The sequence below is a fragment of the Balaenoptera physalus genome (assembly GCF_965194825.1).
Source record: "Balaenoptera physalus genome assembly, chromosome: 1".
Taxonomy (NCBI): Eukaryota; Metazoa; Chordata; class Mammalia; order Artiodactyla; family Balaenopteridae; genus Balaenoptera; species Balaenoptera physalus.
The window spans coordinates 123,494,801-123,638,979 of NC_138882.1; the positions used below are offsets into that span (position 1 = coordinate 123,494,801).

The 144,179-nt window shown below is 34.2% G+C and overlaps 1 long non-coding RNA gene across 1 annotated transcript; it reads right to left on the reverse strand.

The window, feature by feature from the left end:
* Positions 1-18,587: 18,587 nt before the first annotated feature.
* Positions 18,588-119,121, reverse strand: LOC309637021. The gene is made up of 2 exons (XR_014250367.1): positions 118,421-119,121; positions 18,588-21,938 (listed from the first exon to the last, which is right to left on the reverse strand). It is a non-coding gene; the product is annotated as an uncharacterized lncRNA (long non-coding RNA).
* Positions 119,122-144,179: the final 25,058 nt, after the last annotated feature.

Below are 144,179 nucleotides of genomic sequence, written 5' to 3' on the forward strand. Positions count from 1 at the left end.
AACCCTATTTAATATCTCCCCCACATCCTCCTCAGTCACTCTATTCATAACTCATTTTTGCCTCATATCATTCACAACTCTTTTTTCTTTATTAACTCTTCTGTTGTCAATCTCAACCACCAGAATATAAGAGCTATGAAAGCAGACACTGACTAGTACTCCATGACTATGAATGGAACTCTCTGGATGGGATAACATGCCCTCCCAGGTTGTTCTTCCTATGTAGATAAAGAGTTCCCCCATCTGCTTCAGGAGCCTCTGACATGTTGCCCAGAACTGGTTATCCAGCCATTTTGAGTTTTTCAGGACTTCTTTCCTGGTCTCAAATAAGCTATCTTCCTGAAGAAGAGTGGTGATAGTTGAAGTCAAAGTGCTCCACAACCTCAGACACATTTCATTCCCATGTAGGGATGATTGATCTGACTACAATATGAAATGTGTGTCATGTTAAGTCAAATGATTAAATAGATAGCCTGGGACTTGGAGGCTCTGTCAACTAACTTAAACTCTTTGGCCAGAATAGTTTTATACAATAGAATGTTGATTGTTGCCCCTCCCCACCAAGTGGGTACTACACTCTGACCAGTATCATGTTTTATATGGATTATTACCAAGTAGAAAATTAGAACAATCATTGTTCTGCATATAGTAACTGGCAGGTACCCTGATAATAAACCTGGGACCTCTTCTTTTGGTCAGGTCAAGGCTCCCATAGTCTCATGTAGTGGAAGGCTTTGGGTGTTATTCTTTGAATTGTTTCTTTCCCTACTTACAGTTGCATTCATCCTCTAGTGTCTACTACAGTCATATCTGTGCCTAGATTTGCAACTATTATGGACTGAAATTGTACAAGTTGCTGACATATTAATATGTAATCTGTAAAGTCTCCCTTTTTTGACCAGGGAGGAGGTATAAATTGAGAATCAAAGTTTAGTTTATCTAAGAATTTGTTGCAAGTTGACCTCCTACAAAATTCCATGAAAACTGACCACAGCTGAATGCTAAAGGCAATTGATTTTGAAAGACAGCTGAGGGGGTAAATCAGATCATCCATTTACCATGTCATATAATCTGTAACAAGGCTTGGATCCAGCTCTCTGGTCAGACCGGGTGTATGAGCTATCTATAGCTATGTAACAAACTACTCCAGAACTTAGCAATTTAAAACAAAACATTTATTATTTCATAGTTACTGTGAGTCAAAAATTCAGGAGTGGTTTAGCTGGGAGGTTATGGCTCAGTGTCTTATGAGGATACAATCAAGGAGTGGTACCAGGCTGATAATTTTAAGACTCAACTGTGGGACGATTCACTTCCAAGTTCACTTATGTGGCCTGTGGCAATACTCAGAAGATATGTTTCCAAGTTCACACATGTGGGTTTCTCCACAGGCTTTTCCTATGACATGGCAGCTGGCTTCCCCTAGCGTAAGGAACCCAAGAGAGAATGAGAGAGGGAACTAAAGATGGAAGCCAGGGTCTTCTTATGACTGAAGAAGTGACATTCTACTGTATTCTATTCTTTACAAATGAGTCAATAAGTCCAACCTAACTCAAAGGGGAGCAAATTAAACAAAGGTCTGAACACCAGAAAGTGGATCATTGGTAGCCGTCTCAGAAGCTGCCTATAATACTTTAGAGGGGTAGGTGATCCCTGTTTATAAACAGCATGAATATGAAATAGGGTTAATTTTCCATGTCATATTGCTGTTGGATTCCAGCCACCAATAATACTAGTAGGTGCTAGTGTTTCCCTAATCGTGCAACTTGGAAGACCCTCTCCCAGTTTATTTCTGGGTCCATGAGATTCCTGTGAGCTATTCAAGAATACAATGAACAGTAAGGAATCTGAGCTTTTACTATTGCTTCTGTCTCCATGATTTTCATGATTTCCCCTTCACTAACTAGCATCCCTGTAAGAGTGGCTTATTGCTATTTTAGCAAATATGATGTATATTCTATATATTCTGTCCCGTCATTTGCTTTTGTTGGTACATCACTTATTTTTGTTATTGTTGTTGCCTTAGTGTTTTATGTACTCAGTATTTCAAAGCCAAACTTTCCTCAAGTTGTATACATTTACTCTTACTAGATTAAATCCTATTAGATTTTAATAGAATTTTAATAGAACTTAATAAATTTTTAGTAGAATCTGTTATACATTTTCTTTCAAAAATCTCTCCTGAAGATTTCTGACCTGCTACACAGCAACTGAATTGAACTTTCCTTTATCATCATACTGATGATTAACTTTCATCTTGTCATGGATTCTCTACTTATTGGATTCCTTATCTCCTTTTTTCTTGCTATTTTTATTGTTGTTTAAATTCCTAAGCTTTGTTCATTAGTTGCTTCTTGAAAAATAGTACATTAGAAGTAAAATAGTGCATTAGAAGTAAAAATTTAAGACATTGGTATTAGAAAAAACAGACATTTTGATTGGAAAAATTTTTTTAAGAAGTTTGAAGCCTTGCGCTATGGTCTTCTAGGTTAAAGATAGTACTGTTAAAAAGCTCCATATCTGTTTTACCTCTCTCTGCAAGCTAGTAGAACCTTCTATTTGTCTTCAGTGCTTTGTAATTTCACAATGATATAGATTGATTCATCTCTATCTTCTGGTTCCTTGGTGAGCTCTTTAAATCTAGGAGCTCATGCCCTTTATTTTTGTGAAAATTTCTTGACTGACTTCATTGATGATTTCCTCCTATTTTCCTTTTTCCCACTTTCTAAAATATATATTTTAATGCAGTTGTCATCTCTCATATTCACTTTGATTTGAGATTAATACCCAAAACACGATTATGGGCAAAAAGGAAAAAAAAAAATCTTTGCTCTTGCTTTAGTGAGCTTATGTGGGGCAGGGGATGAGCATAAGTTCAATATCTATATTCAATCCATCTTCTTCATTTGGGCACACTGAATTGTTTGTTTTGTTTTTAATTGATTTGTTGGCATCTTTATGAAAATTTCACTAGTGTTTCACTCAAAATATTTACTATAATTATTGATGTTGTTGAGTTTATATCCACTGTCTTGTTATGTTTTTTCTACTTGTGCCCTCTGATTTTTTTTCCCTTTTTCTGCCTCGTTTTGAATTAACTATGTAATAATTTTTAGTGTTTCTTTTAGTGTCCAATTTACTTTTTAGCTCTTCTTCTTTGCATTATTTTGTTAATGGATTACTCTTGGTATTGCAATGCACACTTAGTCTCCTATGAGTTAACATTATAACACCTCTTGTAAAATGTAAGAATCCTACAATGTTATAATTATATTAACACTCCCTCCTGTCTATTATGTTACTGTTACAGTAAATTTTACTTTAGATCTATTATAAGCCCTACAAAAAGTGCTACTATTTTTGTTTAAACCATAAATTAACTTCCAAAGAATTGAATAAAATAAAAAATATATAATCTTTTATTTTTACCTACATATTTATCATTAAATTGCTTTTTAGAGATTTATATTTTTATCTGGTATCATTATCCTAGGCTAACATTTTTTTCTTATGGCACTTTATAGAGAATGTTTTCTGGTCCTCTGGATTCCCATTGTTTCTCATACAAAGTTGTTCTTATTGGTGTTACCTTGTAAGCAATGGGTACCCCCAATGAATTTTAATATTTAAAAAATGTTTTTTCTTTGGTTTACATAAGTTTGACTCTTATGTGCCTAGTTGTATTTATTTGTTTTGTTTTGTTTTTATATTTAATCTGCTTAGACTTCTCTGAACTTCCTCGATAAGTGGATTGAAGAAATTACTTCTTTTGCCATATTTTATCTCTCTTCTCTTCCTAGAATTCCAATTGCATGTATATAAGATGACTCAGTTTTCCACAAAGTCATTGAGGTTTTACTCATTTGTTTTAATCCTTTTTTTCTCTTTGTGAATTAACTTTATCAATCTTTTCTTCTGCTTTGCAATATGCTGTTAAACTTTCTAATGTGCATTTCTGATTTCACATATTTTTTTTTCCAAGTCTAGAATTTCCATTTAGTTCTTTTGTAGAGTTTTCATGTCTTTCAAATCTTCCCTATGTCTTCACCCATTATGGTTTCTTCAATTTTCTAAATCTTTTATGAAGAGTGATGAGTTTTGCTCCAGCAAAGTTTAATTACTAGAGGCTTGTTTTGGGACTTTGGTAGGATGAGTCTACTTTGGTTTTACCTTTTGTCCTTGGGTATAGACTTTTGGTGTCAATTGAAAGCTCATGGTGTTTCCTAAGCCCCTCTAACGTGTCAGGACTTGAAATCTAAACAATGTCTCTCTGTTAATGGGCAGTTATTGAAATCTATTCAGTTCTTTAAGTCTTCTAGCCATTTCTTTCCGCTAGTGTACCCGAAGTCTTGCCTTATGCATGTGTAGTTTAGGGTCAGCCTAAGATTTGGGGGATCTTATGCACATATGTAGCTGCTCCTTCTGTAGCTACATCATTCTTAGGTGTTCCCCTCTCAATTTCCCACTGTTCTTGGAGCTCTGAACTCAAATATATAACTTCCCAGCCCAGTAAAATCACTGCTTTCTGCTTGAGCTCTAGCTATTTGTGGGCCACAAAACTGGCAGTCTCCTGAGGGAAAATGTCAATATTGTGTGTGGGTCTCACCCAGTGTGTTTCTATTCTTTCAAGGGTAATACATTCTCTAGGTTCTTCTGCTTATATATAAAGATATTTATTATAAAAAATTCACTCACATAATTATGGAGGCTGAGAAGTCTCTACATTTTTTCAGGAAGTTGGAGATCTGGGAGAGCCTAAGGTATAATTCCAGTCTAAGTCCCAAGGACTTAGTCTTTAGAACCAGGAGAGGCAATGGTGTAAATTCTAGTCTGAAAGTGAGTAGGCTCAAAACCCAAGAATAAGAGATGCTTCAGTTCGAGTCTGAAGACAGGAAAAAGACTGATGTCCCAGCTCAGGGAAGTCAAGCAGGAGGAATCCTTCTTACTTAGCCTTTTTATTTTATTCAGGATTTCAGTTGATTGGATGAGCTAATTCGCATTGGGTAGGGCAATCTGCTTTACTCAGTCTATAGATTCAAATGTTAATCTCATACGGAAACACCTTCACAGATGCACCCAGTCAAGTTAACACATAAAATTAACCTTCACCTTCCCTAAGTAGATTAGAGTTCAGTGAAAGAAGAAAAATTTCTCAAGTACCTACTTCTTACTTACATTACTTTCTCTCAGATATAAATTGTGTTACTCTGTGAAGGGCTCAGTATATTGTTGTGTGGAGAAATCGTGGGTGGATTTCATCAAGGCAGGTATATACAAGCAATAGATGACTTTCCTCAAAATAGGACCATATTTAGGCAAAGTCTTAAAAAGAGTGGGCCAGCCATTATGCTATTTATTTATATTTTATATTTATTTATATTGTGTCATGAAGACACAAGTAATATTGATTTAAAAATTAAAGAAAAATAAGAGGGTGTGTGGGTTTCAGGTGTACCTCAATCAGAGCTGTGGAACCACATCTCTGTCAGTCTCTTGGTTGTGCCCTGCTTAGTGTACTAGCATTATTCTCAGGATTGCTTATTTTATAGGCTTATGATGGCTAAAGAAATTCCAGGCTTTATATCCACTATTGGGAAGACTAGAAAGAGTCTCAGAATTCTCCAATAAAGTCTTTATAACTGTGCCAATTAAGTCATCCCTTAGCTAATTTCTTAACTATGATAATATGTGTAATAAGTTTATTTTACTACTTGGTACATTATTCACATATGTTATCAGTCGGTACCACTGTTTCTTCTCCTTCTAACTACTTTTGTATTTCAGGTCACACTTTTTATGCTATGTTCCCAAAGCAGGGTAAAAGGTGATCTTGATCACTCCCGTCCTGTACCTGACATTTTAGGGTGAATAAAATTTACCAATTTTCTCTCTGCCAGAGTAATTTGCTGGGAAACAAATTGATGGTAACAGTGGCGGTGATGATGATGATAATCAGTCTCGTTTGTTGAGTGAATGATTGCTTACCAAGTGCTTTCCTTCATGTGATCTTATGTAACCCCTATACCAATTAGGATAAAATGAATCTGTCCTGGTGGCATGCGAGGCAATTTGGGACCTATTTATGGAAATTCAGGGATTGCAGCTCTCAGATCACATGTAGGCAATTGCTTATTCTGCATGTCTGTAAGAACAGCTTTGCTTGAGACTCTAGTGAATATTAGAATCCCAGAAGCCACTCCAACTGTCTGTGGAGTTGGAGAATCAGAATTGCCTCACTCTCTGAGTGGATACTCTGCATTAAATTTTGTGTAAGAATTTTGTGGACTTTCTTGCTCTCTTTCTGAAAATCCAGCCCTGTACTGTCTTCCAAATTTAAGGTAAGTTACAGCTCAAATTCAGTCTTAAGTAGAAGCTAATGTGAACTCATATTTTTGGATACACAAATAAGAAAAAATAGCTATATTTATCTCAGTTAAATAAAGCACATCCATAGATACTATCTCACTTGATCTTCACAATTCCATCAGATAGGAGGGAGTGAGTGGAATAAATATTTGTTTACTGCATGGCATGTGCCAGACACCAGACATCAAAAAAATATAGATATAAGTAACTCTGTAACTGTCATATGGACTTCATGCCAAATGTATGACCTATGAATTATTGATCGAGACTTTAGAAATTAGGAATTTAAGGCTCAGAGAGTTTAAGTGATTTTCCCAATAGTATACAACTAAAAACAGCTGAAACTAGAACTCAGTCTGTCTTCTGACTCAAAGTCCTGTGGATTTTGCATGATCACAATTGCTGCCTCCGATACTCATGATGCGCATTAGAAATAAATGTCCTTGGCTTTTTCTGTTGGTTGGCATTTTAAAATAGACTCAGAGAATAATTCATAGTCTCTGTGTGTGTGTGTTGTGTGTGAGTGGAAAGTCTTTCTCCATTTATATGTGCTCTCTTTGCAGATTCATAGTCTAGACGGCCACGGCTGCAAGTATTCACTGGTGGACCATTACAATGATGTTTGTTCTTTCTCATTATATCATAAATGGGTGTAAGGTTTGATAGGTCTAAGTGACAGAAAAATATTTTTATAGGTATAACAGGTACCCATGTCTTTGTAATTAAGCTTGCCTGAAATAAGACCAAATGCATCAACTTATTTGTGACTCTTATTGTGCAGCCTCTTTTCATGTTATTTTATTAACATAAAGGGTGCTTTTAATTATGCATAGCTACAAACTGCATTATTGATATTCTGTGAACACTAACTACACCTGACTCTAACAAAGCAGAAACAGAATGCTGTCTCTAATTTTTTAAGATTTTTAGAAAGAAAGAAAGTCTGTGTTATAAAATAATATATTTGGAAGTATTATCCTCCTTGAGTTGTTACTATGTGAGGATATGGATGTAGTCGTTTTCATTGTTGGAAGTTCCCAGCTTCATAACTTTTTTTTTTTTTTTTCCAGCTTCATAACTTTTGTTTAAATGTTCCTGAATAGTAGTAACGTATTGAAAAAATGATACTAGAGATTTGTCATCTGACTCTACCTGGCATACTTTTATTTTTATTTATTTATTTATGTATTTATTTCAATTTTTATTGGAGTATAGTTTATTTACAATTTGTGTTAGTTTCAGGTGTAGAGCAAAGTGAATCAGTTATACATATACATATATCCACTCTTTTTTTCTTTTCCCATATAGGTCATTGACCAATCACATTTTTCCCAAAATTAGAACAAAAAAATGTATAATTTGTATGGAAATGTAAAAGACCCAGAATAGCCAAAGCAATCTTGAGTAAGAAAAACAGAACTGGAGGAATCAGGCTTCCTGATTTCAGACTATATTACAAAGCTACAGTAATCAAAACTGTTTGGTACCACCCCCAAAAAAGAAATATAGATCAATGGAACAGGATAGAAAGCCCAGAGATAAACCCACGCACCTATGGTCAACTAATCTATGACAAAGGAGGCAAGAATATACAGTGGAGAAAAGACAGTCTTTTCAATAAGTGGTCCTGGGAAAACTGGAGAGCTACATGTAAAAGAATGAATTTAGAACACTCTCTAACACCATACACAAAAATAAACTCAAAATGGATTAAAGACCTAAATGTAAGGCCAGATGCTATAAAACTCTTAGAGGAAAACATAGGTAGAACGCTCTCTGACATAAATCACAGCAATATCTTTTTTGATCCACCTCCTAGAGTAATGAAAATAAAAAGACATACTTTTATTTTTTTAACATATCTTATTCTATGTAGTCTATGGTAGATTTGCAAGAATATCTCAAAAGTTTAGACTTCCACTTGGCATTTAATTCAGGATTCTGGAATCTGTCAGTCAGGTTAAATTCTTAATGGATTTAAAGGAAGTAGCTAGTTTCCAGGATCAGGTACCCTAATGACTTTTATTTCAGATTTGTATTGCCTTGTGTTGCTTTACCAGTTAAGTTTGGTTTTTAGAGTGAGAGTGTGAGAGAGAGAATGAGAATAATTGCCCAATAGCAGTAGCCTGGTCTTAACCTTAATAGTCTATTATAGATAAGTCACATGGGAGTTTATTGCCATTGGAAGGTCATGAAAAAGGTAATTGTGAAATTAATAACTATTGTATTCCAAGATGAAGGAAATTAAAAGAATCAAATAGTTGAGAGGCTTTGTCTTGCTTCACTCTGCACCATCTATGGCATTTTCAGCCAAAAACCCCTTCCATATTAGGATCAACTATGAAAAATTAAAAATTGTTTGAGTAAAATGACTTCTAATATTATATAGCTCTGGTAGTGAAAGATACATATGCCATTGGAACCATCTTTGTATTTTGGGCTTGGTTCAAAACTTTGCTACAAGTGTATTTATGAGCATTTTTTTTTATGGCATTGCTCTTGAAAAAATTGTGGTACCTAGGTGGTCTGATCTTTTATCCATTCCCTCCCTCAATGAATGCATAATAGGTATTTTCTCTGTGAATAAAAAAGAGAACCAGCCAGTTATGATCCTTGTGTTTATGGTATACTTAGGTAGAAATATGTTATAGACAAAAAGACAAAAACAATTACAGGTGTTGTGGTAAACAGAAAAGAACTTTAAAATGACTATTAAAATACATTAAATAAACTATAGGAAAAGGTATGTATGATGTTGATGAGATGGGGTATTCTGGAGCAATAAAAAAATTCCAAATTGAAATTCTGGAGATGAAAATTACAATATCTGAAATAAACAATTTTTTTCAAGGGTATTACAAGCAGATTGAATGCTGCAGAAAAAAGGATTAAAGAAATTAAATATGCCACAGTAGACATTCAACTGATTGTAGAGAGCAGAAGAATAAAAAAAAGTAATAAACGGAGTCTCAATGACCTGATGCAGCCATATCAAGCCATTTAACATGTGTGCAATTGCAGTTGCAGAAGGAGAAGGGAGAGGTAATGGGGCAGAAATATGTGTATATATATATATATATATATATATATATATATATATATATATACAGAAAAAAATGGCTGAAAATTTTCTAAAATTCAATAAAATTTCAAACCAAATATGTAAGAGATCCTACAAACCCCAGACAAGATAAATGCAAAGAAAACCACACTTTTGCCCATTATAATGAGAGTGCTGAAAACCAATAATATTCAGTCAGCTCTAAGAAAGAATGAAATTAGGCAAGGAAGAGAAGGAGGAGGGAGAAAAGTGTTACTGGGAATGCTTTGTCCAACTCAGGTATATTCTACCAATACTACCCTCAAAAAATTATAGTTAAAATAATAATGACAATAATAATATTAAGTATTATATATACATATATATATGAACTATTCGTACATGATATGTGTCAGATCAATAAAAGCCAAGGAGACTTAATTCATAACTTTTGATGGATTTATTAGGGAAGCGGATTTTCTTTTCTGTCCTGGATTTGAAATTATGTAACACATATCTAATTATGCCACTTTTCTTCTTAAAAGAATGTTCAATAGTGAAGTACAAAGAACATGAGCTATGGGTTTAAATATACCCCAGTTTTAATCCCAGTTCTGTGATTTGTAAGCAGGGTAACCTTGAACATGTTTTGTAACCTCTCTAAGCCTCAATTCCCTCAACTGCAAATGGGAATAATGTGCCAACCGAAAAGCTTGACATGAAGAGGGAAACTAGGTTCTTTATTCAAAATGATAGATATGGGTGTTCAAGAACCGTTACACTCTTCCCTCCCCTCAACACCCCTCCACATACCACATTATATAATTTCGACTACTCATCTACTCATGGTGACATGTTGAGACCACGTAATCTCGTTCTACTGTGTCTGTAAACTCTTGTTACATCATTACTCTCACTACTTTCTATTTAGCCAATGTTCTAGCTTTGTTCTACTACAGATCCCCATCAATTACTTTTGATGAAGACTTTGCAGATGCTATTGGTTCTACTAGGAATATTCTTTCTTATCTTTTCTACAAGATAAAACACTTGAATCCTTTAAAATCTGACTTAGTCCTCAGGATGTCTTTCTTGCCTCAGATATGAAAGCTTCCTCCTTCCTCTATTCTGCCATATCTGGGACACAGCTAGAACATACATTGTGGTGCAATCTAGTTTGGTTTAAATACATAAATCATTAATTACATTCTAAGTTCAGAAGAGTAGAGGCTGAGTTTTTCATGTCTCTGATTCTTAAAGTTTCCTACGACACTGACACATATCATGTGCCCAACAAATAATTCTCTGAGCACATGAATAAATGGAGAAATGAATACTACTGGTGAAGCACAGGACAAGTGAAGGGATCAGTTTTTTTTCAGACCAAAAGACCTAATTTCAAGTCTGAGATTTGCAAATTTCCAGCTGCATGAGGCCTTTGCTAAGTCACCACATTGTGTTTCTTTGTATTTAGTTTCTCTGTATTTCCTTTCTGCCTGGATTGTTAGAATGAAAAGACACTAGTTTTATGGAAATAGTTTATAAACCTTAAAAAACTGTATGTATTTACATTACTTCTTTTGTTAAGAATCAATAAAATAAAAATTTACTCAAATGCTTATTTAAAATGATTTCCCAAAACGAGCAGTGTCCTTTATGTAACCTAGCATCTTTTGTCATGATTCTTGTCATATACCTTAAATGTATAACAAGTTTTACCTTTGAACCATCTTGAATGAAATGAATAAAGGTTTGAAAGGAAAAAAGAAAAAACAGAAGATGAGTGTTCACAGATGAGAAAAATTGTTTTGTTCTGTTTTCCTGGCAGAGACTTTGAGTGAACACTTGTTTACAACTGTATTTCACACACACACGCACATTTTCACATACAATGTTTTATTTTATTCTTAGATAACAGAAAAACCTTGAGTTTCATATTTTCTTATTTCCATTTGCCTGAGTCTCCAGGCCTCATTCTCTCTTTGCTAAAATGAGAGAAACAACATCAGTGTCAAGGCATGTTTGTGTATATTAAATGAAATAATACATAAAAGTTCTAGCACATGATAAAGCCTGCAGTAAATATTTTGTTTTGTGATTTCAGAACAAAATAAATATTTTAAAATATTCGATCTACTCATTAAGTGGGGTATTGCTCTGCATCAAGACTACACGCAATCTCTCATTCTTAGTAGTCTTTGTTGTTCACACTGGGAGGAAGAAATAAAACTTAAGGGAAAGCTTTTCCAAAGTCTCCCGTATGTAAGAAGACAGACTTTAAAATTACTTCATGAGACTCCAGAGATCTGAAATAAAAGTGGAGATAAACAAAGGAAGCTTGAAAAGAGTGAGAAACAGAAAGCTATGGAAAAAGAACAATAGTGTCAGACCATGGAAATCGGGCGAAAAAAGAGACAGAATTTATGATTGAAGCACACTGAATAATTCTGGTTTTGTTTTTTGTCCCAAGGCTGCAGATAGTTTGTCCTAAAGGAATAATGCATGACTTGTGTTTTTCAAATACTTAAGAACCATTTGGGGGACAGAGTCATGGATTTTTATTTGAAGTAGAGATTTCATACCTTCCCAAGTGGGCTCTAGGTGTGAGATGCTTTAATTAGAAGTAATCTGGTTACAGGTTCAATCTGACTTTTTGCATTAAAACATCCCATTGAAGGGAAAATGTCATGGGCTTTTTTTTTTTAAATTTTAATTGCTTACATTTTTTAAGGCAAAAGCAATTACAAATGATCAAAAACATATAATAAAAGATTTTACTTCACTAGCTATCAAGAAATACCAATTACAATGGTATTTAACTGTTCTTTCACATATTAAGATGACAAAAATTATAGAAATGATAATACCTAATGTTGGTGAAGAACAGGGGAAAATAAGCACTCAAACACAGCTGCTGAGAGCATGCATGGGGACTGTTGAAAGAAGCATCAAAATCTGGATGGAGTGAGGTAGAATTTGATAATATCTATCTAGATATATTTTATTCTTCCTTAAGGAATTTATCTTAAGGAAATAAGTAGTGTCATAACCACACAATAGAAGAATAAGAATGCATTAAAATAATACTGCATAAGAATATCTAATGAATGGAGAAATGTTTATAATACAGTTCCACGTTTAAAACATGGTACGGCACCTCTTTGTATGTGATACGTTTTCGTTCATGCACTCAATGTCAATATCACTCTAAACATAGAAATAAACCAAATTATGAGGGCTTATTTTTGAATGGTGGGATTTACCCATGATTTTTCTTCGTTTTGTTTACTCCCTTCCCTTGCCAAAGCTTCCTACTATGAAAATGGGTAACTTTCATAACCATAAAATCATTGTAATTTTCATAATGAGAACATTTTTTTCTTTTAACCTAGTTTTTACATCCTACTCCTAAATTGACTTGTATTATTTTTATTTTAGCATGTTTCATTTAGCTTATTTCTGCAGATTTAGAATCCCTATTTTGCATCTGGAAACAGAAGGGCTGTTGGTGATTTGGATGGGCTGAAAGCAACACAAGTAAGTTTTTTTTTTCCATAAACTAAGAACCAAAGTCTATTTTTTAGTCATTCAAGTAAGAAAGTGATTGTTCACTGAAAAAGAAAATGTTATCAATTCTTGCAGAAGTTGTTGGGTCTTGGAGCCTTTAATCAGGACCATGGAAAGAAGCACAAAAAAAGTGGAACAAGAGCCTGCAGTGTGTCAATGAAATGCCAAGGGATGCAAAGCGACAACATAATGAAATGTGACGTGTCTTTGCAGTGACATGTCAAGCCTGTACAATTCAAAGGCTGGGTTTGCCTAAAACCTTGGCGAAAGCATGGTTCCAGTTAGTTACATGTAAGGGACCTTCAACATTAAAAAAAAAAAAAAAAAAAAAAGCTTATTAACAAAATGCTTTCACTATGGGAAAATCTTCCAGTGACATATATTACCAATGGAAAAAAATGGTTTGAATTGCAATTCTGTAAATGAAGCAGATCCCCCTAAGGACAGCATTCCAATAAGCATGCTTCAAAGTAAAAGAAGATACCATTATTTCTGTCTTTTCAGTGTCCATATTCAAATATTCTTTCAGTCTGATAATTACATTTGTGTACTGTCCTATCTGTTTTATTTTAAGGGCAAGGAATCCTGGAAGCTTTGATTTTCTGATTATTTACCTTACATCACATTATTTATAAATCAAACACAATTATGCCAATTTCAGTATTAGTCCTTCAGATTTTTATTTGTTTGCTTTTGCTTTAACATTTAAAAGAACTTTACGAGAGATTGATGCTATGCTTTCCGTTTCACTTGTACATTCAAATTAGGGCTTCTTTTACAGTTTCTTTATAAGAAAATGCCAGGATTCCATTGAATGATTAATAGATACACATTTTTCCCATTCTCCTTACTATCTACCTTCATAGGAGTTCATTTCTTTGTTTCCCAAAATATAACACTTTGTTGAAACCATTAAAGTCAGTGACTTTTTCACTTACTTTAAGGTTTCTACAGATATTTTATTATACAGTCTCTGATTATTAAAGCAAATACTGCACATTTTCAAAAGTCCAGATGAAAATTGCCCATGTTTAAGTTTTTGGAAACATCTTTTCCACTTCTGATTCTTTTAATGTGGTCTTAAAATATACATGTAACAGACCACAAAGAACATGTTTCTTAAGTGTACCTACATTAAATACTCAGAAGTGAGTAGGTAATGCTATGCAGATGTTGTCATGGTAAATACTCATGATAACATACTTGAAAATGGCCAGAACTCAAGTTAGGATCTAGCCCAGTCAGACTTAAATTACTGGCTGTTATTTTTCAAAATATTTTCCTTTATTTTAGTCTTAATGAATAAATGTTTTCAGGTCTGATACAATAACATTAGAATTCTGTTGAAACCACAATTTTCTTCTATTCCACACCCACCACAAATTGTATGAAGAGAGAGCTAAGAGGTTGTGATTCCCCAGAGATTTCCCTTCACTACATTGACGTGGCTTGTGTTATTTTCCCAACAGTTTCATGTTGGTCTGCTAGAGAAATCTCATAAAAGTGGTCTGGAACTGTTTCCTTAAAGAGAAGGTATTTTCTCTTTAAATGATTTTACATCCAGTTATTTATTGGGAAAATAAGATGGAATACTAACTAAATGCAGAGTTGATTTAATTCATGAGAGACCTTCTTTTGTTCAGAAAAACATATTTTTTAAAAAATCACTGATAAGAAAGCCACTGAGGTCTTATAGTCCTGAATCTCTTATAGCTGAGATGAAATCTCTAGACTTGTGTTTGTGTTTCATGATACCATCAGGAGAAAGGCAAAGAAAAAAATCTCACAATGTTTGTTGTTTAAAAATGGATACTTTATGCTACCTTAAAACTCATATTTGGAGTTATCAGCTAAAAGCTTCCTTGAATATCTTGAATGCAAATAATACTAATCTCAGAAGAATGAAACCGGAAGTTCTGTTGCCTATATCTAAGGTATCTGCTGAATTGATGATCTCAAAACTCCTGGATTCTCTTCATAGCTTTTCATCGCACAGAAGATAGACTAAATAGCCTTATTCAAACATCATAAAGACTTAGTATCCTTGAACAAGCCTCTTTTATTTTTAACATCTTTATTGGAGCATAACTACTTTACAATGGTGTGTTAGTTTCTGCTGTATAACAAAGTGAATCAGCTATATATATATACATACATCCCCATATCACCTCCTTCTTGCATCTCCCTCCCACCCTCCCTATCCTACCCCTCTAGGTGGACACAAAGCACCGAGCTGATCTCCCTGTGCTATGTGGCTGCTTCCCACTAGCTATCTATTTTACATTTGGTAGCGTATATATGTCCATGCTACTCTCTTACTTCGTCCCAGATTAATGTTCCCCCTCCCCATGTCCTCAAGTCCATTCTCTACGTCTGCATCTTTATTCCTGTCCTGCCCCTAGGTTCCTCAGAACCATTTTTGTTGTTGTTGTTTAGATTCCATATATATGTGTTAGCATATGGTATTTGTTTCTCTCTTTCTGACTTACTTCACTCTGTACTTCACTCTGTATGACGGTCTCTAGGTCCATCCACCTCACTACAAATAAGTCAATTTCATTTCTTTTATGCCTGAGTAATATTCCATTGTATATATGTGCCACATCTTCTTTATCCATTCATCTGTTGATGGACACTTAGGTTGCTTCCATGTCCTGGCTATTGTAAATGGTGCTGCAGTGAACATTGTGGTACATGACTCTTTTTGAATTATGGTTTTCTCTGGGTATATGCCCAGTAGTAGGACTGCTGGGTCGTATGGTAGTTCTATTTTTGGTTTTTTGAGGCACCTCCATACTGTTCCCCATAGTGGCTGTATCAATTTACATTCTTACCAAGAGTTCAAGAGGGTTCCCTTTTCTCCACATCCTCTCCAGCATTTATTGTTTGTAGTTTTTGATGATGGCCATCCTGACTGGTGTGAGGTGATACCTCATTGTAGTTTTGATTTACATTTCTCTAATGATTAGTGATGTTGAGCATCCTTTCATATGTTTGTTGGCAATCTGTATGTCTTCTTTGGAGAAATGTCTATTTAGGTCTTCTGCCCATTTTTGATTGGGTTGTTTGTTTTTTTGATATTGAGTTGCATGAGCTGCTTGTAAATTTTTGAGATTAATCCTTTGTCATTTGCTTCATTTGCAAATATTTTCTCCCATTCTGAAGATTGTCTTTTTGTCTCTTTTATGGTTTCCTTTGCTGTGCAAAAGCTTTTAAGTTTCATTAGGTCCCATTTGTTTATTTATGTTTTTATTTCCATTTCTCTAGGAGGTGGGTCAAAAAAGATCTTGCTGTGATTTATGTCATAGTGTTCTGCCTATGTTTTCCTCTAAGAATTTTATAGTGACTGGCCTTACATTTAGGTTTGTAATCCATTTTGAGTTTATTATTGTGTATGGTGTTAGGGAGTGTTCTAATTTCATTCTTTTACATGTAGCTGTCCAGTTTTCCCAGCACCACTTATTGAAGAGGCTGTCTTTTCTCCATTGTATATTCTTGCCTCCTTTATCAAAGGTACGGTGACCATATGTGCATGGGTTTATCTCTGGGCTTTCTATCCTGTTCCATTGATCTATATTTCTGTTTTTGTGTCACTACCATACTGTCTTGATTACTGTAGCTTTGTAGTATAGTCTGAAGTCAGGGAGCCTGATTCCTCCAGCTCCGTTTTTCTTTCTCAGGATTGCTTTGGCTATTCAAGTCTTTTGTGTTTGCATACAAATGGTGAAATTTTTTGTTCTAGTTCTGTGAAAAATGCCAGTGGTAGTTTGATAGCGATTGCACTGAATCTGTAGATTGCTTTGGGTAGTATAGTCATTTTCACAATGTTGATTCTTCCAATCCAAGAACATGGTATATCTCTCCATTTATTTGTTTCAACTTTAATTTCTTTCATCAGTGTCTTATAGTTTTCTGCATACAGGTCTTTTGTCTCCTTAGGTAGGTTTATTCCTAGGTATTTTATTCTTTTTGTTGCATTGGTTAATGGGAGTGTTTATTAATTTCTCTTTCAGATTTTTCATCATTAGTGTATAGGAATGCAAGAGATTTCTGTGCATTAATTTTGTATCCTGCTACTTTCCCAAATTCATTGATTAGCTCTAGTAGTTTTCTGGTAGCATCTTTAGGATTCTCTATGTATAGTATCATGTCATCTGCAAATAGTGACAGTTTTACTTCTTTTCAGATTTGGATTCCTTCTATTTCTTTTTCTTCTCTGATTGCTGTGACTAAAACTTCCAAATCTATGTTGAATAATAACAGTGAGAGTGAGCAACCTTGTCTTGTTCCTGATCTTAGTGGAAATGGTTTCAGTTTTTCGCCATTGAGAACGTTGTTGGCTGTGAGTTTGTCATATATGGCCTTTATTATGTTGAGGTAAGTTCCCTCTATGCCTACTTTCTGGAGGGTTTTTATCATAAATGGGTGTTGAATTTTGTCGAAAGCTTTTTCTGCATCTATTGCGATGATCATATGATTTTTCACCTTCAGTTTGTTAATATGGTTTACCTAATTGATTGATTTGCATATATTGAAGAATCCTTGCATTCCTGGGATAAACCCCACTTGATCATGATGTATGATCCTTTTAATGTTGAGCAAGCCTCTTAATTTGCAAGGACCTCAGTTGTTTTGTCTCTTGAAGCAGATCATATGTCTTAATGTATTTCAATACATATAGCAGATTATTTATTACTGCCTTGAATTGCTCCCTGTTTTATATCACCTATGAAATATAATGGGATAGGATAGGATAGGATAGAATAGAATAGGATAGAAATTTCTTCTCAATATCTGATATAGTGCCCAGCACATAGTAGGTATTTAGCAAATGTTTGCTACTGTTGATAGTGTTCTGTAGCTCACTCTTACCTTGATTTCAGCGAGCAGTGTTAGGAGTTGACATGCATTAACCTGCTTTATCTAAAATGAATGTTTTCTCTTGCCTTTAGTGATAGCATGTTGTTAAAAGCATGCTCTGTTACCTAATATAATATGTGAAGTTTAACCACCAAAAGTAGCTACTTCAGAATACACTTAGAGGAATGACCTGATTAATGGGGTTTATTCCCAAAGCAGAAACTATGCCTTCAACAAATTCTAAAATGCAGAACATGAGTTTACATGAGCAAGAAGCATCAGACTACAAGTCCCCATTCTGTTATTCATTTTGTTCAATCACCTGTGAAAAGAGCCTTTGTGATTGTTTATGACAAAACATATTATAGTATATTTATGTCCTTCAGCTTCAGCACCTGTAGCAGTCACTATGTCCTGAGCAATCAGTACTTGTGAAAAACAGCTGAAATACTTCTTTTCACATGAATGCAAAAGTCCTTCCAAAGAATCCCCTCTGGGAATGTGCACAATAATATCAGAACATAGGCTAGCCTGAAGTCACAAATGCTGACAGTTCCTACTTTTGGGGATAAAGATACAGTGGAGACTTCCTGACAAATGCTTGACTTACTTCTCCTTTACCTGTTCACAGAACAAGTGTCACACATGGGATTACAAAGTCAGTGGTGATTTCCCTAGTTAAATACTCTAGGTATTATTAGGCTGAGTGCCAAAGGGAAGAACCAATCATCTACTAATGCTTTATGACTTGTCAGGCCCAGAGCAGCTCAACCCATAGTTAAAAGTAATATACAGTATAGCAAGAAGGCATTGCTTTTTAGCACAAAATACTACTGATGTATTTAGAAAAAATAAAAGGAGACATGATTGCTGAAGTGACCCAGGAGGAAGAAATTTCTACAGATATAAGTCAGTTAGTGATAATTTTAGAATGCATTGTAGAAAGTTCCTTTGTTTGGTTTGGTTTTCTATAAAGAAACAAAAACAAACATGATAAAGTAGAATGCATGACTTAACAGGCCCCTCTTCTTAACCAGCCTGGGAGCCCAGACATCCAGGGTAGACAATTTCTTTCTCTTGGTCCATTGCTGGTAAAAATGCATGTTTGACTTCAGAAACATAAATAAAATGGGAAAGTTTGTTATTGACAGAAATCCAGCAAATAATATCAAGGTTTCTTTCCAGTGGGCTGCAATTTCACAGGTTTCTAAGCATTGAAGGGATAAAGACTCTTCTTTTTAATAAAACTTATCCATTCTGTAAAGCTTATGTTGTACAAATTTTCCTGAGAAAAATTAGTTGGAAGTATGGTAACTTACACTTCTTCCCCAAGTGTATTTGGAAATGCATCAGATTTAGAAACCAAGGAAATACTTACCATATGTTGGGGAGGAGGGACGAAATGAAATTGGATGTTTTTCATATGTGAATATAGCTTTGCTTGAGTTCATGTAAAAAATATGGAAGAGCCAGTACATTTGTACATTTTCAGTTAAAATATCTTTTTTTTTTTTTTTTTTTTACTATAAACCTGCCCTGAAACTTGTACTGAGCAGTTGTATAAATTTTTACATTTTATGATACCAAACCAACTTGTATAAAAATTCCTTTATGGGAATGAACACCTGAGAAAGTGCAGTTGGGTCTGGCCTTCCAATATATGTTACTCATTAGAATCAAACAAATAATGGTTTCAGAGTTTTTTTTTGTTAGTTTGTTTGTTGTTTAAGAGAGGTGCAATAGAAAACCAAAAGCATTCTAGACAGGAGATTGCTGAAATCACAAGATTACTACATTTCTTTGATTTCTGCCCATGTGAGGTCTCCTGCAGAGGTGAAGGTCTTGATAATATGAATGCCCACATAGCTAATTTACAGAACCCTGGTGTGGAACTCCCTAATTCAAGAGCCCTAAGGAAGTGCTGGCTTCCCTGGTGAAAAAGTCATAAAATGACTGTTTATTTAAATGAGTTAATCTCCAGCTCTTTAAAAGTATCTATGGGATTCTCATTGTGAAGCTTATGCTTTCTTCAAGGTATTAGCTCTTTCACAAAACAAAAATCCTCTCTTTTTGAGTAGGTGCCTAATAGTTCCAGAGCATTACACTTTTAATTACCTTTATTTAAATAACAAGTAATTTTATTAAATAGTTAAAGACCCAGCTTCTCAAATGATTTCCCATTTCTAAACCTTTTCTTATTCCAATGAATTGGCTTGAGATATGTAACTTGGATGAAAGTATTTCAGTCTGTAAACTCCTTATTAATGGTTAAACACACTGCCCATTTGATGCCTGACTCAGATAAGACATTACCTGACTTCATTACCACTAAGCTCAACTATTTTATCAGATGAATTGAGCTTCAGTAATTCAATGATTAGATGAAAATCAAAATAGCCCCCAGCAATTAAGAAGCATATTTAAAATCACTTTACACCAAATGTACCTCTTATAGGCCTTTTTTCTTTATTCTCTTTAGAGCATTTTCCAGACTATGTCTTATAATTGAAAGAAAATTTAATCCTGCATTAATCTTATAATCATTTTGCAAGCTAGGTTCTGGAACTCTTCTTTATTGAAGTGGGTTAGTCCAGAAATTGTGGATTAATGATTTCAGATCCTATTTAAAGTCTTGTAGACTCAGCGTACCTCACAAAGTCTCTATTTTCATTCTTATTAAACCATTGGAATACTAATTTTTGGCATTTATCACCTTTATTCTAAAAGCTCAAAGTGTTATAAGAGCTCTAACAGAAGAAAATGAAAACAGTATTATATAGTAAGAAAATATAGTCCTGCTTCCTACTCAGCAATCATATATTATGCATACAAATCCATAGATATTTGACATGTTTCTTGACCATGAGATAAGTCAAGTAGGTTCTCCTAAAACAGCAAAGATAAGGGTACAAAAATTAGATGTTTTATTTAAGATAGTGTCTATTTGAATAATAATAACAAAAAAGTATTTTATTCTTAAATAAAAGTATTTTTCTATACTTTATCAGAAAAATAAATAATATATAATAGTTTTGGTAACCTTTGCATAGTTATTTGCATTTTAGAAAGCTCTTTCGCATGCTTTATATCATTAAAAATTTCCAATAAATTTTTAAGTTATTAATGTCAGTTGATGTTTTAAGCATTTAGTGATAGAAATGTGAGGAAAATTACTATCTTAAAAAAAATAGAATCTATCAGCTCATGAAACAAACAAAAAATCATATTCAAACATTTGAATGCAATAATTAAAAATGAAATCCTCTCTGTCTCTTAAATCTATTCCCTTCCACTTATCTTCATTCTCAATAATGCTCCCTCCAAGCAGTAGCAAAACGGTCATTGGCAAACTAAAGTCAAATTTTCCTCCTTGTTCACAATCTCAGAAAAAGGGAGGTTTCTTTTTTTTTCTTTTTTTCTTTTTTAATTTAATTTTATTTATTTTTTTATGGAGCAGGTTCTTATTAATTATACATTTTATACATATTAGTGTATATATGTCAATCCCAAACTCCCAATTCATCACACCACCACCACCACCACCCCTGCCACTTTCCCCCCTTGGTGTCCATACATTTGTTCTCTACATCTGTGTCTCAATTTCTGCCCTGCAAACCAGTTCATCTGTACCATTTTTCTAGGATCCATATAAATGCGTTAATATACGATATTTGTTTTTCTCTTTCTGACTTACTTCACTCTGTATGACAGTATCTAGATTCATCCATGTCTCTACAATGACCCAATTTCATTCCGTTTTATGGCTGAGTAATATTCCATTGTATATATGTGCCACATCTTCTTTATGCATTCGTCTGTCAATGGGCATTTAGGTTGCTTCCATGACCTAGCTATCGTAAATAGTGCTGCAATGAACATTGGGGTGCATGTGTCGTTTTGAATTATGGTTTTCTCTGGGTATATGCTCAGTAGTGGGATTGCTGGATCATATGGTAATTCTATTTTTAGTTTTTTAACGAAGCTCCATACTATTCTCCATAGTGGCTGTATCAATTTACATTCCCACCAACAGAGCAAGAGGGTTCCCTTTTCTCCACACCTTCTCCAGCATTTGTTGTTTGTAGATTTTCTGATGATACCAATTCTAACTGGTGTGAGGTGATACCTCATTGTAGTTTTGATTTGCATTTCTCTAATAATTAGTGATGTTGAGCAGCTTTTCATGTGCCTAGTGTGCATCTGTATGTCTTCTTTGGAAAAATATATATTTAGGTCCTCTGCCCATTTTTGTATTGGGTTGTTTGTTTTTTTAATATTGAGCTGCATGAGCTGTTTATATATTTTGGAGATTAATCCTTTGTCTATTGATTGGTTTGCAAATATTTTCTCCCATTCTGAGGGTTGTCTTTTCGTCTTGTTTGTAGTTTCCTTTCCTTTGCAAAAGCTTGTAAGTTACATTAGGTCCCATTTGTTTATTTTTGTTTTTATTTCCATTACTCTAGGAGGTGGATCAAAAAAATCTTGCTGTGATTTATGGTAAAGAGTGTTCTTCCTATGTTTTCCTCTAAGAGTTTGATAGTGTCTGGCCTTACATTTAGGTCTCTAATCCATTTTGAGTTTATTTTTGTGTATGGTGTTAAGGAGTGTTCTAATTTCATTCTTTTACATGTAGCTGTCCAGTTTTCCCAGCACCACTTATTGAAGAGACTGTCTTTCTCCATTGTATATCCTTGCCTCCTTTGTCATAGATTAGTTGACCATAAGTGCATGGGTTTATCTCTGGGCTTTCTATCTTGTTCCATTGATCTATGTTTCTGTTTTTGTGCCATTACCATATTTTCTTGATTACTGTAGCTTTGTAGTATAGTCTGAAATCAGGGAACCTGGTTCCTTCAGCTCTGTTTTTTTCCCTCAAGGCTGCTTTGGCTATTCGGGGTCTTTTGTGTCTCCATACAAATTTTAGGATTTTTTGTTCTAGTTCTGTAAGAAATGCCATTGGTAATTTGATAGGTATTCCATTTAATCTGTAGATTGTTTTAGGTAGTATAGTCATTTTCACAATATTGATTCTTCCAATCCAAGAACATGGTATATCTCTCCATCTGTTTGTATCACCTTTAATTTCTTTCACCAGTGTCTTATAGTTTTCTGCATACAGGTCTTTTGTCTCCCTAGGTAGGTTTATTCCTAGGTATCTTTTTCTTTTTGTTGCAATGGTAAATGGGAGTGTTTCCTTAATTTCTCTTTCAGATTTTTTCATCATTAGTGTATAGTAATGCAAGAGATTTCTGCATTAATTTTGTATCCTGCAACATTACCAAATTCACTGATTAGCTCTAGTAGTTTTCTACCATATTCACTGATTAGCTCTTGTAGTTTTCTGGTGACATCTTTAGGATTCTCTATGTATAGTATCATGTCATCTGAAAACAGTGACAGTTTTACATCTTCTTTTCTGATTTGGATTCCTTTTATTTCTGTTTCTTCTCTGATTGATGTGGCTAGGACTTCCAAAACTATGCTGAATAATAGTGGTGAGAGTGGACAGCCTTGTCTTGTTCCTGACCTTAGAGGAAATGCTTTCAGTTTTTCACCATTAAGAATGATGTTTGCTGTGGGTTTGTCTTATATGGCCTTTATTATGTTGAGGTAGGTTCCCTCTATGCCCACTTTCTGGGGAGTTTTTATCATAAATGGGTGTTGAATTTTGTCAAAAGCTTTTTCTGCATCTATTGAGATGATCATATGGTTTTTATTCTTCAATTTGTTAATATGGTGTATCACATTGATTGATTTGAGTATATTGAAGAATCCTTGCATCCCTGGGATAAATCCCACTTGATCATGGTTTATGATCATTTTAATGTGTTGTTGGATTCTGTTTGCTAGTATTTTTTGAGGGTTTTTGCATCTATATTCATCAGTGATATTGTGTAATTTTCTTTTCTTGTAGTATCTTTGTCTGGTTTTGATATCAGGGTGATGGTGGCCTCATAGAATGAGTTTTAGAGTGTTCCTTCCTCTACAATTTGTTGGAAGAGTTTGAGAACGATGGGTGTTTTCTCTTCTCTAAATGTTTGATAGAATTCACCTTTGAAGCCATCTGGTCCTAGACTTTTGTTTGTTGGAAGACTTTTAATCACAGTTTCAGTTTCATTACTTGTGATTGGTCTGTTCATATTATCTGTTTCTTCCTGATTCGGTCTTGGAAGGCTATACCTTTCTAAGATTTTGTCCATTTCTTCCACATTGTCCATTTTACTTGCATAGAGTTGCTTGCAGTAGTCTCTTATGATGCTTTGTATTTCTGTGTTTTCTGTTGTAACTTTTCTTTTTACATTTCTAATTTTATTGATGTGAGTCCTCTCCCTCTTTTTCTTGATGAATCTGGCTAATTGTTTGTCAATTTTGTTTATCTTCACAAAGAACAAGCTTTTAGTTTTATTGATCCTTTCTATTGTTTTCTTTGTTTCTATTTCATTTATTTCTGCTCTGATCTTTATGATTTCTTTCCTTCTACTAACTTTGGGTTTCATTTGTTCTTCTTTCTCTAGTTCCTTTAGGTGTAAGGTTAGACTGTTTATTTGAGATTTTTCTTGTTTCTTGAGGTAGGATTGTATTACTATAAACTTCCCTCTTAGAACTGCTTTTGCTGCATCCCATAGGTTTTGGATAATCGTATTTGCATTGTCCTTTGTCTCTAGGTATTTTTCATTTCCTCTTTGATTTCTTCAGTGATCTCTTGGTTATTTAGTAATGCATTGTTTAGCCTCCATGTGTTTGTGTTTTTTTATGTTTTTTCCCTGTAATTGATTTCTAATCTCATAGCATGTGGTCAGAAAAGATGCTTGATATGATTTCAATTTTCTTAAATTTACTGAGGCTCGATTTGTGACACAAGATGTGTTCTATTCTGGAGAATGTTCAGTGTGCACTCAAGGAGAAAGTGTAATCTGCTCTTTTCAGATGGGATGTCTTATAAATATCAATTAAATCTATCTGGTCTATTGTGTCATTTAAAGCTTGTATATCCTTATTAATTTTCTGTCTGGATGATCTATCCATTGTTGTAAGTGAGGTGTTAAAGTTCCACACTATTATTTTGTTACTGTCGATTTCCTATTTTATAGCTGTTAGCATTTGCCTTATGTATTGAGGTGCTGCTATGTTTGGTGCATATATATTTATAATTGTTATATCTTCTTCTTGGATTGATCCCTTGATCATTATGTAGTGTCCTTCCTTGTCTCTTGTAACATTCTTTATTTTAAAGTCTATTTTATCTGATATGAATATTGCTACTCCAGCTCTCTTTTCATTTCCATTTGCATGGAATATCTTTTTCCATCCCCTCACTTTCAGTCTGTATGTGTCCCTAGGTCTGAAGTGGGTCTCTTGTATTCACCATATATATGGGTCTTGTTTTTGTATCCATTCAGCAAGCCTGTGTCTTTTGGTTGGAGTATTTAATCCATTCACATTTAAGGTAATTATCGATATGTATGTTCCTATTACCATTTTCTTAATTGTTTTGGGTTTGTGTTTGTAGGTAAGGGAGGTTTCTTTCTAATTAGCTGTAGCCAACGTCCTAAGAGGGGATTAATTGGTCTAGCCTGCTTCAAGTTTCTATTCCTGTACCAATTGCTGGTGCTAATCCTTGATTGGTCAGGCCGAGTCTAGTGTCTACCTTGAGAGAGTCAGATCAACTTCTTTCAAACCACCTGAACTAATGAGTTTACTGTGTAATAAGCAATGACGGGGTGTGGCACCAGTTGGGAAGGGGGCAGATATGGTTCTCAAAAAAAAAAGAGTTCTAGGCCTGATATGCATACATCTGATATTTTACAATTCCCTTTAACAGATGAGGAACATGAGAGCAAAAGCAATTAGGTGCCTTGACTTGTGTTTTCAAACTCCTTAAAATCAGATCTAATAATTTAAAATTGTGAATTACTTTATAGAAACATCACTCACGTGCCTCATTTTACCAATGAGAAAACTATGTCCTCCTAAGAGGCAAGTTTGAAAGCTACAGAATGAAAACAAAACCATAGTTTTCTTAGTGTCCAGTAGTATGCTCTTCCTATCATTCCAGGTGATTAATTATATTCTTTTTTTTTGAGAATTAATAATCTATAATTGTGTATGTGGTGACTCCATATTTTCCAAATATGTTATTAGATTGCAATGCTCTCTACCATTATTGTGATAAATATACTTCAGTGTTTTACAATGATTACAGAACTGGCCCAAAAGTGTGAGATTGTTTTTTCCTGAGCTGATATTTTGAGTGTGAATTTTTTCTGACTGTCTAAAGGGGCTACTTCTTTGGCCTATACACTTACTGTCAGAGCATCTGCAACCCTCTGCCCCACAAAGTACTAGCCTTATTAGAAAGAAAAATTTGTGACTCTCTTGAATCTGTTGGAGTGTCTCTCATTGTAAATAACAAAGCCTAAAACAATGATGTTTAGAGAATAGGTCACTTAATAGCTCACGTAACAGGAAATCAGGTGGGCCAGATTTAGTGTTGGTTTGTCCAGCAGGTTAACAAACTTCTTGTTGGTTTCATCCAGACTCTCATTCTTCCAAAGATTTAAGATAGATACTAAAAGAAATAGGGGCTACATGTTTCCTCATTCACAACCATGGTGGAGAGAGAAAAATGTTCTTATTCACGTTGAAGAGTAAGAAAGAATTTTCCCAAAGGCCTCTTATAAATCTGCTACAGAACTGGTCACATATCCATTAGTAAAGCAACTTCTAGCAAGTGAGTTGGGATTACACTAGGACCATTTAAACCCACCTCAAGATCTGGGGTCAATTCCTCCAAATACAGTCTTGCTTCTTGAGGGGATATTAATGCAGCCACACTATTGACTACTGGACATAATGCTAGATCACAGAGAAAACTCTGGTCCCATTGCTTTCTACTTGAGAAATTTCCAAATAACCACAGGACAGGATTTCAAATTGAGAAGACAAAGATGGAAACCTGACCATAAACCTGATTATTTTTTCAATTCCAAATACGCTAAAGAGTCCTACTCACAGTGAGTAGGGCTGAGAAAGTGATTCTGAAATATTGTTAAGAAATACTCTATGAATTAACAATTTTTGAGTTCTATGAACATAGTTTTAAGGATGTCAGATATTGTTTTATTTCTTTGAACCTTGATAAAATAAAGGGCTTTTCTGAATTGTTCACCCATGAACATGACAGAGCTTAAACTTGAAACCTTGATGTAAACAAGAAAATCAGGAACAATATTGCGTGTATCATATTTCCTGCAGAAAAATGGTCCTCAATGCAAAGGGAAATCAAGATGAACATTTTACCTCTCATTTATTCAGATTGGCACTGCTTTTGTAAGAGAACACTCCAGGAAGGATTATGTAAATTACTCTGAATATTTTCACAGACCAAAGAGGAAATCTACTCAACAAAAGTGCTGGGTAATGGTTTGATCTCCAACAGAGAACACCTTCTCTGTTGACCGTTGGCTGCACCCACGTTTTACAGGTTTGTTTATTTTTCAATTGCTCCACAGTTGTTCCAGAGTGTGAGAAGTCATATTCCATTGAACTGGCACTTCCAGTTTTAATTTATGCATGATTATGTACATTGTTTTTCTCCTGTAGTTCTCAAAGAATTTTATGGGTCATTACTGAGTGACTAAAATAGGTGCAGATTTTGCAAGCTTCTGCCAGAAGATGTTTATGACTGTCATCAATCTTAGGACAATCATGTTCCAGCAGGTTCAGGTAGTGTGCAAAACGTGGCACATGTGTGAATTGGCCATTTCACACCACTCTTACAATATTGTCAGTAATAATAAAACCAAGGGAAAGACCTTGGGGAGGGGGATAAGCTACACATTAATTTGGTCATGAAGCTTTGATATGTGATCTTTGTTAGACCCAGAGATGCAAAGTACAGCTTGTTTTGTAAACTTCTCACCAAGGGCTGAGGCCATAGCTTTATTTTAAAGGTTCCCACTTCTGAGGGAGGTGCCTATCTCACAAAATCCATGTCTAGAATGTAATATCCTTGAAGTTTCTAGATGATCCTGTCTCAGTACTTGTTTTGTTAATTTTGAAACACAACTTTTCATGTGGCATCTAACACTATAGTGATAAGGAAAGCAAAACCCTCTCAATGTAGTGTTTCAAATAACATGTCACTAGCTATATAAAGCTGGCCACAAATTCTTCCATGTTCACCTTCCCACCTAAAATCCCGACCTCTCTAGAAGTATGTTTTGCCTTCTTTGGGGTTGGCTGTTTTGGGACTTTGTGGACAGAGCTTAGACATATGAATTTGAATACAAATTCAGCTGAATTTCTCCAGAATCTATACTTTTGGATTATTATACTAAATTGCCTGTATTCCTTCTTTCATCTAATGTTTAGTGCCATTTCTTTTTTGATTTCTCTGAGTAATTCACATGATACAGCCATTTTTATATGTCTTCAGAAATATATCCCTCCATTTCTGTATTCCATTATTATATACAATTTTTATTATAATAATTAAAAATGGGGAATATATGTTTACTATTCCACAAATTTTGAGTTTTATTTCAAAATGTATAAATTAAAAATTCCAAAATTTATGTTGTTCATGTAAACATGTAGCATATACTGGTAACTTTTTAGTGTCAGCACATATAAATTAACAGATATGATTTGGGTTGAGATGTCTAAGGAAGGCATATAAATATTACCTTTTTCCTCTCAAGTTCTGTAGATCAAGTGGGGCAAAAGGAGCGGTAGATGGGGTTAGAATGCCCCTTTATTATTAATAAAATCTAAATTAAATGGAAATCTGTAGAATGAGAGTCAAATGGACTTCCTAAGTCTAAAGCTGAGTTGGAGAAGTTTATCCAGTCAAGCAACTTGGAATAAGAGACTTCCTGCATGCAACAGTAGAAGCTGCTCTTTGAGATATGAGAGGTAGCTTCCTCCTAAAAAGGAAACAGTATAGAGCCAAGCAAACTCTTGCCAAGTTCAGCAATCAGTAAGGGATCAGAGAGAGACATGTAGGACTTAAGGATATGTCCTCCTCGTTGAAACCAGGAGTGTTGAACTGATTTTCCTCCCTAACACTTTCACCCAATTGTGGATGCATGCATGGTCACTGGATGGACTAATCATCTGAAAACTACAGACAGCCTTAATCTTATTATTATTTACTTTGTTTCTCATAAAGTAGCAGTCTTTAATTTTTAAAATTTTGAATAAATCATTTAAGTATTGAAGTTAAATGGAATTTCAAGTACAGTGTTTCAGAGAACATATTAGACTAAAAATTAATCATTATTTGTCTGAAATTCAAATTTAACTGGATGTCAAGTGTTTTCACTTGGTAAATTTATCAACTCTAATTTCATGGGATTTTTTGGAAAAATATTAGAATTCATCATATCTAGCTATAGTTAGAAATGTCCACGTTTTATCCCCAAGATTCACTCTTTTTCCAAACTATTTAAAAGACATAGATTTGGTGGTTGGGAGTAATTTGCTCACTCCAAGTTCCAGAGATGATTTCTGATAAGTATAACCCTACTGAGGTAACAAAATGCCACTAACACAGTGCTTGGTTCAGGTACCTAAAGTCTACTCTCATCAGCATATAGCATTTCTTTGTCCATAAGGGATTTATCTGGGATGGAAATATGATCAATTTCAGAGGTCAAGTTCGTTCAAGATTCAAAAAGAATTATGCTATGGACATCTAGAAAAGATATATATTTTTAGATTTCTCTGAGAGCTACTTGTAGCCAACTTTTGTGTCTTTCTGAAAGATGTAGTATGAAGATATGAAGCCTGGAATTGTCAGTCATTTTGACATCATGAAGGAAGTCAGTGTTGGGTAAACTCTAGTACTATGAAATACAGGGAACCAGAATAAAATTGGATCTTTGAGGGTAAAGATGAGCATCTAAATCAAGACAGATGAAATCTACCCTTCCTTTGGAACTTCCAGTTATGTTAGCCAGCCATTCACCTATATTATTTACCTTTTATTCAACTTTTGCTTTTGTTGTTGTTATTATTTTAAAGACTTTTTTAGGGCAGTTAACAGCAAAACTGAGAGGAACGTATAGAGATTCCCCATATACCTCCTGCCCCCATGCATGCATAGCCTCCTCCATTATCAATATCACTCACCAAGGTGGTACATTTGTTACAACTGATGCGCCTATACTGACACATCATAATCACCCAAAGTCCATAATTTACTTAAGGGTTCACTTTTGGTGTTGATCATACTATGGGTTTGAACTATTAAAAACCAAAAGTCAACTGAGTAAAATTTAAAGATCTTATTGGCTTTACTCAACAGTTCATGAATCAGGCAAGCATCCCATCTAGCAAATAGAAAGGAGCTCTGAAAAGCAATACAAAATGGAAGACTTTTATAAGAGCAGAACAAAGAAGTTATTCTAGCAAAGAGCTGATTGTTTCAGGCAAAGTCATCTTCCTCTGGGCCTATCAGGCAGATTACCTCACTACTGCTTAACAGGAAATTCCAGACTGACTGGTTAGGATTACATCCCTGGGAGAGGCTGAAATTGCAGTTAGGTTAGGTATTAAGTTTCTGTTTGGTGACATGGGCTTAGCACATGTGACTCCATTTTGGGTCTGTTGTCTCTTTGTTAACAGAACAAATGTACAATATAATGATATATGTACCATCATTATAGTATCATACAGAGTATTTTCATTGCCCTAAAAATTCTGTGTGCTCTGCCTACTCATCCATCTCCTTACTCCAAACACTGGCAACCACTGACCTTTTTACTGTCTCCATAGTTTTGCCATGTCCAAAATGCCATATAGTTGGAATCACACAGTATGTAGCCTTTTCAAATTGCCTTCTTTCACTTAGTAATATGCATTTGTCTGCATATACCACAGTTTATTTATCCATTCACTTACTGAAGGACATCTTGGTTGCTTCCAAGTTTTAACATTTATGAATAAATCTGCTATAAACATCTGTTTGCAGGTTTTTGTAGTGACATAAGTTTTCAACCCTTTGGTGTAAATACCAAGCACAATTGCTGGATCATATGGTAAGAGTATGTTTAGTTTTGTAAGAAACTGCTAACCTATCTTCCAAAGTAGCTGTATCATTTTGTATTCCCACCAGCAATGAATGAGAAGGGTGTAAGAGAGAAAGTTGGCAATGGGGTTGGACAAAGGGTATTTTAGAGGGAAAATAGTCCTTTTAAAGCAGAAAACTAAGAGACTGTGCACTGCCTTCAGAACAGTTCAGAATGATTAAGGTTTAGAATTCTTCTCAATAAATGGGAAGTTATTAAACTGGAACTAGATAATAATGCTGTGTGCTATATTGAGAAGTTGAGAATTTATTTAATTTTGGTGAGAATTCATTGAGGAAGTTTAAGCAATGGGGTAATAAAATATTGATATGATCCAGGTCCTCTGGCCAAAATGAGAACAGGTAGGAAAGGAGCAATACTAATGGTAAAACAAGCATAAAACTTGTTAGGAGACCATGGGTACCTGTAATTTAGGTGAAACTGATGAGAACATGAATTACAGAGTCAGAGGTGAAAATATGAAATTTTTTGTGGAAGTTATTAAAAACTTTTGAAAAGATTTTAAAAGTTCTCATCACAATAAAAAAATATTTTAACTAAGTTTGGAGATGAATGTTAATTAGACTTATTGTGGTGGTCATTTTATAATATATACAAATACAGAATCATTATGTTGTACACCTGAAACTAATATAATGTTAATGTCAATTATATCTCAATAAAAATAAAAGTAAAGAAATATCTGATCAAGAATAGGCAACAGCTTAAATAATCAATATCAGGAATGAAAGAATGAAACTCAATACAGATCCTATAGACATTGAAAGAATAATAGGAAACTATAATTAATCAATATCCTAATAAATCTTCCAACCTTGATGAAATGCACAAACATATTAAGAGATACAAATTTTTAAAAACTGAGACAAAAAGAAAAAGAAAACCTGAAACTCTGAATCAATACAAACAAATCAAATTCGTAGTTAGAGTCTTTCCCATAAACAATAGTCTAAGCCTAGATGGCTTAGGAGCTGATTTCAACCAACCACAATTATACACAAACTCTTCCAGAAAAAAGAGGAGGGAACAATCCCAATTTATTTTATGAGGCAAGTATACATTGATACCAAAACTGGCAAAGATACTGAAAGAAAACTACAGACGACTTCCCTCATGAACACAAACACAAAAATCCTTAACAAAATATTAGAAAATTGAATTTGGAAATATATAAAGAGGATACTTACATTGACTGAGTGATGTATATCCTAGGAATTAAACAGTTGATTTAATATTTGAAAAATAATCCATGTAATTGAAAATATTAAGAGAATTTAAAAAACCCATATGATCATTTCAATATATGTGGAAAACAAACATTTTTTAAAATCCAGCATTCATTTAAGTTAAAAGCTATCAGCACACTGGACTTGGAGAAGAATTTTCTCAACCTATTAAAAGGCTTGTATGAAAAATTTATAGTGAACCTGTATGATAGTGAAAGTCTAAATGCTTTCCCCTAAGACTGGAAACAAGGCAAGATAATGGTTTCCTCCACTTCTATTCAATATCCTACTGGAAGTTCTAGCTGTGTAAGAAGGGAAGCAAAAATAAATAAAAGATATAAAGATTGGAAAAAAATTAATAAAATTGTCCTAGTGAACATTTGACATGAATATGTATATAGGACATTCTAAGGAATCAACAACAGCAAAACTGTGTAAAAAACAGTGATTTTAACAGTCACAGGATGCAGAATTATTATAGAAAAGTCCAGGGTATTTTTATGTTAGTAAAGAACAGTTAGAAAATAAAATTTCCAATAAAACATACCATTTATAATGACGTACAAAAAAGAAATGTTTAGGGGTAAATTTAACAAAATATGTTCAAGATGAACATAGTGAATAATTCAAACATTGTTGGGACAATGAAAAGACACTTGGTTATGAAAGACTCATCATGGTTAAAATGTATATTCTCTCCAAATTATTTTATAGATTTCAGTACAATCCCAACACAATTCCATCAGGCTTTTCTTTAACATTGACAACCTGATTCTAAAATTTGTATGAAATGCAAAGAACTTATAATAGCCAAAACACTTCAAAAAGAGGATTACACTGTCTGATTTCAATACTTACTAAAAAGCTACAGTAATCAAGACATTGTAGTGTTTGTGCAAGGAGAAACATACAGATCAATAAAACAAAATAGAGAGTCCAGAAATAGACAAACACACTAATAGTGCATTTTTAAAAACTATTTTAAAAACTGCAAAAAGACATGGCAGTTATTTAATGGGGAAAGGACAATGTTTTCAACAAATAGATATCCCTATGGAAAAAATAAATAAAGCCCTTACCTCATAACACATACAAAATTGAACTTAAAAATTTAAAATTTTAAAATTTAAAATTTCCAGAAGAAAACATAAAAGAAAAAACATTTTAACTTTATTTAGGCAAATGTTTCTTATGTAGAATGCAAAAAAAATAAAAAATGACTTCACCAAAATTAACACTCCAATTCTATGAAAACCATCTTTAAAAAAATGGAAAGGCAATCCGCAGACTAGTTGAACATATTTGTGTTACATGTATCTGATGAAGGACTTATATTCAGAATATAAAAATCATTCTTATGACTCAAGAAGAAAATTAGAACCCCAATTAAAAAAAAATAGGTAAAAGTTTTGAACAGACATTTTCCCAAAGAAGATACATGAATGGCCAACAAATGCAAAAAAAGATGCTCAATGCTTTTGGCCCCAGGAAAATGAGATGTTAAACCATGAGATATTGCCATACACCTACTAGAATGGCTAAAATTAAAAATACTGAAAATGCCAGGTGTTAACAAGGATGGGGAGAAAGTAATACATTATTGGTAGGAATATGAAATTAAATAACCACTTTGGCAATCAGTTTGGCAATTTCTTACCATACACCTAAGCAATTCTTCTGAGTATTTACCTAAGAGGTATGAAATGCCTTGCATGCAAAAGCTCATAGAGACTTTCTTCTCAATAGGCAAAAACTATAAATAATTCAAGTGAATGAATAAAGTGTAGTATATCAATAAAATGAAATACTGTTCAGCAATTTAAAAAAAAGACTGTAATATGATATCTTAACTACATAAATAAATATAAAAGGGATTATGGTGCGCCAAAGAAGTTATACAGTTTGATTTTTACATACACAAAATTCTAGATCAAGCAAAATTAATCTATAGTGATGTAAAGCATATCAGTGATGTACAGAAAAAATAGTAGGAGATTAATTGACAGCAAAAGAATATGAGGAAAATTTTGGGGTGATGGAAATTTTCTGCATATCAACTGTGATACTGATTACACTGGTCTAGTCAAAGCTTATCTATTAGTCTAAGTAAATTACACAAAAATTATTACCCCCACTAAAAAACTGATTAAACAAGGTTTGATTTAGGGCTAGTTCCTTATTCTCTACAGGTCTTCATTTTTGTCTATGTTAAGTAAACAAGAGTTGAACTAGAAAATCTTTAAGACTTATCATATTTTACGTTTCTAAGGAAAATCTTAAATTTCTACCATTTTCCCCCAGAGGAGGAAGCTTGATACAGAGGACAGTAGATAGTCTTAGATCAAGGCAAAGCAGGATAAATACTGGGATTCTAACACTCATTAGTTGACTGAGCAAGAGTTCAACCTCTCATGGTTACAATTTCTTCATCTACAAAATGAGAATAAAAATCTATATTTTAGAGTGGTTGTGAAAAACCAAATGATTCAAAAATTTAAGATCTTGACCCTCACTAGCAGCTGAATAGCTGTAAATTCCCCTTGCCTTTCACCAGAGAAAATTTCAGGATTAAAAACTAAAAAAAAAAAAGTTAAATAGAATTATTCCAGAGATCAAATATGTACCCTTATCAACTGAATCCTCCAGGGAGGACATTTGATTTTCTATGAAAGATACCAGCTTCTACTAACTGCCTTTTCAGATGCTCTGAGCACCACACCTGTCATACTATTGAGGGTGAGAAGACAAGCATTAAGGAATAGCACAACAGTGGGAATAAGATAGGCCATCCTAGGGGAGCCTTCACTCTGCACTGGTGTCTCATGCTGAGTACCCTTAGACAGCTGAACCACATGAATCTTTTCTTACTCTCTGACTCAACTGAAAGATTCCCAAGTGAACTATAAAGTTTATTTAGTGAACTTCTTTGGGTATCTCAAATGTATAGTTGAATTTGGTGCAGTTCAGGAAATTCACATTTTAAAAAATCCTCCTTTGATTTTGCTTTGGTTACTTTTCTTCTAAAAAAAAAAAAAAAAAATCCCTAGCTACTTGTGTCTACTGAAGCCCTGAAGCCACAGAATGATTTATAGTATCTTGAGAGCCAACATTACTCAGCCTTGTGGGAAGCAAAATGTGACATTTTCTCAAACATACAACAATATTTTCTTCATGGGTAAAGACTTCGGTTTTACCAGACCACAAGGTGACAAAGAGTTTAAATGAAACTTCAATGACATACCAAACCAGATCAGAAAAATGTAGATACCTCTAAACTCAACCACCACCTACAGACATAGAACATTTCGCAACCTGTGTGTCAACCAACCACTGCCAATGGGGTAGTTTAGACAACTCCTGCAGGGCCAATTTAAAAGGGTAAACATGAGAGAAGCTTTCATTAATGCTTCCCTTCATCACGAAAGCAATTTCCTACTGTCATCTGAGCTTTTTACCATGGCGCACTACCAGCACAAGCCATTTTAGTTTACCTCTGACTGTGCACCAAACAGAAAAGAAAACAAATCTAATAATTAAAATGGTCAAAAATTCACCATTTCAAAATGGTTCAGTCCTTTAAAACATTTATAGGAGCTCGTTTTTCTGAAGAGAACAAATTGTGAAGGAGAAACAGAGCAATTGCTTTCTTCTCTTCTCAGAATGAGCCAGGGCATTCTACGTATTTTCTTTTCTAAGAATGTTAAAGGGTCTGCTAGCATGTCTACTGAACCAGCAGTTGCCTATTTTTATCTTTCCAACTCTAGGTCATGTCTCTAGTTATAACTCTGTGTCACAGTGCTTTTAGGACCAGAATGCTTTCTGACTGATTAAAAAAATGTATACTGGTAGTTCATGCTGAGACGTGAAGATTATCCCCATTCGGGCATAAAAAGACTCTGGCAGATATAGGGTTAATTTTCTTTCCCTTGAGCCAGTAGCTTCCACACCTGTCAGCCATCAAGGTCAGGCTTGCCAGGAACCTAGGAGTGAATGGGCAGGGGCGCAGCTGTAGCAAATTAGTGTATCCCGAGGAGGTCCAGAATAAAAAATGCAAATTCTTGCATATATCTCTATGGGGTTTTGACTGATCCAAAAACGATGTTGCTATGGCAAATCAAGTGTGGTAGGTGCCCCAGGAACTTCTACCACAGCCTTCCCTTACTAATATAAAATATGTAAAATTGTATGTCTGAATATACTTGTGTATATATCTGTATTTTTCATAAGGTCCTTTGGGATTATAGTGAAGCAGCAACGTTTATTTATAATTTTTAAATCATAAGAAATGATTTAGAAAAAGATATAATACTGAAAATGGTCTTTCAGCTACCTCCATCACCAAGTATGGAAACCACATAATTATTGATGAAACAATATTTAATGATTTTCATCAATGCCCTTTCTCAAGAGTACATAAATATCAAAATACAGCAATGATATATGTGGTTGATTTAAAGAAAGTGACTAAAAATGAACAATTTGGAAAAAAGATACTTGGCCCAATTGTGATGGTATCTTGATATCTGCAGATGCCAATTTCCTTGTTATTTTGAACTGTAAATTCTGATTTGGGTATGTTTTCTTATTTTGTTAAATGTGAAAAATATCCAAAGTGTTATGTCATAATCGAGTCTCTTGTATTCTTGCATAAGATGTTCTAGGCCTTTGAGTCCTGCCCATTTTCAGCTTTGTGTATAACATAAAAGGAATGGAATTATAGGAAGGGTAGAAAGGTTATACAGTGGGAAAGGCATAAAAGGTAAAGGGAACATGGAGAGATACTTAAATAGTAATTTATATTCCTGTACTCACTAAATTTCTCTAGTGGAATATGAAGTCAATATTTCAAGCAATAATAGAATAGAAACATTTCAGAATGCTGTGCATTCTCTTTGCTCTGAGCAGGAGCTAAAAAGAAAAGTGGGGGCAGAGGGGTACATCTTAGTGATTCCACAAAGCCAGCACATATCCTCAGTAGTGGAGCAAAAAAAAGAAGTAAATACATCTAATTGCTTGTGAAAGTTAGGCCCATTGACTATGGTTTAATTACAGTCTACTACCAAATCCTACATTAGTATAAAAAAAGTGCAACCCTAAAAAATAAAATAAAATGACTTCTTGGCTGAGCAAAATTTTCTACATAGCACAATCTTACAAGGTCATCATTTAATGTTTCACACACTACAAGCATCATTAATAGCAAAGATATAATGAAATCAATTTTGAAAGAGATCATCTCCCAGGGATCTCTATTTAGATGTGAAGTCTTTGAAAGGGAAGAGGGCAATTGATGGATTAAGAATCAGATTTACCCCAGCACAATCACTCACAGCAGATTTTTAAAATGTCTAAATTGCTATTTGAAAATTTAGGGTATTTGCAGAGATAATTGATTTAGAGACTTCTCAATTCATCAGGATACATCAAGCATCTTAAGAAAAGGAGTTGCTTTAAATATAGTGGCTATTATTGGATTTCATAGAACCTATTTCTTAAGGACCTGCAGAGTCTGTAAATTTCTGCTGAGTGAATCTCACTCTGCAATGGAGATGGTTAACTGGGTACTAACTGACTCAGCAAGACCAAATTGATCTGCAGAATAGAGAGTCCACACTCTCATTTTCTTCACTTTCCAATGACACTGATCCATCATTGCCCCTCGACTCTGCCCTCAAATTTTCTTGAAGGGTGGCGGAAGTGCTTAAGAACAGTGAGATACCTTGCTTCTTCACCAAGACTGCCAGCACATGTCCTAGCACATGCACACTGCAATATTTTGTGATATGTGCATTTGTAGCCATCTTGAGATGTTCACCAGAGGAGCAATCTATTTTCACATGTGCTTGTGGGAAGGCAACGAGTTGGAAGGATTTTTTTTTTCACTACTGCAAGTTGAGTAATGAAAAAAATGATTTCAATAGAAACCATTGACCTAAGTATATTCTACTTGTACCACTTCTTCCCCTTGGGGGCATTGCCCACTTCAGTGCTATAAAACCATAACTGAATGAAGAAAATGTATTCCCAAATTGAAATTTTGATTTCCATAATAATTTAATTCAATGAATCGTTTAAGGGTAAGAATTGTCCATACTAAACTTATTGTCTTAAGACAATGGTAACCAAAGGGTAGTTTTAATAATCTTCTACAGAACAAAACAGATGTCAAAAAATAGCAACAATTTAATTATGCAATGATCATGTTGCTACGTAATGGAAGTGTGATGTGGTCACTCTTTCTAGTAGTTATCAGTCATGATATTATCCCTTCTTGTTTAGCGGTAGAGTCAGCAGCAATGAACCAGGGTCTAGTTTCTCTGCTCTGTGCTGGCATTAGTTAGAACTTTGGTTTTAAGTAAGAGAAATTAGGTTTTACTAGTGTGGGGTGAGTATTTAAACTTGACATATGTTAAACTCATATATGCAAAAATGTAACATTCTTTTTTATCTACAACTATATTCATATTTTTCTCAAGCTTAGATTCTATTTAATGGTGATAGGAGGAGCTAGAATGGATGAGATTTTAAGTATGTCATTTAAAAGTAACTTACCTCTTTCATTTTTAATTTGTCCCTTTGGTGTTATCTCTGCTTTTTTTCCCTTCCTTTTCTTTCTGGCCAAGATAGTACCTAGACATAGCATGAGGCATCAGAAAAATTCAAATTTGAGTAGTGGCCTTCTCTAAAATGTCTCTTGTCCCCCTTGGTCATTGTTTATCCTATTGTCATCTTCTTTTGACATCGGTGGCTGATGGAAGCCACGTTTATGTTCTATTTTGTTTTTTTCTGCACACTCAGTGCCTAGATGTCACATTCCTTCTCCAAACAGAAGGCTCTGCTGCTCTGATGTGGCCCCACCTAACCCATTCCTGCTATTGCTGCTCTGCTGAATCTCAGCCCCAATGTTCATTTGACCCTTCCCTTAAGAAACCCTCCCAAGTGAATCAATGATTTCTCTGTCCCCCACTGGGGGCACACAGTGACTTTGAGACATTTCCTTCATTAGATGCATAATGTGTGGAATCAAGGGTGAGAGTAGGATAGGTGCAGTCTGTGGCCATTTAGCCATCGCAACTCAACTGCACATGTCCAAAGCTAGTGTGGGATATTCAGCCAAGTGACCTCCTCATTAGGACTAAAGGTTGTGGGGCCCCAGCTTCCTTTTCTTTCATCACCCCACCACCACCACCACCACACACACCTACACTTCTGCAGGTTTTCTGTCATTACCCACTCTTCATCTTGAGGCTTACCCTAAGAAGATCCAGAATGGGTGGTGGGGGGAGAACTACATACATTGGCATCTAATCTTTTGCTCTTTTCTCTCTCACTCTTGTCCTATCTACTCTACAGGCTCAGAAGTTTTCTTTATGTACTATCTCATGGATTCTTTCATTCTACCCATGTTCTATACAGGAAAAGTTTCAAATCTCCAAAATTTGTTTTTAACATGTAGGAAGAATTAGAATTTACAAATTCTTTTGTCTTTTATTTAAACCTAGATTTCAAAACTACTGTTTTTTTGGACACCAGAGTCCTAATTTACCAAAAACACTGGACATCTTTGCTCCAGATTATATCAGACTTTCTCCTGAATCATGGACATGTTTTGATTTAATGGATGGAAAGTCAAGGAAGATATAATTTAAAGTAAATACAAAATACAAGATTTGATCTTTTAAAAATATTACATCCATTTTCTAGCTCACAAATAGTGGAAAATGAAATTTAAGGATTCTGGGGTATCTCGTAAACCAAAGGAGAAACTGCATCAGAGCCTAGAATTGCCTGGTGCCAGGGTTCAACATACTGTGGGGAACTTCTTCCATATTTTCTATGTTACTCATCATGTTTCTTTATGGCTTTTATCTTCTCATCTCTTTTATCAGTTTTTATCTTTATGGACCAACTTTCTCTACATGTTACTTTACAAAATGGAAAATATGAGAGCCCTGTTAAGCTCTCCAGTTTTTACATTTCCTCTTCAAGAATCCAGCTTTAACTGGGACTGGAATACCATTGCCCTTTTCCAATTTACTAAATAGGATATTTAATTGATTTAGTTTGGATCATGAACCCACATTTCATTCAACTTTTGGTCAGGGGAACAAAATGTTATAGCATAAGCATTTTTTTTCTTTTTTAATATTTATTTATTTATTTATTTAGGCTGCCCTGGGTCTTAGTTATGGCACGTGGGATCTTATTTGCATAAGCATTCTTCATATGCATCAGGGCTGGGAGTGAGATTTTTTTTTTTTTTTTCATTCCTCTTTTTCTTTTTAAGGGAAAGACTGTAAGGTAAAAATCCATAAATGTTCACTGTAATATTTTCCTAGCATTTCTATTGACATTATTTCTATTTACTTATGAAACAAATCTGATGCTTCCTTGTGCAGTTCTTCTAAAATATACAATGAAGTGTTTTTTGTTTTTTGGTTTTTTTTTTTCTGTAAAATTTACCTTTTTAAATTTGAGGACTAAAACACTTTTATACTCATTCTAATTCTGTAATTTCTCAAGACAATGTTTCAAGACATTTTAACAAATCGTTTATGATTAAAACAAAAACAAAGAAATAAAACCATGTGGTACTAATAATCTTTTCCAGGTTAACAGTCAGAGTTTTCAGGATTTATGTTTTATTCCTCTGGGTTATCCAGGACTTTGATTTTTTTTTTTTTTTTTTTTAATCAATGACCTATCCAAGATATTCTTCTCAGTACACACTATTTTAGCTAATCAGTTCACTTTGCATCAGTCTGGTGTCATTTTGAGGTATTATAATTTAAACTATATCTTGACTACTAAAATATTTATTTAAAAAATATATATACTTTCCACTTTAACTTGTTGACGTGGTGACTGATATTTGTTTCTAATAACAAACCATCCTTGCATTTCAGTTATAAACTTTTTTATGGGCTGTGTTTATTTTTTAAGTACTGGTAGATTCATATTCTCAATTAGAATCTAATTTTATTTTGGATTGTGCATTTAAAATGATCTTGAGATTTTCTTTGTTAATGTTATCTGTCTTTGGCAGATGTTGGTATCAATGTTCTGCTGATTTCATGAAAAATATTAGAAACATTATATTTCTTAATTCTCTGAAGTAACTTAAATAGAATTAAGATAGAAAATTTAAACAGAATTAGTAATACTGGTTGATTTTTTTTTTGAAGTAATTCGGACTTAAACCTTTCTTCAATTGCATTTTGGGGAGGTTTCTTTGTCCCAAATTCCTCTATAATGAAGAAGAATTCCAAGATTCTTCTACAATGATTTTTAGTTGTTGTTAGGTTTAGATATTTTCTTAATTTTGACAATTTTTTTTTCTAGAAAATTACGTACTTCACTTAGGTTGTCATATTTATTTACATAGAGTTGAACAATACATTATTATTTTAAAATTCCTGCTATATTTTTTATTTTTAAATTTGATAAAAGTCAGAAAAAACCTAGGGAAGTAATACCTATTAACGTAAAGGAAATACAGGCATACCTTGGAGATATTGTGGGTTCAGTTCCAGACTACCAGAATAAAGCAAATATCTCAATAAATGAGTCACCCAATTTTTTTTTTTTTTTGGTTTCCCGGTGCATATAAAAGTTATGTTTACATTATTCTATAGTTTATTGTGTGCAACAGCATTATTTATATTACAAAACTCAATGTACATACCTCAATTTAAAAAATATCTTCTTGCCAAAAAATGCTAATCATCATTTGAACCTTTAGGGAGTCTTAATCTTTTTGCTGGTGGAAGGTCTTGCCTCAATGTTGCTGGCTGCTGACTGATCAGGATGATGGGTGCTGAAGGTTAGGGTGACTGTGACAATTTATTTTAAGACTGTGTCAAAATAAGACAACAAAGATGTTTGCCACATTGATTGACTTTTCTTTCATGAACAATTTCTTTGTAGCATGCAATGCTCTTTGATAGCATGTTACCCACAGTAGAATTCTTTCAAAATTGGAATCAGTCTTCTCAGACCCTACTGCTGCTTTATCAACACAGCTTATATAATATTCTGAATCTTTTGTTGTCATTTAAACAATCTTTATAGCATCCTCACCAGGTGTAGCTTCCATCTCAAGAAACCATTTTCTTTACTCATCCATAAGAAGCAAGTCCTGATCCATTAAAGTTTTATCATGAGACTGCAGCAATTCTTTCATATCTTCAGGCTCCACTACTGATTCTAGTTCTCTTGTTATTTTCACCACATCTGCAGTTACTTTCTCCACTGAAGTCTTGAACCTTTCAAAGTCATCCATGAGGGTTGGAATCAACTTCTTCCAAACTCCTGTTAATGTTGATACTTTGACCTCTTCCCATGTATCATGAATGTTTTTAATGGCTTCTGGAATGGTGAACCCTTTCCAGAAGGTTTTCAATTTACTTTGCCCAGATTCATCAGAAGAATCACAGTCTATGGCAACTATAACCTTACAAAATGTATTTCTTAAATAGTAAAATTTGAAAGCCCAAATTACTCTTTGATCCCTGGGCTGCAGAATGGATGTTGCATTAGCAGGCGTGAAAACAACATTAATTTTGTTGTTCATCTCCATCAGAGCTCTTGGGTGACCAGGTGCATGGTCAATGAACAGTAATATTTCAAAAAGAATCTTTTTTCTTGAGACATAGGTCTCAACAGTGGGCTTAAAATATTCAGTAAACCATGTTGTAAACAGACGTGCTGTTATCCAGGCTTTGTTGTTCCACTTATATAGCACAGGCAGAGTAGACTTAGCATTCTTCTTAAGGACCCTAGGATTTTCAGAATGGTAAATAAGCATTGGCTTTAACTTAAAGTCACTAGCTGCATTAACCCCTAACAAGAGAGTCAGCCTGTCCTTTGAAGCTTTGAAGCCAGATATTGACTTCTCCTCTCTAGCTATGAAAGTTCAAGATGACATCCTCTTCCAATATAATGCTGTTTTGTCTACATTGAAAATACGTTGTTTAGTGTGGCCACTTTCATTAATTATCTTAGCTAGATTTTCTGGATAACTTTCTGCAGCTTTTACATTAGCACTTGCTGCTCCATCTTGAACTTTTATGTTATGATGATGTCTGCTTTTCTTAAACGAAATGAATAAACCTTGGCTAGCTTTAAACTTTTCTTCTGTAGCTTCTTCACCTCTCTCAACCTTCATAGAATTGAAAAGATTTAGAGCCTTGCTATGGATTAGACTTTGGCTTAAGTGAATGTTGAGGCTGATTTGATCTTCTATCCAGACAACTAAAACTGTCTCCATATCAGCAATAAGACTGTTTCACTTTTTTACCATGTGTGTGCTCACTGGAGTAGCACTTTTAATTTCTTTCAAGAACTTTGCATTCGCAACTTGGTTAATTCTTTGGTGCAAGAGACTTAGCTTTAGGCCTATTTTGGCTTTTGACATGCCTTCCTCACTAAGCTTAATCATTTCTAGCTTTTGATTTAAAGTGAGAGATGTGTGACTCTTTCATTTGAACACATAGAGAACATTGTAGTGCTATTAATTGGCCTAATTTCAAAGTTGTTGTGTCTCAAGGAGTACAGAGGCCCACAGAGAGAGAGAGAGGGAGAGATGGGGGAACACTCAGTTTGGGGGGCAGTCAGAACACACACACATTTATCAATTATTTGCCATCTTATCTAGGTGTGGTTTGTGGGTTGTGGCATCCCAAAACAATTACAGTAGTAAGTCAAAGATCACGGATCATAGATCACCACAAAAATACCATAATAATGGAAAAGTTTGAAATATTGTGAGAATTACCATAATGTGACAGAGACATGAAGTGAGCAAATGCTATTGGAAAAATGGCACCAATAGATGCGGGGTTGCCACAAACTTTCAACTTGTAAAAAATGCAATATATCTGAGGTGCAGTAAAGTGAAGTGCAATTAAATGAGTTATGTCTGTAATATTAAGCACATAAGCAAATGCAACTTAACAATTGATGAAATAATAATCTGGCACCGGATGAGCAATTTGGTCCAATGAAATCACATTAATTTACTGCTGAAGCTTATTTTTTTCCACTTACTAGTTGTCAAATCTTAGGCAATTGATTTAACTTCTCTGAGCCTCACTTTAAAAAGTATTGAGGAAAGAATGCCTAACTTTAAATATTTTGTCAGGACCATTGAAAAAAATCAATAAAATTGCCTAGTGTAGCGATAACAGTTAATGCTAAGTAAATTTTATTTTCACTCCAGATAGGGTTTACCACTAGATACGGATCATTCTAGAAATCTAAGGATAATTCAATGTTTTGAGTTTGCAGAAATAGAGACACCGATGTAGAGAACAAACGTATGGACACCAAGGGGGGGGAAGTCATGGGGGGTCGTGGTGGTGTGATGAACTGGGAGATTGGGATTGACATATATACACTAATATGTATAAAACAGATAACTAATAAGAACCTGCTGTATAAAAAATAAAATAAAATAAAATTCAAAATTTCGAAAGAAAATTAAATAAGAAAAGACAAGTTTCATTACAATGATTATGTCAATACCAATACCTTATCTTAATAACAAAAAAATTGCGTAAATGATACAGAGAACAATATTGAGTTTCTCTTTTGTAATATGTCTCTAAAAGGCTAGTTTAAATTATTAAACTTTAATTAGATAAAATATTAATCAGGTTAAGTATTGATTGAATGCATCAATTTAATACAATTATTTAATTATATTAAAATTAATTAAAATCAAATTTTAATTGATTAAATACATATTTTTTCTTTCACCTCTCTCACAATGATCAGTGTAAAGTAAAAAATCCTTTTCTCTGCAGTTTGATCTTGAGTTAGATCAGAACCTCAGGATCTTAACTCTACCAAAGGAGACTTTTTTTTTAAAACTACCATTTCATAGAAGGATAAGCCAAAAGTATGGTCAGAATATAGAGTCCTATTATTCTGTTCTATTGCTTCTCTCATGGCTGTATGTTATGGCTGCTAAAAATAGGAAATCTAGGTTTCCAATGCAAGATCCAGTTTTTTTAAAATGTCCCAATTTAACCAAGGTGTGACAAAAATTACCCAACTCAAGCAGGGCAATTGTCTGATGCAATATTCAGGTTGCAGTAGGACATGTGATTGCCAAGGACCAACAGGATTGCTTTCAAACAGTAGTTCAACATATCTCAAGTTTAGGGTGTTTTGCATTACACCCAACTACAAAGCTTATGTAAAATAAAGTTAGACTGTCTTATAATTTTACCATGACACACATCTTACAAATTTCACACATATACATTTACACATACACATACACACACACACACATATACATTCATACACATTTTACCAAATGCACACCCATGTTGCTGTAATGACTGGGTCAGGATGGGTGCCAGCTTCATATAGTAACTTGGGCACTTGTGTTGATGCCTGATACCCTGTCAAGGCTCTCCTCTGTCCTGTGGTAAATTTTTCTGGATAGGGGGTATGTGGGTATTTTTGACTTTGCTTACCAGCTGGCCTCAATAAAGTGTATTTCATTACAGTAGACACATTTCAATAATGTTTATTTCTGACTGTAGGAGTCTGGATTTCAGAAGCTTTTGTTCTAGAAGGACCTGGATTCATTAAGCAATTTTGCTCACACTACCCCGGATAACTTTTTGTGCTGCATATCATACATACACAACATATTTATGTGCGAGTAAAGAGGCATCAGCAGACATACAGATATAAAATGTTATTACTGGCTAAGTCAAAATGACTTGTTGATCATTAAATTTCCATTTTCATGACAGCCAAAACAAATAAAATATGTACTAACATGACCAGATGTCCCTAATGGCTAACATTTAAATAAAATTTCCCCTCACTGATACATATGTAAATACATTCATTTGCACACAGACATACACACACGCACAAACACAGACTTGTTTAAATTACATCTTCTCATTGTACTGGAAGCTCCATGAGGACCATAATATGTACATTGCTGCATTCCGACATCTAACACAGTTTTTGGTTTAATAAGTACATGATAAATAATAACAAAAATAGTCAATATAACAATTCATAGATATATTCTAGAGCAGCAGTCACAAAATTTCATTGGTACACAGACATATCCATTTGTTGGTATATCATCCATGATAGTTTTCTCACTACAATAGCATATCTGAGCTGTTGCAACAAAGACAGTACAGCTTGCAAAGGCTAATAAGCCTAATATTGGGCCCTTTACTGTAAAAGTTTGCTCACCCATTTCCTAGAGGCATAATCTTTAAATTTATATAAGTAAACATGTATTAAACGGTTATTGTTATTGCATGCCATTTTGTAATTTCTGGCCAGTACAGTAATAACAAAAACAAATAAAAGTAAATGATGAAAAAATGCAGAGCAAGATAAAATTATGAGAATATATTATGATTATTTGAAAGATAAAAATTAATTATAAAATTATTAGAATTAGAAAGACGTTTCATGATAGTGACCAAATTACTTAATTGATTTAAAGTATACTTTTTGAGTGCATACTGTTCACCAGACATTGTACTGATACAACATATTTTTTTAAAAAAAGCTTAAGAAAGAGATTACAATTTATCTTTTTATTCTCTTTCCATCATTTTCTTTAGCCTAGACTATGGCAACCACTCTTCAACTTCCTCTGATTTTGTCCTTTTCCAGAACACACTTTACTACTAATCAGGTGATTTCCCTGTCCTTTGGTGGTTACCCATTTTACTTGGCATAAAGGCCACCATACTTATTGTGCTTTACCAAGCCCTTCATGATATGGCTCAATCCAAGACCCTCTTGAGGTAGGTAAGAGCCAGTGGTAAGAGCCATGAGCTCTGGAGTCAATTGGTTTGGGTTCAAAACTTCACTCTACCTCTAACTAACTGTATGAACTTGGACAAGTTACTTATCCCTTCTCTGCCCTTGTTTCTTCATCTATAAAATGGGAATAGCAATTGTAACTAAGTAATATGTTGTTAAAAATTAAATAATTTATATAAAGTACAGAGAAAAGTGTTTGAATCATAGTGAACACAATAAATTATGCTATCAATACCTGATCAATTTTGAGTCTTTTCAATTCATGTTCCCTACCCCAGGTTTGCTTCTATAATACTAAACAAACCAGGCCTAGGAACATGATGGCCCTTTCCTTGCAATGCTGTCTTTGAAATCCCTACTTTTGTCCTGATTTGGCTTGGCTATGTCTTACTTTGACTTCAGGTCCATGTGAAGGATTATGAAGGATCTGAGATTTTCCTCTATTTGTAGTCAAGCAAGTTATTCTGCCACAGTTTTGTGGATATTGACAGAAAACATAAGGTTCTTGGGTTAGGGATAAAGAACCTTATTACTCACGGTAATAGCAGTTGCAGAGTTCAGTTTTAGGTTTTGTTGGGTTCTCTGAGCCCATTTCCTACAGGGTGATGCAGAGGGTCAAGCAACCCCTGTACATGCAGTGGTTACCTTACAGGAGAGCAAACCTGAGCTTAGAGAAGCTGACTTTTATAATGGTCAGTAGGAATGTCTGCCTTTTTTTTTTTTTTTTTTTTTCTCAAGGAAGACACTATATATTCCAACACTACAGGAAAATCTGTCCTTTGCTCTGGAGTGAAACACTATCTATATATTCCAAGGACAGTTACAGTACAAACATCGGTGAAAAGATAGTTAACAACAAAGGCGGTCAGTGTCTCTGCTAGCAGGAGGTTTAGAAATGCAAGAGTGACACGGGACAAAGGCATCTTAACAGTCTCAGCTAGAATTCTTCCATTCTGTTCTTCCTTAAGACAGGGTTATTGGTGCATGTAGACTATTAGCTCCTCAAATACAGATCTCTGTATTTCCCATCACTTATTCCAATGTCAAGGATAGTACTTTACACATAGTAGACACTCAAAAATATTTTTGAAGAAATTAGAGTCTGCTATAAATGACGTTATTTTTATTCCTACTCTTACTACCATAGCCAGTTGGAGAAGAAAATTTAAAAACACATCTCATTTGTATGAGCAACAACTTATAAATACTTTAGCATTATGCATATTATAAGAAAAATCTGCACAAATTATATCTAGAAATCTATAAAATTATTTTAGTGAAATAAAGAAAGACTTTGGTATACAAAGCTAGATTCATAAAGATGGGAGCAGCACAGGCTTTGAATGGCAATAAGAAAACATGGATTTTATTGAATCTGCAATTTAAGCTATATGCTCGCAGATGAAAAGTGGAAGTCTTAATAACAGTTTTTTTGGAATTTTTGAATTTTATTTTATTTATTTTTTATACAGCAGGTTCTTATTAGTTATCCATTTTTTACATATTGTTCATATGTGTCAAACTCAATCTCCCAATTCATCACACCATCACTCCCCCCCACCCCACTTTCCCCCCTTGGTGTCCATACATTTGTTCTCTACATCTGTGTCTCAATTTCTGCCCTGCAAACTGGTTCATCTGTACCATTTTTCTAGGGTCCACATACATGCATTAATATATGATATTTGTTTTTCTCTTTCTGATTTACTTCACTCTGTATGACAGTCTCTAGATCCATCCACGTTTCTACAAAAGACCCAATTTTGTTCCACTTTATGGCTGAGGAATATTCCACTGTATATATGTACCACATCTTCTTTATCCATTCATCTGTCGATGGGCATTTAGGTTGCTTCCCTGACCTGGCTATTGTAAATAGTGCTGCAAAGAACATTGGGGTGTATGTGTCTTTTTAATTATGGTTTTCTCTGGGTATATGCCCAGTAGTGGGATTGCAGGGTCATATGGTAATTCTATTTTTAGTTTTCTAAGGAACCTGCATACTGTTCTCCATAGTGGCTGTATCAATTTACATTCCCACCAACAGTGCAAGAGGGTTCCTTTTTCTCCACACCCTCTCCAGCATTTATTGTTTGTAAATTTTCTGATGATGCCCATTCTAACTGGTGTGAGTGATACCTCATTGTAGTTTTGATTTGCATTTCTCTAATAATTAGTGATGTTGAGCAGCTTTTCATGTGCTTCTTGGCCATCTGTATGTCTTCTTTGGAGAAAAGACTATTTAGGTCTTCTGCACATTCTTGGATTGGGTTTTTTGTTTTTCTAATATTGAGCTGCATGGGCTGTTTATATATTTTGGAGATTAATCCTTTGTCTGTTGAATGTGTTTGCAAATATTTTCTCCCATTCTGAGGGTTGTCTTTTTGTCTTGTTTGTAGTTTCCTTTGCTGTGCAAAAACTTTTAAGTTTCATTAGGTCCCATGTGTTTATTTTTATTTCCATTACTCTAGGAGGTGGATCAAAAAAGATCTTGCTGTGATTTATGTCAAAGAGTGTTCTTCCTATGTTTCCTCTTAGAGTTTTATAGTGTCCAGTCTTACATTTAGGTCTCTAATCAATTTTGAATTTATTTTTGTGTATGGCATTAGGGAGTGTTCTAATTTCATTCTTTTACATGTAGCTGTCCAGTTTCCCCAGCACTACATAATCAAGAGACTGTCTTTTCTCCATTTTATATCTTTGCCTCCTTTATCATAGATTAGTTGACCATAGTGTGGGTTTATCTCTGGGCTTTCTATCCTGCTCCATTGGTCTATATTTCTGTTTTGGGCCAGTACAATATTGTCTCGATTGCTGTAGCTTTGTTGTATAGTCTGAAGTCAGAGAACCTGATTCCTCCAGCTCCGTTTATTCCCTCAAGACTGCTTTGGCTATTCAGGGTCTTTTGTGTCTCCATACAAATTTTAAGATTTTATGTTCTAGTTCTATAAAAAATGCCATTGGTGATTTGATAGGGATTGCATTGAATCTGTAGATTGCTTTGGGTAGTATAGTCATTTTCACAATATTGATTCTTCCAATCCAAGAACATGGTGTATCTCTCCATCTGTTTATATCATCTTTAATTTCTTTCATCGTTGTCTTATAGTCTAATGCATACAGGTCTTTTGTCTCCTTAGGTAGGTTTATTCCTAAATATTTAATTCTTTTTGTTGCAACGGTAAATGGGAATGTTTCCTTACTTTCTCTTTCAGATTTTTCATCATTAGTGTATAGGAATGCAAGAGATTTCTGTGCATTAATTTTGCATCCTGCAACTTTACCAAATTCATTGATTAGCTCTAGTAGTTTTCTGGTGGCATCTTTAGGATTCTCTATGTATGGTATGATGTCATCTGCAAACAGTGACAGTTTTACTTCTTTTCCAATTTAAATTCCTTTTATTTCTTTTTCTTCTCTGATTGCCATGGTTAGGACTTCCAAAACTATGTTGAATAATAGTGGCGAGAGTGGACAGCTTTGTCTTGTTCCTGGTCTTAGAGTGAATGCTTTCAGTTTTTCACCATTGAGAGTGACGTTTGAAGTGGGTTTGTCATATATGGCCTTTATTACGTTGAGGTAGGTTCCCTCTATGCCCACCTTCTGGAGAGTTTTTATCATAAATGGGTGTTGAATTTTGTCAAAAGCTTTTTCTGCAGCTATTGAGATGATCATAAGGTTTTTATTCTTCAGTTTGTAATATGGTGTATCACATTAATTGATTTGCGTATATTGAAGAATCCTTGCATCCCTGGGATAAATCCCACTTCATCATGGTGTATGATCATTTTAATGTGTTGTTGGATTCTGTTTGCTAGTATTTTGTTGAGGATTTTTGCATCTATATTCATCAGTGATATTGGTCTGTAGTTTTCTTTCTTTGTGACATCTTTGTCTGGTTTTGGTATCAGGGTGATGGTGGCCTCATAGAATGAGTTTGGGAGTGTCCCTTCCTCTGTAATTCATTGGAAGAGTTTGAGAAGGATGGGTATTAGCTCTTCTCTAAATGTTTGATAGAATTCACCTGTGAAGCCATCTGGTCCTGGGCTTTTGTTTGTTGGAAGATTTTTAATCACAGTTTCTATTTCATTACTTGTGATTGGTCTGTTCATATTTTCTATTTCTTCCTGGTTCAGTCTTGCAAGGTTTTACCTTTCTAAGAATTTGTCCATTTCTTCCAGGTTGTCCATTTTTTTTGCACAGAGTAGCTGGTAGTAGTCTCTTAGGATGCTTTGTATTTCTGTGCTACCTGTTTAACTTCTCTTTTTTCATTTCTAATTTTAATGATTTGAGTCCTCTCTCTCTTTTTCTTAATGAGTCTGGCTAATGGTTTATCAGTTTTGTTTATCTTCTCAAATAACCAGCTTTTCGTTTTATTGATCTTTGCTATTGTTTTCTTGTTTCTATTTCATTTATTTCTGCTCTGATCTTTATGATTTATTTCCTGCTACTAACTTTGGGTTTTGTTTGTTCTTTTTTCTCTAGTTCCTTTAGGTGTAAGTTTAGACTGTTTATTTGAGATTTTTCTTGTTTATTGAGGTAGGCTTTTATAGCTATAAACTTCATTCTTAGAACTGCTTTTGCTGCATGCCATAGGCTTTGGATCATCGTATTTTCATTGTAATTTGTTTCTAGGTATTTTTTGATTTCCTCTTTGATTTCTTCAGTGATCTCTTGGTTATTTAGTAACGTATTGTTTAGCCTCCATGTGTTTGTGTTTTTTATGTTTTTTTTTCCCTGTAATTGATTTCTAATCTCATAGTGTTGTGGTCAGAAAAGATGCTTCATATGATTTCAATTTTCTTAAATTTACTTAGGCTTGATTTCTGACCCAAGATGTGATCTATCCTGGAGAATTTTCCATGTACATTTGAGAAGAAAGTGTAATCTGCTGTTTTGGATGGAATGTCTTACAAATATCAATTAAATCTATCTGGTCTATTGTGTCATTTAAAGCTTGGGTTTCCATATTAATTTTTTGTTTGGATGATCTGTCCATTGGTGTGAGTCGTTAAAGTCCCCAACTATTATTGTGTTACTGTCAATTTCCTCTTTTAAAGCTGTTAGCAGTTGCCTTATATATTGAGGTGCTCCTATGTTGGGTGCATATATAATTATAATTGTTATATCTTCTTCTTGGATTTATCTCTTGATCATTATGTAGTGTCCTTCCTTGTCTCTTGTAACATTCTTTATTTTAAAGTCTATTTTATCTGATATAAGTATTGCTACTCCAGCTTTCTTTTGATTTCCATTTGCATGGAATATCTTTTTCCATCCTCTGACTTTCAGTCTGTATGTGTCTCTAGGTCTGAAGTGGGTCTCTTGTAGACAGCATATATATGGATCTTGTTTTTGTATCCATTCAGCGAGCCTGTGTCTTTTGGTTGGATCATTTAATCCATTCATGTTTAAAGTAATTATCAATATGTATGTTCCTATTACCATTTTCTTAATTGTTTTGGGTTTGTTTTTGTAGGTCCTTTTCTTCTCTTGTGTCTCCCACTTAGAGACGTTCATTCAGCATTTGTTGTAGAGCTGGTTTGGTGGTGCTGAATTCTCTTAGCTTTTGCTTGTCTGTAAAGCTTTTGATTTCTCTGTGGAATCTAAATGAGATCCTTGCTGGGTAGAGTAATCTTGTTTGTAGGTTCTTCCTTTTCATCACTTTAAATGTACCATGCCACTCCCTTCTGGCTTGTAGAGTTTCTGCTGAGACATCAGCTGTTAACCTTATGGGAGTTCCCTTGTATGTTATTTGTCTTTTTTCCCTTGTTGCTTTCAATAATTTTTCTTTGTCTCTAATTTTTGTCAGTTTGATTGCTATGTGTCTCGGTGTGTTTCTCCTTGGGTTTATCCTGCCTGGGACTCTCTGTGCTTCTGGACTTGGGTGGCTATTTCCTTTCTCATGCTATGGAAATTTTTGACTATAATCTCTTCAAATGTTTCCTTGGGTCCTTTCTCTCTCTCTTCTCCTTCTGGGACCCCTATAATGCGACCCCTTATATATGGGACCCCCTAAATGTTGTTGCATTTAATGTTGTCCCAGAGGCCTCTTAGGCTGTCTTCATTTCTTTTCATTTTTTTTTCTCTATTCTGTTCTGAAGCAGTGAATTCCACCATTCTGTCTTCCTGGTCACTTATCCATTCTTCTGCCTCAGTTGTTCTGCTATTGATTCCTTCTAGTGTATTTCTCATTTCAGTTATTGTATTGTTCTTCTGTGTTTGTTATTTCTTTAATTCTTCTTGGTCTTTGTTAAACATTTCTTGCATCTTCTTGATCTTTGCCTCCATTATTTTTCCGATGTCCTGGATCATCTTCACTATCATTATTCTGAATTCTTTTTCTGGAATGTTGCCTATCTCCACTTCAGTTATTTGTTTTTCTGTGGTATTATCTTGTTCTTTCAGCTGGTACAAAGTCCTCTGCCTTTTCATTTTCTCTATCTTTCTGTGAATGTGGTTTTCCTTTCACAGGCTACAGAATTGTAGTTATTCTTGCTTCTGCTGTCTGCCCTCTCTTCATAACCTTTTATACATTTATTCAACAACAAATTACTTTTGTCGTAGTAAGTTCCAGGCCCTTTTTCTGTAGTGAATGTCTCTCTATTAACCAATCCCCATTATTAAGAGTGGCAATTTACAGCAAACCTGTAATTGACAAAATAAATCAATTGCTATTTCTAATCTCAGTGACCCTTAGGCAGAATATTTGTGTCTTCATAATAATGTATTTATACATAATAATGTATTTATGCATAATAATGTATATACTATATATAGTATGTTATAAGCTATAATATATGCTATATGAATAATATGTAATCCATATAATTAAATATCATTTTACTCTTGTAAAGAAGGAGTAATTCACAATATAAAATTTGGTATTTTTTCTCAAAGCTAACCAAGGCAGATAGTTAGAAAACTCAGAAATCAAATAAGTTTGAAATACTTCAGTAGAGGCGATAGCTGTACACACCATTATTTCCCACTGTGGTTACAGCCTCCATAAAAAAAATGTGATTAATTATTTTACATCACACAACTAAATGATAATGTTCAGTATTGGTCTAATAACCAGACTCCTGGACAAGACAGTCTCATTATCACTCCGAATAAAATAGCACTTCAGTATTCTGCAAGACTGCCATTACCGTCAGGGATCATTGGGTGGTGTTTGCAAATAGTTAACCAGGCTTCCTCACAGCTGTTCAAAATTGAGAGCTCGTGAACACTTTTGCAAGCAGAGTAAAATCTTATAAGCACAGATGAGCAAGAAGAATGGTAGTATACCAAATGCATAACAAATAAGAGTTTTAATTCATCTCATCATGAAAACAATGAGATGAAGAAAGAGAGGACAGAGGCCTTGGATGCCCAGAATTAGAGCTTTAACTTGGATCAGCTGTGCCTGTCAGACTTAATGAAAATTGTTTATAAACACAAATTTGGCATATTTTAGAGCTGAATGTAAGACACACTGTTCAAGTTTTATTCTAGTTGTGTGGCTAATGTTCAAGGATATTCTTAATTTAAACATTGCTTTAAAAATGGGGAATCTAGGCCACAAGGCACTTAGATACTTGTATAATTAAAGTTTCTCTGGGATACTTCACATGCCATATTTTAGAAGCTGTTTAATAATCTCCTAATGTATGGTTACTCAATTTATCTTTGTGTGTAACATATACAGACCAAAATCCTTAGGTAATAATACTTTTCTATTTAATCCATTGTAAAAAGAACTAAGTGGCAAAATACAATCATTATTTTGTGATTTTAGAGCTAAATTCAACCTTCTCACTTTAGAGGAAAGTGAGACAGAGATAAGTTAAAGTCTTACACAAAAATCCAAACATGGTAAGCAATAGCTGAAGTTTCCTGAACCCTAGTCTGGGGTTATATCTATCTGTCATTACTCCTTCAGAGTGAGGTCATTCTGTAAGTGAGAATACAAAATGTAAGATTAGAGGAAATTAAATATATAAATAGATATGTCATAAACAAACCCAGCCTGGATATACTGCTTCTGAAAAGCAAGGGACCTTAATATTTCAGAAATCCTTGTTCCTTTTCGTACACATTTGATGACGGTGGTACATTCATGTTGAGGGAGATTTAGTAGATGAGGTAGAACACAAGAATTTTATCTAGATTCTTGTTTACAGACATGTGATTTAGAATTTAATTTACTCTCTTTCTGACAAGTAAATTTAGATTTGTTTCAAAATACAAATTACATTTTTAATTTATTTTCTTGGTTTAGTGTGTAGCAATTAATGACTTACAAATAATGACAGAATATCTTAATTTTGAAGCGTTACAAGCAAGGGTTATTGACTCAGATATTAGCTTTATTTTGCACGTATTTTTTTCTCAGTCACCATACTTATTTCTCTAATTCCATTGATGGTAAATGGTAAGAATTAACAGAATATTTTTATAATTAATTTTATTTAATTTTCATTGGCCAGAAGAAAATCAGTAGACTTCTCTCTGATCTTAAGGAAAGCCTTATTGTGCATGTAAACTACATAATTACTAATTTGCATTTTTTATAGTATATACAAATTGCAAAGTTAACTCTAATGTCTTCAATACACTGAATTTATAAGTACCATGCAACTGTGTCCTTCTTTGATACTTTACATAATGCACCTATTTTAATACCTTAAAAGTCTGGTTTCATGAAGACACTATTGGCCTTCACCTTTCCTACAGAACACAGTTAAATTTTTAAAAAATCTTTTAAGAATGTTCATGCTTTTACCTCATATATTATAGTTATTTGCTATTCTCCAGCATAAACATTCTAGTTAGGTCATTCATTTGTTCAACAAATATTTATGAAACACCATAGTTATGTATAACATAACTGTAATAGTAGCTAAGTTATGTAAAATAGCTTAAAATCAATTAAACAGATATGTAACTATTAGTTGTCATCAACACAGTATAATATTAAATACAGCACTTACTATAATGCAAGTTATTTAATAGACACTGTAGGAGAAATGTGAACACAATATAATCACTTACTGAAATAATATTAATATTCAATGAGAGCCTTAACCACATTAGAACCATATATAAATATAGTAAAACATAGTGTAATTAATAGCTTAATTTTTTGTGTGTTTCTCTAGTGATACAGCCTTTCCCCTGGCTACCTCTCACTCCCTACGTTGGCTGCAGAGTTCTCAGTCTATATGATATTAATAGTAAGCAAAACAAACAAACAAACAAAAGAGAAACTGAAGTAGCTGTACTAATTTCAGACAAGGCAGACTTCAGGATTATTATAGCACTGCATAAAGAAAAAGTGTCAATTCTCCAAGAAGATATAACAATCCTAAATGTATATGCACCTAACAACAAAGCATCAAAATACATGTGTCAAAGACTGTTTAGAAACTCAAGAGGAAATATACAAATTCATTACTATAATTAAAGAGTTCAATGTCTCTTTGTCAGTAATTGATAAGTAGACATAAAATCAGTAAATGTGCAAACAAAATCAGTAAAGATATACATGACCAGAACAGCAATATCATTCAACTTGATCCAATTGATATTTATAGAATACTCTATCCAAAAACAGCAAAATACACATTCCTCTGATGTTTACATGGAACACTTACCAACACAGAGTACATTCTGGGCCATAAAACATACCTTATAGTTTAAGAGAATAGAAATCATGCAAAATATGTTTTCACACAATAGAATTAAACTATAAATCAATAACAGGAAGTTAGTTGGAAAGTTCCTAAATATTTGTAAGTTAAACAACACATTTTATAATGAATATGTCAAAGAAAACCTTAAGAGAATATTTTAAAAAATATTTTGAACTAAGTAAAAATGAGAATGCAACTTATTAAAATTTGTGAGATACAGTTAAAGTAGTGTTGAGAGGGAAAATTAAAATTTTAAATTCATACATTAGAAAAGATTCAAGATCTAAAATCAATAACTGAACCTTCGTTCTTAGTACAAAAGAGAAATAAGTAACTTTTAAATCTAAATCAAGAAGAAGATGAAAAATAATAAAAATTAGAGCAGAAATATATGAAATAAAAAAAAGAAAAACAATAGAGAAAATCAGTGAAACCAAAACTGATTCTTTTAAAATATCAACAAAGTTGATAAGCCTCTAGCATGACCAACCAACAAAAACAAATGGGATAGAAATACAAATTACCTACATAAGAAATGAAAAAAAAAGTCATCATTGCTAATCACATGGACATTAAAAGTATAATAAAGGAATCCTGTGAGCAGCTCTGTGTCCACAGATTTGCTTACTTAGACAAAATAGACAAATCCTTTGAAAGATACAACTATAAAACTCACACAAGAAAAATTAGATAATTCAATAAGCCCTATGTCTATTAAAGAAAGCCAATGAATTATTAATAACCTTTCAAAAGAGAAAGCTCTAGGCTCAGAAATTTTCACAGGTGAATTCTACAACACATTTAAGAAATAAATAATACCACTTCTTCACAATGTCTTCTAGAAAATAGAAGCTATAGATAACACTTCCTAACTTACTCTATGAGTGCAGAATTACTTTAATAACAAAAGCAGATGAAAAAATTACAAGAAAACTACAAAATAATGTCTCTCATGAACATAAATATAACAATTTTCAACAAAATACTAGCAAAAGAAGCCAAAAAAGAACTACACCCCACAGTGGAGAAAAGGGAAACCTCCTACACTCTTAGTGGGAATGTAAATTGGTACAGCCACTAAGGAGAACAGTATGGAAGTTCCTTAAAAAACTAAAAATAGAGCTACCATATGATCCAGCAATCCCACTCTTGGGCATACATGTGGAGAAAACCATAATTTGAAAAGATACTTGCACCCTATTGTTCATTGCAGCACTATTTACAATAGCAAGGACATGGAAGCAACCTAAATGTCCATCGACAGATGATGTATAAAGAACATGTTGTATATATATACAATGGAATATTACTCAGCCATAAAAAAGAATGAAATAATGACATTTGCAGCAACATGGATGGACTTAGAGATGTCATACTGAGTGAAGTAAGTCAGACAGAGAAAAACAAATATCATGTGCTATGGCTTATATGTGGAATCTAAGAAAATGATAAAAATGAACTTATTTACAAAACAGAAATAGAGTCACAGTTGTTGAAAACAAACTTATGGTTACCAAGGGGGAAGGAAGGATAAATTGGGAGATTGGGATTGACATATATACACTATTATATATAAAATAGGTAACTAATAAGTACTTACTGTATAACACAGGGAACTCTACTCAATACTCTATAATGACCTATATGGAAAAAGAATCTAAAAAAGAGTGGTTATATGTATATGCATAACTGATTTACTTTGCTAGGCAGCAGAAACTAGCACAACATTTGACAGCAACTATACTCCAATAAATATTAAAAAAAACAAAAAACAAAAAAAACAGAACTACATACCACATGCAAATAGGATTTATTCCAGGTAAGCAATGCTGGTCTAACATTCAAAAATCAGTCAATCAATAGAGAAAAGAAAAAAATTATATGTTTTATCAATTATAGCATGAAAAGCTGTGAAAATCCAACATCCACTCAAGGTAAAAACTCTCAGCAAACCAATAATAGAGAAGACTTCCCCCAGCTTAATTTTAATAATCTAGAAAAATTCTACATCACACATAATACTGAAAAACTGGACTTTTATGCCTAAGATCAAAAACATGTCATGGATGTTTTCTCTCACTATTCCTATTCAACATGGTACTAGAAGTCCTAGCTAGTGCAATAAAACAAGAAAAGAAAGCGAAAGGCATGTAGATTTGAAAGGAAAAAATAAAACTGTCTTAATTTTCAGATAACATGACTGTATATGCAGAAAATCTCAAAGAATTTGCAAATAAATTCCTGCAACTAACAAGGAAGTACAATAAAGTTGCAGTATATAAGGTCAATAACCCAAGGCACTTTCTTGTATACCAGCAATGAACAATTAGAATTGAATTAAAAGAAAAAGCAGTGCCACTTTCAGTAGCACAAAAATATGAAGTCCTTAAGCATAAATGGATCAAAATATGTATGAAATCTATATCTGTAAAAGTATAAAACACTAAAGAAAGAAATTTTAAAATGTATAAATAAATTGGCAGATATTTCATGTTTCATGGATTAAAAGACTCAATGTTGTGAAGGTGTGAATTATTCTCAACTTGTTCTATACATTCAACAATATTCTAATCAAAATCCCAGCAAGCCATTTTGTAGATATTGAAAAACTGATACTAAAATTTATATGGTTATCAATAGACCTAGAATATTCAGCACAATACTGAAGAACAAAGCTGAGAAATTATCACTATCTAATTTTAAGAACTGCTATTAAGCTATAATAATACAGTGTGGTTTTGGTGAAAGAATAGCAACATAGGTCAGTGGAACAGAATAGAAAACCCAGATATAGACCCACACAAAGAGAACTGAGTTTCAACAGAGGTGCAAAGGCAATTCAATGGAGAAATAACAGTCTTTTCAATAAGTGGTGCTAGAACAATTGGTCATACATACGTTCATAGCAGTATTATTTACAATGGCCAAGATATGGAAGCAACCTAAGTGTCCATCAACAGATGAATGGATAAAGAAGATATACTATATATAATACACACACACACACACACACACACACACACTAGAATATTACTCAGCCATAAAAAAATGAATGAAATTCTGCCATTTGCAACATCATGGATGACCTAGAGAGTATTATGCTTAGTGAAGTAAGTCAGACAGAGAAAGATGAATACTCTATCAGTTGTATGTGGAATATAAAATATAAAACAAACAACTGTATATAACAAAACAGAAACAGACTCACGGACATAGAAAACAAACTAGTGGTTACCAGTAGTAAGAGGGAAGGAAGGAAGAGTGAGATAGGGGTATAGGATTAAGAGACAAAAACTACTATGTATAAACTAAATGAGCAATATTTTACAGCACAGGGAAATATAGCCATTATTTTGTAATGACTTTAAATGAATATAATTTATAAAAATGTTGAATCACTATGCTCTACACTTGAAACTAATATAATATTATAAATCAACTATACTTCAATTTTAAAAACTAGTATTAAGAATTCTGAATATCCATTGGAAAGTAAAAGTAAAAAGTAGCACTTAAAAAAAAAAAAGAGAGAGAGAGATCATGTGTGCACACAATGAAATGAGACCTATTTTGTCAACACCTTGATCAAGTACATACTGATTCAAATAAATGGTTGAAAAAAATAAATTAATGGAAAAGTGAAAAAAATAGACAAATGTCCCATGCATAAGAATTCTAAATAATTTTTGTAAATGCTCACCCTCAAGCAGATAGAGCATAATTTCCCATTTTTTAAATGTAAAGTCTGCATAGTAACTTCTTTATGAAGTATGTAATGGGAGAAGTACTTTATAGGAGAAACCTGGCAAACACAACCTCAGTCAAATGTTCAAGGTTAACAGCAACAGTGATAAGTCACATTGATATGATAGTGATCATGTGTACCTTTGTTATGATGTAATGAGAATGACACTTTACCTCTGCGGTCTTGTTCCGCAAAATCCATAACTTTAGTCTAATCATGAGAAAATCATCAGAGAAATCTTGAGAGAGATTTTACAAAATACCTGACCAGTACTCCTCAAAACTGTCAAAGTCTTCAAAAACAAGAAAAGTCTGAGAAACTGTCACAGCCAAAAGAGCCTGAGGAGACATGACAAGTAAATGTAACATGATATCCTGGATGAGATTCTAGAATAGTAAAAGGACATAAGGTAAAAACTATGGAAATCTGAATAAAATGTGGACTTTAATAGTAATATATTAATATAGATTCACAAATTGTGATAAACTATACTAGTGTAAGTATTAATAATATAAATTGAAAGTTATTCCAAAAGTAAAAAAGTTTATTTTAAAAATCATTTGGTACTGTAGTAGATAGTATTAAATTTCTTATTTAATCGTGTACCCTTTCTGTGATAAGATTATACTTCTTGAACTACTGATGGTAAGTTTCATTATATGACTTACTTTAGCCAATGAAATATGTGTGGAAATAATTAAGGACCCTACTGAGAAACAGCCATGAGAGGTCTCCCTTGATAAGTACTTCTCTTGCATGAAAACAACCATGTCCAGGCTCCTCTTTCAGCCTGGATCCCAGAATGAATGTTTCATGGAATTGAACCATAAGTGACAATCTAATATATTCATCAGATAATGAGAATGAGAGCTAAACCTTAGTTGTAGTAAGCTACTAAGATTTTATCATATTAGAGTATAACCTAACAAAAATGACTAATTAAGAAATGTGAACACATAAGTAGTGTTCTGCTGAGACAAAAACACCAATATACGTGCCACTGGGTTTGGACTGGGTAGTTGGTAGAAAGGATATTTATTGTTGATTGGACAGATGGCAACCCATTATGCATGTGCACAGGGGAAACACTTTATATAGTTGTTGCCTCAGATAACTTAGAAGATGGATAGTGTACTGAATGAGGTTTGTAGGTCAATAAGCTGGAAAACAGAAAGCTACTCATGTTCTACTGGCTGCATTTGATAAGATATTTTAAGAAAAATGAACCCAAAAAAGAATTGGACATTTTACTAGCAGGGATGAAAAATAAATTCTTTTTTCACTTCCCCCATTAAAATATAACACTAGGAAATTTTAATGAGAGAGACCAATTAAAACTCAGCCTCATGGCAAAGCCCAATTTGGGGGTAGCCAAAAGTTGCTGTTAAACTTAGAAGTGACTAATATGGCACCCAGTAAATCTCTCCAACCAGGGAAAATGTCTAGTGAAAAAGACTCAGAGTGAGACTTTCCCATGGAACCCTGCCAAGTGTAAAATATTGGCAGTTAAATCTAGAGAGAAACACATCTTACAAGGGGGAGAGGTGGGGAAGAATGTGTCCATAGACATTGGTAACAAATAGATAAAAATTATTTTATGTTTTTTAGGGAGTTATACCAGCACCCTAACATAAATAGACTTTATTTGAGACTTGAAATTCCCTTTAAGTACTAGGGTTGCCAGAGTTAGTAAATAAAAATACAGGATGCCTAGTTAAATTTGAATTTCAGATAGACAACAATTTTCTTTTTTAGTAAAACTATGTCCCCTAGAGTATTTGGGACATACTTATACTAAAATATTTATGGTTTATCAAAATTCAAATTTAACCAAAAGTCATATATTTTATATGGTGATCCCATTTGGGGATCCACATTTCTGTAGGCAAAAAATAGACTGAAAAACCTTATGAGCATCCAAGGAGGGCATATTCTTTAATATCTTCTTCAGACATAGCCAAGGAAGAAAATGAACAAAGAATGTCCTAGCAGAAGTCAAATCTAAGAGCCATCACCAAAGGACCGAGGAGCTACTCCCAGGAAAAAAACACCTCTTCAAGAAATGTCCTATTTCCCTCCATTGTCATGTGATCTGCAGTAGGGGTCTTGTGAAGGGATTATGCTTTCACCTCTTTGAAGCAGCTTTGGCCTTGTGGTGACTTTGGCGTAACTTGTGAGGGAAAGTAACTGACATTGCTGAGCAGCAACTTAAAGCATCATCACGTGGTACTACAAATGCTCTTTTCCTCTGCTACCATATCAGCAATGCTCCAGCAAGGAGCTTCTCTTTCAGCTTGGATTCCATAATGAAGAAAATACATGGAGTGGACCAACGGTTACTTGCAGCTAAGATGTAATATAAACCCAAAAAAATGAATATTTTTGAGGGATGGGTGGAGGGAGCAAGTCACTAGATTTTGATTTTATTGTTGTTTGTTAACCAATTAATGCAGGTTCTGGGAGAGCACTCATTCATTCATTCTTTTCTTCATGCATTCCAGTCACAATGGAGCTGTGGTTTATTAGAGCTATCAGAGACTTTTATGATGTAATCCAGATTAAATGGTTTGCCCAAGGTCATAAAATAAAGCAAAACTTGGATTTAGCTGTTTATTTGGCACTTAATATGGGCTTGTTGTTGTTCAAGATACTGACAAGTACAAGTAAAACATTCCTTGACTTCAAAAAAACTAACCACTTTACGAGGAAGATAAGTTTTACATATGTAAAATACACACACACACGCACACACACAGGCACACACACGCAGGCAAGGGTGCCTTGGATGCCTCTCTTTTCACACTTAAACACCATCGGTGAATTGTCTTTCTTTTCCAAGAGAAACTCTGACACCTGTTTAATAGTAACATATTTGTCATTTCTAAAACAATATAATGGGACATAATTTTATAAATGCAACTAGGGACTGATATCCTAAGGATTTTGCCAAGATCCATAAATGTATCCAATAAAAGCAAAACAAAAAATAAACTGTTGTTCTAATCAAATCATTTTGGTTGTAAAGAATAAACATCCATTGAACATGCTCCAACAAATAGAAGCATGGGACGTTTTTAAAAGGATTTGAAAGAAGTGGAATGTAGAAACATGGGAACTAACGCATCTTGAAACAATTACATGAGCCTCACATGTTTCTGATCCAGCAGGCCTCTTGTTTCTTAGCATCCGTTCCACTTCTTTTGTCTGCAGGTGAATTTTTCCTGCCCACCCATTCTGTTTATTCATAATTTTGGAGGTGGGTTTTATTTGCTATAATGCTGGTCCTGGCCAAATATTTTGCATAACTTGTTCAATCCAGAGCCCTTTGCCTTCTGACCTCAGTTTCTGTGCCTCTTATTTCAGATAATTGAGAGGAAAACTGATTGACTATTGATTGGATCCCTTTGGATAAGATGTTCACTCTGGTCTAATTACCTATAAACATTGAAGTGGGGTCATCTGGTATGCTGGATATAACTTCGAAGAATTTGAAGAAAACAACTTATGTTAGAAGGAATTAGGCATGGTAGGCAATTTAAACTGACATGTTGTACACAAAGACATGGTCTCTAAAAGCAACACACACACACGAGGTTCTATGTATATATTTATATGAATCAGGAATTCAAAAGATTTAAAAATCTGTCCAAGAGGGCCAACTGGTGCAAATGTATTATATTTTGGCATTGTTCTGCTTCATATACATTATAATATTAATTTTGTATTAATTTAAATTTCATATAAGGTTAAGTTATTGAAATATAGGAGGTAGTTGATGTAATTAGAGGCATTTTACTTATTACTTTTGCTTTGATCTAAATTGTTGGTGATTTGAAAATCTTAATTTCTGAGTGAATTATAGAGATAGTTTTATTGCTTGAGTTTATTTTTTGTATAATTAGGATGTAGTAATTTAGTTTATATATTTTCTGTTTAATTGAGTTAACAATGTCTGCTGAAAATACAATCTTATTAGCTGATTTGAAGAAATGTCTACAATTAACTCTCTTATTAGGACTGATTGAATAAGAGTGACTTTTATCATAGGCCTCTTGTCTTCTGAATATCAATATGAAATACTACCAACAAATAAGAAAACACATTGAAAAAGAGTTTGCATTCATTGACAAAACCCCAAGGGTCTAGTAAATACATTTAAATTAATCTTGAGCTTAGAAAGATAAAATTTAAATCCATAACATTTAGGAAATATTTTGTGTGTGAATAATGTGCATTAAAGAATAAGAGTTTTATAATTATTTTAACCTAGATATTCACTTGATAATTTTTTTTTAAGTATGAAATAGATGCTTTTACACTTTCCTTTTCAGTCGAACATATTCCATATTACCTACATGAATGCAATGAGAAAATGTAGGTAATGTGTTAAAATTAGTGGCTGGTAAATAGTAAGAACTCAACAAATATTATCTTTTGTTATCTTGATCATTGTAATTATCTTCATTTTCATCATCAGTCCTCTTTCTGGATATGCAGCAACATAACAAGGTAATTCAAGATAATGTACGTTTTGCATTACTTCAGTGTTGATTATCAAAATATTAATTTTTTGAAAAATCAAATTTCTAAGAGACCCTATGAATGATTTCACAGATAAATGCAGTTTGAACCTGCATTTATATTGCACATAATATCCACCCAATTTCAAAATTTTTCCGTAGATATGACAAAGTAAATTCTCTTATGCTGTTTATTTTCCTTTATGTCTCCAAATAATTTTGGAAAAGCTTAAGATTTTAGAAGTTTAGTAGTAGATACAAAGATTAAAACTGCCAATCCCTTGCCAGTTAAAGATTTATTTCTACAGAACCATATAGGTTGATCACCTTATGGTTCTGCATGATCAAAAAAGATTTTCTATTTTCTGATTGTGACTAAATTTTACGGAAACAGATATGCATTTCCTATGGATAGTGTAATGGCATTCAAATTATCTTGATTTTCCTCCAGTAATCTAGTATTTTCCATCACACACACACACACACAATTCCAGTTTCATGTAACATACAAAACCTGGAAGAAGAACCATTTCAGAATACAGATCTAATTGAAATGCAATGACATATAAACAAAATGTCTACATCTCCTAAAGGAGAAAAAATTAGAAAAGCTTCACTTTTCAAAGTTATAAAATACTCAGAATTTTGATAATCACCAAAAGTGACCTTCCCAAATTTCTTTTAAAAATGTCAAAGATCTAACCCCTATGATTACAAACTGGAAAAGTTTGTAATCCTTCTGTAACCAAATTGAACTGAAACAATAACCAGCTTATAATGGAAATTTCAGGCAAAGTCTATCATGGGTTACCTGCAATTAAATTTCAGTCAAAGAATTAGGCTTCCAGAAGACTAGAATGCCAGAAGATGATGTTCAAAGAAAATGAAATGAGAGTTATCAGAGAAGGAAGTCAGATTGTATATTGGTTATCAACAGTAAACATGTAAATGTACATACAGTGATAGAGGGCACAATTTCATATATGAATCAATAATTTAAAAATTGAAATTAATACCATATATTTAGGAATATTATATTTAATTTTAATTTCCACAGAAATGAGTTTAAAGCTATTCAAACAAACATAATATCTTTCAGAGATAAGGGAAGCATGAGGCATACAAAAGATTGAATTGCAGTCAAGCAAATCCACTCAGGAAGCAATATTTAAAACCACTGTATATTCTGTAGCCTCCACATTTGTTTAAGTCCTCAGGTCTTTCATTATTTTAACATCTATGTTAGAAAGAATTCTCAATTACTATAAAATTACCAGGAGATCAAAATGCTGGATATAAGACAAATAAGTTTATGAGAAACCTGATAATAATGATGCTTTTCTAAAGGAAAACTCTTTTTGAGGATTTGGTTTTTCATTTCTTTTTTATGAATCTCTAAGTTTTCCATCGAAATTTATATCATGTCAAAAATGAAAAGCAAAATGATATAGCTATTTTTTTCACCTCATAACTTTCATGAGTAAAACATTCATCTTTCTTACTAAAGAGAGGGAAGAAAATAGATACTACCTTCACAGTAATTCTCAGTTTTTTTCTTCATGTTACTTTGCATCAGAGTAGTCAATACTCTATATTGACTATATATAGACTATAATAGAAAAGATAAGGATAAGGGCTTCAGATATTTTGTTAGGTTATAAGAATAATCATTTGTTCAAGTTTTATCACCCAACTCTTTGTAAACACAAAGTATTTTCAGGTATAGCTCCGATGAAAATTTTAGTTGAAAAGAGTCTGCCTTGGTTTGCTAAGATTTCAATCTTGTTCCAAATGAATGAAAACCATACAAAGCACTTATAATATTCTCTTTTTTGACCATTGATCTGGACATAAAATATACTAGAAAATATTCGGAGCTGGATGTTGATATACAGTGGTAGACTCCTGTAAATAAGCATATAAATAACACTATTTAAATGGAAAAGATACTCTATTAGCCAATTGGTTTGAGTCATTTAAATACATTACACTGTGCCTGCCTTTTGATAATTATCCCAGTCAGATTGGAGAATCATTTATCAGGGTGCCAATTAAGTGAATTCTATGCTTTCTGGGACTTAAAAAGTCTAAATTAAACAGATCAAAAAACTTCTATGTTTATGGGCACTTTAGTTGACTCTTGATCATGCAACATGGCAATAATTTAACCAGTGTTTCTTACTCCATGTACTAGGGATATAGCTAGCTAGGGACATATTTTATTCATTGTTTGTTCTGCTATTTAAATTTCAAAGTAAAAAAATTAACAAAAAATATTGGCTTGAAATCTTAATTTTAACTTTGTTTAAAAACTGATTTCAGAGAACATTTTCCTTTTAGCTGATACTTGAATTTAGAGGTTAATTAATTTAATGATTCTTGGGTTGGTAGACGTAATTATGATTGATTGGAAATGTGTGATTTTTTTTTTTTTTTTTAGTGACACATTTTTCTCAGAAGATAGAGGAGACTGAGTTAAAAGTTAACTGACATTCAATAACAATGGAAAGGAACTTTTTAAATCCTTATAATAAAAGTGTTGCTGAAATCCTTTTAGCTAAAGACGTCTTTGCAACTGTTTTTTAAATTATGAAAATGAAAGAACTTTTCTAAAGTGGTTTTCTAACATCTAATAAAGAAGCGAGATGTTACTTAAGTAACTATTGTAATCACTCTCTAAAGAGAAAGGTAAGAAATTCTATCTAGTTATTCTATGGGTGGCTCTATATAGTCAACCATTCAATGTAGGGCAGGGTACAGCAAAGATGTGGTAGAGTATACAGCTTTTCACAACTCATCCTTGATTTATTTTTGTAGAACTGGCCTTACAACATTATAATTATATAATAATAAAAACATGAGAAATAAAAACCATTCTGAGACAGAATAGTTTTGCTGAAAAATCTCCAAGCCACTCTTCTGTGACCAGTATCTTTTTACACAAATGTTTCACTGTTACCTGAAATGTTCACGTTGGTCAAAGGAATCCCCCAAATTGTTTTAAGAATGTGCTTTGATGTTAAGTAGTCAATTTAGTGATTATTTCATACTCCAACTAGCTCTTTTTAATATCATGAAGATCAACACTGTAAGTGTCAATGTAGTAGTTTTTCTGAGAATATTATACTGCCAAAATATATTCTGGTGGTGTAGAGGAGTTCTTATACATTTTTGCAATTTAATAAAGAAGTATTCACATACTGGGGAGAAATAAGAATTAAAATCTTCCCTGAATATGAAGTGACATATATGATAAGCAGATATGAGAGATGTCTTCAAAGGTCACTAATTGAAAATACATGATTTATAAATCAAGTTGTAAGAACTTAACACGCATCATAATAACTGATGAAATATCTGAAGAAATAACTATTGCACAAGAGCCAAAATAATCAAATAATAATTTTAAATCTTGAAGTCAAGGTGTCAATAAATCAGTTCTAAGTTATATACAGGCAACTCAGTTTATCTGCGAAAGTCAGAGAGAACCTATTATGCTTAATCACAATCCTTGTAAACATTTCTTTCTATATTTATATACTCTTAAGAGTTGTACCAATAAGAAAACTCTTAAAATCAATATACTTAATAGCCATAAGGACAAAAGACCTAAGTTAGTTTTTAATCAATTTAATGCAGTTTAACATATACTTGAGGATCTACTATGTGCAAAATATTGTCCTGAGGACTTAAGTGGGTGTAACATGAACATGAAGTACTTCCTAATCATAGCAGTTTAAAACATCAGAACTGGGATGGGTAAAGTCCATAGGGGATGTATTATAGAAGAAGGTGAGTACCAAAGAACAAAATGGTTCCCAGAAGTAACAATCATCTTAGGTGGTTAGGAGAGATCAAGAATAATATCCAAAAGGAAGTAAGTCTCTGTTTATTCATCCATTTAGTCATAGCCAAGAGTAGAGAAAGTTTGGACCATAATGTGAAAAGAGCATATGGTTCAGACTTGTTGAAGTGTAATGCGAGTGGTAGAGAGAAGTGGGAAATAAGGCACCAAAGATAGATTGGAGTTGTTAAGTTGGAGGGCCTGGAGCACCAGGTTGAGAAGCACTAGCCAGAAAAAGTGACATTGCCTCTTCCATCACGGAATAGATTATGGTAAAAAGTTCTATGAGAGATTCATGTTGAGGGACGATATAGAGAACATGATGTGGTCTTTTTTTAATTTATATTTTATTGGAGTATAGTTGCTTTACAAGTTTGTTAGTTTCTGTTGTACAGCAAAGTGAATCAATTATATATATACATATATCCACTCTTTTTTAGATTTCCTTCCCATTTAGGTCAACACGGAGCATTGAGTAGAGTTCACTGTGATGTGGTCTTTAAGGAATTAATTTAATCACCAGTCATTCACTGAAGACCTATCACGTGACAGGACTATTATAATTGTGAAGTGTACACCATGCCTGGTGGCTACAGATATGAAAAGTAAAGTCTTAGCCCTCGAGTAGTTCAAAAACAAATGAGATAAACACACAACTGAGGAGGCAGTTAAAGTGCAGTATAAACACTGTTAGAATATGATTGGAAACCAAATAGTGTTTTGGATATCTACTCTTGTGTAGGAGTAGACCCCTAAATAGTGATGTTTTCGGATTAATTATCCTCCTTAATTTATATGTTGAAGTATTAACCCCCAGAACCTCAGAATTTGACTATGTTTGGAATAAAGCCTTTAACGGAGCAATTAAGGTAAAATAAGGTCATACTGGTGGCCCCTAATCCAATAAAACAAGAGTCTTTATAAGAAGAGAAAATTAGGATACAGACACATGGAAAGAAGACCATGTGAAGACAAAGAGAAGCCAGGGAGAGAGGCTTTAGAAGAAATCAACCCTGTCAACAACTTGATCTCAGACTTCTAGTCTCCAGAATAGTGAGGAAATAAATTTATGTTGTATAAGCCACCTAGTCTGTGGTATTCAGTTATGGTAGCCCCAGAAAATAAGTACAAGTGGCTTAATACTGTAACACTCATTTAATTTGCTCTTGAATCTAGGCATTGACTAGATCAACTAGCAAGTTCTCACTTGTGGCTTCTCATATAATTGTACCATATGGGGTCTCTCTCTCTCTCTCCCTCGTCTTGTGGTCTCTCCATATGGCACCCCACTCTCAGAGTAGCTAGAATTCTTACATGGCAGCTGAAGATTCCAATAACAATTGTCCTAAGGGAAACCAAAGTTACAAGGTCTTTTATAACCTAGTCTCAAAAGTCACACAGATTCACTTCTCCTGAGATGTATTTGTAGAGATAATCACAAAGTTTCTCACAGGTTTAAGAGAAGGGATATATACTTCACCTGATGATGAAGATAGTGTCAAAGTATGTGCAAATGTGTTTTAAAACCACTACTGTCTGCCCTCTGGGTAAGAATTACTTACATTCTTCCCACATGCTTAATACACTCACCCTTTCCCAGGATCCCACTAAAGTCTCATCTATTATGGCATCAGGCTCAAGCTTGAGGTCCACAGTCTCATCATTTAAATCAGGTCTGGATGTAGATGAGGTCTGTGATACAGTTCATTGGATATATAGCTCCTTGAAACCCATTCTGCTCAATCTGAAACCCTATGAAGTAAAGAGATAATTATCTGCACCTCCCACTATAAATCCAAAATACCATAGCAGGGAGACAAGTACAGGATAATTGCTACCATTCAAAAAGGGGGAAAGCAAGGGACACACAGCAGTTACTAGTCTATAGCAATTCTGTAACCCAGCTGGGCAGATGCTGCCAGTTCCTTCTGTCTGGTACTGACTCTCCATGGCTCTCGCGTCTGCCTTCTGAGCTCTTGGTTCTGCAGCCTGAATTATCCTTCCTCTTCCATAATGTGTAGACTGTGTTTTCAGCTGAGTTGTTTTCTCAGTCTTCTTGCTCGAATGAGTTTAGAAGTGCAAAAGTCCCTTTTTATTTTGTAATGTTTCTGCTCTTACAGTCCAAGCTGACAGTGTTATTCCACATGTAACTCTTAAAAATATTGGGTTTTCACCATTATTCAAAACCCATATACATACAACACTAGAGGGATGACTCATCTGAAGCCTGGAGGATCTGTCTCCAAGAAGGCTCACTGTCAGCTGGAAAGCTCAGCCATGACTGAGAGTTGGGAGCTTCAGTGTCTCTCACCATGGTCCAGTCCACATGGCCTGAACTTCCTTGGCTCAGTATCAAGGGTGACCATGCTGAGAGAGAGAGAGCGCCAGATGGATGCTCTATCACCCTTTGTCACCTAGCCTTAGAAGTCATATAGCTTTGCTTCTGCCCTGCACTATTAGTTGAGACAAAGAGACCACCCAGGTTCAGGGGAAAAGACATAAATTCAACTTCTTGGTGGAGGACAGGCCAGGTTCTAGAAGAACTTTGGGGTCCAAAAATATTGTTGTGGACATTTTTGGAAAACACATTCTGCTACGTGAACTTTAAGGAGGAGTCTCTGTCCCCAAATGAATGCACAAATCAAGAAATGCTTGAGAGAAGGAGGTATTTTAGCCTTTTTATATTTAGCTATATAGTTGAGTATTAATAATAAATTATTAATCAATGTTAAACATTTTAAGGAGCTTTTTAGACTTCATCTCATTTAATGTTAACAATAATCTAAAGATGTAGATGTTATTATCATTATTTTTGATGGATGAAGTAACTGAGCCTTAGAAACACTATTTAATTTGTTATTTAATTACTGAAGCTCACACTAGTATGGTAATTCCTAGAGTATGTTCAAATGTTGATAGAGCAAACCTTATACAGATAGGGATATGAATGTGTTCTAGGAAAGATGGATAACTCCAGGAATAAAGTTCTTGCATTAGCAAAAAAGAGATGTGATCCAGTGTATAACTGGAGAGTCTGGCCATATTGAGAGCAAGCTTGTTAGTTGCAACAGGTGGAAAGATGAAATTTATGGGTATAGATGGAGATAATACAGTAGATTTTGTAGTGATAAGAACAATTGTTTATATTATGATTGCTTCAATTTTCTCAGTGAAATAATAGGCAATACCATCAGCTGAGGCATGGTTTTTGAAGTTTGACCATTTAGTCATTACGAAATAGTCAAGTTTGAGAGTGGAGAATGGGACAGTAAGAGGATGGTTGGGCAGGGTTCAGGGTTGAGGTTTGTGGTCAGAAATTCATCTGAGAGCAGTCAGAGGAGCTGGGGATTTTTCTACCGCCACAGACCACTGGATTTAGATGCAAAGTAGGAGGAGAGTTTAGATTTAATTAGGGTTGGAATTTTCCAGATAATTATGAAAGAAAGAAAAGAAGGGAAAGACATTGGGGATATGTATAAATGAAAAATCTTAACTATTAGGCTCACAATCTAACTAAAAGTAAAGCAGGAAATGAGACATGAGACATGTTGGATAAAAAAGGGGAGGAGGTGGAGGTCCCAGTGTAGTGAAAGAATTTTTGGAATAAAGTAAAATAAATTTCATAGTCAATATAGCTAACCAAAGAGATCAGTGAGTGTCTGTAATGTCAGTTCCTGAACCTTATTCTTACCATTTCTTTGTCTTTACTTCCAAATGAAAAGTGTGCAGTTTTGAAGGGGAGCTCTTTCTCTCCTTCTGCATGCTAGAAGTATGGGGGAATTAACACCCTCATGAACAGACCTCAACCAAAGACTAATGGTGGGTAGTATTTAAATATTCCAATTTCCTCTCCCCATTGGTGAGACAAATCTGAAACATGTTCTACACCATTTCCCAGATTTCCCCAGCTGGATTACTCTTCAGTTACTCGGGTGGCAACTTGCCTTATAATACATGTTAAATTGACTCTATCCCTTCCCTGTTCTTACTTCCTCACTCTCCTACTGAGGTTTCCTGAGATCGTCTCACAAATAAACTAATTATACTCATCTCAAGGCCTGCTTCTGGGGGTACCCAACTAAGAAAACCCTAGTTCTCTAGAAAACCTTAACTAAACACCTCTTTTTAGATCCTATCATAGCACTTATCAAGATATACTTTGTGTCATCTTGCTTGTCCTTCTCCCCATTAGCCTGTGTTCCCCAAGTGAAAAAAAAAAAAAAGTTGTCATCTTTGTAGTATCTTATCACTGTTTCTATTACATAATAGGGTCAAGTTACGTATTTAGTAAATTTAATTGGATGTTCAATAAAAAAATTGATGATTTTGCTGACCAAGGATTTGAAATATCTTTTAAACTCATAGAGACAAAATTTAGATAGAGTTTGGTATATCATGAATGCTAATAGTACCACATTTTTGGCATTTTAATTCTTTGAAAACTGATGATCCATAGTAGTTGAGTGTCAAATATAAAATTTTGGCTAGCTAACCACAATCTATCACTATTTCTAAATTTGAGGGAGTTGAACAAGGTGATATTATCTCTTAAGATACATGTTTAACAAAGTTAGGGAGTTTTGAGCTTGAGCATTTATCATTTCTTCGTAAGCTCTTTACCTTATGAATTATTTTAGTTTCAGCAACAAAGAAATAACTAGTATTGGAAAATTTTTATTTTTTAAATCATAAATACCTTATATTTATATATTTATATGATATGTTTATATATCATATATATTTTATCTTATATATTTATATAGTTATTTTATATTTATATCATATGTATATCATAAATACAAGGTGCTGAATAAATATTCATAGAATAAATATTTTTATGACAAGAAATTATCATTTAAAAATGATTTATTGCTGGGACTAGATTAAACTGATTTTTAAATTGGAAAACGAAAGCACAGTAATAAAGCTCTTATATTTTTTTAAATTGTGATTTATCACCTAAGTAACTGCTATTTATATACTTGTTCGCCACTACTAATTACTTTATAAAGTTCAATTACTACAATGGCTGAATATCACAATCATTGTGTAACTCTACCAAAAGTCATAGTAGCTGTGGTACGGATACATTTGTGAGGAAGCTCATTTACATTTGCAAATCTCAACAACTGCTCAAGTATCTGCTTTCTAGTAATTAGGCAGCTGCTACTTAAAATCAATAGAGGCAAACTCTGGTTGTGTGTGTTTTGGAAACTAAGTGCTGTCTGTTGTGGCATTCTGGTACTTTGCAGTGTATTAATGAAGCCACTTTGCTTCATGCTGTTGTATCACGGCTATTTGGCATCCTTTCCTCCTCAGCTGGCTATTGCATTACTTCATCTATTTTCTTTGCATCCTTTGTGTTATTCACAGGCTTTGGCTTTGAATAGTTTTGAATTTCTCTTTTCAAGCGTTAGTTCACAGTCTTTAAAATGTATAGCTATGGAAACTGACCTGAAATACGTTGGACATTTATTACCAAAACTATGTGTGAAATATTTAGGAGTTCTATTTGAATTTCCTAAACAATTGGGGAATACGTTTCATGTAGGGCACAAGATATATATGGTGAAAACTGGCAGGCTAGTGGACATGAATGGACTAAAAAGATAACAGCTGTTTCACCGGGCTTCTGTACAAGTAAAACAATCAGTTTTGAGTGATGAGTTGCAACTTACTGTGTGCTAATAACTAAAATATGTACGAAACACTCACATCAAATCTCCTGTATGTATTGCCTTTGAGATTTTATGGTTTATACTTAATGCCAATTTTTATCTTAATATGGTTTTTATGTAAGAAAATTGGCTGAAAAACATAAATGCTGAAGTCAAACTAAATGCTACTGGGATACTGCTCTAAAAAGTTTTAAAGGCACCACACTGTCTCATACCATGCACCTTTGCACATGTCAGTTTTTGTCTCAAATTCAAGACCTTCCCTCCCCCGAATTTCCTGCCTCTCACCCACCCCAGAAATTTTGCATTTCTTTCAAGTCTCTACACAAACTTCACCTGAATCTCTCAGGCAAAGTGAGACAGTCCATCCATCCTCCTTGATCCCATTGTATTTTGCCCATGGAAAGTAGAATTACACACGCCATGGAATTACTTGTTTGAAGGGCTTTAGTAGGATGATAAATGTTCAACCTCACAACTTCTTAGCTTTAAGTATATAACTGAAGAGACAATATCGTACTTTCTCATGAATTCTCACTCTTCTACATAATTAGAGTAACAAAATTTCCAAATGCATTGTTTGCAGATCTGTCTCACAAAGTCTCCTAATTCATTCTGCTTTAATTCAGGATGTAATACTACTATGTTCCTCTATAGCCTTTGGGCTGTATTACTTAGGACAATCTTGTAACTCTTTTTCTCTATCACCTGAAGTCTCATTACTTTTCTCCTGGATCTTCACCCTTTTCCCTAAGGCTGCCATACAAGCTCTCTTACAAATAGAGCTGTAATGAGAGGCAGACAGCAATTTCTTTTCTGCTATAATCCCTGGAAGTAGTTGCCACTGAAGTAGTTTTGATTGATGCTATTACAAAACCAGTCTTAATGCTCATCCTGATAAAATGAGATACTATCTGCTGATAGAAAAACTTTAAAAAATATACAGAATGTATAGACCAGACCCATCTTAGATATTTGATTATATCAATGTCTGTAGTTTCCCTCCCTAAATCAAAGTCAATAAAGCATTAAGAATTTAAAAGATGATGCTACTTCTTTGCTTCTCATTGTGCAAGAAATTATATTACATTGGCCATTGTAAAAGTAAAATTTACTGAGTCACAGAGTTGCCTTGGGTTTGAGGAGTTTAATGGTTTAGAGACATAATCTATTCAAAATATGTTAATTCTTCACATCATTTTTTTAAGGGTAGGGATGCATGCTTATCTTGGAACAATAACTAGTCACTGGAAAGTGATTCATTCTTTAAAATTCTTCTACAAGTTCTCAGAAAAATAGATCTATGAAATATATAGAATTGAGTGACTAAAAATTATTGTTTACTGTGCTTTAGAGGTCAATAAATTTGATTTGGGTTGGTCTAAGAGATTTTCTGGGTTCAAAGAGTTAAAGCCTTCCACTAATAATGTCATTAAACCCAAACACTTAAATTTGGATAGTGTTTGGATAGTTATTTGTGATAGAAATAATTAATTCAACCAGAAAATCATAGAATTGAGAAAGTATCATTTAGGCATTTGTTAACCAAATTGTCTCTAATGCTTACATTTATCAATAGTTGCAATTGGGAGAGTATCTGATTTAAAATATGTCCATTTTTGTAATCAGCTGCTCCATAAAAGGGCTGAGACTGATTTGCTGAAGCCTTTGAGTGCTGTCCATCAGAAATGCAAATGTGAAATTATTTAAAGTTATGATAAGCCCTAGAAACAAAACAATGACTCTTATCAGCAGATAATTTGAAGTGTTCAGGAACTGGGGATTTGGTTTTGGAGGGTCCACATAAAAGGAAAGCAGAATTATTACTCCAACTGGAGGTGTGTTTATCCAGCTTATTTGAAGTATAAAAAGTTAATAAACAGAAATCTCAATTAAACAGTCTGGAGACCAGAAGGGAGAATGCTTATGTCCTGTGATGACTGTAGGGCCCAGCAGGAAAAAGAAAGACTTCTTTTCTTTCTTGGCAAAAACTCAGCCGATGGACTGAGTTTGGACTGTTTGTCTACTGTAGCCCTCCCCACTTCCTTTCTACCTCTACAAAAGTGTTCTCCATCCCTTGCTTCATGGGCCTCACCATGGTTGCAACCCCCAAACTGCAGTTTTCTTCTGACGCCAAATAAACCCATCTTTGCTGGAGAAATATGTGGCAGTCTATTTGTTTTAGGTCAACAGGAGTCAGAACCAGTCTTCTCAGAGATTTTTTAAAATCTGTGTTTCCTCAAAAGTCTAAATATTTCTATAGCATGAAGCATTAACTTTTTTGTGTATGTGTGTTTGTGTGTGTGTGTGTGTGTGTGTGTAAATTTGATTGTATTGGAATGTAAGTGGGTGTTTGGCTTCACTATGTCCACTTTGATCCTGGCACCAGCCATACTAACCAAGTTGACACTCTCTCCAACCTCAGCAGCATCTGGTTTCTTTTAAGCTTATGAGCCTGGCTAACAAGGTAATTCTAGTTTGGGACAGCTTTACATAATTGAAACACCAAGTTGGAAATAAAAGTTATACATTTAGTTAGATTTAGTTGGCAAAAGGTTGATAGTAAAAGGGAAATATCTGAGGTAGTAAAGACCACAGTGATTATTTCAAGGCCAATTTAAGTTCCCCTAATTTATTTTTTTAATTTTTAAAATTTATATTTATTTATTTATTTTTAACTTTTAAAAAATATTTTAATTTTATTATAGTATAGTTGATTTACAATGATGTGTTAGTTTCAGGTGTATGGCAAAGTGATTCAGTTACATGTATACATATATTCATTCTTCTTTAGATTCTTTTTCTCACATAGGTTATCACAGAATACTGAGTAGAGTCCCCTGTGCTATACAGTAGATCCTTGTTGATTATCTATCTTATATATAATAATGTATGTATATTCATCCCAAGCTCTTGATTTACAGCTATCAAAAACAAACTTATGGTTACAAAGGGGGAAATGTGGGGAGGGAGCAATAGATCAAGTTCACCTAATTTAAGCCTTGAGATGACTATTAAGGATTGTGAGAGTAGATTCATTCATTCAACATTTGCTAAATGTTAGGCATCATGCTAGTTGTTGACAATAGAAAGATGGATAAACTGTGATTACAACTCTAGAGGCTGAAAGCCAGGGATTGGTAGAGGAAGGGATGGAGGGGAGAAAATAAATATTTTGTTACATTTTTGTATTTACCTATGTATGACAAGGTAAGAGAAAGGCACTTTTTAAAAGATGTGGTCTTGCAAGATTCACATGTACACTGGGAAATTATGTAGTTTAGAGATGGGAGTTTCTCTGTAGAAGGAAGAACACTGGTGAAGTCATGAAAGCTTTACCTAATCTGGCATATCTAGGAGTAACTACAGATGATTACTATGGTTGAAGCTGAAGAGGTTACAGGAATAGGTAATATTAGACTGCTAAATATGTGCACCTGTCACAAAGAAGTTTAATGACAACGCTGTACCTCCAAGTATGAGTATTTAGGCTTTCCCTGATACGTGAGGCTCTTTCAGAAGTTAAGATTTCTCCTCTCTGTATCCTCATCTTCTAAATGTGTTGGACCATTGAAAATGACTGGTGAATAGACATGTCAAGTAGTCTGTTTAAAAAATAAGTTAAGTATTGGGGCAGGAGACCATCTTCCTGAGAGAACTGCAGGTGGCATGTTGTTGATAGAAGGGCAGACATGGCAAAGGTCAGCCAGTGTGAAGGTAAACCCCCAAAGCAGACATTGACTTGGCTTTCACCATTGGCAAGGCTCCCAACCAATGACCCCACATGGCCCCTAGACTGGCACCAGAAGTGGACCTGATTTCTCTCAAGGCTGACCACCTCCCACTGCTCTCAGCCACTGCTCATTCCCTCTGCTCCAGGTTACCAATGTTCTAGAAGGTCACAACTCCTCATTATTCCACACCGTCTTCAGTTTTGGTGGTGTTCTTTCCCTATCTCTCCAGGAATGTAGGCTAGATTTCTCTATAAACTCTGATTCTTTAAGGTTTCCCAATATGATCTTCAATCCCTAATTATTGATTATTTTCTTCCACTCTGTTTCAGTCTTCCTACCATAACAATGCAAATGCTTTTGCATAACTAAGGGTAAATTGCTTAGCGGGCTAAAAAAAAGAAAATCATAATAACTAATATACAAGATACTATATACAAATCCTAGTACATGGAACATCTTTTATCCTGAAGCTATTGATGAGCCAATGAAGTATTTAAAGAAAAAAAAGAAAAAAACAGAATAACAGTGATTTGCTTCTTAGAAAATTTCCTCTGCCTAAAGTGTAGAGTAGATGGAGGTAGAGCCAGATTAGAGAAGAGGAACTGTGGGGAAACTATTGCTCAGACCAAAGAGAGAGAAGATAAGGTCGAAACTGAAATCAGTTTAAAAAAGGATGGGGAGGAGGTTTATACTACAGAGATATTAAGGAGACTTGGAAGCTATATTCTTTGGGAAACAAAAAGAAACACGTAATAATAACAAACAAACAAAAATTAAGATGGTCTTCTTCAGGCATAAGGAGCTGAGTGGTAGTGTCATTGTTAGAAATGGAATACAGAAAACGTCGTTTGTCAGAGCACAAATTATTGAATTCAATTGTGGACAAATTGAGCTTGTCCAGGTTAAAATATCTTGATAGATGATAGATAGATAGATAGTTAGGTCTAGACCCAGATCAATCTATATGTATCTATAGTTCAGCAGAGAACCTGGACTAGAAATTCATATTTGGATATCACCTACATTCGTATGACAGCTGGTGCTCTGGGTGAGAATGAGAAGAGGAAAGAAAAGCTTATAGATTGGCATAGAGCCAGTGATAGAACTTTTCCTCTCTTCTCTCTTACCTCCTCTATAGCATTATGAATGTCATTAATTAAATCAACTTTTCCTACATTCCTAAGTCTACCCTACTAGGATTTAGGAAGGAAAGCTTTTCTTGATACAGTGCTATCTATGAGGGATTCTTTACATCAATAACTAACCAGAACACTAGCCACATGGCTCTGAAGAAAAAACGTGATCAAATGAAATGTGGGGTTTTACCTAAATTGAAAGTTTCATAGGTCTATCGATGTGGTCATATATAAATTGACTGTTGATGTTAGGGGTTTTATCAAAGTAGAGTATTTCTTCCTGCTTTGCCTATAATTTCATTGCCATTTGCAGTAACAAAATGCTCAGGATTAACATTGATGAAACGTGTAGTATATATTTGAAGAAGATTATCAAGCATAGAATTAAACATAATTGAGAAATTGGATAGGTATACCATGCTTTAAATGAAAGGAATGCATATTAAAGATATATTTTTATTCCAAATTATTGCATTTATTTAAAATAATTTTATTCAAAATGGAAAATAAAATAATTTTTAAAATTTTGAAATTGTAATTTTAAATTTTATGGCAGTAGAGCTATTTTTAAAAATAAAATTGAAGGGAAAGCAAGACCTATCAGACATTATATATGTTACAAAATTATAAAATTTAAATGAGTATAACATAATTAGATACACATAAGTAACACAGAATATATATATGAGGATTAGATTTTTTTCTCCCATACAAAATATTACGTGTCATAGAGACATCATAAACCAGTGAGCAATGGAAGAATTACTTAATACAACTGTTTCATTAATCAGTTTGCTATTTAGAAAATAATGATATGAAATGCAAAAATTCAAACATGAATTTATGGAGAAATAAAAATAATAATTTATTAAATTTGTGCTAACATTTTTATAAACTTAAATATGATATTAGAATAGATTTGAGGTACATAAAATTAGAACGTTATTCAAAACAGAATACAAAGTTAAATAATACAATTAAAAAGTTCACACTGAGAGAGTATTAATGTTATTAACATGAAGATTTCACAAGTCAATTTAAGAAGTCTTGTAATTTCACTAGATAAGCAACCAATGGATATGACCTAATGTTTAACGAAAGAGGACCTACAAATGGTTAATAAACATATAGGAAATAGTCTCTCTTATCAATGTTCAAAAGGCAAATAAATCTAAATAAAAATTTTAATTGTAGGCAAATTAAACATGTAAAATTGTAGTACAAAATGATAAATTTATGCCCAAGTACAATGCAATAAAAATTATCTCAGAAACAATTTGGGACAATTATGAAAATTCAAAATATACAATTTGATCTGATAATTCCACTTCTGGAAATCTTTTATAAAAATTAATCATAAATTTTGAAATAAAACAAAACAAAAAAATAAAATTGGCAGAAATATGGACAATAAAATTGTTCTTAATAATGAGAAGTAAAACAACCCATAATGGTTAATTTTATGTGTCAACTTGACTAGGCCATGGGGTGCCCAGATATATGGTTAAACATCATTTTTCGGTTAAACAATCTTTCTACTGTGAAAGTATTTCCAGATGAGATTAGCATTTGAATCAGTAGATTGAATAAAGCAGATTGCCCTCCCCAATGTGAGTGGCATCATCCAATCTGTTGAGGGCCTGAATGAAACAAAACTGCAGAAAAAGAGAGAATTCTTTCTCTCTCTGCCTGACTACTGAACTGGGACATCAGTCTTCGCCTGCCCTTGGACTAGAACTTACACCATAGGCTTCTCCTGGGTCTCCAGCTTGATAACTACAGATCATGTACCTTCTCAGCATTCATAAGCATTTAAGCCACTTCCTTAAAATAAATCCATCCACCTATCTATCATCTCCCTTACACATCCTTGCATTCTGTATGCTACCGATTCATCCATATCACTTCCTCCATTCATCTTGTACCCTCAAAACCCATTCTTGGTGTCTTATCAGTACATATTTGCAAGCTGTTATAGCTCTTTTGTGGAAACAATCCCTTTCCTCCTAGAGGAGGTACAGTAGTTTACTGAACTTTATACTAGCTGTTGGTTAGAAGTGATGGGGGGAGGTGGAAGGAAATCTTAAAGAAGGCGATTATCATCTTGGGAAGCATTCATCTCAGTAGAGGCCTCTGTAAGTTCTCCAGGAAAAAGAAGGCTATTATCCTCTAGAAAGGGACATGAGCCAGATCTGCAGCCTTGGAGGCTTCTGGGAATCTGATTATTCAAGATTCTCAAGGGTATCCATGCAGGTAGCTGGGGACCATTCCTTTTATACCTAGACCCTTTCTTTAGCATGGGGGACATATCAGGACTGGGAATCAAGCCTTCTCTGTAATTCAGCTATTCTGACAATTAGGTCCTTGATCTGTTTTTTCCTGATTTGTCCTCCAGTTGCAGGAAATAAGGGTCTCTTTAAATACTATCAAAAATATCCTTAAACCTCACTCTGTGCTAAAGGTATCTGTTGGCTGATTTGAGTCTGTCATTTTTATTTAGCACATTAATATAATTTAAAAATGACTAAATAATTTCACAGTCTTCATAATTACCATTGCTGCTACATATCTCAAATATCAGAGATATTGTATAAATCAGCAATCCTCTCCCACAGATATTTCATCTCAATTCACCACCTGTGAGAGGCTTACTAATAGTTATGCTACAGAATGCGAAGGATTATCACCATCCCCCCAATACTAGCAATGCAGTCATTTTTGCTATCTGACCGGCCAGTGACCCAACCCTGGAGTACCCTCTGAGGATCTGTTTCCTAGAATAATTTCTAACTCCTTTAGTGAGATTCCCCTTAGAATCAAATCCTGAGAGGATCCTGTGCACTCTTTATTTTGGGGGGGAAGTACAAAAATTTAAAAAAGCAAAGGAATATGAAGATGATACAGAAAAGGAAAAGCAGCATGTCAAGTTATTATTAAGCATAATCTCCGGGGAAGCTCTGGGAAAAGGTAAGACACATACCTCAGAATTATTCTGGCGAAAGGTTAAGGAGCTAGATTATATACATTCTTGAACCCATTGGTTAAGTGTTGCTCCTTAATTCACAGACATTTCTGGTCACTTATGCACTGGCAAATAGGGCACTGGAAATATTGGTCAGCCTTCCAACAAGGATGGCAGTGTTGATGACGGGAAATTAGGTTGACACTCACAGAAGAGAGGAAGGATCCAAAGCTTCTGGGCAGAGAATCGACAATGATAAAAATTGTCTGATGTATTTTGTTGCTTCTTCTTTAAATACTGCTGAATTAAACATACCCTTAAATTTCTGGGTAAAATATGTATTTTTTTGTAAATAAAGAAGCTAGACAATTCTGCCAAATTACTTCAAATATAGGTAATAGACCAATCAGTATACACCTTAGTCATAGCAAATGGAAAAACAATAAAGTGTCAAAACACCCACATAACAGAGTTGTTGCAGGAATTCGTCTATTCAAAAATTAAATAAAGTATTTAATATGAAACTATTTTAAAGAAATTATTTCAGATTAATGATTTCTTTTCGTGGATTAATGCTTAACCAGTAATAACTAAACCAGTAAAAATACTTAAATGTAATGCTGGGAAAACTTTTGATTGGAAATTCAATAATTGGTTCACGTCACTGAGAATAATACTGCTAGTGGTATTTAAACCAGTACAAAACATCTGTATTCATTTTTTTAAATTATTAACAAAGTATTTATCAAGCATGTACTACGTGTCAGGCACAGCTCCAGGCATTGAGGATACAGCAGTGAATGAAACAGACAAAAATCCTTGTCTTTCTGAAGTTTACACAACTTTCATTTGTAGATGTAGCTTCATGGTAATTACACTTAAGGGTTCAAGTATCTGATTATTTCATTATATCTTCTAGTGCTGTTATGTCTGAGCATTTATATAGAGATATAATCATTTTATTATACTTTGCCTTTATTCCTCCTTTATCCTGAATTTAAGGTCTTGTATTTTTTAAAAACTTGTGTTTGTAGGTATTATCTTTGAGTTTAATTTTGGGATCATAGAGGAAACATTCCACAGTATTTATTATAAAAAGAGGCATTAAATGATTGAGTTGATAACAACTCCATTAAAGTACACACATTCTAAATGTCAGGAAAATGATAAAGTCCTTGAGATCTATCATATGAATGCTGACCTGAGAGTTTTTGAAGATTCTAGAGTAAGTGTCCTTGTATCTTTAAAAAGATGTAATGTTCACTACAAATAAATATGCTTTATTTTATCACTAAAAACATAAAACAAAAAATAGTATAATATCTATGAAGTTTCTCAACTAGAAAATATCTCTTTTCTCAGTTACACTTCTGAAATATAAACTCTCCATAGCTCTCTGGTGGGGAAAGTATCCAACCTTGCATTACAAGTTCTCCTGCTCTCCTTCTTCAGTTGCAGAGTTAGTCTGACAATTCCCAAGCCTCTCTCTATGGGTCGGTTTTCTTACATACGTCAAGATCTGCACAACCATTTCGCAACTGAAGGTCTCCACTTGCATATTACATGGTCATTTCAAATCCCTAACTAAACTCATTCTGATTTCCATTCTCAACTTTACACTCTCTCTTCTCTCTGTGAATGGCATAAGGATGTCTACCCAGTTGAACACTGAGAAACTGAAGAGTTATCCTAGATATCTCCTTCTCACTCACACTCACCCATCTATCTCCTAATCTCTGAAATTCTCCTCAGTATATTCCTAGTGACACTAAACAGTTTCAGAGAGACATCATTTCTAGCTTAGGTGACTAAAAAAGCTTCATAAAGTTTCTCTTTCTCTTAGTATCATCTGGTCTTGTCTATTTCTAGTCCATTTTCCTCTCCACAGGATCCAGATTAATCACCCTTGAAAGAAAATCTGGTTATGTCATGTCCACATTAAAATCTCTTCAAGGGTATTACATTGTCCTCTGGATAAAATTCAAAATCTGAAATAAGATTAGGTTGGATTCTTCAGTCTCTGTTTTCTTCAATTCTAATTCTCTACTCATAAACTCCTACTCATTATTCAGGCTTCTTTCAAGGTGTCACTTCTATTATGGAATCATTTCTGGTCACTCAACCTGTCCTAGGATGTGTAACTTCCTATGTGCTCTCAAAGACTTCTATCCTACTGCTTTCACAGTGCTCATCACAAAACATAGTAATTAATATTTTGTTTGCCTCTCTAGCTTCCTGTTTTGTACCTCTGTATCCTAATCCTAAACACAGTAGTGGGTATAGTAGTTGCCCAAATATGTTACTGAATTCATAAATAAAAATTATTACTAAATAGTAATGTATATTCAATGGTAATATTTTATATTTTTGAAAGAGTAATTTTTTGTAGTTAAAAGACTTCATTTCATTGAGAAGTTTTAGGTTCACAGAAAAATTGAGCAGAAAGTACAGAGAGTTCCCATATAACCTCCTACTTGTATCCTCCTATTATTAATATCTTGAATTATATGGTACATTTGTTACAGTTAATGACCCAATACTGATAACATTATTATTAAGCAAAGTCCACAGGTTACATTATTATTTACTCAGATTTATATTTTTTCCTTGTCTCTGGTACTTTAGAATAAATCAGAAAAATTGCATTTTGTACTTTATAAATATAAAATGAAATTTCTGAGGGTTTGGGCCAAAATATGGGCAAACACTTGTGAAGTTTATCTAATATACTTAATTCATTAAACAAATATTTATTAAGTACTACAAATATATGAAGTGCTGTGCTAGGTTCTGAGGATTCAAAGCTGAATAAGATATGACCCCTTCCATTACTGAGCTCCCTTTCATTTGTGGAAGAGAGGAGGAATGAATAACCTAATTACCTGATGGCAGGTTAGTAGGTTCTGTGGTGGGATATTCACAGAGTGCCACTTCAATAAAAGAGAAAATTTCAAAACATTAGACTCTCTGTGGAGAAGATGACTGGGGAAGGTTTACCAGAGGATATGATAGTTTGAACTGAATGTTGAAATTTGAATAGGATTTAGCAGATGAATAAGGAAAATAAAATCATTCCAATTGGAATAACAGCATGTGTGAAGGCATGAAGTCTAAAACAAAATAACATGTTTTGGTGGTTAAAGAAAAGGGGAACAGATGTTACAAAGCAACAGAGAGAGGAATAAGTCAGTTAATGAAAGATGTTCATTTCTAAGCTAAGATGTATGACTTCTATCTTCAAAAATAGGAATTTAGAGTACTATGTTTGGAAATGAGATTATAATTTTAGTTTTATTAAAAAGATTACTCTGTATTGGTAGAATAAAAATAAATTTTAAAATATGAATTCATAGAAATGTACATATATGACAAAAATTTTAACATAATCACTTGCAGGATAAATTTAAGATAAATAATTCTCAAGTCACTACAGAACAAAAGACTAAGGAAAGTTTGAGTAATTTAGTTAAAGCAGTGAACTTGGGGTAGAAGAATAGTGTGAAATATTAAAAGCATAAAATATAAAGTATAATAATAGAAGTAAGCCCAACTAGAACTTACCTGGTGGCACAGTGGTTAAGAATCCGGCTGCCAACGCAGGGGACATGGGTTTGAGCCCTGGTCTGGGAACATCCCACATGTCGTGGAGCAACTAAGCCCGTGAGCCATGACTACTGAAGCCCACATGCCTAGAGCCTGTGCTCCACAACAAAAGAAGACACCACAATGAGAAGCCCATGCACCACAACAAAGAATAGTCCCTGCTCGCCACAACTAGAGAAAGCCCACACACAGCAATGAAGACCCAACACAACCAAAAATAAATAAAATAAATAAATAAATAAATAAATAAAAATAAAGACACTTTAAAAAACAAAAGAAGTAAGCCCAACTGAAGATAAATGTGCTAAACCTCACTACTTAAAAGCTCTTAGGGCTTCCCTGGTGGCGCAGTGGTTGAGAAACTGCCTGCCAATGCAGGGGACAAGGGTTTGAGCCCTGGTCTGGGAAAATCCCACATGCCGCAGAGCGGCTAGACCCGTGAGCCACAACTACTGAGCCTGTGCGTCTGGAGCCTGCGCTCCGCAACAAGAGAGGCCGTGATAGTGAGAGGCCCGCGCATCGCGATGAAGAGCGGCCCCCACTTGCCGCAACTAGAGAAAGCCCTCGCACAGAAACAAAGACCCAACACAGCCAAAAATAAATAATAAAACCTCTTAGATGACAAAACAATGAAAATATATGAAGGCCGAAAACTAAATAATACAAACAGAATAAAAATAATGTGATATGAGAACAATTAAAAAGCAATAGTGGCAATATCAATATTATACAAATGATCATGGTCATTATCAACATGATTATAATCATCATAGCAATTTTTATTTACCATGTTGCCAGATACTATATAAGGATTAAATGTACAATATAACATGAACTTTTAATCACCAAAAACATATATGAGTCAAATAATATATTACTGTTTTATGACTTAACATATGATCTATCCTAGAGATTTTTTCATATGCACTTGAGAATATTTATTCTGCTGCTGCAGGATGGAATGTTCTGAAAATGCCTATTAAGCCCCTTTGGTCTAACGTGTAGCTTAAGACCAAAGTTTTCTTATTGATTTTCTATCTAGATGATTTTTCCATTGTTGAAAGTGAGGTATTGAAGTTCCCTACTATCCTTATACTGCTATTTATTTTTCCTTTAGTTCTATCAATATTTGATTTATATATTTAGGTTCTCCTTTGTTGTGTTCATAAATATTTACAAATGTTTTATTCTCTTGTTTGATGGTGCCCTTTATCATTATATAATGACATTTCTTGCCTCTTTTACAGTCTTTGCCTTAAAGTTTTTTTTTTTTTTTCTAAGTCTAGCTATCCATGTTTTCTTTTGATTTCTATTCTCATGGAATCTCTTTTTCATCCCTTCATTTTCATTTTGTGTGTATCCCTAAGGCTGAAGTGAGTCTCTTATGATCAGAATATAGTTCAGTCTTGATTTTTATCCATTTGGCCACTCCATGTCTTTTGATTCAAGAATGTAGTCCATTTAAATTTAAAGTATTATTGATATATATGGACTTACTGTTGCCATTTTGTTAATTGTTTTCTGGTTGTTTTGTAATTCCTTTGTTCTCTTCTTTGGGATTTGATGATTTTCTGTAGTGGTATGCTTAGATTTCTTTCTCTTTATTCTTTGTGTATCTGTTATAGGTTTTTGCTTTGTGGTTTTCTTGAGATTTATATAAAATATAACAGTCCATTTTAAGTTGATAATGACTTAAGTTTGAACACATACTGAAACTATATGTTTTTACTGTTCCTGCCCATGTTTTATGTCACAATTTACATTCTTTATCTTTACATCTTTTTTTTTACAGTTTTTAATCTTTTAAACCTCTGTATACATTAACAAACTATTATAGTTGTAGTTATTGTTATTACTTTTGTCTTTTAACCTTCATGCTAGACTTCTAAGTGATTTACCCACCATCTTTACACTACAATGCTGAATTTAGAGTATTCTGAATTTAGCTACATATTTACATTTACCAGTGAGATTTGTACTTTCCTATAGTTTCTTGTTACTAATTAGCATCTTTGCATTTCAGCTTGAAGAAGTCCCTTTAATATTTCTTATAGTGCTAGCCTAGTGATGATGAACTCCTTCAACTTAGCTTGCCTGAAAAACAAAAGGAAAACTTTACCAGGTAGAATATTTTTGGTTGTCACTTTTTTTCTTCCAGCACTTTGAATATATCATGACACTCCCTACTGGCTGACAAAGTTTCTACTGAAAAATCTGCTGATCATCTTGTGGGGGATTCCCTTATACATAACAAGTTGTTTCTCTCTTGTTGCTGTTAAGATTCTCTTACTATTTAATTTTTAACAATTTAATTATAATGTGCCTTGGTGTGGGTCTCTTTAAATTCATCTATTTGGAACTCTCTGGGCTTCCTGGATCTGGATGTTGGTTTATTTTCGCCAAGTTAGGGAAGTTTTCAGCCATTATTTCTTTAAATAAGCTTTCTGTACCTTTCTTTCTCTCTTTTCCTTCAGGGATTCCTATAATGCACATATTGGTCTTCTTGTTGGTATCTGATAAGCCACTTAAGAATCTTCACTCTTTTTAATTCTTTTTACTACACTGATTATATTAATTCTATTGTCCTGCCTTGAGTTTGCTGATCCTTTCTCCTGTTTGATCTAGTCTGCCATTGAACCCCTGCAATGAATTTTGCAGTTCAGTTGTTGTATTCTTCAGCTCTATGATTTCTGTTGGGTACATTCTTATATTTTCTTTCTTTTTGTTGAAAGTATCACTTTATTCATGCATTGTTCTCCTGACCTCTGTGAGCATCTTTATGACCATTATTTTGAACTCTTTATTAGGTAATCCACTTATCTTCATTTCATTTAAGTCTGGTTCTGGAGTTTTATCTTGTCCTTTGGTTTGAAACATATTCCACTGTTTCTTCATCTTTCTTGACTCTCTGTGTTGGTTTATGTTCATTAGATAAAAGAGCCACCTTTTCCAGTCTTGAAGAGTTGTCTTGTGTAGAAGATAAAACAGATTGTTCAGACTGGCCCAAGCTCTTGATTATCTCTCAAAACTTCGTGATGTCCAAGCCTCAGTTTTTGTTTTTAGTGGCTCACAGTAGTTGAGAGTGTTCCAAGACCTGTCAGTATCCCATAGGGGACGATCTATAGTGGAAGGCTGACCCTCAGGCAGCAGCTTTTAAAGTATGCAAGTAAACCTCTTTTTTCTGAAAGACTTGGAGTTGGACATTTCTGTCTGCTTACTCTGCACAGAGCCCTGAGGTAATAGCCAGTTAAGAACTGTTTCTTTGTTTACTACAGTCCGCTGAGACCAGCTCAAAGAAGCAACCTAACTTAAAAACTAACAGAACTAAAAAAAATGAAAACAAACAAAGCCCAAAATTAGAATAAGGAAGAAAACAATAAAGAGCAGAGCATAAATAAATAAAATAGAAACTGAAAAAAGAAAAAAATAAAAATGGTCAATAGACGTAAGAGCTGGTTCCTTGAAAGGATAAACAAAATTGACAAATCTTTAGCTAGACTTACCTAGAAAAAATGAAAGGATACAAATAAATAAAATCAGAAATGAAATAGGTGGCATTACAATAATACAAGGATTATTAATGATAATAATATTAAAATTAATATTAATTAATAACAATAAGGATTATTATTAATAATCCTTAATAATCTAAGGATTATTAGACCACTATGAACAATAATATGTCAACACTTTGGACAACCTTGAAGAAATAGCTAATTTTCTAGAAACATACAACTTACCAAGACTGACTCATGAAAAAATAGAAAATCTGAGCAGACGAATTTCTAGCAAGGAAATTGAATCATTAATCAAAAAACTCCCAACAAAGAAAAATGAAGGAACAGATGGCTTCATTCATGAATTTTACCAAAATTTAAAGAAGAGTTAATACTGATTCTTCACAAACACTTCCAAAAAATAGAAGAGAAGGGAATTCTTCCTAACAGATTTCACAAGGCTAGAATTATTTTCATACCAAAACCAGACAAGGATGCCACAAAAAATAAAATTACAAGTCAATATTACTGATGAACATAGATGCAAAATTTTCAACAAAATATTAGCAAACAAAATTAATTCAATGATACATCAAAAGGATCATAAGCCATAATCAAGTAGGATTTATTCCAGTGATGTAAGTATGGTTCAACATCTGCAAATCACAGTGATACACCACCTTAACAAAATGAAGGATAAAAATCACAGGTTCGTCTCAATAATGTAGAAAAATAAATTGACAAAACATTTGAAAAAATTCAACATCCATTTATGATGAAAACACTCAACAAAGTGATTATAGAGGGAACATACCTCAACATAATTAAGACCATATATGACAAACCTGCAGCTAACATCATATTCAAGGGTCAAAAATTTAAGGCTTTCCCTCTAAGATCACGAATAAGACAAGAATGCCCATTCTCACCACTTTTAACCAACAGCTCTACCAAAAAACTGTTAGACTTATAAATGAATTCAGTAAAATTTCAGGACACAAAATTGATATAGATAAATCACTTGCATTTCTATACACTAACAACAAACTATCAGAAAGAGAAATTAGAAAACAATCCTATTTACAATTGCATCAAAAGAACAAAATACTTAGGGATAAATTTAGCCAAGGAAGTGAAAGATGTATACACTCAAATGTGTAAGACATTGATGAAAGGAACTGAAGAAAACACAAATAAATGGAAAGATATACCATGCTCATGGATTGAAAGAATTAATATTGTTAAAATGCTTCTGCTACCCAAAGTGGTCTACAGATCAATGTAATCACTATCAAAAATTCTAACGGTATTTTTCATAGAAATAGAAAAAAAATCCTAAATTGTGTATGGAACCTAAAACACCCTGGATTTCCAAAGCAATCTTGAAAAAGAGAAAAATAAAGTTGAAGATATCACAATTTCTGATTTCAAACTATATTAGAAATCTGTAGTAATCAAAGCAGTATTGTACTGGCATAAAAACAGACACTTAGACTGATAGAACAGAGAGCCTAGAAATAAACCCATGAATTCATGGTCAGTAATTTAATACAAATGAGCTAACAGTATACAATGGAAAAATAAGTGGTGTTAGGAAAACTGACAGCCACATGAAAAAGAATGAAACTGGATCTTTATCTTACAGCATATACAAAAATCAACTCAAGGTGGGTTAAATACTTTAATCTAAGTCCAGAAACCATAAAACTCCTAGATGAAAAATTGATGTTACTCTCCTTGACATCAGTCTAGCCAATATTTTTTTTTAATTTAAATAAAATAACAAAAGCAAAAATAAACAACTGGGTCTACATCAAACTAAAAACTCCTGCATAGCAAAGAAAACCATCAACAAAATGAAAAGGCAACCTATGGAATGAAAGAAAATATGTACACATTTTATATTTTATGTCATTAATATCCAAAGTATATAAAGAACTCATAAAACTCAATCGTAAAAAATAAAAAATTGAGTAAAAATGGACAGAGGAACTGAATAGACATTTTTCTAAAGAAGACTTACAGATGGCCAACAGGTACATGGAAAGGTGCTCAACATCACTAATTATCAGGAAAATGTAGATAAAAACCACAATAATATATCACTTCACACCTGTTGTAATGGCTATTATCAAATAGGTAAGAGAAAGCTAGTGTTGGTGAGGATGTGAAGAAAACGGAACCCGTGTGCATTATTTATGGGAATGTAGAATGGTTCAGTCACTATGGAAAAGAGTATGGTGGTTCCACAAAAATTAAAAATCGAACCACCATATGATCAATCAATTGTGTTTCCAGGTATATATTCAAAGAAAACAAAAATCACTATCTCAGATATCTACACTCCCATGTTCATTGCAGCATTATTTACATAGCCAAGACATGAATACAGCCTGTGACCTTTACCAGATGAATGGATAAAGAAGATATGGTATATGTATTCAATGGAATATTTTTGAGCCACAGAAAGAAGGAAATTCTGGCTTTTGTGACAACACAGATGGAACTTGAGGGCGTTATGCTAAGAGAAATAAGTTGGACAGAGAAAAACAAATACTGTATGATCTTGCTTATATGTGGGATTAAAAAAAAAACAAAATGGCTCTGAGAAACCAAAAAGATTGGTGGTTGCCAGATGCAGAGGGCTGAGGGGTGGGGTTAATGGGTAAAAGTGGTGAAAAGGTACAAAATTCCACTTACTAGATAATGTAGAACATGATGACTATAATTAAAGAAAAATAAACCAAATAATATGTAACTCAACTATAGTAAGCAAAAGTGTTCAAGATAAAAAAGATAAATGGAAGAATATAATTATTTCTGAAAACTTTCTTTATGATGATCAAATAATCCAAAGAAAAATAAGAAAATTGAGAAATTGAATAATATAATGAATATTGTAGCTCTTAGGCAGAAAATATATACACTTTTAAAATATTCATAAGGCATTTATAAATATTGATCAAATCTTGAGTCTCGAAAATTTCCAAAAGAAAAAGAATAAATCACACCAATTCTCTTTATCTTATTTCAGTGAAATAAAAATTAACTTTAATTACAAAAGCAATTCTTAAGGAACCACATAGGAACCAAAAATAGTAACTTGCTAATTCTTGAGTCATAGAAGATATCAACTTCTCAAGTCAGAAGATACCAAAGAGTAGAGAACACAGACAAATATGTACTCGGGAAATGTACAGCTGCAAAATAGGAAAAATAATAAATGAATCAAATATTCTACTAACAGACAGTTGTTAAGCAAAATTCTACATGCCTTTCCCCAGTTATTCAGTCAAATACCAATCTAGACATTACTATGGAGGATTTTGCAAATGTAATTGAGGTCCCAAACCAGTTGACCTTAAGGTAGGAAAATATCCTGATGTGCCTGGTCTAATCACATAATCTATTTAAATATGATCTACAGGGAGATATGAGAGGTTAGAGATCCAAAGCATGAGAAGGATTTAACATGCTTCCATCTGACGATGGAAGACCACATGGCAAGGAATGCGGGTGGTCTCTAGAAGCTGAAGCAGATGACAGCAAAAAGGACACAGGGACTTCAGTTCTATGACAGCAAAAACTGAATTCTAAAGATAATGAGAATAAACTTGTGAGTAGAATTTTTTTCAGAGCCTCCAGAAGAAGATTTGCCTGACCAATCTTGTGATTTTGACCTTACAATACCTCGAGCAGAGATCCCAGCAATGTCATGTCGAACTTCTGACCTTCAGTGAGGTAATAAATGGTATTATCTTAAGTTGCAATGTTTGTTGTCATTTGTTTTTCAGTAGTAAACGTTAATGCAAAAATTGTAAAAGTACAGTGAAATAACCCCTAAGAATCAGTAGAAAAGAAGTTATAAAAATGACAAAATAACTTAATAAATAAGGATAGCTGGAAATGAGAATATATATAAAGCTAGTTATTTGAACACTATAATTAAATAAACAAACCTCTGAAAGATAATCATGAAAAAGTGTGTGAGAATAGTGATTCACAATATTAGGCATGTGAAAAAAGATAAAACTTCAGACGCAGAAAAATTATTTTTCAGATTAATTATGTACATGAAATCATGATCATGAAATTTAAGCACTCAATGAAATAGTAAATTTTTTGTTATAAAATTAAATTGTTACATTCACCAAAGAAATTCCTCAAATCATTTCCTGACCCAGATGGTTTCATAGATGAATTTGTACAAACTTTGGAAAAGACACAATTTATTTGCTTTTCAATCTTTTCCAAGGTACAGAGAAATAAGAGAAATTTCTCAATTCATTTTATGAAGTTAATGTGATGCTGCTACCAACTCTTAACAAACATTAAATAAATAGAATAAAACAAAAATGACACAACAACATACAAAGAAATTCACTTTATGGATATAGATAAATGATACATACAGTAGTAGTGAATCAAATATAACAGAATATTACATTTATAAAGTACCATTATAAAGAGAAGTTCTCTGTGAGAACTCAAGGGATTTTCGTTACTAGAAAATAAATTATCATAACCAATCATATTACATGGGAGAAGGGGAGAACCTTGATGATTTTTATGATGGAAGCTAAAAGACTTCACCAATTGAATTCAATTTCTGATAGAAAAGAAATATTTCCTTATTAAATAGTATCATGATATATTTTTTCTTCAACAAGTAGAGGGGAAACATTCAAGCCAAGCCTGGTTGGAGTTGCAATGTGAATTTTTAGAATATTTTCCCATTTTAAACACAGTAAGAACGATAAATGAAGTAGTGGAGTAAATGGAGTTAAAAGGTCTATGGTTTATGCAGTAGCAGGAAAGTGGTAAAATAACTTGTTTTAGCCTGTAGTAAGTATAGGATGAGTTCTATAACTCTAGGGTAGTCACTAGAAATAGTTACAGAATATATAACTAAAGAGTTCATTTAAGAAAAAAAATATTTTGCTAAATCAAAAGTCAGAAAGAAAACAGTAAAAAGGAAACGTTGTAGGATGGCAGACATAAATACAGCTATATCAGTTAATATATTAAATGTAAATAGGTTAAATTCATCAAGTAAAAGACTAAGATGGTCAAGGTAAAAAACAACAACTATATTACTCAGCCATGAAAATAAACGAAAGTGAGTTATTTGTAGTGAGGTGGATGGACCTAGAATCTGTCATACAGAGTGAAGTAAGTCAGAAAGAGAAAAACAAATACCGTATGCTAACGCATATATACGGAATCTAAAAAAAAAGAAAAAAAATTGGTACTGATGAACCTAGCTGCAGGGCAGGAATAAAGAGAGGTAGACATAGAGAATGGACTTGATGACATGGGGTGGGAGTGTGAAGCTGCAGCGAAGTGAGAGTAGCATCAACATATATACACAACCAAATGTAAAATAGTTGGCTGGTGGGAAGCAGCAGCATACCACAGGGAGATCGGCTCTGTGCTTTGCAATGACCTAGAGGGGTGGGATAGGGAGGATGGGAGGGAGGCTCAAGAGGGAGGCGATATGGGGACATGTGTATGCATGTGGCTGATTTCCTTTGTTGTACAACAGAAACTAACACAGTATTATGAAGCAATTATACTCCAATAAAGATCTATTAAAAAAAAACCTATATATTGCTTATGAGACATACTTTATGTATAAGAACACAAAATAGTTGAAAGAGAAACATTGGAAAATGATAGCATGAAACATTGACAAAGAGAAAGTTGGTGTTGCTATACTAATATAAGGCAAAATAGACCTCAGGGTAAGAGCACTACTAGAAATAAGAGGGCCATATTAAAATATTTAAAAAGTCAATTCAATAGGGAGATATTACAATCTCAAATATCATAAATTCATATTACAGAACAAAAAGGAGAAAAGAGGAAATCCACAATCATTTAACACACTTCCTTCTATAACTGACAGAAGAAATGCATGCACAAAAAAATTAGAAGATATAAACAATTACATTTTTAAACACAATCTAACTGATATGTAGAGAACATTTCACTGAGAACAACAGAGTATATATTTTTAAGTACACATGTATAAAATTTACCCATATGCTAGGCTGAAAAGAAAGCCTCAACATAATCCAAAAACTTGAAATTATCCAGTTATGTTTTTTGATGAGAGTGGAATTTATCTAGAAATCAATAATGAAAATAGAATCAGAAAAACCCAACTGCCTGATATGAAATAATACATTTCTAAATAATTCAAGGTACAAATAAGAAATAAAAGCAGAAAATATTTTGAAGCAACTAACAATAAATATCTGAAACAACAAAACATGTGTGGTGTAGTACTTTTCATTTCCAGCCAAGGTGGTATAACAAGACCAAATCTACACTCTTCTTCAACAACAAAGGAAAGAGGAGAAAATATGAAACAACATTCCAGACATTGGAAAACAGTGAAGAAATGCAAGCCATATGACAAGGATAACAAACAAGGTGACCTGTACACTTACAGGAACTAACTACTAGAAGCATGTTCTAGCCTACAGTGCCAAAGAGAGAACCCAGATTTAAGGGCTTGCAGAACTGAGGGGCCAAAGAAGGGAGTTGGGGAGGCCACAGCAGTAAGAATTTGTAGAGAAGTTATATTCTCATAATACATTTTAACTGTTTGTTATGGTCTGTGATGAAATAAGAACAAAAATGGAGATTAAAATTTAGAAATGTATTCATGCAGTTTACATTAGATAAATAAGGAAGTAAGAAGCAAGTTCATTTGTTACATCAAAAACTTTAAATATTGATTTGCATGGTGTTGGTTAAAAATGTGCAAAAAATATATTTGAGATAAGAATTGTTTTACACATAACTTTTTGTTTAGTTACAATTGAAAAAAAGATTATGAAACAATAGTTCTTGTCTATATTAATCACCCATATACACATTTTAAGTAAACAATTTACAGAAATTTTGTAGTTATTTTTCTATGTAATATTTCTTGTGGTTATATTTATTGAATTGCAACTTTATGTTCATTAAATCTAAAAATAAGTAATTTGGGTTTGCATTTTGGATGTCTTTGCCTTTTCATTTCATTTTTGTAGTTATTTCATTTTTTTTTTTTTAACAAAAATATTGGTACCTGAGGTACTGGGGAGAAAAGAAAACAACCAAAAACCTGGTTCTTTACCGCAGATATTTTGAAATGTATTCTCCTGGAGAGGGAATATACTTCTCTTGTTTAAACTTTTCTTAGAATTGTTTTATATCTCAAAATATATACTGTATATATACTGTTCACTACTGTATATATACTGTACTCAATACATATTTCTGGTTGAGGCATTATGGTAAACCTCCTAAATTAATTAAAGAATTTCAAGTACCAATGATAATCTCAGTGTAACATCATTTAAAACAAAATTGTTTAATAAAAATTTTACCTAAAGTATGCTTTAAAAAAAAAATTCTCTCCCACTTGACTGATAAAATTAATTGATTGCTTTGAATTGTGAACAGAGCCACTATTATGAAGAGAATATTTTGGATTTAATTTTTCAGGTGTTTAGCTTAATTATTCTCCTCCCTTGTTAATGGACATAAATGACATATACTAAGAATAAACACATAAAACTCTGTAAGAATACTGATAGCATTTGAGTACCTGGTTCATATGCCCCAGACTAGACAGTGAGGCTGCACTTCGTCTTGCCTTTCCTTAGCTAGGCTAGTTCACCGAATAATACTCTTTATCATAGCTGATCTGAGATGCATCTCTGACACATACAAAGAGTCTTGGGAAAAACAATAGACATGTTTTCCCTTTAGTTGTTCAGACACATAGAGCAGATTTTTGCCTGTTCACATTTTCGTGTATTCAACGTGTTTGGTGCTTCTAACTTCACTGCATAATGTTAGGGTCAGAGAGGTCCAAGTGTTGAAAGGAAATTTATAACATAAGTCTGGAGTTCATTAGTAAAATCAAGTTATATTCCATCTATATCTCCACAAAGAATTACCAAAAAAAAGAAAAGAGGAAAATCACCAGGATGAAATGAGGATTTATCTGGCTTCTCCAAGTGTTCTTAGTAATGTTTTATGTCTGAATTTCAAAGAATATTCTTGGAATTCTTCTGCCCATGTGGATGTTTATAAACGTTTATAGATTGAAGGGATGCATGATTAATATCTGTTCTGAACACTTTCATGATAGTAAATTTATCTGTTCTTCAGGTAAACTATAGGTTCCTCATTGGTCTCACTGACAGTCTGAGAAAAATTCATTTGTTTTGACTTTAGATTGTATGGGTTCATTGGTTGCTGTCTAAGTATAGATAATTCTTCATTCATTCTCTCAGTTACTAACATTGTGTTTGTGCTGTGTTGAAATAATCATGCCTTTTCCCCAGGAGAGATCACAGTATAGTGATATTAATCTGCAAACAAACTATTGCAAAATACTGTGATGATTTCCCTAAAAAGAGGTAGTGTAACATGATGGTTTTAAAGTCCAGTTCTGGAGCCAGACTACCTAGGGTTGATTTCTGACTCTGCCACTTGCTTGTTGTGTGACATTGGGTTAGGAAGAAGAAGAAGAGGAGGAGGAAGAGGAGGAGGAGAAGGAGAAGAAGAAGAAGTTACTGCAACAGAGTAGATATGAGTTTATATAAAACAATGTAGGTAAAAGTTTTAGATACTGTCTGGCACACAGTGACTATTCAATAAATGTTAACTTTTATGCCAAGTTGAGATAAAGAGAGGAATCATTACCTCGGTTTAACTGATGTATGTTGAGGGTGGGAGGTTGTTGGAAAAGGTTTCATGGAATTAGAGATTCTCATTTCTTTTTTTCATTCAGGAACTATAAACTGATAACATATGTGCCACATGTTCTTTTACACACTGTGGATAGAAGCAGATAGATTAATAAAGTCGTTACACTCTGAGCATATATTTCAGTCCAGGAGATAGACCATAAAAAGTGAAACACAAAACAAAACAAAATATATAATTTCAATAAGTAGTAAGTGCTATGAAGAAAATAAAACAGGTTAAAGGAATAGACAGTGGTGAGGTTGTCTACTATTTTAGGCAGAATCACAAGCAAGACCTCTCGGAGAAAATGACATTGAGCAGAAACTTAAATGATTTGATTAAGGCTTGTCTAGTTCTAGTGAGAGATTACTACAAAAAGAGACCTGGAATTTGCCAGGTTTGAGGAATGGCAAGAAGGTGAATTTGGAGGGATAGTGAAGAGCCAGATTATAATATGCTGAGTGCTAGTAAAATAAAGACTGTGGATTTTTCATTCAAAGTGTTAGGAGAAGTTCTGGAGAGGAGGGAAGTTAAACAGTTGGGTGATATCATTAAAAGATCCCGCTTGTTATTGTGTGGAAAAAGATGGCAAAAGAGCAAGAACAGAAGCAGAGAAACCTCTGAGGTGATATTGCAATAGTCCAGGCCAGAGGAGATGATGGTTCACACTCAAGTTTACAAATGGGAAGAATTTGCTCAGAACGTGGATCCTCAAGGTGAGAAATAAAAAAAAAAAATCTTCCAGAATGGAAACAAGTACAAATGCATGGGCCCTAGAAATAACATAGTTATTTTTTTTAAATTGTACATTAAAATCTTGCACAGTTTAAATAATTCTCTTCTACATGTTTTACAATAGAGTGCCTAAAATAAAATGATGTTTGTTTGTGTTTTTAATGTATGGAGACATGGTTAGAATTTTTCTTACAGCTCTCTAAGTCCAAACTTATCACCATATCTGTAGTCTCTTAATAGAAACATGAACCAGTTGTGAGATCTGTGAGGATTTTCTAATAATGCTCAACTACAAGGAACAAAATTGGAGGAAATCTTCACTTGCTTTGGGGAGGATAGTTTATTCCTGGGAAAATTCTCTTCTTCACCTTGCATAATATATGTGTAAAAATAAGTCATCCTTCTAAAAATGTCATCCAGTAATTTCTTTCTAAGAATGGGAATATAGGTAATAGAGGTAGCCAGGAATAAGGTTTTTGTTATTTTTTAAAAATATGCTTGATTATAGCACAAAAAAGTAAAATTCTTTAATGTAGGCAAAATTAGCAATAATCAGGTATGCATTTTACACTATTCTTCATGCAAATAAATTGAATTCCTCCCTACAACATAAAATGTAGAAATCTTTTCCCAGTGTGAAGAAAATATTAACTGTGTTTTAAAATACATCAAAATATGTGAACTTCTGATTGTTAGCAATACTTAATATGGCAAGATCTCTTTCTACATTCATAAACACATTACCTGCTCTCATTCAATAATTTATATTTTTATGTTAAATTTTTCCAAATAAGAAAAACTCACTTCCTTTCCCTGAATATATATATATATATATATATTTCATTTGAAATACTTCATTAATAAAACATTCCTTCTTAAGAGAACTATTTTTGCGATGCTCTTTTTTGAAAATAACAGTTAGAAACTATCTTTTTTCAAACACAATGTTATACATCAATTGACATCAATACTAAAAAAATACTTTACATATAAGTGTTCTGCATGTAAAGAGGCAGTAAAGATAGTCATAAAAGGTGATGCTATAATTTTCCAATGAAAAGCTACTTTAGTATAGTATACTTCAGTATCAGGTAATTATAACTGAAATAAGAATTTCAGCAACCAGAAACTCCTTTATAATCTGCACATAGATTATGAAATAATCAAATAAATAATATTATACCACTTAGTCTCACCTGTCAGTGTAATTTACTGAGTATTCTGATAATAAATTAGTATTGACTTTCACTTTTAATGAATTCATTACAATTGTCATTAATGTAATACTGAAATTCATAGTGAAATATAAATTAATTTAAATAAGATATCTCTATTGTACAGTTAACCACTTATTGCTCCAGAAAGTACATTCATACAGACAGTGTCTGTTGTCATTTCTTCTGCTACAATAAATAGTTCACATCTCTACTTAAATAAAAAAGTACATATCATTTCAAAGTTCAATCTTTTTCTGCTACGAACTTCTTGTGTCCCAGCCCTATACTCTTATTTTTTCAAATATTCATATCTTCTTTCTCCACAAATACCTTTTACTCTCTTATTTATAGAGCATTTAGGTCTATAAAATCATGTGGCTTTCACTACTAATTATGCCTTTTATCACGCCTTTCACCATACTTAGGATACTGATATATTTAACAGAATTTATTTGCTTTATGCTTATGTCTGTGCTATATTTTAGGTCTTAGACTGTAAACTCCTAGAGGGAAGGGAATATGAAACATGGAAGGTTTTTAAAAGCTTAGAAAATAATTTTTTAAGATGATAAATTATTTAATATGTGTAATCTCAAGAATACTATTGACTATATTTTCATTAGAACGATAATATTATGGCCTCATTTATTATACATCTCAACTTTACTATTTTTTTCTTGATTTATCATGTCTGTTCAGCCCTAGATAAAAGATTAAATTCTTCTCTTTTAATAGACTATTATCCCATTTGTGACAGACAACTTTATAGCCTATATCAGTTGATATAGTTTAAATTATGTTCCATTAACAAATAACTCCCAAATCTTGGTTCTTGTTCATGTTTAATGCAGTTGGGTCAGAGGTCTTTGGCTCAAATAACCAGAAGTTCTAAAGTTATTTGATTATTCCATCTTAACACCAGTCTTAGAGATTTGCTATGGCAGAAGAAGAAAATTGGAGAATTGAGCACAATTAATTAAATGCCTTATTTTAAGAAAGAATTCCATTCTCATTTTATTTGCCAGTACTAATCACATGGCCATATCTAACTTCAAGAGGCAGGAAAGCACAATTCTCTGTGTACTGAGCAATGGAATAATTGGTCAACAATAGTAACATCAATTTGTCATTTAGTATATTCTGATGACATTATTTGCCCAATAGTTGGGATACAATAATTATTTTTATTGTTTAAAAATTTATTTTATAGAGGCCCTGCTGGAAAGGCCCTGACAAAGGTCAGGGCTTGGTATGCGAGACATTCCTTCCTGTGCTCACCCAAGTGGTGCTCTGCCTCAGCCGTGTAGCTGACAGGGTCTTGGTGCTCTGGCTGGTGTCAGGCCTGAGCTTCTGAGGTGGGAGAGCCAAGGTCAGGACATTGGACCACTAGAGACCTCCCAGCCCCACGTAATATCAAACGATGAAAGCTCTCCCAGAGATCTCCATTTCAATGCTAAGACCCAGCTCTACCCAAAAACCATCAAGCTACAGTGCTGGACATTGTATGCAAAACAACTAGCAAGACAGGTATACAAACCCACCAATTAGCAGACAGACTGCCTAAAATCATAATAAGTTCACAGACACCCCAAAACACAGCACCAGACGTTGTCCTGCCTACCAGAGAGACAAGATCCAGCCTCATCCACCAGAACACAGGTATCAATCTCCTCTACCAGGAAGCCTACACAATCCACCGAACCAACATTACCCACTCAGAGCAGACACCAAAAACAACAGGAGCTACAAACTGGCAGCCTGCGAAACGGAGACCCCAAACAGAGTAAGTAAAATGAGAAGACAAAGAAATACACAGCAGATGAAGGACAAAAGTAAAACCCACCAGACCAAACAAATGAAGAGGAAATAGGCAGTCTACCTGAAAAAGAATTCAGAGTAATGATAGTAAAGATGATCCAAAATCTTGAAAATAGAATGGAGAAAATACATGAAACGTTTAACAAGGAGCTAGAAGAACTAAAGAGCAAACAAACAATGATGAACAGCACAATAAATAAAATTAAAAGTTCTCTAGAAGAAATCAATAGCAGAATAAATGAGGCAGAAGAACGGATAAGTGACCTGGAAGATAAAATAGTGGAAATAACAACTACAGAGCAGAATAAAGAAAAAGGAATGAAAAGAATTGAGGACAATCTCAGAGACCTCTGGGACAACATTAAACATACCAACATTTTAATTATAGGGGTCCCAGAAGAAGAAGAAAAAAAAGGGGGGCTAAGAAAATATTTGAAGAGATTATAGTTGAAAACTTCCCTAATATGGGTAAGGGAAGACCCAATCAAGTCCAGGAAGCGTAGAGTCCCATACAGGATAAATCCAAAGAGAAACATGCCAAGACACATATTAATCAAACTATCAAAAATTAATTACAAAGAAAAAATATTAAAAGCAGCAAAGGAAAAGCAACAATTAACATACAAAGGAATCCCCATAAGGTTAACAGCTGATCTTTCAACAGAAACTGTGCAAGCCAGAAGGGAGAGGCAGGATATACTTAAAGTGATAAAAGGGAAAAACCTACAACCAAGATTACTCCACCCAGCAAGGATCTCATTCAGATTCGATGGAGACATTAAAATCTTTACAGACAAGCAAAAGCTAAGAAAATTCAACACCACCAAACCAGCTCTACAACAAATGCTAAAGGAGCCTCTCTAGGCAGGAAACAAAGAGAAAAAAAAGACCTACAATAACAAGCCCAAGATATTAAAAAAAATGGTAATAGGAACATACATATCAATAATAACCTTGAATGTAAATGGATTAAATGCCCCAACCAAAAGACACAGATGGGCTGAATGGATACAGAAAAAAGACCCAAATATATGCTGTCTACAAGAGACCCACTTCAGACCTAGGAACACATACAGACTGAAAGTGAGGGGATGGAAAAAGATATTCCGTGCAAATGGAAATGAAAAGAAAGCCAGAATAGCAATACTGATATCAGATAAAATGTACTTTAAAATAAAGAATGTTACAAAAGACAAGGAAGGACACTACATAATGATCAAGGGATCAATCCAAGAAGATATAATAATTATAAATATATATGCTCCCAACATAGGAGCACCTCAATACATAAGGCAAATACTATCAGCCATAAAAGGGGAAATCGACACTAACACAATCATAATAGGGGACTTTAACACCTCACTTTCACCAATGGACAGATCATCCAAAATGAAAACAAATAAGGAAGCACAAGCTTTAAGTGATACATTAAAGAAGATGGACTTAATTGATATTTATAGGACACTCCATAAAAAAACAGCAGATAACACTTTCTTCTCAAGTGCTCATGGAACATTCTCCAGGATAGATCATATCTTGGGTCACAAATCAAGCCTTGGTAAATTTAAGAAAATTTAAGTCATATCAAGTATTCTTTCTGACCACAACGCTACGAGGCTAGATATCAATTACAGGAAAAAATCTGTAAGAAATACAAACACATGCAGGCTAAACAATACACTACTAAATAACCAAGAGATCACTGAAGAAATCAAAGAGGAAATAAAAAAATATCTAGAAACAAATGACAATGAAAACACAATGGCCCAAAACCTATGGGATGCAGCAAAAGCAGTACGAAGATGGAAGTTTATAACAATACAATCCTACCTCAAGAAACAAGAAACATCTCAAATAAACAACCTAACCTTACACCTAGCAATTACAGAAAGAAGAACAAAACCCCACAAAGTTAGTAAAAGGAAAGAAATCATAAAGATCAGATCAGAAATAAATGAAAAAACAATGAAGAAAATGATAGCAAAGATCAACAAAACTAAAAGATGGTTCTTTGAGAAGATAAACAAAATTGATAAACCATTAGCCAGACTCATCAAGAAAAAAAGGGAGCAGACTCAAATCAATAGAATTAGAAATGAAAAAGGAGAAGTAACAAATGTCACTGCAGAAATACAAAGGATCATGAGAGATTACTACAAGCAGCTATATGCTAATGAAATGTACAACCTGGAAGAAATGGACAAATTCTTAGAAAAGCACGACCTTCCAATACAGAACCAGGAAGAAATAGAAAATATACACAGACCAATCCCAAGCTCTGAAATTGAAACTGTGACTAAAAATCTTCCAACAAACAAAAGCCCAGGACCAGATGGCTTCAGAGGTGAATTCTGTCAAACATTTAGAAAAGAGCTAAAGCCTATCTTTCTCAAACTCTTCCAAAATATAGCAGAGGAAGGAACACTCCGAAACTCATTCCATGAGGCCACCATCACCATGATAACCAAAACCAGAAAAAATGCTACACAAAAAGGAAAACTACAAGCCAATATCACTGGTGAACATAGATGCAAAAATCCTCAACAAAATACTAGCAAACAGAATCCAACAGCACATTAAAAGGATCACATTCCATGATCAAGTAGGGTTTATCCCAGGAATGCAAGGATTCTTCAATATACGCAAATCAATCAATGTGATAAACCATATTAACAAATTGAAGGAGAAAAACCATATGATCACCTCAATAGATGCAGAAAAAACTTTTGACAAAATTCAACACCCACATATGAGAAAAACCCTCTAGAAAATAGACATAGAGGGAACTTACCTCAAAATAATAAAGGTCATATTTATGACAAATGCACAGCCATCATCATTCTCAATGGTGAAAAACTGAAACCATTTCCACTAAGATCAGGAACAAGAAAAGGTTGCCCACTCTCACCACTATTATTCAACATAGTTTTGGAAGTTTTAGCCACAGCAATCAGAGAAGAAAAAGAAATAAAAGGAATCCAAATCAGAAAAGAAAAGTAAAAGTGTCACTATTTGCATATGACATGATACTATACATAGAGAATCCTAAAGATGCTACCAGAAAACTACTAGAGCTAATCAATGAATTTGGCAAAGAAGCAAGATACAAAATTAATGCACAGAAATCTCTTGCATTCCTATACACTAATGATGAAAAATCTGAAAGTGAAATTAAGAAAAACACTCCCATTTACCATTGCAACAAAAAGAATAAAATACCTAGGAATAAACCTACCTAAGGAGACAAAAGACCTGTATGCAGAAAACTATAAGACACTGATGAAAGAAATTAAAGATGATACACACAGATGGAGAGATATACCATGTTCTTTGATTGGAAGAATCAACATTGTGAAAATGACTACTACCCAAAGCAATCTACAGATCCAATGCAATCCCTATCAAATAACTGATGGCATTTTTTACAGAACTAGAACAAAAAATCTTAAAATTTGTAAGGAGACACAAAAGACCCAAATAGCCAAATCAATCTTGAGGGAAAAAAACGGAGCTGGAGGGATCACACTCCCTGACTTCAGTTTATACTATAAAGCTACAGTAACCAGGACAATATGGTACTGCAGAAAAACAGAAATATAGGTCAATGGAACAGGATAGAAAGCCCAGAGATAAACCTATGCACCTATGGTCAACTAATCTTTGGCAAAGGAGGCAAGGATATACAATGGAGAAAAGACCATCTCTTCAATACGTGGTGCTGGGAAAACTGGACAGCTACATGCAAAAGAATGAAATTAGAACACCCCCTAACACCATACACAAAAATAAACTCAAAATGGATTAAAGACCTAAATGTAAGACTGGACACTATAAAACTCTTAGAGGAAAACATAGGAAGAACACTATTTGACATAAATCACAGCAAGATCTTTTTTGACCCACCTCCTAAAGTAATGGAAATAAAAACAAAAATAAACAAATGGGACCTAATGAAACTTAAAAGCTTTTGTACAGCAAAGGAAACTATAAACAAGATGAAAAGACAACACTTGGGAGAAAATATTTCCCAACGAATCAATGGACAAAGGATTAATTTCCAAAATATACAAGCAGCTCATGCAGTGCAATATCAAAAAAACAAACAAGCCAATCCAAAAATGGGCAGAAGACCTAAACAGACATTTCTCCAAAGAAGATATACAGATTGACAACAAACATGAAAGTTTGCTCAACATCACTAATCTTTAGAGAAATGAAAGTCAAAGCTACAATGAGGTATCACCTCACACCGTTCAGAATGGTCATCATCAAAAAATCTACAAACAATAAATGCTGGAGAGGGTGTGGAGAAGAGGGAACCCTCTTGCACTGTTGGTGGGAATGTAAATTGATATAGCCACTATGGAGAACAGTATGGAGGTTCCTCAAAAAACTAAAAATAGAACTACCATACAACCCAGCAATCCCACTATTGGGCATATACCCTGAGAAAACCATAATTCAAAAAGAGTCATGTACCACAATGTTCATTGCAGCTCTATTTACAATAGCCAGGACATGGAAGCAACCTAAGTGTCCATCATCAGATGAATGGATAAAGAAGATGTGGGGCATATATACAGTGGAATATTACTCAGCCATGAAAAGAAACGAAATTGAGTTGTTTGTAGTGAGGTGGATGGACCTAGAGACTGTCATACAGAGTGAAGTAAGTCAGAAAGAGAAAAACAAATACCGTATGCTAACACATATATATGGAGTCTAAAAAAAAAAAATGCTTCTGAAGAACCTAGGGTCAGGACAGGAATAAAGACACAGACATAGAGAATAGACTTGAGGGCATGGGGAGGGGGAAGGGTAAACTGGGAGGAAGTGAGGGAGTGGCCTGGACATATATACACTGCCAAATGTAAAATAGATAGCTAGTGGGAAGCAGCCACATAGCACAGGGAGATCAGCTTGGTGCTTTGTGTCCACCTAGAGGGGTGGGATAGGGAAGGCTGGCGGGAGATGCACGAGGGAGGAGATATACGGATTTATGTATATGTATAGCTGATTCACTTTGTTATAGAGCAGAAACTAGCTCACCATTGTAAAGCAATTATACTCCAATAAAGATGCTAAAAAATTTATTTTACAATAAAATGTATGTTCTATTTATAAAGATAGAAATCCCTTTCTGTATACCTCCATATGCTATAATCTTTGTTCTTTTGAAGATTAATATTTTTAGTATTTAAGTTCAATCAGTTACAGAGAAAAAGCTTTAAAATTAGTTACTTTTTGTAAACAGTAATATTACTATTCATTCATACATTACAGTTGAGAACATTTACGTTTTGAAAGACTAATGAATTTGATCAAGGGCTTACAGCTTAGACTTTGAACCCAAGCCTGTTAAATGTTTAATTGTTAAATATTATAGGTTCTCTTGTTTAAATTTTAGCCCATCTTCTAAAGTTTAGGTAAAGTTTTATCTCTTCTGTAAGGCTTACTGAATTTGTAGTCCTCAATGATCAGTCTTTTCCCTTTGCTTTTCAAATGTTTGTCTATGTACACATTCTAATTTTATCAATGCTAGCATTTTTGCACTAACATTTATTAAATTGAAATCAACCCAGTTGTGGAGGGAATATATTAATCAAATTAATTATAGATTAAGTTCATATCTCTGGTTTCAACCTTAACTCTCATTGCTAATTTATTGTAGAATGTCTGTCATCCTTTTTTTCAGTAAATATACAATCCTCTTCATGATTCGCTGCAGCAAAATCATTATCCAATGACTTTTATATATGACCCCCTGTGTGTATGGACACAAACATTAGGATATGGATATTAATATCAGTATAACTCTGTACCCTAACAGCATCTGAGTCCCAATTGAAATATCATCATGTGCACTGGGATAACGGAATCATAACACTGAGTAGAGCTGGTAGTTCCTCTTTTCCAGTGACTCCCACCTCAACTCCACTTTGACCCACAGTCACCCAGGCACTTATCATGAGGATTGTCCACTTCTGAATTCGTAAATTTATATATATCACTCTCCGAGCACAACCTCCTACCCATCTAGATCTCTTGCAGTTCTCTCCCCATGCTTGCCCATGTAACTTATTACGATATCCAGATATTCACCACTATCTTTTCCTCCCACCTATCACTATTTTCCTGTTTTCACTTCCTTCCCACCTGACTTGTATCCCATGGTCCACTATTTCAACCTTCATTAATTATACTTATATTTCATGTTAACTCAACAGGTTCACAGCTGAAGAAGATGCACTCTTCTTCCTATGTTCCAGTAAATGGCATTACCATTCATTCTGTTGTCCTGGCCAGAAACCTATGGGACATCCCTGAATGTTCCCTCTCCCTCACTTCACACAGCTAGTCATTTACCCAGTTGATTTTATCTCCTACATATCTTTCAAATCCATCTTTACCTTCCTGCTATTATTACCCTAGCTGAGCCCTACATCATAACCTACGCAGATTGCTGCAACAGCTTTCTGACTGGTTTCCCTATTTTCAGTCTTGTCTCCCTCCAGGAAATTCTCCAGACTGCAGTAAGATTGACCTTTCGAAAATACAAATCTGATCATGTTAAATTCTTATGCAAAACCCTAATGACTTTCCACTGCCCTTCAATAAATTTGAAATTCTTCAGCATGGTTTGCCAGCCCTTTCAAGATTTTGCAGAGTTTACTTCATAAGCTAGTGTCCTTCTAATCCACACAACCTACTTAATTTCCAGGATTGAGTCCTATTGAATTTTCAGTCTCTCTAAATTGCTGTGATTTTTTAAAAAATATTTTTAAGGTCATACCATGTATAGTTGTTTCCTAAAGTGAGAATATTTCCTTTCTCCTTTTATTTTTCCTCCACTCTGTCCTTCCCAATTCCATACCCCTAATTAGTTCTCCTCCTTAAAATCTTAGCACAGGTTTGTTTCCTCTTCTTTATATCCTTAAGTCTGATTTAGATGCCACTCTCATATGTTTTAATGAACACTAAATCTCCCCAAGGACTTTGCATGGAATTATATTTGCTGGTTTTTCTAATCACCCCTTCCACCATTCACCCTGGGAATGGTCCCAGCCTACTCTCCATGCATCTATTCCAATAAATTTTCCATTAAACTATCTTCATCTATTTTTGTATTTTGAGATGAAATTCCTGTGCTACCTCCAAACCCATTTTCCAAAATAATGTTTAAAATGTGCTTTAAATATTTTAGATCCCATAGGAAATATATTATATAAAATTTAAAAGTATATATAAAGCTCATCTTTGAAGAATACTTCCCCTGTAAAAACTACTTGAATGACAGAATCACAGAAAGAGGTACAGTTCTCTCTTTCTCCAATTAAAGATATCCAATTATGTCGTAAAATTGCAAGTGCTGTTAAGGTACAAAATATGCATTTTGATAAGAAGGGGTTAATGGGATATTTTTATACCAAGTTATAAAGTCACTTAGAAGGATGACATTTTAAGGTTCTGTTTTACTGTCAGTGACATCCGTTTCAATTTTGCTTAGCTTACAAATTGAAACAAAAAGGAAAGTTTTTTTTTTTTTCCTAATAGCTCACATTGCAAAGTTTGGAATATGAAAAGTCAAGCTGTGTTCTCTCTGGTTCAATATCACCTCAAGTAATAAAGATTCTGTAATTAGCACTTTATTGACAGTTCGGGTGATGATGCATAAGGCAGAATGGAAGCCAGTTCACTCTTCCATAGTGTAATATTGCAGCATAGCTAAAGGAAGGGTAAACTTTGAAAGAAAAGCCAGCAGATATGTCTTGAAGACACCCAGGGAGCTAATATGCTGAATAAGAAGGTGACATTTTTTACGTAGTTAACTTTTCTGAGTACATCTAAACCACAACTGCAACTCATGGCTATCAGAGTTTTACTCTTAGGAAATGGATCTTGAATCATTTGGGTTCTTATAACTATGCAAGTCTTCACACTATACGTTTGATGATTTGTAATTTGTATATGCTTTATAGTTGTTTCCAAATTAACCTGGATCAATTTAACTAACATGAAAATATTTCTGAAAGTCTACACCACCTCTATGAAACTGGGCAATTGCCAAGCAAATTTGTGTCCTTTTCCATCCCTTTATGGAGATAAAGAGAATAATTCTATGTTTACAAAATCAATGCAGCAGAATATATGCTTAAATATGAACTAAGAAGGTCTATGAAAAATATTCGGAAATTGACTATTTTTACTCATGCTTTCCTGACCTAATTTTAATCTACATACATTATCATAAGAACTCTGTGTAGAATTCACTCCAAAACAGATGACACAGTCCCTCAAACTTCCCCCAATATATTCTTACTCTAGGTTAATTATCTTTTATCTGTCTATCCATGGCACTTTATAATAACACTGACCTGACTGATATCCTGGGGGTCCTAAAATTTCATTTGACTTTCAAACTCTCCTCTCTTCATTAGATGACATCTGCAAAACTGGCTTTCATGCTCCAAAGAAGACCTTTGTGAAATTCAGAACCATGATGGACTTGAAATATCTCATGGAAACATTGTTGGCCAATCAAAGGCTTCGCTGGTTGTTTTTGAGACTCATTTATGTTAAAGTGCAAATCTTCATTGTTGCATAGTATTCCAGGGAGCATATATAACATTCATACACTATTTATTTAAACTTCCCATAAAATGTAGAATAATACACCTACTAGAAAAAGTAAATTCTTCAAAATTAAGTAGATTCTTGCAGAGAAGTGTGGAAATATTATGCTCAGAAACTTAGTGCAGTGTGGAACATACCAGAGTCACAAGAAAGCCACTTTAAGTTGGTTTGACAAGCTTTAGCATTTTGCTGTTCTGAAGTCTGTCCAATACAAGTGTTTCTTCCTTTTAGCCAAAGAAATAAGTCAGGCTTAGAAAGCTGTGAAAAGTATTTGAAAATTGGCTATTTTTACTCATTCTTTGCTGACCTATTTTTAATTTATATACATTATCATCAGAAATCTGTTTTATAATTCACTCCAAAATATTCATTCCGAGAACTCAGCTCACTTCTCTCTCTTGGTCTAGTTATTTTCAATGTCTATTTAAGCAAGCCTGCTAAATCACTTATCAATGTTATGTCCTGTCCAACACATATATCATAGTAGGAAAACACATACATTTGAAGCTTCAATTTCTGTAAAATAAATGTGTTCTGCTTTATCAATTTTTGAAAGCTCAAATTGCAAATAAAACCTTTTGACTCAGAAGGAGCTTAGCTTTTTTTTTTTTTTTTCCTGATCTCTAGTAAATTTTTCATGTAGATATCTCAGAAGGAATTACAAATAGAAGGTTAATTTTGATAAAATTTTCCAAGACTTAGGTTTGGAGATCTTTTAAAATTATTTATTTATACAGGTTTAACATGCTTTAATATAAGACAATTTTTTGAAAAACTTTAAAGTAATTCAAGGAAGTTATTTACAGCCATATTCAACATTCTGAAGAGTACTGAAACCAGATTTGGAGAAAGAGAGTTTTCCTATCTGTTATCTCCTAAGTTACAAAAACATTCTTACAATAATTTTATTTTCTAAGTTAATTAAAAATTGCTTTATAGTGGTGTTGCATATTATCTGAGTTTCTTAAATTTTAGGTATTTCTTGCAGTCCTCAATTACATTATGGAGACTGGATTATGCACAGATCTTTCTAATGGTTATATATAAAGCGCTTGAAGCCTCTATTATTTTATAATAGGCAATACCTAGATGAATAATGAATTGGACTCATCTTTCTTATGTGACTCTAAAGGTCAAAGCATACAACCTGAATATTTTTATCCTCTATGAATATTTCCATTTAAGAGTTTATTTAAGAGAATTTTTAAATCTTCTCATTATGTCTTAACAGCATGATATCATACTCTACTTTTTTGACTTCTGCATTTGATATGAAGTAAAATTGCATCATATGGCCAAAGCCCATTCACTTAGTCTTCAATTTAGAAACTTTCCAGAATGAAACTGAGTCAATCTACGCTTTAAAAGTCCCCCACAAAAAGAATCCTACATAAATTACTGTGTGTTTAAAGGTTTCTGATTTTAATCTAATAACTGAAATATCAAAGCTACATTTTAATTTAGGCATTTGGGCATCACTAACAGGTGTTCTCATCAGATTTAGGAACTCTACAGCAAGGTTTATCAGTGTCAAATGCTAAAATCCTAAATTTAGTACTAGAATCCCTTTCAAATAGCATTTACATTTTGCTATCTTAACCTAATTTGAATCCCCTGAGCATTTTGTCTATTTCTATTAGTAGATTTTGCTGATTTTTTTAACTTTTCAAAGGCTCTTTAAATTATCCTAAAGTCATATGTTTACCATGAGAAAGCAGGTGTCTTTTTAGAGTGTATTATGCTTAAGTTGCTCATAAAATTAATTTTCTCAGGTTGGAAGAAGGTTTTTAAACTCTAATTTGAAAACTTTAATCTGGCATTCTGAAAACCCTGTATTAACATTCAGATATAATAAAAATGGAAACATAACAGCATAATAACCTTAATTTGTTCTAGTATAGCACAAGACTAGGGCATTTTTGCATAATCAACCAGAGAGTTTTTAGAGTCAAGCACAGTGCTGCAATGCCTGTGTTTACGGGGACCCATTGTTCCAGTATTGCCGTAAGGATGCTACCATGCTCCTCCCTTCAGTTTCATTTCCTGCCATCACCAGCTCTTCATATTGTGGCCTGTGCTCTGGACAGACAGAGGTATTTGACATTCAATGGACAAACTCAAACGGATGTTTTTATTTATTTATGTTAAATAAACAGCTTAAAAAATAAATATATTTAAAATTAAGATAGTTCCAGAAACTGGAATGTATCTTTTTCCATACCCATAATATTTGTGGCTTTTGTACTTTTATGTAATTAGAATGCAATAACACACATTGAATGATAAAATTATACTGTACAAAATTTAATATTTGGTGATTCAGAAGTCACTTTAAGCTATTACAGTTTCTTGAAGTCAACATTAGGTACTTTATATTTTATTGTTGTACTGGCAAACATGGATATATTGATTAATAGATATTTCCTGCAGACACAATGTTTTATGAACTGATTTTACTACATCTTTTCTTAACATAAAGATGATCAGAATACAGAGAGACTTCTATTTATACTCATATATACTAGATATTTCTAGCTAAATGGATTTCAGTCATCTTACTTAAATGTTTCTAAAAACAAACTGAGTACTTTGTCCTTAAATCTCCTATTCTTTCATTTTGACCCCAGTTTATATTTTCAAATGCCTAGTCTCCAAACCTCAAAATATCAGGGTAATCCTTACCTGTTTTTCTTTTCTGATTCTCTGAATCTGAATGGCTAGGTGCCTGCTACCTCCTAAAAGACATTTTAATCTATCTTTTTTATTTTATTGCCCACTATCTCTCATCAAAGTTTACTTTGACTAGTAATAATAAGAGCTGAAAGGATTGCATGTCTATTATTTTCCAGACTTTAGGTTAAACCTTGAACATTCATTATTTATTTAAATCTTTAAAGCAACCTTTATTTTTATTCTCATTTAAGAGAAGTCTACTAAGGGTTAGATAAGTTTGATGATTTTCCTGTTTTCAGAGAACTAGATATTGACAGAACCAGAATTGGAAGCTGCTCAAAGTCTCTGTACCTGATACACCTGTGACAATGGCCTTTTCTCTAAATCTAGAAACTGTCACCCACTTAAAGTGCTGTCTTACTGCAAAGGCTCTTCCTCACACTTCCTTTTGTCAAAATTCTCTTCGTTTCTCAACCCTCAGTAGAAATCTCAGTCTCAACATTTTATCCTCCCAGACTGTCACAGGTGTGTCAGGTACACGAGGTGGAGGGTGGGAGTTGAGGTGAGAAAGGAAGGTTTGTGCTAAAGGGTTTGGAGGCCATGCTAAATGTCAGGATTTTATCCCAAATAAGGGAACAGTTTGGTTGTCGTGGTGGCAGAGTATAGCCTTTAAGAGCAGCTTCCACTTCTGACTCTCAATATCTAGCTCTCTGAAATCAGGCAAGTTACTAAACCTGTCTAACCGTTGGTTAACCCATCTCTAGAATGCAAGTGACAAACCAAAACACTATATTTGCAACATATGTGATAATGGTTTAATACCCACATTGAGTAATGAGCTTCTGCAAGTTAGTTAATTTGAAGACCAAACAAATAAAATAATGAGTAAAAAATATTAAATATAAATGGCATGAAAACATATAATAAACATGTAAAGTACTTATTTAAATAACTTGTGATAATATTGCTATTTAAATGGGATAAATTTATAAAGATCAGTAGTAATTTGGTTTTCATAAGGAATGTAGAAGTACATGTCAGGTACCCTGTCATGTGTCATTATTAAAAATTGCAACCCCTCCACAATTTCAGCTGCACATGTCTCTCTGACCTACCAAAGTCTTTCTAATTTACTTTCTCTAGTTCCAAACACCTAATGCATTGTTAATGACAGTTAAATTGGAATATTACTGAAGAATATATAGAGTCTATTAAATCTTTTTGGAAATGAAAAAAAAACATAACATGATACAGTAATTCCTTTCTTCTGTGTATTCTATACACACACACAACCACATTTTACACTTTTGCATTAGGATCCTGGCTACTGCTCCCACATCATGTAATCTCCTATTACTATTTCTCTTTCTTCTTTACTGTGCATCTTTCATACTGTCCATCTTGCTGTCACTTAAACACACAAAATGCTTTCATTTCTCTGGGTCTTTATATTTTCAATTACTTTGCCTGGAACTGTCTTCCCCCAGTTATTTGTAAAACTCACTCCATTTTATTCAGGTAATTTATTCAATTATCACCTTCTCAAAGAAGTCTTCACTGAATATCCTATATAAAATTACACCCCTGTTACTCTTAATCCTCCTCCTTAGGTTTATTAACAACTGATATTATTATTATCCAGTTATCTGTTCTCTGTTTCCTTTATTTGAATGTAAGTTTTATAAGGTAAGAACAGTGCTTTGGTCAGAGATGAATCTTTAGCACCTGTAACAATGTATGATGTGTAGTAGGTGCTCAATGAATATTTGCTAATCAAATGAGCAAATCCCTAGGCTCTTTTGCTTCCACTGACTGGGATCAAAAGAGAGCACCAGATACCCATCTTCCCTACTAACCCATGCTTACACACCTGACACCATCATGTGCCTTGAATCCACCAGAATTAATTTCTTTTGTCTTTTATCCTGACCTAGTTTCCAAGGTATCTCTCACTTCCCAAACTCTAATCCTTATAATGCTCATATACCCACATTCATTCCCTTTTTCATACTTTTCCATCTTCCGATAGTCTTCCATTGTATTCTCTGGAATTCACAGTTGATCCTTAGAAAAATTCCTTGCATCTACAACCTCTTTTCTATTGTTTAATTTGCTCTCTTTATCTAATGAAAACTTGGCTCTCTGCCAAAGGCTCTGGTTTCCCTGCAAGCCTGTCTGATGAAGACTGTTTTTACTCCATCTTTAGAATACCTTTCTATTACTGGACCTGGGTTGGGATAGGTGACTTTTATTGTTTTTCAATGCCATTTTTAAACCATTCCCTCTTTCCTCCTCTCTAAAATGTTCTATTTTTGAATCTCATGTAATCTAGTTGTACCATCCGGTATCCCTTATTGTTACATTCCCAGACCTATCCTGTTGGTTTCTTGACTTTTAGCTCTTGGCTCCCTTTCTCACTGACACAAGTTCTGCTTTTGTTCTTAGCAATTTCAATATTTCAGGTAAATAATCCTTATGACACCCTAAATTCTCTGACCCTTTCATTCCATCTTCCAATGATCTTCTGCTCCACTTGCCTTGCCTTAGATACCCTGTCATGTGTCATTATCAAAAATTACAACCTCACCATAATTTCAGTTCCATTTTCCATAATTTCTGACTGCCATCTTTCTAATTTACTTTCTCTAGTTCCAAACACCAAAAATTATTTGATTCCACTGGGAAATCTAATCAATTGCGTCAATCAACTTTTTACTGTCCCTCATCCCTTTGATGTTGCCATTCCTCTCCTTACCAACCTAAATTCCGTGAGTGATCTATAAAATCACCTCCTGGTGTGCACCATTAACTGCCTGTCAGGTTTTTATTGTTTCTTCCTGTTTGGCAAGACCGCAATTTGGTTAAATCCAGATCACCATTCACTATGCCTACTATTCTGCAGCGAAACATAAGTAGAGAAAATACACAACCATCCTTACTCATAACCACAAACCTGATGAGATCTCTTCATGCCAGTCAGGGAGTCATACTATTCCATTAATTCCTCCACTCTTCTATTTCAGTTTCATATCTTCTTCTCCTTCTTTATACTTACAACATCTCCTCCCCTGTCCTTACTCTCAACTGATGACTGTACACCCAATTTCATGAAGGAAATTGAAATAATAAAAAAGAAAACATCATAGATTCCCACCGTTAAATCTGCCCACTTATCACATATGAACCCACACTCTTTGCTATCTGCCCATCCTGTTGCCAGAGGTGAACTATCTGTACTACCTAAAGCCAATTCTACATGCATTCTAGATTCCAGTGGCTCCTATTTACCCAAAAACTTTTCCCAGCAATTCCCCTTTCTCTTCTCCCAGTTTCTCTGCATCTCTACTGGATCATTCTCATCAGCATACAAACAAACATCTGAATACTTTTTTCTCTTCTATCTTTACTGTTCTTGTCTGGGCTCCATTACCTCTTCCCTGGATTACTGCAATGGCTTCCGGATGGGTCTTCCTACATCTACCTGCTCCTTGTCCCCCATACAATCTGTTCCCATCATAGTGGTCAGAGAGAACTTTTTAAAACATAGTTCAAGTCATAATGAATGCCCCCTCTTCTACAGTCCTCACTGAATCCCCATGTCACTCAGAATAAACCCTCAAGTCCTCACTTGTCATACAAAGTCTTACAACATTTATGCCCCCCACTACCACTGTCTGACCTTCTTGCCCACTTCTCTCCTCATGGACCACTCTGCTCCAGCCACAGATATCTACTGCTCTTCCTTCGATGTATCTCCCACATTTCCTCACAAGGGCTTTTGTACTTGTTATTCCCATACCGGAGGTGATCTTCCACTAAGTTAACTTCACCATTTTATTCAAGTCTTTGCCCATGTCACTTTTTTAACTAGTCTTGCCTAAACCATTTTATTTAGAATTGTAGCCACACTCTCACTCCCTATACTCTGTGCTCCTTATCCAGCTCTGCTTTTCCTTTTTCCATAGGACTTCACACTTAATAACATATCATATAATTTACTTTTAACTATTTATATTTTTAAAATACCTGTCTCTACCATTAAATTTTAAGCTCCAGAAGGGCAAGAATCTTTGGCTCTTGGGTTCACTGAAAAACCACAACAACAACCTGTAAAATATTAGACATGCCATCAATTAAGTTGTCTACTGAATAAATATATTTGTGCAAAATATATATGTATAAAAACATTCTGTGCATCCTTGTTTTAACAGGAAAAAATTGGACAATATAAATAATGGAATGGTTAAAGGAGGTTTTATTCATTATGTGGAAATTATGCTATTAAAAAATCTGACATGGAAAAATTTCCAGACTATGAATAAACTTTAAAAAAATAAAATAAAACATAGAATAGGATTACATTGACAAATTAAAAGTATATATGTACATTTCTCTCTCTATATATAAATACATCTAGAAAGAAACACCACAGTGATTTGCAACAGTGAATACAGTTAGGCAGGGGACGAGGTTTGATGGGGTAAAGAGAAAAGGGCAAATGTGGAATTTTTAATTAATTGATCTTTTTGAATTTTATTTTTATTTTTTTATACAGCAGGTTCTTATTAGTCATCTATTTTATACATATTAGGGTATATATGTCAATCCCAGTCTCCCAATTCATCCCGCAGCCACTACCACCCACTCCCGGTTTTCCCCCCTTGGTGTCCATATGTTTGTTCTCTACATCTGTGTCTGTTTCTGCCTGGCAAGTAACCAGTTCATCTGTACCATTTGTTTTAGATTCTACATATATGTGTTAATATATGATATTTGTTTTTCTCTTTCTGACTTACTTCACTCTGTATGACAGTCTCTATGTCCATCCACGTCTCTACAAATGACCCAGTTTTGTTCCTTTTTATGGCTGAGTAATATTCCATTGTATATATGTCCCACATCTTCTTTATCCACTCGTCTGTTGGTGGGCATTTAGGTTGCTTCAATGACCTGGCTATCGTAAATAGTGCTGCAATGAACATTGGGGTGAATGTGTCTTTTTGAATTATGGTTTTCGCTGGGTGTATGCCCAGTAGAGGGATTGCTGGGTCATATGGTAATTCTATTTTTAGTTTTTTAAGGAACCTCCATACTGTTCTCCATAGTGGCTGTATCAATTTAAATTCCCACCAACAATGCAAGAGGGTTCCCTTTTCTCCACATCCTCTCCAGCATTTATTCTTTGTAGATTTTCTGATGATGAAAATTCTGAACGATGTGAAGTGATACCTGATTATAGTTTTGATTTGCATTTCTCTAATGATTAATGGTGGTGAGCAGCTTTTCATGTGCCTCATGGCCATCTGTATGTCTTCTTTGGAGAAATGTTTATTTAGGTCTTCTGCCCATTTTTGGATTGAGCTGTTCATTTTCTTAATATTGAGCTGCATGAGCTGTTTATATATTTTGGGATTAATCCTTTGTCCGTTGATTTATTTGCAAATATTTTCTCCCATTCTGAGCGTTGTCTTTTCCTCTTGTTTATAGTTTCCTTTGCTGTGCAAAAGCTTTTAAGTTTCATAAGGTCCCATTTGTTTATTTTTGTTTTTATTTCCATTAGTCTAGGAGGTAGGTCAAAAAAGATCTTGCTGTGATTTATGTCAAAGAGTCTTCTTCCTATGTTTTCCTCAAAGAGTTTTATAGTGTCTGGTTTTACTTTTAGGTCTTTAATCCATTTTGAGTTTATTTTTGTGTATGGTGTTAGGGAGTGTTCTAATTTCATTCTTTTACATGTAGCTGTCCAGTTTTCCCAGCACCACTTATTGAAGAGGCTGTCTTTTCTCCATTGTATATTCTTGCCTCCTTTATCAAAGGTACGGTGACCATATGTGCATGGGTTTATCTCTGGGCTTTCTATCCTGTTCCATTGATCTATATTTCTGTTTTTGTGTCACTACCATACTGTCTTGATTACTGTAGCTTTGTAGTATAGTCTGAAGTCAGGGAGCCTGACTCCTCCAGCTCCGTTTTTCTTTCTCAGGATTGCTTTGGCTATTCAAGTCTTTTGTGTTTGCATACAAATGGTGAAATTTTTTGTTCTAGTTCTGTGAAAAATGCCAGTGGTAGTTTGATAGCGATTGCACTGAATCTGTAGATTGCTTTGGGTAGTATAGTCATTATCACAATATTGATACTTCCAATCCAAGAACATGGTATATCTCTGCATCTGTTTGTATCATCTTTAATTTCTTTCATCATTGTCTTATAGTCTTCTACATACAGGTCTTTTGTCTCCTTATGTAGGTTTATTCCTAAATATTTAATTATTTTTGTTGCAATGATAAATGGGAGTGTTTCCTCAATTTCTCTTTCAGATTTTTCATCATTAGTGTAGAAGAATGCAATAGATTTCAGTGCATTAATTATGTATCCTGCAACTTTACCAAATTCCTTGATTAGCTCTAGTAATCTGGTAGCATCTTTAGGATTCTCTATGTATAGTATCATGTCATCTGCAAACAGTGACAGTTTTACTTCTTCTTTTCCAGTTTGGATTCCTTTTATTTCTTTTTCTTTTCTTATTGCCATGGCTAGGACTTCCAGAAGTATGTTGAATAATAGTGGTAAGAGTGGACATCCTTGTCTTGTTCCTGATCTTAGAGGAAATGTCTTCATTATTCACCATTGAGTACGATGTTTGCTGTGGGTTTGTCATATATAACCTTTATTATGTTGAGGTAGGTTCCCTCTATGCCCACTTTCTGCAGACTTTTAATCATAAATTGGTGTTGAATTAAGTCAAAAGCTTTTTCTTCATCTATTGAGATGATCATATGGTTTTTCTTCTTCAATTTGTTAGTATGGTGTATCACATTGATTGATTTGCATATATTGAAGAATCCTTGCATCCCTGGGATAAATCCCACTTCATCATGGTGTATGATCCTTTCAATGTGTTGTTGGATTCTGTTTGCTAGTATTTTGTTGAGGATTTTTTCATCTATATTCATCAGTGATATTGGTCTGTAATTTTCTTTTTTTGTAGTATCTCTGTCTGGTTTTGGTATCAGGGTGATGGTGGCCTCGTAGAATGAGTTTGGGAGTGTTCCTTCCTCTGCAATTTTTTGGAAGAGTTTGAGAAGGATGAGTGTTAGCTCTTCTCTAAATGTTTGATGGAATTCACTGTTAGACCATCTGGTCTTGGACTTTTGTTTCTTGGAAGATTTTTAATCACAGTTTCAATTTCATTACTTGTGATTGGTCTGTTCATATTTTCTATTTGTTCCTGGTTCAGTCTTGAAAGGTTATACCTTTCTAAGAATTTGTCCATTTCTTCCAGGTTGTCCATTTTATTGATATATAGTTGCTTGTAGCAGTCTCTTATGATGCTTTGTATTTCTGCGGTGTCCATTGTAACTTCTCCTTTTTCATTTCTATTTTTATTGATTTGAGTCCTCTCCTTCTTTTCCTTGATGTGTCTGGCTAAAGGTTTATCAATTTTGTTTATCTTCTCAAAGAACCACCTTTTAGTTTTACTGATCTTTGCCATTGTTTTCTTTGTTTCTCTTTCATTTATTTCTGCTCTGATCTTTATGATTTCTTTCCTTCTACTAACTTTGGGTTTTGTTTGTCTTTTTTTCTCTAGTTCCTTTAGGTGTAAGGTTAGATTGTTTATTAGATTTTTCTTGTTCCTTGGAGTAGGATTGTATTGCTATAAACTTCCCTCTTAAAACTGCTTTTGCTGTGTCCCATAGGTTTTGGATAATCTTGTTTTCATTGTCATTTGTCTCTAGGTATTTTTTGTTTTCCTCTTTGATTTCTTCTGTGATCTCTTGGTAATTTAGTAACATATTTTTTAGCCTCCATGTGTTTGTGTATTTTACGTTTTTTTCCCTGTAATTGATTTCTAATCTCATAGTGTTGTGGTCAGAAAAGATGCTTGATATGATTTCAATTTTCTTAAATTTACTGAGGTTTGATTATTGTCCTGAGATGTGATCTATCCTGGAGAATGTTCCGTGCACATTTGAGAAGAAAGTGTAATCTCCTGTTTTTGGATGGTATGTCCTTTAAATATCAATTAAATCTATCTGGTCTATCGTGTCATTTAAAGCTTCTGTTTCCTTATTTATTTTCATTTTGGATGATCTGTCCATTGGTGTAAGTGAGGTGTTAAAGTCACCCACAATTATTGTGTTACTGTCGATTTCCTCTTTTATAGCTGTTAGCAGTTGCCTTATATATTGAGGTGCTCCTATATTGGGTACATATATATTTGTAATTGTTATATCTTCTTCTTGGATTGATCCCTTGATCATTATGTAGTGTCCTTCCTTGTCTCTTGTAACATTCTTTATTTTAAAGTCTATTTTATCTGATATGCGTATTGCTACTCCAGCTTTCTTTTGATTTATATTTGCATGGAATATCTTTTTCTATCCCCTCACTTTCAGTCTGTATGTGTCCCTAGGTCTGAAGTGGGTCTCTTGTAGACAGCATATATATGGATCTTGTTTTTGTATCCATTCAGCGAGCCTGTGTCTTTTGGTTGTAACATTTAATCCATTCACATTTAAGGTAATTATCGATATGTATATTCCTGTTACCATTTTCTTAATTGTTTTGGGTTTGTTTTTGTAGGTCCTTTTTTTCTCTTGTGTTTCCCACTTAGAGAAGTTCCTTTACCATTTGTTGTAGAGCTGGTTTGGTGATGGTCAATTCTCTTAGCTTTTGCTAATCTGTAAAGCTTTTGATTTCTCTGTGGAATCTGAATGAGATCCTTGCTGGGTAGAGTAATCTTGTTTGTAGGTTCTTCCCTTTCATCACTTTAAATATATCATGCCACTCCCTTCTGGCTTGTAGAGTTTCTGCTGAGAAGTCAGCTGTTAACCTTATGGGAGGTCCCTTGTGTGTTATTTGTCATTTTTCCCTTGTTGCTTTTAATAATTTTTCTTTGTCTTTCATTTTTGTCAATTTTATTTCTATGTGTCTGGCATGTTTCTCCTTGAGTTTATCCTACCTGGGACTCTGCACTTCCTGGACTTGGGTGGCTATTTCCTTTCCATGTTAGGGAAGTTTGTGACTGTAATCTCTTCAAATATTTTCTTGAGTTCTTTCTCTCTCTCTTCTCCTTCTGGAACCCCTATAATGCGAATGTTGGTGCATTTAATGTTGCCCCAGAAGTCTCTTAGGCTGTCTTCATTTCTTTTCATTCTTTTAAATTTATTCTGTTTTGTGGCAGTGAATTCCACCATTCTGCCTTCCAGGTTACTTATCAGTTCTTCTGTCTCAGTTATGCTGCCTTGATTCCTTCTAGTGTATTTTTCGTTTCACTTATTTTATTGTTCATCTGTTTGTTTGTTCTTTAATTCTTGTAGGTCTTTGTTAAACATTTTTTGCCTCCTCTCGATCTTTGCCTCCTTTCTTTTTCTGACATCCTGGATCATCTTCACTATCATTATTCTGAATTCTTTTTCTGGAAGGTTGTCTATCTCCACTTCATTTTAATTGTTTTTCTGGGGTTTTATCTTGTTCCATCATCTGGTATATAGCCCTCTGCCTTTGCATCTTGTCTATCTTTCTGTGAATGTGATTTTCATTCCACAGGCTGCAGGATTGTAGTTCTTGCTTCTGCTGTCTGCCCTCTGGTGGAAGAGACTATCTAAGAGGCTTGTGATACTTCCTGTTTGGAGGGACTGGGTGGTGGGTATAGCTGGGTGTTGCTCTGGTGGGCAGAGCTCAGTAAAAGCTTAATCCACTTGTGTGTTGATGGGTGGGGCTGAGTTCCCTCCCTGTGGGTTGTTTAGCCTAAGGCAACCCAGCACTGGAGGCTACAGTCTCTGTAGTGAGGCTAATGGCAGACTCTAGGATGGCTCACACCAAGGAATACCTCCCAGAACTTCTGCTACCAGTGTCCTCCCTTCTCTGTGGTGAACCACAACCAACCCCCACTTCTGCAGGAGACCTTCCAACACTAGCAGGTAGGTCTCGTTCAGCCTCCTATGGGGTCACTGCTCCTTCCCCCCTGGGTCCAGATGCTCACACTACTTTGTGTGTGCCCTCCAAGCGTGGAGTCTCTGTTTCCCCCAGTCCTGTCAAAGTCCTGCAATCAAATCCTGCTAGCCTTCAAAGTCTGATTGTCTGGAAATTCCTCCTCCCATTGCTGTTAAATTCTTAAACTGACACTATTCATCTATAGGGTTTATAAATTTTGAAAATGAGAAAATTATGGCAAAGGCAAAATAATATAAGAAAAGCAAGATAAAATCAAAAGTGAAATTAATACCCCGAATATGTATATGAAATTCTCCACACGTTATACACGTGGGTCATAAATTTTACTCTGATATTTTCTGCCAACAATGACCAGTTAAATCATGGTGTCAACATGATTAAAACATAAACTAGTTATTTAGGAGATACACACCATTCCTGAGATCAGTACCTGAAGAAAATATTCTAGTCTGAGTCTCTCCTTAGTGATGTGTGAGCAGCAACTCTATCACTATTTTATAGTAACTTTAATACATTTTATAAAGTTTTTCCTTTTTAAATGTTTTATGGAGACTGCCATAGCTCAGCTTGGCAATACCAAACTTGTGGGTCATGAGGGCTTGTAAGGGGAGGCTGGGAATAAGCCACCAAACAATGTGATCAAGAAACTTGGCTGCTATCATAATTAATTCCAAGTGCCATTTTTAGGCGGGAGGAAGGGGGAAACTGGGAAATGTTGGTCAAAGGGTACAAAGTTTCAGTTATGCAAGCTGAAAAAATGTTGGAAATTTAATGAACAACATGGATACTACAGTTAATAATAGATATTATATTCTTAAAGAGGGTAGATCTTAAGTGTTCCCACGACAAACACACACACACACAAAAGAGCCATATTTATAGTGCCTTAATCTATGGTTTGTTGTTTTGTTTTCTGAAAAAGTAGATTCATTAGTCAAATATTTGAGAAAAAATCTATATCAAACTAAGTTAAGTGTTTCTTTACATATAGGGACTTCTTAGAGCCTTTAGTATGCAAATTTGCATTATAAAGCTTTAAGAGTGAGATAGGAGCAAACTTAAGACTGGGACTCTGTTTTGGAAAGAGCATGTCCTCAGGCTTTTGTTCTATACAGCACACTTTGGGTGAGTGATATGAATGGCCCCTCCTGTTAAGGGAGTCTCTACAAATAGGGTTTTTATTCTTTGTCTGCTTGCTGTCCTTCAATAGGACTATTGAGTGATAAGCCTTTTCTTGATCTTGTAGCTTGATTTGTAGCTCTATTTTTATATTTATGTTTTTGCTGAATCTAACTTTTCTTTGACAATTTCTCTGCCACTTTGAATATTTATCAAGAACTGTTTTTGTTAATCAGTACCTAATATTGCCAGTGTCTAGCACAGTGTTTATCGAATATTTGTTGAAAGAAAAACCTAAAAGATATGTTCACAGGAAGAACAAAATTTCATGAAACATTATTTATAATTCTAAGGTATTTTCCATATTCCACAGCTTTCTATGTGTAGAAAGTCAAATGACATTTTTTTGTTGTTGTTTTTTGCTGGAATTATACCTACCCAATGTGTCAATGATCATGCTGGTCAGAAACTCTGATTAGTCACTATAAATTTCTTTAATAATGGTTAAAAATAAATTAATAAATACAGTTTGTTTAATAGAGCAAATCTTCTAAAATATGATATCTGACAAAGAAAATTAAAATATTTCTTTGTGGAAAAAAAAGTTGAAAAACTAGTTTAACTCTTACTCTACAGAAGAGGAAACTAAGATTAATGGGGTAAAGCAGATTTGTCCACTCTTGCACAAAACTTTTAGAGTAGAGTAGGTATTAAAATTTACATTTCATGACTTCCATGCAGCAGGGCCTTTTTTTCTCTCTTTTCTAGACCTTTCCCTTTGCAGATTTCATCGTAACATTTCTCATTCTCCTTGTCTTATCCTTTTTATTTCATTTACATAACATGTGATATTCTTTTGCATATATAAAGGACTGCCATTTCAGAGCTGTGAGGCCCTGTGAGCTGGCAGTTGGGAAAGCTGCATTTCCACTCATTTACTGATGGGAAGCACGGTTTCTGACAGAGCTGATTCACAGTGATGGGGCAGACTGGCTGAAAACTGGTAAGAGGAATTTGCAACAGCTCTGGGGCCAAATCAAGGCCACAGGCCGTATGTCTGGTTCCTCTGCCATAAACAGACAACCAAGTGTACACATTCCCAGGTGGAATGTCACTGGGATTTTATTTGCAAACATATAAACTAATGACATTCAATTATGTTCAGAGGCAATGTTGTCAAAGCCACCAAGGAAACAATTTATTTGTCTTACACAGTATGTGATTCAGAGTGCATTAGCATGTTTTCATTGCTTAGTTGTTCAATATGCTCCTGAAGAGGTGCTTCTGCAGTCTGTTGTATAGGCATGATTCATACACTTATATAACGTGCATAGATATGATGACATGGAGGGTTATTCTAGAATCAGTTTTATGTATATTAAAATCAGCTCATTTCTTTGTAATCATTGACCAATTAAAGGAAGAAAAGCAAGGTTTCTCAAACCAGTGGAGTGACACTATCTGCTAACACCTATTGGTGGAAAGTTGATGAAAGGCTTAAAATTTTGGCTCCATGAAACTCTATTCTTGCTAAATGGTATAGATTTTCCCATATAGAGAAAGAACTATCTGATTTACATAAAATGTGGTATAGAACAAGCAATAATATTTAATATAGAACTTCTATAAATATTAAAGTTATTTAATAATAACTTTACAAGAGACCACATAATGCTCTTATAATGTTCTTGGAAGAAATGCTATACAAACTAAATGGGCTAATTTCTAGGCTTCCTTATTGACACTATTACTAGTACTAAAAAGAAACACCCAGAAAATTGAATCAGGGAGGTGAACCATAACTTCACACAACACAGTACAGCAACAAAAATAACAACAACAACGACAATGTTCCTTTACATTGGCATTTTTATTTACTGTGTGCACAAACATGATTTATGTTCTTTAATTTATGTATATTAAATACAATACAGACCGGGTGTGTGGAGGCAGCTACAAAGGGAACATATCATTATTATCATTTTTATCATTCTCATTTCATAGATCTCAGAACTGAGATTCAGAGAAGTTAAATAATTTATCCCAATAGCATTAGAATCAAAAGTAGATAGGGGGTGAGTTTTCTGACTTCTAGTGCAAAGTGTTTTCTCACAAATGTTACTATCTCCTCTGTCAAGAGACAAAAGGTCTATTTTGTGAGCAGACACTTAAATAGCAAGGAATATTCAGCTATGCAGATGTTTGTGTGAAGTATTTTCTAGTAGCTGAGACCAGTAATGCAGTCTGGGGCCATTGAGGAGTGGCTTGTAGGCTACGGTTAAAAACAAAATTTTTTCAAAGAGTGATAAGAAGCCATTAAGAAGTTCTGATTTACTTTAAAAAAAAAAAAAAAAAAAGATCATTCTGCTTTCATCACAAGTGCAGAGGGTATCCTGAATGGAAGCATGGAGGGCAGCCAGGGGCTGTCAGCATTACTGAGAGAAGGACTTGCATTGCGATGACAGTGATTAGGGTGCTGCTAAATGATCAATTTGGGATGTATTTTGAAGGCAGAACTGATTGGACTTTTAGGTGGTTTGGATGAACTTGGAGATTTTTTGTGGAGAAGAGAGTGAAGTGAGAGATCCAGGCTACCTTCTCAATTTTTGGCTTGAGGATTTGAACAGATGAGATGAAGAAGACTATGAATGTGTTAAATGCAGGACACGAAAGACACGTGGACAGGAAGGACACGACGCTGCCCATGGCTACTGAAGGGGTGTATATGCTGACAAAGTTAGGAACGAGGACTTGACTTTATTCAGGGATGTGTGTTTAATGCCACTGACTGTCCTAGACTGACCATGATGAGACATGGCCAGAACTGAAAAGCGGGAGACCTGAAACTTAGCCGCAGCTTCTGGAGCAAAGCCCTAGTCTCTCTGGAACTTGTTTTCATTGTTTATAAATGAGAGGTTAAGCCAGACTGATAATGTTAAACTTATACATTCAGGACTCCTTTTAGGAATCTAATGTCTTCTAGTCACTCTCCAGAAAAACAACAGCACATCATATTCAACATTTCCACACAGAGACCTAAGGATTCCTTGGCCACTAAACATTATCAGACGTTCCTCTAGTTTGAGATGTGTGACTCTATACAATATCAAAATAAACTCCAAATTATACAAAACAATATATGACCATTGAAGTGTGGCAAAGAGCTCTGCAGTAAAATTTGCCCAGATATGTGGACTGGTGAAAGCTCTCTTTCATGTAGATGCAACATTAGGAACATTCAGCCTCCTTGTTCACGGCTTAGTGGGAGAAGAATCAAGAACCAAACTGGAGATAAAACCCATCCTTTCTGAGCATATATTGATTAGCCAGATCTAATTATCTAGCACCTGGCCCTCAACAGCAAATGGAATAGACAATTGAGGAGAGCATATTTGGCAGATGTTATATTCCCTTTCTTATATGTTTTCTCCTTACACAGATGTTTTTGTAACTCATGTAGAAACTTTTTGTTAAATATGTGTAGATTTATCTAAATAATGGAATACTATGAAGCTGTCAAAACTTTTGTAAAGATCTTACAAGACATAAAATTATGTGAAAAATCAATGTACAGAATAGTGTGGATAGTATGCTGTTCCTCATGTAAGAAAGAGCGAAAATAAGACTTTATGTCTGTATCTGTTTGCATTTGCATAGAAAGTTTCTGAAGGATAAACTCAGGAAACTAGTAGAAATAATTACCTGGTCATGGTGATGGAGATCATGGATGGGAAAGATAGGAGAAAGAGTAAGAATAAGACTTATTCTATATTTTTTGTAATATTTTGAATTTTGAACTATATGAATATAGTGCCAACTCAAACTATTAAAAATTGATAAATGGGGAATGAAAAAAAATGTTTTCAACCCGTGTCTGATCCCCTTTATTTTCAGTGATGAAGGGTATCAAGACACCAGTGGCTATTTCCAGGGCTCCCATTGTTAAAGAATGACAGGATCCGATGGAATAGGATGTCCGTGCATCACCAACCAGTTCAAGCATGGCTTCATTACAGTGTTACATGCATCATGTCATGTGTTATTGCTTACTTAATAAACCTCACTTCATCACATGGATTAACCAAAATAAAGTAGCTAAATATTTTCTGAGATTTCCTGTATATAGGTAAGGTTTCCATCTGTCCAGATGAGAAGTAAAACAAAGTAATAGATTGGTGGATTTTTCTGCTCATCTTATTGCATTGCTGATATATAAACCCACAGGAGTTTGGGGGTCATAGTTTGATATGACTTTAGGGTTACAAAATTACTGACCTGCATGAACAAATTTTCCAAGGGAAAATAATTTCTCTTGATAATTTAATTTTGTATACTATTCCAACTTGATATGCATGAAACTCATTATTGTGGTAATATTTTTATTATTCATGCTTTATAGGTTTCAAAGTAAGAACAATATGAAATCAGAGTAAAGAGTATAAGATGTTGAACTATACAGATGTGGATTCAATTTCTACCACTGTGAGTTGTGATTCTATGGGCTTTTTGCTTAATCTTCCAGAAATTTCACTTCTCTACCTGGAAAGTGGGAATAAATTAACTACTTTATTTGGTTGTTGTGAGAATTGAGGTTAAGTATTTAAAATACTTAGCACAGCATCTGACATAAAAAACATGTTCTGTAAGTGGTTGCTATTATTACTATTACACATTGGCCAGCTAATCATAATTTAGACAAATTTATTTAGAGTAAATCTACAAAAGAATTCAGAAATGAGTCAGATATTATTTGTTTTACCAAAGTTATGGTGAGACTTTTAAGGAAGATAATTTCTTTTTACTCCATATTACAATCTGTGAAGTTAGAAGCAGTTTCAAGATAAGGAAGGACAAGCTGAAGCAGCAAGAGGTATATATGGAAACAGCATGGGCTGAAGAGTCGAGAAAAACCCTGACATCTGGAAAACATGGATTGTTGTTCAGATTAATTGAGGTATTATTTAGAAATACACATCACATTGTAAGCACATGCTAAATAAGAGTTCCCCTTAAGATTTCAAGGTAAAATGAGAGGATAAATAACTTCTATCTATTTAATGGTTTGATCACTAAGTCAAACCATGATTCTAAACAACAACAACAACAAAATCTGTCATTTGGGAAATGGTCCATATTTCGAGGAAGTTAGTAGGCAGTAAAAATATGAATAATATGCCATTATAGTTTAATTTTATCATATTATTAAACTTTAATATTTTGTTTTCTAAAATCTTTCCTCAAGGTTTTGAGTTCTATATTATTTTTAAAATGTTTTGTCTTTATTTTTAAGCCCAGTATCTCTCAAGGGAAACTTAATTTGTATGTTTCTGATTCTTTTATACTTAACTCACCCAAAAGTTATTTTGTAAGAATTCTTTGATGTCCAGAAAGCCTTATCGTTTTCTTATAATATATTCAAGATCTTTTCCTTTGGAAAATGGAAATCATGTCTTGCTTAAAGTAAATAAATGAAAATACCCAATTATAGAGGGAAATGTTATGAAATCTCTCCCTCTCTGTCTCTCTCTCTTTTTCTTCCTCTTTATAAGATTTCTCTGTTAGCACCCTGGTTTCCAGCAATGATCATTTCTGGAAATCAGATTGGAAAAGCAATTGGAGAATTTAACTTTCTTCAAGTCAGTTCAACTTAATAAACATTTTTTTTTACCTCTGATGTATGGAGAGATTTCTATAGATGATAGCAATAAAAATGACACAGAAAAATAAATTCAGTGCATATCCTCAAGGAGTTTGTATTCTAGTAGTAGAGATAGATATACATTAAAGAAATTATAATATATGGCTGAAAGAAGTAAAAGCAAAGTTGTGTGTAAGTAGTAAAAGAAGGATTGTGAATTGAATCTGAGGAACTGAGAAAGGATTTTCACATAATAAGTGCAATTCAAGCCAGCCTTATTAGAATTTCAGGGATTATTAGAATTTCAATGAATAAAGAAGTTGGGGGAGGTATCACTCTCTCAACAAAACCACTTGGACATAACATACAAGGTGAAGCCAAAAAGTGCAGATCTTTGAATGCCAAGATTAGAGTTTGGATTTTATTCTCTAGGTAACAGGGGAATCATTTGAATGTCCTTGAGGAGAATAAGTAATACAAGCACCTTGGGCTTTAGAAAGATAAAGCTGATGGAAATGTGAAGGAGGAAGAAGACATGAGGGAGTCAGAAGTTTCAGAGACCAAGTCTGTGACTACTTCCGTAGTTCAGGCAAGGGTCAATGCGTAAATGAACTATGGTAGCAAAAAAGAAAAGGTGAGGAACAAAGAAGGAGAAATTGATTATGCTTCCTGGATTTTCAGTTAAGGTGTACATTAGTTAGAATATGGATCAAGCTGGCTATAACAAAGGGACCTAAAAGCAGAGCAATTCAAACAAGAGAGAATTTGTTTTCTTCTATGAACAGAGGCAGCAGCATGGTCCAGAGCTGCTCTACCATGTAACTTTACTCTAGAAGTTCATGCCCATCGTTGTTGAAATAGTGAATGTTGGCACTCAACCACTCCTCATTCCAATCTTTGGGAAGAGAATGAGGAAGTTGAAAGCAAGCAGCTTCCTTTTAGAGAAGTGTTCCTGAAATTGTATGCATGGCATCCATACATATTTATCATGTAACTCCAAGAGAATTTCTATTCAGAGTCTAAAACCTGGCAGCTCAGAGTCCAGAAGATTGTTTCCTTACATCTTGTACTTATATCAGTAGTACTGTTTGAAATTATTTTTGGTGTTATAAAGAAGTAGGCTATTGATCCCATAGATGGCAAGGTGAATGGAGGCAAAGAGGATGGGAGGAAAAGACAGATAAAGGTCCAGGTAAGGCATTTTTTTCCCTTGTTCTGTGGACTGGCCTTGTCATGAAGGCTCTGAAGCTGAACAATTGCCCTGCCAGAGGTTTCCAGTGCTGAGAGGCAGGGATCCACATGGATCCTAATATACATCAGACTCAGTCATCACACTTACTTACCAACGCTAATTTTAAAAAGTGTGTAAATATTGATTTAATGCTTGTCACCTGCATGATATCCTAAGCTCCATGAGGACAGGGACTTCATCTTTTTTGTTCAACACTGAATTCTTCCAGTGTCTAGCAAATTACCTGATATATTTGGAGAGCCATATATACATACATAGTTTAAAGTTATGTCTTGAGAAATTTCAAACCTAAAGAAAAGGTGAAAAAGTAGTAGAAAAATGTACATGTTCATTCACTAATGGTTAACATTTGCCATTTGTTTATTTTTCTTTTTCTCTCTTCCTCCTGGATCCACTGAAAGTAAGTTGCAGATGTTATGACACTACTTTTAAATAATTAAGAAAGGAAAGAAAGAAAGAAGGAAGGAAAGAAGGAAGGCAGACATACCTGATGGCTATCCTTTCAATTCTTTACATTTACATTTACCAAGTCTTTGGGCTTTATCTTTACTCCCAAGATAACTTAGCCAAAATCATATGAAAAATTTTTGTTTGCTTCATAGAAATTTTTATAAGACAAACTGAAATCATTTACATGAAGGCTATTTCTGAATATTCTACAAAAATAGATTCAATTTCAAGACCATTTAAGGAGTTATTGTAAACCAAATTAATCTTAAAATTAAATTTTAGAAGTGTTTAAATGGATATATCTTACCCAAAGAATAGTTGTTAGATAAACAAGAAGAGAAAAATGGGAAAAGCCACAACTTGGATGGAGCAAAAGTGTAATGATATAGCTGTTCTTCACTTTTAGCTTTAAGGACAATCTTTACTGGGTACTTTTACTTCACTTTGAGAAGGGTGATTTAAAAATTGAGGTACTGATAAATAGAGGTAAGAAAAAAATCATCTTCAGAAAGTTCAGCAGATCCAGAGGATTTCTCTCTGCTAGAGGAATAAGTTATCAGCATTTTGATAACATTCATAAATGATCCTAGAAGAAGAGAAAAAACATTAATAAGCTCAAGACAATACTATAATTAGACTTTAAGAAGTTGGAAGTGGGATTTAAAAAAAAAAGAGCAAGAGATTTGTAAAGGACAAAACTCATATTAAGAAATGAATCTATAGTTGGCTTCTCAAAAAATATAAAGAACACTGTCATTAATAAAGGATCTACTGGACTTCCCTGGTGGAGCGGTGGTTAAGAATCTGCCTGCCAATGCAGGGGACACGGGTTTGAGTCCTGGTCCGGGAAGATCCCACATGCCGCAGAGCAACTAAGTCCATGTGCCACAACAACTGAGCCTGTGCTCTAGGGCCCGTGAGCCACAACTACTGAGCCCGTGTGCTGCAACTACTGAAGCCTGTGCCCCTAGAGCCTGTGCTCCACAACAAGAGAAGCCACCACAATGAGAAGCCTGCACACTGCAACGAAGAGTAGCCCCTTTCGCTGCAACTAGAGAAAGCCCGTGCACAGCAACGAAGACCCAACACAGCCAAAAATAAATAAAATAAAATAAATAATTTTTTTTAAAAAAGGGCCTACTAATATCCCAGGGACCCAGATCTAGTAATACCAGTGTAGAGATAAAAACTTAATTTTATCTGACTACAAAACAAATACTTTATACTCTACCCTAATATACAACCTCTCATTTACCAAAGCAAATACTTAAAGAAAAGAAGGGGAAATCTTGTGTTGGGAAGGCTCATATATTCTTCCCTCAGTTTAAATGAAAACATGATATTGTATATGAGTATTCAATATCAGAAAGTTGGCCAGTAGATTTGTCTAGGGAATGCTACAGTGTATATTTGCCTTATATCCATTCAGGGCTCAAAAGTTTCATACACATGCATACATATATGAATTGCATATACATATTTTAGCTTTTCAGTTATTCTATTTTACCCTCATGGTAACCTTGCAAAGGAAGTAGTGGAACTCCTAGCTTTCCCATTTGAAGGCAAGGTAACTGAGGAACAGCAAGAGTAAATGATTTGTCCAGTGTCATACAAGATGTTAGTACTGCTGAGAAGATCATCCACAGCTCTTGGCCACCCTTTGTATTATGCAGTTTATTACCTAAGGATTCCAAATTTTCAAGATCTATTATTAATGGAGAGATTAAGCTCAATTGAAATCACAAACAATTAATCAGATCTATTGTTATTAGGGAGTTAATCTAATTTTCAAGGTTATAGATCATATTAACTTTTTCTAAATAAGATGCCTTAAGCTGGATTACCCCTGTCAGACCTTCACTTTATAGCAGTGGGCAGACCATGACTTCTCCTTTATTCCAAAGTGTGAAAAAGATATCAAGAGAGAGTGGAGGTGTCCCTACAGTCACTCAGGGTGGTTACAAAGATCTTAACTGTTATCAAGGCTGATCTTTTTCAGTACTTTTGGAGTCTCTTAAAAATCTAATGAAATACATGGTCTCTGCTCTCAGAAAATAAAATGAAACCAACAAAGCAAAACTGAAAAAGACCAGGAAACAAAAAAGTTGGGACAGGAATAGTTGGGACAGTTCATCCACTGTAGGTTAAAATACTCTGGTCTGGGAATATGGGATTGAATCAATGTACTAGCTTTGGAACATAGTAAGAACTGAAAGACTAATAGATGACAGAGTGTTACAGATGAATTTACAATGAGTCACTAAGGAAAAGAAGACCAATGGCAAGGATGTAGAAGAACTTGGGTCAGAAATAGGATATTCCTTCAGTAGCATGACTTAGATAATGATCTGTATTGCTCCCTTGGTTCCCTATTTCTTGTGGAGATTATATGTGGGCTATTTCATTCATCTGAATATCTAAAATAAACATTCAAGGGAAAAGCAATAAAAATAAATAACACAACATGTCCGTAAATGAAGAAATCTTAAAAGTACTTTAGATTTCCTACAATGAAAAAGAAAAATGCCTACAGAGATCTCTAAACTGTAAAGGAAAAAAGATATGTTTATCAAGGTTAATGGAGTTATAACTAGAAATAAATAGAAGTCATACATGTGTATGCATTTTTGTGGGAAAAAGCATGTGTTCACACACACAACTGTGTGTATATGTGTATGTGTAATATATCATTTATCTATCTTTCTAGCTCTTAATATAATTTCTTTGTCAATCTCATTGCTGAGAGATTCACGCACAGTCTCTCAAGGGAAGTAGCAGAAAATATAACATTTTTTGTAGAATGATAAAATAGACCAAAATCTGTGAGCAAATTAGTGTGTACTTTTTTCAAGTAAACTCCAATGCAGTAAAATATGGAGACTTAAAAAAAAAAAAGCAAGTTGCTAGAAAGGTCATGGTATTCTGGAAACATGTGTACCTCATAGAATATATTTCTATTTAATTAATTACTATATATATGTCTAAAACATTAATTAAATTGGAGTTATAAAATAAAAGGCTTTAGAATTTTACCATAGTATCTCAGTAACACGAAGAAAGTTCTAACCCATCATGAGATGAAGAACAGGCTGCCTAGCAACCATTTTAACTAGCTCCCCCGAGGTTTTCAAGAGAAAAAATGGATGTTTGCAGGGGAAGTATTTGTTTCTGTCTTTATATCAGAGTTTTGGGATAATTCCTAACTAGTTTCTCAGTCATTTTTTCTTCTTGTTTTCATTACCTGAAATAATTTTAAAAAGGAAGGAAAGAGGGAGGGAAGGAAGAAAGGGAGGGAGGGAGGGAGGAAAGAAGATACATAAAGATTAACATGGGCTGTTTTAAGCGTTCACTCAGGAATTCAAATACAGTAATGCAAATCAAAGTCAGGTGCTCTGCTTATTATATATGGACATAAATACCTTTTTGTGGAATGCTCACAAATCAAATTCAAAGTAATGACATTGGCTTGACAAAATACAAGTTCATTGAAATGTGTGACAAGAAAGAATATATGTTGGTGGCATTTCTTGATCCAGGATTCAAGGGCAACTTTGAAACTCTAAGTCTACTTCATGAAGCCATAGATCACCAGGAAGATGTTCTCATAAAGAAATGTGTCAGGTTAGGTCATTCTCCTCCTTCCGGACTTTCTGGTTAAGGAAAAGCACCCTCATAAAGCATTCACAGCATATTTTCATAGGATGTCTTATCATGTAGGTCCCGGCCGTGGGAGGGGAGAGAAAGTGTTTGATGGTAATTCCAGAAACAGTAGCTTTAAGAGTTTCCTTTGAGAGAGAGAGAGAGACCTAGTTTTTACGAAATATCTATCATATAGTCTTTATGAGTTTTGGACTGAAGAGCAAAGGATGGATTTCAGGTTAAATTCCAGAGTTAATGATGCATTAATGAGGATGTAGGAAACAAAATGATGAGTTAAGAAGGTTAGAATCTCAAGCAAAGCAGAAGAGGTGGTGGCTCTGGAGTATGATGGGTAAGTTATATAAACAAGATGCTTAGGAACATAAATTACCTATATTCTTACTTTATGTTATTGTTTTTATAGCTTTTGACTTCACTTTAAGACTCTAATACCAGTTGGGTTTAGTAAGTATACTTATGGACACCTATAATACAAAGGTATTTCAACAATAAAAGTGGTTCTCTATAGTCATTGTGAGTAATACAGAAACAATGTTCCTTCTAGAATTTATTCTGATCCCAGGATTTAATTGCAGTTCTATTATTGACCCAATATGAAACGTTGAATTTATTTGCTGTTTAATACTTTCCTGAAGCGTGGAAGAGAAAGTGGTTGTGTTACTTTAAATTACCTGAGAAATTGCCATAATTTTCCACTTTACAATGAAAGGCTGGATTTCCTTAGTTAGACTTTGACCTCATGATGAGTTAAAATGCCAAGACTATATTTTAACTATGCTGAGGCATAAGACATTGAAGGAGAACAGAATATGCCACCCCAAAATATGCCATTTTGGCATATTGAATATTTTAATTAAAGTTACTCAAGAAATAGCTGGTGCAAGAAGAACACTCTGAACCTCCTTCATCCCCCTGAAAGCAGGAAACAAATCTCCCATGTGAAGTTACCTTCCTTATCACCAGAGAACGGGAGTTCAGGGTGGAGAAGGATGTATAGACAAATCTTGTTACATCTTTTTTTTTTTTTAACATCTTTATTGTAGTATAATTGCTTTACAATGGTGTGTTAGTTTCTGCTTTATAACAAAGTGAATCAGTTATACATATACATATGTTCCCATATCTCTTCCCTTTTGCATCTCCCTCCCTCCCACCCTCCCTATCCCACCCCTCTAGGTGGTCACAAAGCACCAAGCTGATCTACCTGTGCTATGCAGCTGCTTCCCACTAGCTATCTATTTTACGTTTGGTAGTGTATATATGTCCATGCCACTCTCTCACTTTGTCTCAGCTTACCCTTCCCCCTCCCCATATCCTCAAGTCCATTCTCTAGTAGGTCTGTGTCTTTATTCCCATCTTGCCACTAGGTTCTTCATGACCTTTTTTTTTTTCCTTAGATTCCATATATATGTGTTAGCATACTGTATTTGTTTTTCTCTTTCTGACTTACTTCACTCTGTATGACAGACTCTAACTCCATCCACCTCACTACAAATAACTCAGTTTTGTTTCTTTTTATGGCTGAGTAATATTCCATTGTATATATGTGCCACAGCTTCTTTATCCATTCATCTGATGATGGACACTATAACAAGTCCAAACCCCTTTGTTTTGTCAATTCACAAGTGTATTGTTTCCTTGTCTGAAAGGATAAAAGCTGCCTGCTCTGGTCACTTTAGGGAGTCTCATATATTTTTTGGATTCTATACCTACGAAATTAAATTTGTTTTTTTTCCTGTTAGTCTCTTTTATGTCAGTTTAATTATTAGAACAGTAAAAGAACTTAGAGAGGGAGAAGGGAAAGGTTTTCCATCCCTACAACATAACATGAAACTTTATTTGTTTAGATTATAATTAAGACTTATTTTGACACATTCTTTATGTATTTCAGCATCTCATCATTTACTAGAACATTACCAAAACAAAACCTTTTGTGAAGTAGGAAGACTTTTTCCATTTTCATAATTTTTATATTTTAGTTCTTCATGTTTCCTAAAGGTAAATAATGCATGAGAAAACCTGCAGTACCTTGACTAGCATTTTCCTTTAAATATTAAATATTATTTTTGAAAATATTTGAGCTATGAATAGTTGTGTACAATAATTTTCCTGTTGGAAATAAAGCCTGATGTTTATCCATTTCCCTTTGATGTCCTAGCATACTAATGCTATGTAGAGTGATTGACTACTGAATTCCTCCTAAAAGTTATGAAACTACAATTTCATAAAAAACAAGAATACAGATACTTGTGATTTACATGTTTAGTAGAAGGTTATTTTATTTTTGGGTTTTTTTTTTTTTTTTTTTGCAGTGGCTTTGGTTTCTTATTGATGTAGTTTTTGCAAATAAGGATATGTTAGATTTTATTTTCTTATAAATGTCATGACAATCCTAAATTAAGTCCACTAATGTATATGTGAAATGGTTCCATGGCTAATACCAGAGAGCATTTTATTTAAATTGTTGTAAACCTTCCAAAATACAGTTCAAATTGCTCCCCGCCAAGGTGGGTGTCTAATTTGAGTCTACTGCTTTATTCATCCAGGTTTCTTACAAAGATTGAGAAAAATCCTCAATCTGTACATAGGGCAAAGAATATCTTTTTCATTGTCTACAAGGCCCAGAGGAAGCAAAGGCAAAAATTAATTATGTCTTAGGCCTCAGTAGGGCTTGCCAGCTGTCACCATCACATTCTTAAATTTTTGTTTTAACTCCAAATACACTACAAAGCAGATATTTCTATTATCCTTGTTTAATAGATGAAGAAATAGACAGTCACTGGATATAAGTAGCTTGCATAGGATCACACAGCAGCTAGAAGCCACAACTGTAAACTCAACCCAAGTCTATTTCTAATTTGATAGTATATTGCCTTTTTGTTACCTAATTTATCTTCATCTGTTATGTCCACTTAATCACCAACTCCTACAAATTCTAGGTTTTAAATACTGTTATTTCTTGGACACAGAGAAAACACATAAAACTGTGTTTATCCTGTCCCTTCCTCCAGCCACTGCCTCCTTCTCTGTTACCCTTTATAGAAAGACACCTCCGAAGAGTTGTTCTTTCCACTTCCTCACCTCCTGTTCCATCTTTACTTTGGGGAGATCAGATTTTTAATAATGGGTTTATCGTAGTGTAATTGACAAATAGTAAACTGCACATAAAGTGTACAGTTTGATAAGTTTTGACGTTTATATATATACCTATCAGACCATCACTACCGTTATGAAAATAAATGTATCCATCACCCACAAAAGTTATCTCCTGGCTCTTTGTTATCCTTTTCTCACTCCTTATTATATATAGTACATTTCTACCTCTTTGCATTTTGGGTAACTTTTGGGGAGGATGCCAGATATTTGTGACTTTTACCTTGTTAAGTGCTAGATATTTTTGTATTTCCATAAACAGTTTTGAGCTTCCTTCTGTAATTCAGTTAAGTTACACGGGTCTTGCTTTTAAGCTTAGTTATGTGAAAACAGAACAGCATTTAATTTAGCGCTAATTTTATTCCACTAGTTAGGCCAAAACTTTCTGAGCAATCTATCTGATGCCCCATAAATAAGGTTTTCCGTTCTGACTGGTGAGAACAGCATTGTTCCTATTCCTCTATGAATGGAAGAATTTTCCCTCTTATCCTTTTAGGTAGTTCTTTCCCAAACTCAAGTAGTTTCCTCACATGCGCTGAGCAGTTTGCGATGGAATGCTCATGGGGGACTCGCTAAAGACCTCTGGAGTTTTCTCTTTGTGCAGCCCTCTCTGCTTCAGTACAGTGCCGTATAAATGCCAGGTACCTTGGTCTCCCTGGGATCCCAGCTCCTTCTCAAATCAGGGAGAGTTTTGTGCTCTGCCTGAGTTTGCCATCTATGGCATAATAAGAAATATATATATTTGGTCTTGGTCCTCGGTGTCTGGCACAGAGCTCCTGAAGTCCTTGGGATTTCCTGGGTAATAGGAGAATCTTTTATTATTCATAACAAGCCCCTTTCAACCATACCTGAATTTATGTTAATAAAGTGACTATGGCTGGACCCCCTTCGGGATAGGGGCTGGTGAGTAGAGGAACCAACCATGTATTAGAGGGTTGGAACTTTCAGCACTTTCTCCCCTCTCCATGGAGAGGAGAAGGGCTGGAGATTGAATTCAGTCACGAATGGTCAATGATTTAATCAATTATGGCTATGTAATTGAATCTCCATAAAAACTCATAAGTGATAAGGTTCACGATCTGCCAGGTCAGTGAACACATCAAGGAGTTTCAAGGGTGGAACACCTGTACAGGGCATGGAAGCTCCACACCCTTCCCTCCATATCTTGTCCTATGCAATTCTGCCTTTTGGCTGTTCCTGCATTGTATTCTTTATAATATGTCAATAATCATAGGAGAAACACTTTCCTGAGTTCTGTGAATTGTCCTAGTAAATTATTGAACCTGAGGTGGTTGTAGGATCCCCCAAATTTGTAGTCAGTGGGGCAGAAATGTGGGTAGCCTGGTCACCCATTCACAGCTTAGGTATCAAGTGGGGGCATTTTTATGGGACTGAGCCCTTAAACTTATGAAGTCTGATGACAACTCTAGGTAGTTGATGTCAGAATTGAATTGCAGAATATGCAGTTGGTGTGGGAGAATCAAATAATTGGTTGCTGATATTGAAAAATTTCCCAGGTCCTCCTTGCACTGTGACCTAAAATATCTCTCCAGAAAGTGAGTTGGAGCAATAATAAAGTTCATCTTTTTTTTTTTTTTTTTCCTCTCTCTCTCTCTCTCTCTCTCTCTCTCTCAGGGATCACTGTTCTTCATTTTTTGATGGCCAGTGTCCTGAAAACTTCTTTTTTAAATATGTTTTGCCCGCTTTTTTAGTTGTTTCATGTTGGAGAGCAAGCTTAGTCCCTATTCTTCCATCTTGGTAAGATACGTAAGTCCTTCTTTCTCTGTTTAACCTGCACTCAAAGAGATTTCACCCACAGTCCTCATTGATTCTCCTACTGTCTAGCTCATTTGTGATCCTCAAATCACAATTCTCAATCTTCAACTCACTTGCTCCCTCTTCATAACTTCACACATTTTTCCCTCCTTCTTGAAACAGTTTCTTAGTTAGCTTCCAGAACACCATACTTTCTTTCTTAATTATTTCTTATAACTGACTAGGTTAGTCTCCTAGGGCTGCCATAAGAAAGTACCACAGATTGGATGACTTACAACAGAAATTTATTTTCTCACAGTTCTGGAAGCTAGAAGTCCAAAAGTCAAGATATTGGCAGAGCTTTGCCCCCTCTAAAATCCAGAAGGGAGAGTCCTTCCTCACTTCTAGTGATTTGTGGACAGTCCTTGGTTTTCCTTGGCCAAGTGTCCCCTGGCTGCAGCACTTCAATTTCTGCCTCCATCCTCACACTGCATTCTCCATGCGTGCATCTCTGTCTTCACATGGCATTTTTTTCTCTGTGTCTCTGTCTCTTCATTCTATAAGGCACCAGTCACATTTAATGCCCACTCTAAGGACCTCATCTGAACTTGATTATATCTGCAAAGACCCGACTTCCAAGTAAGATCATATTCACAGGTAGTGGGGTCTAGGCCATCAATATATCTTTTTGGGGAGTCAGAATTCAACCCATAACACTGACCATTCTGTTAGATCTTTCTCCCAGCTTCTAAAAGTTGGAGTGTTCTCGCTTGCTCAGTCTTCAGCTCCTTTCTTTTGCACACTCATTTGCTAATTATCCCATCTAGTCCCAAGTCTTTAAACACCACATTAACATTAAGGACTTCAAACATTATATCTCTGGTACAAATTTGAATTAAAGACTCGTATATCCATTTGAATAATCAATATTCTAACTAAAGCCATCCAAAACAAATACTTTGTGCTCATTCTTGCTCCCCATGACTATCAAACCTTTTCTTCTCCTGGTCTTTTTTATTTTACTAAATGACACTACTATTTCCCTGTTGCTCACATTAACAAATTGGAATCATCCTTAACTTTTTGTTTGTATCAAATATATCTGATATTCAATTGCTTAGCACTCCCTTCCTCTCTATCATCAGACTAGTCACCATTGGTTTCGTTGTTTTTTATTTGACCACAACAACTACAATAGTTCCTAACTGATCATCTTGTTTCCACTCTTATCCATGGTAATCCTTCTTCCACAAAGTAACATAGTGATCATTTGAATGTTCAAGACCTTCATTGGATTCCCATCACACTTAGAACAAAGTCTGTTGTTTTCATTCTCAGCAGATCTGGTATGATCTGGCATGTTTATCCTCTTCAGTCTCACTTACTTTGAATCTTCCCTTTGTTCACTCCACTAGCTTTCTAGCTTCTCCTTTTTTTTTTTTTTTTTAATATAAATTTATTTATTTATTTATTTTTGGCCGCATGGAGTCTTCATTGCTGCGCTTGGGCTTTCTCTAGCTGCGGCGAGCAGGGGCTATTCTTCATTGTGGTGCGCGGGCTTCTCATTGCGGTGGCTTCTCTTGCTGTGTAGCACAGGATCTAGGCGCTCAGGCTTCAGTAGTTGTGGCATGTGGGCTCAGTAGTGGTGGCACGCGGGCTCTAGAGCGCAGGCTCAGTAGTTGAGGCTTGCGGGCTTAGTTGCTCCGCGGCATGTGGGATCTTCCTGGACCAGGGCTGGAACCCATGTCCCCTGCACTGGCAGGCAGATTCTTAACCACTGTGCCACCAGGGAAGCCCTCTAGCTTCTCCTTGAATAAGTCAAGTGGATTCCTACCTCAAAACCTTTAAACTTGTCCCTTCCTGCCTGACACAGTTTTCTCAACTTTCCCACAAATTTCTCTCACAAATATTCAATAGCACACTGTCTCACTTCATCCAAATCCCTATTACAAACTACCTCTGTGGTGAGGAATTTCCTGATCACTGTGACTAAAATGGCACTCCCAGGATTTCTCCAACGATTTGTCCTGCTTTATTGTTCTTCAGAATTCTAATCCTTATTGACATTTGGTTTGAGATATATTTACTTATTTTATTTTCCCCCTTCTCCACTAGATTGCAATATGTAAATAAATGAATAAAACCACAAAACCAAAACCAAAACAAAACAAAAGCTTGCTTAATATATAGGAGTGTTCAAAATACCTTTGAAAACTGAATTACTTTTATTTATTGGTATATGCCTTGTACCTAATCAGAGTGCCTGGCCTAAAATAGGTTTTGATAAATATTTGCTCAATGAGTGTAGAATTTCTTAATATGAATTGAATGAACAGAAACTATTAATAAGGAAATGTAATATAGATTTAAAAGACCTCTATTACTTATAAATGTATTCTGACCAAGTAGGTACTAGCATCTCCTTGGGGAAGTAAAAGCTCTTGTTTAAAATATTTCTGCCCTTTCTGGGTGGCTTTATGTTTTTCTGATCATAAGAGCAGGCAAAAAGATGATAAAATAGTACCAGTGATAAGAATGACAGTGATAAGGAAAAAGGGGCCATTACTCTTCAGCAATTGTTCATTGTTATCAAATACTGGATTTGATTAGTGATACAGGACTTAGAGCTCTAAATTTGGACTCTAAAGAAACCATTAGTTTTGAAATAACTGAAGGAATTTGTTACTCTTGAATCCTTAATGTTATATCTTTTTCCCAACTTCTAAAATTTGGAGTCTCTTCTCTTTCATCAATAACAACTTTTGAGTATTTGAAGTTGATTATGATAACATTTTACGTGCTAATGAAGTGATCAAATATTGTTATCATTTTAATATTTGTAAAATTGAATATGTGTACACTTTGACCAAACTACTGGCAGGGCAATGTGATAAGTTAGTGCTTCATCTTTAAAAAGTTATACCTTTGCATTCCAAACACAACCTTACGTCCTTCTCAAAGTTCTACAAATTAAGTGAAACACTCATGCAAAAATAAATAAAATAAAACAAAATTAGATAAGTACTCTAATCAAGCATATTCCTGTCTGACATTTTTTTGCATTCTCGTATTTATTGAGGCCTAGAAAAAATGTGACTGCTTAAAGAATTTGTGTGATAATCTGTTTTCATTCCTATGCTCCAAGAAGTTATGAATAATCATTTTAAATATTATTTTACATTAATTTTAATATTTCAAATCAATGTTATCCATTTTTCACATATGAATATTTTGTCATGACATATGTATATTTCAAGGCTTGAAAAACTTAAATAACAAATCAATGTCTTTTTAATTCAATCTCTTCAACTGTAACTTTTGTGGATTCAGAGGAGATACTGTTTTAGACTTTATATTAGGTAATAAGCTAGATAATAAAGAATAGCAACACCTTTTCCATTTTGGGGGAATGGAGAAAGTCACAAAAGGACAATTTCCCAAGTAATTGCAATAAATATTGTTTTATTGCTAAACTGTTTTTATTTTTATCATTGGAAAGAAAACATTTCCTAATTGTGTTATCCATAGGCTGCCTTCCTGGACCAGAGTTTAAGGTACTTTGAATTTCTAAAATACATGTCAATCATAGCACAATGGTGTGATATAACTATGCCTTTAAAGCTTGTTACAGGAAATCCATGATATTGAGCGGTATGATTCCCTAACAACTACGATTTTCTTGTTTATACGTGTTTTATATGTTCTTTTTGAAAGTTACTTTCTGCCTATTAATATACCTTCCTCTAGCATTGCCTCCCCACCTCTTCCTAGGCACTGGATACATATAACCATTAAAAGTAAATATGACTGACACTGAAATATATTTAATACTGATTTTTATATTATTGCTAATAATAATGAACATCAGTTGAGCTCATCTTATGTACCAAATACTATTTCAAGTGCATTATGTAGAAACTCATTCATCCTCAAAACATGGTAGAAAGAGTGATAACCTACTAAGCACATGAGCTAACTCATATGAAAGAACC